General features: G+C 46.4%; 1 protein-coding gene and 1 long non-coding RNA gene across 2 annotated transcripts; both read right to left on the bottom strand.

Moving 5' to 3' along the window:
- Positions 1-42,160: 42,160 nt before the first annotated feature.
- Positions 42,161-119,010, bottom strand: LOC135898536 (uncharacterized). The gene is made up of 13 exons (XM_065427541.2): positions 118,884-119,010; positions 113,282-113,411; positions 110,814-110,843; positions 108,411-108,443; positions 99,726-99,808; positions 95,613-95,804; positions 83,705-83,969; positions 79,267-79,423; positions 73,395-73,516; positions 66,859-66,967; positions 63,455-63,613; positions 52,376-52,489; positions 42,161-42,324 (listed from the first exon to the last, which is right to left on the bottom strand). The coding sequence occupies exons 6-13, from the start codon at positions 95,710-95,712 to the stop codon at positions 42,184-42,186; spliced, it is 1,167 nt and encodes a 388-aa protein (XP_065283613.1). The 5' UTR covers positions 95,713-95,804; positions 99,726-99,808; positions 108,411-108,443; positions 110,814-110,843; positions 113,282-113,411; positions 118,884-119,010; the 3' UTR covers positions 42,161-42,183.
- A 5,029-nt stretch (positions 119,011-124,039) lies between these two features.
- Positions 124,040-136,966, bottom strand: LOC139051007 (uncharacterized). The gene is made up of 5 exons (XR_011509188.1): positions 136,781-136,966; positions 134,964-135,169; positions 131,128-131,240; positions 125,705-125,806; positions 124,040-124,162 (listed from the first exon to the last, which is right to left on the bottom strand). It is a non-coding gene; the product is annotated as an uncharacterized lncRNA (long non-coding RNA).
- Positions 136,967-144,179: the final 7,213 nt, after the last annotated feature.

Genomic DNA, 144,179 nt, shown 5'->3' with positions numbered 1-144,179 from the left:
GAGGGAAAGCGTGCGATGGTGAGTCAATGATCGCGTTGTAGTCCGCCAGCAAGTGCGTATTCCGCACCCGCGAGCGCATTATCTAGAGAGCGATCTTCGGAGTAGGTGTACCGACGGCGCCGACAGCTCATAGCTGCATCGACACTGTGTTGTCACCTTGAGTTTGACTTGAAGGGATGAACAGCACGAAGGTCACTTCGCGCGCGATTCTCTTCACATACTGGTGCCTAACTTGTTCGCTTTCTTCACGGCTTCAAAGAGACATTCGCTGATTTCCCTAGCTGGCCAGTTACACTTGTGCTTAAATTACTTCATCTGTAGCATGACACTCACGTACGGCGGCCAAGAGGGTTTCTGGCGCACGTACGATGAGATTTTTCAGAAGTTTAGGTGGAAACGCTCGAAAACAGGCATTGAAAACTACGTAAGGCCGTGCCACGTATGCCATATAAACAAAGCCAAGTTCTGGACAGGACCAGATGAGCTTGTGTTGCCTGAACACTCAGACAAACATCTTGAAGTCATACATGTAGGCTTCATCGAGCTGAAAAGTGCAGGTGTACGCAAACTAAGTCATTATTGAATCACAATAGATCAACGTACCATAATATTGGTGACATGGCCCGGCAAAAAGACGCAAACCGTGCCATAGCCGCTTTTGAGAAAGGAATATTCTGCGATTTCAAGGTAGTCAGATCGGAAAACAGGCTCGCATTCTTAGCAGAAAGGTTAAAGAGTGAGCAACGAGCCATGACTCTACAATGCGGCATTGTGCGCCCTATAAGCCGCAGGCAAATGGAATGGTGGAGAGAGTGATGGACGACTTTAAACAAGTCATGTCGATGTATCCAAGTGTTAAAAGCGGCTAGAAATGTTGCCTGGAAGCGACTGTGACTCACAACAGCCGGAAGCACGCAAGTAACTTTGGGTGGAGTCCATATTTTGCTGCATAGGGTGAGGACCCTAACTCAATTGAAGACAAAGAGCTTGGAATTTCGTACAGGCTACTGCTGACTGAACATTGCAAAACATTTGAGGAGCGATACACACAGAGAGAAAAGCTATACAGTTTCACTTTTGACAACCGACAACCGCTGCCAAGACTATGTCCTATACTTTGGACTACAAGACCTTGTGTTCCATCAGAAAAGACTACCGGCCAGTCAAGCAGTTTCATGGGCATTCGAAGCAGTGAAGTCATCGGTGAAACAAACTGTAGTCAAGACTTTGGCGTACGTCGCAGTCGGAAAATGCTTCAGTGACTTTCAGGACCTTCAGGAACCTTGACAGCCATTCAGGAAATCCTGTGGGCACGTTTCAAATGCCAACACAAATCCTGAATGCCGATCAAGTCTCTGTAATGGCGCCCCTCCAACACCATCACAATTCCTGAATGTCCATCCTGCTTTTATTGCTTCATTATCGTAATTACCATCATTATCATCATCATCATCATCAGCCTAGTTACGCCCACTGCAGGGCAAAGGCCTCTCCTATACTTCTCCAACTACCCCGGTCATGTATTAATTGTGGCCATGTTGTCCCTGCAAACGTCTTAATGTCATCCGCCCACCTAACTTTCTGCCGCCCCCTGCTACGCTTCCCTTCCCTTGGAATCCAGTCCGTAACCCTTAATGACCATCGGTTATCCCCCCTCCTCATTACAAGTCCGGCCCATGCACATTTCTTTTTCTTGATTTTAACTAAGATGTCATTTACCCGCGTTTGTTGCCTCACCCAATCTGCTCTTTTCTTATCCCTTAACGTTACACCCATCATTCTTCTTTCCATAGCTCGTTGCGTCGTCCTCAATTTGAGTAGAACCCTTTTCGTAAGCCTCCAGGTTTCTGCCCCGTAGGTGAGTACTGATAAGACACAGCTATTATACACTTTTCTCTTGAGGGATAATGGCAACCTGCTGTTCATGATCTGAGAATGCCGGCCAAACGCACCCCAGCCCACTCTTATTCTTCTGATTATTTCCGTCTCATGATCCGGATCCGCAGTTACTACCTGCCCTAAGTATATGTATTCCCTTACAGCTTCCAGTGCCTCGCTGCCTATTGTAAATTGCTGTTCTCTTCCGAGACTGTTAAACATTACTTTAGTTTTCTGCAGATTAATTTTCAGACCCACCCTTCTGCTTTGCCTCACCAGGTCAGTGAGCATGTATTACAATTGGTCTCCTGAGTTACTAAGCAAGGCAATATCATCAGCGAATCGCAAGTTGCTAAGGTATTCTCCATCAACTTTTATTCCCAATTCTTCCCACTCCAGGTCTCTGAATACCTCCTGTAAACATGCTGTGAATAGCATTGGAGAGATGCTATCTCCCTGTCTGACGCCTTTCTTTATTGGGATTTTGTTGCTTTTTTTGTGGAGGACTACGGTGGCTCTGGAGCCGCTATAGATATCTTCCAGTATTTTTACGCATGGCTCATCTACACCCTGATTCCGTAATGCCTCCATGACTGCTGAGGTTTCGACTGAATCAAACGCCTTCTCGTAATCAATGAAAGCTATATATAAGGGTTGGTTACATTCTGCACATTTCTCTATCACTTGATTGATAGTGTGGATATGGTCTATTGTTGAGTAGCCTTTACGGAATCCTGCCTGGTCCTTTGGTTGACAGACGTCTAAGGTGTTCCTGATTCTATTTGCGATTACCTTGGTAAACACTTTGTAGGCAACGGACAGTAAGCTGATCGGTCTATAATTTTTCAAGTCTTTGGCTTCCCCTTTCTTATGGATTAGGATTATGTTAGCGTTCTTCCAAGATTCCGGTACGCTCGAGGTTATGAGGCATTGCGTATACAGGGTGGCCAGTTTCTCTAGAAAAATCTGACCACCACCCTTCAACAAATCTGCTGTTACCTGATCCTCCCCAGCTGCCTTCCCCTTTTGCATAGCTCCGAAGGCTTTGTTTACTTCTTCTGGCGTTGCCTGTGGGATTTCGAATTCCTCTAGGCTATTCTCTCTTCTACTATCATCGTGGGTGCCACTGGTACTGTATAAATCTCTATAGAACTCCTCAGCCACTTGAACTATCTCATCCATATTAGTAACGATAGTGCCGGCTTTGTCTCTTAACGCACACATCTGATTCTTGCCTATTGCTAGTTTCTTCTTCACTGTATTTAGGCTTCCTCCGTTTCTGAGAGCCTGTTCAATTCTATCCATATTATAGTTCCTGATGTCCGCAGTCTTACGCTTGTTGATTAGCTTAGAAAGTTCTGCCAGTTCTATTCTAGCTGTAGGGTTAGAGGCTTTCATACATTGGCATTTCTTGATCAGATCTTTCGTCTCCTGCGATAGCTTACTGGTTTCCTGTCTAACGGCGTTACCACCAACTTCTATTGCGCACTCCTTAATGTTGCCCATGAGATTGTCGCTTATTGCTTCAACACTAAGGTCCTCTTCCTGAGTTAAAGCCCAATACCTGTTCTGTAGCTTGATCCAGGATTCCTCTAGTTTCCCTCTTACCACTAACTCGTTGATTGGCTTCTTGTGTACCAGTTTCTTCCGTTCCCTCCTCAAGTCTAGGCTAATTCGAGTTCTTACCATCCTATGGTCACTGCAGCGTACCTTGCCTAGCACGTCTACATCTTGTATGATGCCAGGGTTCGCGCAGAGTATGAAGTCGATTTCATTTCTAGTCTCACCATTCGGGCTCCTCTACGAATTACCATCAGTGTGGCGCAAATATCTCGTGATTTGATTTTCAGAGTGGAACAAGGCCCTTCGTAAAACGTGCTGATGCATCGTGAGCGAAGCACAGATGCGTTTGATTGTTACACAGCTCGGCGAAGATTCCCCTCCCGCCTTGTTCCTTGAGGCCGTGCGGTGCGCACTTGTGTACTCGTCCAAATGGTAGATTGCCGCCATTGTTAGTCCTCGTAGTGGGGGCGCGTTTGGGCCTAATGTATTTCGCTTCGCCTACCATACTCTTCTCACTGCGGCATCGAAGAAGTTGTGCTATTTGGGTACACGAACGACGCCTGGATACGCCCAACACTGCAACGAATATTTGTTGGTAGTCCACACAGGCTAGTGAGTTTCTGATGAGGTGAGTCCGCTGTCGTTTTATTTGTTTGGTCTGCATACTGTAGTGTAAACAATAATGTTTTGTAAGCTGGTGTGGCAAACTCAAAATATTCTTTCAGAAGTTTTGCATACGGCGTCTGTTTATGAGGAGGGCCGCTACAAACGGTTTTAGTACTGGTGCGAGAGGTGAGCCTTTGATTTCCATGAGCGTTGCTACAGGGTCCAACAATTCGAATTGAGTTTGCTTCAGCGTACCAGGGCTCGTCAATCGAGCGCGAAACATTTAGCGAATGAGCGAACTTTGCAGTAAGGTTACTACACAGCAGACGTCCGCCTGCATTCGCAATCATTAGGTTCGATTGCAGTGTATATCCGGTTCGCGTGAATAGGTGCGTTTTCAGTACATTGAAATTTGTCCGCTGACGCGCACGTAACAAAAAAACGACGTTCTAATCGTTCATTCAACTTTTTCGTTTGCATAAAGAACAACACAGTGACAAAATGTGGAGCAAATTTATTTATGCGAAATGTCGCCACCGAGCGCTGCTTGCCTAAAAACGAACCCCACGCGCGTTGAATGGATTGGTCCGGAACACGGTGACGTTCTCTCTAGCTCTGCTGAAAACGAGATGGAAAATAATATTACGAGGTGATGCATACGTCTATTGGTCTTTCACACTTCGCACCTTCTTTTTTCACGCTGACAAGAAGGAGGAAATTCTGAAACACATGGAATAGTGCCGCGCATGTTTACAGCAGAAAGAAAATCATCTGGACAGTTTCTGGGAAAAAAGAATTATCGGCCTCCATGAATATAAAAAACATCAGACCGCCTTCACGCTGTAGACGTTATTAAAAAAAACAGGCATACAGAAACTTTTGATGAATAATAAGAAAGGCTATGCATTAAAAATACTATTACATAAGCGCACGGCAGAGCCGTGCTCTCAGTGAAGGTGGAACTCAATTTATTTACACTTCTTGGAAAGCGGCCTCGTGGAGCTGTTATATAATATACTCTTCCTTTTTTCGCCTCATTTGTTTCTTTCCCGCCCCATTTCAAGTAGTATCTGCGCTACACACGCTTGTATTATATGGAAATGTACTGGAGTTGCATGCAGGAAGCACGCGATTCCTGCCTTTCCACCTGGTAAACGACCTGTACATGTCTATCTTAAATGACCGCATTTTGTTTGCAGTGGGTGCTGTATCCTGATAAATGCTGGCAACAGAAACAGGAATATTCGAAGTGCAAACAATTTCTCTTCCATGGAGAACAGAGGCTCAGCTGGAAAGCAGAAAATGTAGATGTGAAAGAGCTAAACGTATGGACTTTCGCTGTGAAGAATACGTTCCGTATTAAGGTTTGCGAAATGAAGTAAATATATAAAGTAAAAGTCCTTTGTAACCAAGTTAAGGGGAAGCCAGAATTACTTCGTTATATTCATTACTTCGTTATCTCTATTACCGCATCGATATAGCAATAAGTTAGACTCGCTTTGGGGATTTCTAGGGTAATTTCACTTACTTCGTTATATTCATTATTTCGTCATATACTGCTTCGTTAAAACAAGATTCAACTTCATCCACCATTCATAAAACAAGCCGTTATGATGATCAGTACAGTAGGGTGACGCCGCGATTGGCTTTCTGCTCTGACCTGGTTACCCAAAAAAGTACAATACTGGCTGCGTTAACGAACTTGTTTAAGGGTTGCCTGTGACAGATAGCACAATTCTGTCTCATGAGCTGGTCTACTTGAAGCGGCGGACACCACTTGGATAAAAAATTGAAGTGCATAATCAATTAACAAAGTTTCCCCAGTTAACTTTACCTAATTACCCTAAGTCCTATATTGTATTTTACAAACTCTAGTATTGGAGCTTGTAAGGCGGATCTATTTGGAACGAATCCTCAGGATGACACCCGCTTCGACATATGAATTCCTGAAATTTTCGGAGAAATGCATTGCTGTTCCAGTTAGTTTCTTAGCGAAACGTGATTTAATGTTTTCAAGCACAAAAGTAAGCACCCATTGTACCACGGACTCACCAGTGACCCAGGTAGGCGGGAAAACAGAGATCGAACATAGATAGATAGATAGATAGATAGATAGATAGATAGATAGATAGATAGATAGATAGATAGATAGATAGATAGATAGATAGATAGATAGATAGATAGATAGATAGATAGATAGATAGATAGATAGATAGATAGATAGATAGATAGATAGATAGATGTTTGTTTGCTTGCTTACGGATGTTATATTCTTCTTAAGGCTCGTGAATGTTCCGAATATCCTGTCCTACACATTCTCTACATTTCCTTCATTCAGAGTTACATATCATATTGTATTGATTCATGGGGAAGCACTTTTGTAACTTACCTTGAGCCTGTGTTCCATCTGCAAAAACTCACATTAAGAATTATCAAATCTTCTAGGTGTACACAATCCAGTACGTACTGTACAGTACGTACGTACTGTACAATGCGCACGTACGTAGTACGTAGCTCATTGCATGTGTTGCCAGTGCATGCACTGCATGAATGGAAAATTACGGAGGGCATTCATAGTATTATCAAAACCAATAATCCACTTTCGATTACCTTGTGTAAAATCCCGTTACGAAATACAAGAGCTCGAACTAATCAGTCTTTTAATTTGCCTCCATGTCATAATCTGCACGAGAAAAGGCTCGTGGAATTTAAAGGGCGCACTTATTTGGAATTCTCTGCCAATAGATATAAAAGAAGCCCGTAACTTTAGGTGTGCTGTTAGAAACTACTTTTACTGTCGATAAAAATACACTTCTTTATATTTCCTTTCCAGCCTAAGTTATACATGTCAACTTCATTGTTATGTATTATGTCTGTTTTGATGGCTCGCCTGCTGCGTTTTATACCCTAAGTTGACTATGGACCTGCGACTAGTCAATGGCTATCGGTCCAGTAATGCTTTCGTATTTTGCAAAATATGTTGTAAATAAAGAATGAATAAATGAATGGACAGATGGACCAATATATATATATATATATATATATATATATATATATATATATATATATATATATATATATATATCCGCCATTGTGCTGCATATTTAAGGCGATAAACTGAATAGTTCACGCGGACATATGACGTAGCTTTTGACAGTTGCTAATATATTACGTTAACATTCCTAAGTAATTTCTCACACTTTCTGTCATCTATCTATCTCTCTCTCTCTATTTATCTATGTATCTATATATATATATATATATATATATATATATATAAATTACTTTGGTACGAATCAGGCATATCACACAGGTCCTATGACAAATGACTATCTCTATGACGTTCATCTCACTCCACATGTGAGAAGTGCAAAAGCTATCGGTGCTCAGTTAACGTGCGCGCTTGGTACTTACCGCTGTGTGAACTCCAAGCAGATGCTTGTGTCCTTCTGTTACGCAACATAGAAAGGAAAGTGCACGGAAAACCGACCCATGCCAAGCTTGAAAGCGTGGCATGGGTCGGTTTCATGCATCACAGGCAGGGTGTCAAGGTGAAGCTCTTTGCAGGAACAAAACTGCCTCATGCACAAAAGAAGTTTTAAATCAGGAATTCTTTCCGGAATGTGGTACCAAGAAAATTATACCTTTTGCAATAAGGAAGAAAGAACAAGGCATGGGTACCGACTTCATCATCACTGGCAGATTCGGGGTGCAACAGGAAGTTAAAAGCATGTAGGTGGTGGTGGTGGTGATAAACTTTATTGAAAGGGGGAAGGGTAAAGAGGGACGTGGCTGAGCGTTAGGGCTCAAGTAAGGCCCTGGGCCTGCTTGGCCTTTTCCGCCCAGTCCACCAGTTCCAATTGTCGGTCGACGTCCCCGGAACTGAGCCAGGCTGTCCAGTCAGTCTCGCTGCTGACGGGGGGATGAGAGAACGGGAGCGAGGTGCATTCCCACATTATGTGTGTGAGTGTTCCTGTTTCTGAACAGAGCCTACATTTGTCGCTTTCCCTGCCCCCTGTGATTTTGTTAATGTATTTTGGGTGTGGGTATGTATTTGTCTGAAGTCGCCGAAACGCGACCGCTTGCGTTTTGTCGAGTTGCTTGGCCGGTGGTGGGAGCGCGCGACGCCTCAAGCGATACCGATGGGCTATTTCATAATAAGTCTCGCAGGGCTCCTCGTGTGTCTCCTCCTCATTCACGCCGTCCGCATCCGCGGACGAGGCTCGGCGCGCGAGATCTCGAGCCAAACTGTGAGTCGACGCGTTGCCGGGCACAGCCGCGTGAGCGGGGGTCCACACGAGGGTTTTCAAGCCGCTTAGGGGGCGTCGTGTGAGGACATGGTACGCCTGTTTGCAAATTCTACCACGGACGAAATTGCCGATGGCCTGCTTGCTGTCGCTGATGACGGTATTTGCGTCCGCATGCATGGCCATGGCAATCGCGGTTTCCTCCGCTTCCACCACTCGGCCAGCCGTGATTGTTGTATGTTCTAGCAGTCCTCCGTTGTGATCAGCTACCACCGCAGTCATGAGGTCGCCGCGAGGGTGTCTGGCTGCGTCTGTGTAGACTACTCCATCTTGCGAGCCATAGCGTCGCCAAATGGCTTCACTACGGGCCTGCCGACGGCCCTGATGGAACTCGGGGTCCATGTTGCGGGGTAGAGGTGGGGCATAAATATGCCCCCTCACCTTTCGCGGAATCGTAACGTACTCTGTAATTTCGGGGATAGCCTCGAGACTGAGCTTCCGGAGGACTGTGCGGCCAGCCGGGGTTAGCGAGAGACGACGGACTTGGGCTGTGTGGTGAGCGTCCAAGAGCTCCTCGATCGTGTTATGCATGCCTAAGGCCTCTAGCCTTGCGGTGGCCGCGTGGTCCGGAAGGCCCAAGGCTGCCTTTGTGCTTCGTCGGATCATGGTGTTTAATTTGGCTAAATCTGTGACTGCGAGTTTGACATATGGTGTCGAGTACATGGTTCTGCTGGTTATGTATGCCTGCACAAGTCGAAGCAGATCGCCCTCGCCCATGCCGTGGTGCCGATTAGCCACCCGGCGAATGAGCTGTAGTGTGTAGTTGGTCGCCCTCTGGAGTTTCTTTAACATGAGCCCGCAGCGCAGCGTGTTCTGAAAGTCTAGCCCCAATATTTTGATACTGGGGCGCTCCGGGATGGTAAGTTCTCCGACTTTAAGCTCAAGGAAGCGCCTTCTCCGTGGTAATCCCCTGGGACAGCTACTCCTGCTGGGCTTGATCAGGAGGTATTCGGATTTTTCCGGTGAACACGTCAAGCCCCTTGACTCCGCATAAGCTTGTACGACGTCGATGCCGCGTTGCATGATCTCTTGAAGAGCTTGTGGATCATCCGCCGCTGCCCATAACGTCACGTCGTCAGCGTATAGGCTGTGGTGAAGCCCAGGGATAGAGCACAGCAGTTCCGGGAGCCCGCGCATCGCCGCGTTAAAGAGAAAAGGGGAGATGACTGATCCCTGCGGCGTGCCTCGGCTCCCCAGCTCTATAAATTCAGTTTCATGTTCGCCGACTTTGATCCGGCACTTCCGGTCGGTGAGAAAGTCTCGGACGTATTGGTACGCACGGTTTCTGACACCCAGTTGGGTCAGGCCCTCGAGCACCGCTGCGTGGGCGACATTGTCGAAGGCCTTCTTCAGGTCGAGGCCCAGGAGGCACCGGAATCGGCGAGCGTCCGCCGGACTTTCGGGTTGCATCACCTGCCTTTTTACCTGAAGGAGCACATCTTGGGAGGACAGGTGTGGCCTGAAACCAAACATAGAGTGGGGTAACTCGTCCCCATCTTCTACGTGTTCATTGAGACGGTCTAGGACCACGTGCTCCATCAGTTTGCCGACGCATGATGTCAGTGAAATCGGCCTGAGGTTGTCCGCATTGAGTGGTTTGCCTGGTTTTGGTATAAAGACGATCGTTGACGTCTTCCACTCTTCCGGGATGGCGCCCGTCTTCCAGCATTCGTTCATGAACTCTGTGAGCTGCTCCATTGCGGCCTCGTCCAGGTTGCGTAGCATCTTGTTGGTAACGCGGTCCGAACCCGGCGCCGAGTTCGTCCGCAGCTTGTAGGCGGCTGCCGACACCTCAGCGAACGTAATGTCTTCGTCTATGTGCGCGTTCGGCCGGCCGTGGTAGGCCGCAGGTAACGGTGTCTTGAGTTGCGGGCCGATGTACTTGTCTCGCATCTCTGCCAGGAACGTCCCCGGGTCCTGAGCATGCCTGTGGATTAACTTGGCCATGTTTCTTCTGCCTTCGACCCTGGTGGTGTCCGGATCCAGGAGGTGGCGTAGGAGGTGCCACGTCCGGGCTGAGCTGAGGCGTCCCCTCATGCGATCACATATTTGGTACCATTGCTGCCGGGTGACCTCGGTCGCGTGATCGGAGATCTCTGCGTCGAGTCGAGTGATTCTTTCTTTTAGGGCTTGGTTATCTTTCCCCTGCTGTTGCCAACGCCGGAGCATGCTCGATCTTGCCTGCCACATGTGGAGCAGCCTGCTGTCGAGGTTGGTGGTTTCCGGGGCGTCCTCCGGGTCAAGATGTTCCGTATGCTCTTCCACGTCGGTCAGCAGTTGGCTCGTCCAGGATGAGATATTGGCGATGGACCCCTCATTGGCTCACATTCTTCTGGACTCGCGGAATTTGTCCCAGTTAGTAACCGAGAAGCGATGCTGCCGCCGACGCTTGCCGCGTGCATAGATTTCCGTGTGAAGGATGCAGTGGTCGCTTCCCAGAGTTTCGCCGGTGTTCGTCCATGCGTAGTCTTGCGAGTGGACGACGAACGTCAGGTCAGGGTTAGTGTCTACCTGACCTCGGCTGCCGATTCTGGTGCGGGTGGTAGTATCGTTGATTAGCGTGAGGCCCAGCTCTTGCGCGGCTTCTGCTAGATGTCTACCCTTGCGGGTGTCGCCCAGGTATCCCCACAGAGTATGACCGGCGTTGAAGTCCCCAACAATGAGCAGGGGGCAGTCGCGGCTGACTTTGAGGGCCGAGCGAAAAATCGCATCGAGCTTCGGGTCTGCATGCGGGGCGACGTATACGTTGAGGATGAATAGGCTGGGATCTGACGTGCGCGTTGGGATGATCTCCACGAAAACGTGGGGGATGCCCGAGGGGGGAGAAGTTTCGATGTCGTGGATCGCCGTCACCTGTTCTCGGCGAACGAGCGTAGTGACTTTCTTAGAGTTGTTACGGCAATGGAAAGCCCTGTAAGAGGAGAGGCCGGCTTCCATGTTGACTTCTTGTAGCGCTATGATATCAGGTTTGTATGATTCTTGCTGTGCCGTGTTATTAACATGCTGGTGAAGGTTAGCCTTCTTCTTTTTGAATCCGCGGCAGTTCCACTGCCAAACGTGATAGGTGCTATTGGTTGTTACAGCCATGTTGATTGTTGGGGAGTGTGTGGACGGCCAGGTCCAGGCGGGATGGGCGGAGGACCGCCGCTGCGCTGACGGGTGCCACCTGAGGAACGACCGCGGGGTGAGGGAGAGTCTGCTCCGGCTGGACGGGCGCTAATTTTGGGATGTATTGTGCGATTTGTGCGACCTGTGCGGCTAGCGTGTTGTGGTTCTGTTCGAGTGCCGTCATGCGGTTCTCTAACTGCTGGAAGCGTTCAAAAATCGCAGGAAGGATGGCGTCCATGGCCGCCTTGACCGCGCGTTCAACGTGTTGCTCTACGCGTTTCATTAGGTCTGCGTCCTCAATTGGGGCTGTAGTGGGAGTCCTGTGAATGAGGCTGGCTTTTCGTTTGTTCGGTGGACCCTGGGAGTCCATATCGGACTCTTCACTTTCGGTAGTTGTTGGTATGCTAATAGGCACCGAAGTCGGTGAGGGAACTGATAGGGCGCTAGTTGCCGTGCTAGGGTGTCGGTCCCTGTCCACTGGTTGTGGGAAGCAACCCCTCTCGTAGGCGCGGATCTTTGTATCCTGTTGTGCGATCTTTGTCTGCATGTTTTGGATGGTTTGCTGTAGACTCTTAACTGTGTCAAGTGTAACTATTTCGGGATGCACCTCGCTCCCCCTCCCTGCCACTATGCTGGCCCAGTTTCTTTGGGACGTCACCTGTGATTGGGCTCCTTGTTGGTTTCGTTGCTGATGCTGCTGTTGGCCCCGGCCTCCACGGTTGGCTTGGCTCCCCGGCTGCTGCCTCGGGGCGCTCCGCGATCTCGACCGGCCGCAGCGGCTCCGGCTCCGACCTCGGCTCCGGCTCTGACCCCGGCTGCTTGACCGACGTCTTCCGGCCGTGGTGCCGCTGTCACCGGTCGACTCCCCGTCCGCGAAGGAGACTGACGACGAGCGCCTCTCCCTAGACCGGCTGCGGTGGTCGTCACCCCGTGGCTGTGGTGGATGAAGCTGCTCTTCCCGCTCTCGAGCCTGCCGATCGCGGCGCTGGCGTCGGCGCTGGCGGATGATGAAAGCAAGGAGGATACATAAAAATTTTTATGTATCCTCCTTGGATGAAAGGGGTCTCAAACTTCTTCCGGCACTCCCGGCTTCCCGTGACGTGGCTCTTGCCGCACAATAGACAATGTGGCGTGCACTCGTGCCCGTCGGTCGTGTCGGGTGCTCCGCATTCTCTACACTTCTTGGTCGTGCCTCGATTCGGACAGACGTCTTCTCGATGCCCGGTCTGGTAGCAAATCAAGCAGGCTTGTACTCTGCGCCGAAATAAATTGCATCGGTGCCATGCCCCGCCGTACATGACGTAATGAGGAACTTCCTGTCTCCTGAAGACCAGCAGGACGGTTTCGGACTCGCCTAGACGGCGGAACCCCACTATGTCGGGATTCATGCCGCTCTCGGACAGATTCTCCTGAATTTGCTGTTGGGTGTGGTGCGGAGGAATTTGGCGAATAATGCCCTTCCCTTGATCTTCAGTTGGGAAGTAAGCATTAATCGGATAGGTTTGACTTCCCACCTTTAGCGCCGATAGCTTCGCGTAACTGTCGGCTCGGTCCCCATCCTCGGTACCCACGACAACGAAGTTGCCGACAGCGTCCAAACGTACCATGTCCTTGCCGCAAGCTTGCTTTGACAGTCCCGTGGAAACACGCAATGCCTCCATGACGGCTGATGGGCGTTGTCCGGACACATTAAAACCACCGCTGATTCGCAACACCACTTTGAAGTAGTGCGGAGGGATAGGGGGCTCCCTCGGGTGCTTGGGAAGTCGCGCCGGGTTAGGCCTAACAACGACTCCGGCCGTGCTCGCCTTCTCGCGGGGCGAACTTGTCGCCGACGTGCATTGGGTACGTTTGTCGCGCTGCAGCGTGCGCCATCCTTTATCTGCGAGGTCTTCGGGGGTGATGGGCGTCCCATCCACGACGACTTCCATGTTGGCGTGGCGTCGCGGGCCGGTCCGGCCCCGACCACTTCAGACAGGAGCTATGCCTAACGGCGGTTTTCAGGCGAGAAAGCGGTCAAAATTCGACGTACCGAGGTGGGAGTGGTGTCCGTCGATGCCGCTTGACTTGTTGAACGTGAGGATGCAATCGGTTCCTTCCTTGGACCAAGGGAACCTGGCGAAACAGCACAAGATAGCGGACCCCGCTTCGCATACGTGCGCAGAGAAGCGCCTTCGTCGTCTTCTAAAAGCATGTAACAATTAATGTCTACCAAAGTGGCAGCATGCGAAAGCTGAAACTTTACACTGGTCATAAATAAGCGTGTGGCAAATCATAAGTATGAACAAAGCTTTTCAGTGCTTGCTCAGGCTCATCATAATGTTGCTCCTAGAGACTTTTAAGGGAAATAAGTACGCTGGCTTATATGCCAATAGATATAAACCAGATGTTAAGGCCCTAAAAGCCAGCATGCACGCTCAAACGTCTTAGGTTAATGTTTTACAATACTGGGGCTAATATGTAGCCATGTACAGGATGTCCCATGGAACTTGAGCGAAGCATTAAAAATATGCAAATGCCACGTAGGTGGATCGAACCTAGGTAATGTTCGCCGTTGCTTGGAGATACTCAGATTTTTTTTTCATAACGCCTAATTAGATAACTATACTTGAATAATTAATCTTCTCAAAAATTATAGTTAGAATAAAGGTGTCAATGAAGAAAATGCAGAGCACCATGAATAACTCTTGATACAACTTTCTGCTGCTCGATCTTTCATACTCGATTTTCGAGCGTGAAAGAAGCCCGCAAATACACGCAAGATAGCCGCGCGACGGGCCGTTCCATGCACCTCGCGTGTACGATTTCGCTTGTTTTTGCAGGAATAAAAATCAATAAAAATAACATATCCTTGTGAACTCTAAGTTCCACGAGACACAAGTTTGAAAACCCTGCGCTTTTTGGCATACTCCAAAGCCAACTTAAAGCCAACCTCCTCAAGCCTAAAAACTTGCCAAGTTTACTCGCTCAGACTTTGTGGTGCGCATACCTGCTGACAAAGCAAAAATTTTCCACCTTTCGTTTTTTCCGCAGACTATAGCACTGTTGCGTGTTCCTCACTTGCATTCTCTTTTTTCTGTGAGCTGTGTATTCTTTATAAGACAAAGTGAAACCGAAGTTACGAATCGGTGGTGAAGCGGCTGTCATGCACAAGCAATTTCGAAATAGCATCAGCTCCTAACGCAAACGCAGGCGTGCCTTTTGGTTCTTTGCAATCGCATTACGACGCTCCAAACTAGTTGGGGAAACTCCTAGTCTTAAGGTCTCTCGTGGAAGCTATAGCGATCCGTCCACTCAAGATTTTTCAAGACATCTCAGAGATCCATTTTCGCTGCTCTTTCGGTAGCAGTAGAAGCTCGCAACGAAAATTCCGAAAGACAAAATATAATCTATCACTTATCCCAATAAGAATGTGTCAGGCCATTCACATTGTGTGTGAATGGCCTGTCCGGTAAAAATCACAGGCGCAGCACGCCGGTACTGCCGACGGTCACGTGACATTCATCACGCAATGCATGAATGCACGACCGCTAAAAAATGCAGGACTGTGGAATGTATACTGTTTCTTATTCTGTGGTCCAATATTACGCACAATAACGTTTTTGGCGCTTAAAATATGTGAAGAATGATAAAAATTGGCAAGTGTTTTTCAAACCATTTTTTTTTCTGTAACTAAGATGCCCACGTGACTAATAGTTCGGGGATTTCGGGCTGCCGATTCAAAAAACGAAAAATTACTCTTTTTTTTGTTGAACCACTTTCTGTTTAGAGCGTAAAACAAGTATTTCCGGTATGAGAACAGAAAAATTACGTTAAAATACCAGTTATTTGACAAACATTGCTCACAGTGATAGTAAGCGAATATTTTCAACTGTTTATGTAGCTGATAGGACGACTAACCTTAGTTCGTGTAGCTGTCTAATAATTTGCTATTGCAGTTGATGTGTTACTTTTTGGGTGAAACAGTGACCACTTTAGTTTACCTTGTTTGTGAGAATTAGGTACACCCTTTGAACATTGCTGTGGAGTGCAACAATCAAGGGTGACTTTTAGGACAACATTGCTTTTCGCAGTAAAACAGACCAATAATTGTGGTGTGCGCACGTATTTCTCGTTGGCAGTTGTTTTCACTTATCACACTTTGTCAAGATCATGCTGATTGGGATAACTGCTAGTCGTGAGCAAGGAAAGTTCTGGCGTTATTCAGCAAAAATGAAGGCTTCGCTTCAGCTTTCAGAACTAAGTTCTTACGTGCATGTGCATCTTCCTTTCGTCCTGCTTGTTTCCCTTTTGTTGGATCTTCCTTTCTTCCCTCTCTTGGATTGGCTAATATATATAAAATTAAGGCTTCGTTTCAACTTTCAGCCCTAAGATCTTACGTGCATGTGCATCTTCTTTTCGTCCTTCTGCTTGTTTCCCTTTTGTAGGATCTTCCTGTCTTCCCTCTCTTCGATCTGCTAATATATATAAAATAAAGGCTTCGTTTCAACTTTCAGCCCTAAGATCTTACGTGCATGTGCGTCTTCCTTTCGTCCTTCTGCTTGTTTCCCTTTTGTAGGATCTTCCTGTCTTCCCTCTCTTCGATCTGCTAATATATATAAAATGAAGGCTTCGTTTCAACTTTCAGCCCTAAGATCTTACGTGCATGTGCGTCTTCCTTTCGTCCTTCTGCTTGTTTCCCTTTTGTTGGATTTTCCTGTCTTCCCTCTCTTGGATCTGCTAATATAAATAAAATGAAGGCTTCGTTTCAACTTTCAGCCCTAAGATCTTACGTGCATGTGCGTCTTCCTTTCGTCCTTCTGCTTGTTTCCCTTTTGTTGGATTTTCCTGTCTTCCCTCTCTTGGATCTGCTAATATAAATAAAATGAAGGCTTCGTTTCAACTTTCAGCCCTAAGATCTTACGTGCATGTGCGTCTTCCTTTCGTCCTTCTGCTTGTTTCCCTTTTGTTGGATTTTCCTGTCTTCCCTCTCTTGGATCTGCTAATATAAATAAAATGAAGGCTTCGTTTCAACTTTCAGCCCTAAGATCTTACGTGCATGTGCGTCTTCCTTTCGTCCTTCTGCTTGTTTCCCTTTTGTTGGATTTTCCTGTCCTCCCTCTCTTGGATCTGCTAATATAAATAAAATGAAGGCTTCGTTTCAACTTTCAGCCCTAAGATCTTACGTGCATGTGCGTCTTCCTTTCGTCCTTCTGCTTGTTTCCCTTTTGTTGGATTTTCCTGTCTTCCCTCTCTTGGATCTGCTAATATAAATAAAATGAAGGCTTCGTTTCAACTTTCAGCCCTAAGATCTTACGTGCATGTGCGTCTTCCTTTCGTCCTTCTGCTTGGCTCCCTTTTGTTGGATCTTCCTGTCTTCCCTCTCTTGGATCTGCTAATATATATAAAATGAAGGCTTCGTTTCAACTTTCAGCCCTAAGATCTTACGTGCATGTGCGTCTTCCTTTCGTCCTTCTGCTTGGCTCCCTTTTGTTGGATCTGCCTGTCTTCCCTCTCTTGGATCTGCTTATATATATATATATATATATATATATATATATATATATATATATATATATATATATATATATACATATATATATTGTAAGCAAGCCTGCCCATATTCTGAATGCACTTGCTATAAGAACATAAATATGACACAAGTAAGCAACTGCACTAGGTCACTCGATGAAGCGCGTAAAAAAAGTGCACATGAACATGTAATATAATGAACTAGTTTCTTATGATTCTGTGTGTTTCACAATTTACTTGGAGGCTAGCGCGGCGAGTCCGGTCTTTAGTCGCTCGGGCCGGCGCTTTTGCCGCCGGGGGTTGTGCTACGGAACAGTATTTCCAATGACGAAGAGGTGAGCAGTGAGATGACGACGACGATTGGAGGCTAGCGCGGGCTCTTGCCTCTTGGCCAAGTGCGGCGTGTTTCCCTGTAAATATACTTGTATATCGCTTTTCGTCTGCGTCTTCCTACGTAACAATATGTTAAAGTACTATCGAAACAATCCACAAGGACGACAAGAATGTCAGAAAATGTCTATGAGAAGAAATCTGAAAATAAACCACTATTTCAAAGCATGAGCGAAACTACCAGCGTTCTTTTTTTTTGTGGCCTTTTATTCCATGAGCAAAATATAGCCCACGTCAGATCTTTGTAATAAAATAATAACATGGACATTCACTTTGATGGACGTGACTATATTTCCGAAAGGCTCACAGAGGTTTTTTAAGCTTTACAGTCGTGTCCACTAGTGAACAAAAGCGATATAAGGAAAACGACCCGCGCGCGGAACACAGGAAGAAAAAAAGTTCAGCAAACAGAGTTGAGGAAATTTAATTTTTCGAGCGATGCCCGGAAGTCGGTCGCCGAAGCGATGTCCCACCGAGTAACATGCTTTTTTTATTTCAATTTCGGCGCGCCGTCCAAGTAAACGTAAAATCTTCTTATAGAAGTGGCGGACACGTAGGGGACGAATGCTTGCACAGGAAGACCAAGGAAGGAACGGGAAATGAAGAGCAGGCGACGTGCTTCTGCTCCAAAGCCGGAGTAGAGCACGGCACTGATTGATTTTGTTGTTCCAGAGGATCCGAACAACATATAAGATACCACGATGACCTCAATGCAAGGTCAGTCAGCGCTGATTTCATTTACTGTCGAGAACAATCGACACGACGGTCAGTGCAGCTGGACAGGTCATTTAATGCGCCGAACAAATAACCAGTCGTCTTTTATATATCATGAGTTTAGGAATGAAAGGAAAAAAAACGCAGCTGGAGGGGCAACAGGTTGAGCATAAAAGGAGACAGTGCTGCAGTTGTTTGCGAGACAGGCAAAACGAATGCGAAGTGAACTAGTCCCAACTCCAATTTTAGTCTCAGGTTAGGGTTAAAATCGAAAGCAAGAAACTGGTTCACAGCAACATCGGGGATTGAAGTAAGTAAGAGTGATGGAGTAAGGGATGTTGATGAAGCTAACGTTTCGAGGGGAGCACTTGTCAAAGACTTGCACTGGTAATCAGGTTAACGCCAATGCAAGCAGATTAACAAATATGCAAGGACGAAGCCATATGACGCACCACAGGTGTAATTAGAGATCGACGTGTGAAGTCTTCGCCCTGCAGAGGACATGTTATGAGCTTATGATAGATGTGACATGAAAAAATAAATCAAAACGTCAGAATTAACAGTGGGATTGCTTCTGTGCGGGCAAGCAGGGGTGACATGTTCAGTTTTCTCTGACATATTGAAAGCGTCAAAGACAGAAGCATGCACACCGGAGAAGTGCTGCAAAGCACGTGCATGCAGTCGCGCTAGTTCGCACTGGTCTTGTCGCACAAAAACTTGTAATATATAGGAAGCAACTGCCCTCGGTTAAATAACGCCCTTAGATTTCTTTATTTCGGAAAAATAGTATACAAATACTGGTACAATAAAATAACCCGTCATAGTGCAGAACGGTCGCTTAGGAAATTGTTTATGAGGAAGAACGTTACACCTTTCCAAACCACGCAGTTTTGGTGCACATTCCGTGCAGTATACCGCACTATTTGGTTTTGTAGGGGGGCTTCGTGTATCGCTTACACAGTACGTGGCGTATAGATTCGGCGTAACAGTATAACGTAGGATGTCCGGTTGCATCGAATAAAGCTCGAGCAATACGATCTCGGTCATGCTGTATTACTGAGCGTATTAGCCAAGGAATCAGCTATTCGGTAGGTAAACAAATTCCGATGCGGCTCAGATTCATTTCCAATCGCGCTGTAGCACTGATTTTTGTAGACTCTAAAACTAGGAAGAGTATCGCAGGAGTAAAGGGGCCGATTTACTCTTCAAAGCATTTTTTTACTTTCGCAAAATGTCGAGTGGAGTGAAATGCATTGCTTGAAACCCCTTGATAATTTGAAAGTAGCGACACTCTCCCGCTCACGGCACTTTCCTCCTCGATTCTCCTCAACCGCCGGCTGCGCACGGCGCGCTCTTCTTCCTGGGCTCTCACGGACAGGCCACGGCATTCTATGGAGGCGTTTTATTTTGGGCCAGTTGCGTGCCCCAGTGGGGTTGAAAATTTTGAGAAATGCTAATAACAGCATCGATAATGCTGGAGGCAACGTTTATGAGGAGGTTGGTTTTTTGAAAGGCGTATGAAAGGGGTATACCGTTGTAAAGGGAGCTTTGAGGCGATTTTTATACTCCAGACAATTTTGCTGCCACATGATCAGATGCTTTACTTCGTGCGTCTGATCTAGTATTGCTTGTGACACATCCCTTTGTGTGTGGCTTATTAAGCGAAAGCCTTAGACCTCTGTTTCAAGGCCCCGTTGTGAGCTACAGAAAATATCACGTGACCGAAGGAAGGCGGGACGCGAACCAAAGCATGTGCAGCCACGTAGAAGAGATGATTAATGATTAGCAATGATTGATTTCTTTGCTAGGGGATCACTTGTCAGGAAGTGGCAGAAAGTTAGGTGGGCAGATGAGATTAAGAAGTTTGCAGGGACAACATGGCCACAATTAGTAAATGACCGAGGCAGTTGGAGAAGTATGGGAGATGCCTTTGCCCTGCAGTGGGCGTAACCAGGCTGCTGCTGGTGATGATTGATTGATTAGTGATTGGATTAAGATGAATTCGGGTGTTTTAATGAGGATTAAGGTGGATTACGGTCGATGAAGGTGCGTTAGGGTGAATCAAGGTGGATTAGGGTGCATAAAGGAGGACTAAGGTGGATTAAGGTCGGTGAAGGCGGATTAGGGTGGATGAAGGTGCGTTGAGTTGCATTAAGGACGATTATAGTGGATTACGGTGGATTAAAGTGCATGAGAAGGCTAAGGGTTGATTAAGAAGGATTAGGGTGCATTAAGGAGGATTATGGTGGGCTAGTGTGAATTAAAGTGAATGAAGGAGGATTCGGGTGGATTAAAGCGGATTAGGGTGGAGTAAGGTAGATGAATGTGGATTTGGGTAGATTAAGATGAATTAAGGAAGATTATCGTGAATTAGGGTGGATAAAAGTGAATGAGGCAGCATTAGGGTTGATTAAGGAGGAATAAATTGCATTAACGAGGGTTAGATTAGATTAAGGTCGATGAAGGTGGATTAGGGTGCATTAAGGAGAACTTTCATGGATTCGGTGGCTTTTTGTGCGTTAGGAGGCTTATGGTATATTATTCGCTCTTAACACTCAATGAACCTTAATCCACGTCTTCCACCCTAATCCACCTTAATACTCCTTCATCCACCTTAATCCAGCTTAATACTCCCAATCCACCATAATACAACCTAATCAACCTACATCGCCCCTAATACACCTTAGCCTACCCTATATGGTCTCCTAAATGGTCTCCTTTGTCAACCCTAATCCATCATAATCCACCCTAATCGTTCTTCATCAACCTTAATCCTTATTCATGTGCCTTAATCCAACTTATTCCTAGTTAAAAGTGCCAATCTACCTTAATTACCCTAATCTACCTCTATCATACCTAATCCAGCTCCATGCTCACTAATCCACCTTAAGCAACCCTAATCCGGCCTAATAGGTCTTAATCCTCCTTTATGTACCCTAATTCACCCTAATCCACATTATTCGACCTTAATCTACCTTTATCCTCCTCAATCCTCTTCAATCCCTCTTCAAACACACTAATCCACCCTAATCGGTCTTAATACCCTTTCATCAACCATTCAGCTTAATGCCCCTTCATTCTCCTCATGCATCTTAATCGTCCTTAGTGCATTCTAATCCCCATTAATCTTATTTATTGCGCTCCAATCAACCTTAATCCTCCCTAATCCAGCTTATGTCAATCACTAATGATTCATTAATTAACTTGGGTTATCATTCTCCTATACAGGGGTGGACATGCTTTGGGTCGCCTCTGGCCTTCCTTGGGTCAGGTGATACTTCCAGTTTACAACGCGACCTTGAAACATAGAGATCTAAAGGGTTTCGCCTTAAAACTAAATAAAAACTCAATGTTGACTAGCTAATGATCATCACCTGCAATACCACAGGTATTCTTGCCACTAATTTTTTCAGGGCGCAAGGCAGAATCTGTAATGCTGCATTTCCAAGTGAATAACAACAGTTATCCACGCGCGAGGTGATGGAGCCGCCCCATAATATTAGGCATATGGAGGACAACCGCAACAAAAACGCTGGTGAGTAGGCCGGAAGAATGAAAAAAATTGCAGCATTACGGGATGCCTTGCTACGAGCTATAAGAAAGACGCCTCAGCTCGCAAACAACGCTGTTCTTCGTCTGAACAAAGTTCTTTCGGTCAATGTAATGCAGCCACTGCTTCCTCCGCAAGCCGTCGCGCTTTCCTTGTGGTATCATAAAAACGGCATAACTATCTTCAGGCTTCGTGCTGCCGTTATATGCGCAACAGCCCGGCATAGCGCTAGCACATAGAGCAGGAAACACAGCGTACAGCGTTCCCTACGCCGAGCTAAAGCGCCGAGCCAGCCGTGATCAGGGGGAGAATGACGCGAACGAAAAAGAAAAAAACACAAGGAAAACTCAAGATCCGCGCGTTTCCAAGGTCAACGGCAGGGAGACCAATCGTCGTGCAGAAAAACGGGAGCAAAACTGGTTGCCGCGGGGGAACGCACAAGGGGCGAGGAGGAGGCGAAAGGTCGCGCGGCGGCGGCAGAGTTCAAGGAGTGTCGCTACTTTCAAATTATCAAGGGATTTTAGACGGCGCGCTACTCAGGCACCATCTAGTAGCGGTCGTCGCCGCAAAGCCCACCTTGAGCGGCACTACACTTTTCTTCTCACGCTTTCGCCATACCGTCCTTGTCCGCTTTCCGCCTAACGCTTCCGCTGCTCCCTTCTCCTCCACTTTCCTCCTCGCTCTCTTCGCTATCGCGCTCTTTCATTCACCACTGCGCTGCACGTTCGCTCCTTCATTCTTCGCTGTCCTTTTTCGCTCGGTTACACCGAGGGACAGAGCCGAGGCACGCTGACGTTAAACGGGCATCTAAGAGCGGTGCTCTAATGTAATTCGAAGTATTGGACGAATATGCGATTCTGGGACATATATTTACCTTGTGAATGCGCTTGAACCTACCCTTCGTGGTGGCTAAGTGTCTGTGGCGCTGCACTGCAAAGCCCGAGGTCAGTCGCCGTATGGAACCCCGGCCGTGGCGGCAGTGTTTGGATGAGGACAGAACGCCAAAACGCCCCTGTACCGTCCTTTCGGTGCAAGGAAAAGAATTTCCTGTGCTCAAAATTATTACTACGGCGTGTCTTTAATCGGATTGTTTTGGTACGTAAGGTACCGCTTGTTTAAGGAATGCGATCTTGCGACGGAGAGACATGTGCAGACAATCTGTTGAGCTCACTGAGCATTGGTGGCACAGGTGATTCAGACCAACGATAGTGATCAAAAAGCTCGATCACGATTGAATGGATATGGATCCAGTGAAGTCAGGAGCGGAAATGTAATTGTAGCAGCCCATTACCCGGATCTGACTCGGCCGCGATCGAAATTGCCTGCATCATTGAATTGCCCACGTCCTACTACATCGTCAATCGATGAGGTAGGATGTTTATATGTTTGTCAGCTGCGCAGTAGCAAACCACTGTTCACTTATTTGACACTATTCCAATACGATGTGTTACGTGTCAAGCGCTGTTTTCACCACGTAAACGCATTTGTTCGAGCGTTTGTCTCATGTGTTCGTGCTCGTAGTACCATCCCCAGGACGAAAGCTGCAGGACACTGCCAAGGCGGAAGCCGCTTAGTTTGAGTTTTTCAAGAAGGCGGAAGTCAACTTCGCAGAATCTGTCGGCATCAGACGGCTACCCTTGTCGCGATGGATTGCGACCACTCACGCTTTTCGTCTCTTAGGAAATAAAAAAAAAGTCGATCCCACTGCAGTTCTTCGTGTGAGTTACGCATCTAACCACGTAAGAACTCGACAGCATGATGAACAGGCTCACCGGGTGTGCACAAAACGTACAGAAAAGGGGGGAAAACACTAGCGTATACAAAGCTTTCACCTCGTAGCAATTTGCATGCGGCGTTTTTTTTTACTTTCTGTTTTGCCACCAAACACTCCCGTGTGTACAGAAGGTTCACGTGACCAACTCGACGGAACGTAGGCCGGGAGAAGTTCATTGTTCTCCGTTCACAGAAAATCACCAAACGTCCATTCATAGATTTCACAATTCCAAAGGCGCATAGATCGGCACGTGTTTACCTGTCTCCACTCATTCACTTAAAGGGAAAGGAAAAGTAAGGAGCAAACGCCTTTGTAAAAGACGCTGAACGAGCGGACTTCCCCCCTAATATCGAAAGCAGCTTATCGTAACGTGGCTCGCTTATCATTTATTTTTTTACAATTTTCATAAGCCACATGGCGCTGCCAGCATTTGTCGCTGCTTTTTTAAGATCTCTGGGTATTATTTCGGCATAGTTCGCTCGAGTACGCACGGAGGTTCGTTACTCGTTCCAAAAATAGTAGACATGATATCGGAGTATGCCGTGCCTCTCTGATTACGTGTCCCTTTTTTCTTGTAGTTTGCGCTGCTGGAATTTCCTATGACGCACGATGTCACAAATAAGTTGCAACTCCAGCACTGAAAACCTTTCCCCGTCACCGTTTGCCCTTTATCACCGTTTATGCGAGCGTCACGTTTGCGGCGCCGGCACGAAAGGATGCTAAATTTTTTCCTACCAACTTCGTTCGAGGAGCTTAACAGGGGCGTGCTATGTGGCGAACATTCTTTAACTATCAGGACACCGCACGAAACTTGATGAGACGAAGTACACAACGTGCCGAGCCCACGATCAGTTTCTGTACGCGGGTCCTACGCCCCCACCTACGTCTATCGTTCACCGAGGTGCGGGGAACCAAATGTGGCCGTGTGCATGCTGGAGGTTGTCGGGATTGCTCTTGAGGAGCGCATCGTGTGAGAAATCTGGCGCACTTGTCCAGAAAGGAACTGCTGTTGCTTCGAGGTTTGGCGGCGTGTTGCATGCCGGTATCGCTTTTTATGTCCCTCAACTAAAGCCAACGTCTCAGCAAGCTACCGCGTGGGATTCAGAGTTAGCACACTCGTGGGTGTATGTTTAGAAGCAACATTAGCTCGGGTCGTCGTATTTTAAATTCACAAACATCGTTGTGCTGCTCGCCTTCACGGGATATTTTTTTGCGCTTGGCAAACTCCAGTTATTAACTCAGTTGCGCAAGGCCAGCCTTAAGTCTGGCAACTTTAGATTTTTATGTACAATAAGTCATCTTCAGGCCCCTCAAGGATGTGGATCTCTATAACGTTCATTTGCCGTACTCTTTAAACCAAAGAAGGATACAAATTTCTTACTAGTGCCGCGTAGTTAGAAACATTTCTAGGTGGTGCCAAATAGCGCTGTTATTTTCCCACGTCGCTGAAGGCTTGGCGCTACACAGTCTATAAGAATAGGCATAAGACGGATGTATGGTATGCAACGGCATAGTTTCTGTGCCCGTAGCAAATTATGGTATTGCGGAGGGAAAGTAAGGGAAAAAGCTTCTCGTGTCACTTCGGCCACCCGCAGTATCTGTACACCAAGAGGTACAGCAGTATGTACACCTCATTTTCCTAATAGCTTACATATCAAGCTCGATAACAAACACGAAGATCAAAGTTGAGAAACAAAAACAGAGAAATATGCATAAAAAGGACGAAATCACAACACCAAGTGCGCAATATTTGATAATATCACGTAACTTATATTCGACGGAAACAAAAAACAAAAAAATATCGATGAGAAGGAAAAACAGTGAACATAAAATTCATCAGGAATATGATTATTTTTACCATGGTAGCCTAGAGCACAACACTTACATTACAGGATTAGTGGGCGAATGCCGCATTTGACATTACTCTGCATTTCTGTTTTTGTAGGGAGCTTCGTGTTGCATCAACTGAGCCATACAGCTGATGTGGCTGTTGAGAATCTCTGTTTTCTCAGTATTGTAGGCTTCCTACCGATTTGAAGTGCGCAGGCGTTCTGGTATTTAACCTCGATCAGAATTACCTAAGAGTGGCGATCATAACCCACCGCGGTGGCTTAGCAGCTATGGTGCGCTGCTAAGCACAATGTCGCGGGACCAAATCCTGGCCAGAGCGGCCGTATTTTGCTGGGGGGTGGTGGGTGGGGGTGGAGAGATGCAAAAACGTTCGCATCCCGTGCATTAAGGGGCCTTTAAAAATCCCCTTGTGGTCAAAATGAATCCGGACTCCACCACTACGGCGTGCCTAATAAGCAAATCCTGGTTTCGGCACGTAAGATCCCAGAATTGAATTGAGGATTCAGTGGTGATAACACAACACTTACACTTGTTGCGAAAAATAATGGGGAAGGGAGTATTTTTGATTCGTTCTGTGCACACCAACTGCTTCACTGAAGAGAAAAAACGTGAAGTATTGCGCTGCACATGAGACATCGTTAGCACTCACCTTTCACAAATAGTTGCCCTCAGTTCCAAGCACGGAATAAACACAGCGCAGCTTAACGTTAGTGATTACAGGAGAACAGTAGCGATCACTATGTTACGCGGCCGATAGCCCAGAAGTGAAGCAGCCGCATGTTTGTAAAAGACAAGACGCCGTCGTGCTTAATGTCTACGCGTATGAGCTCATAGCGATGTCAAATGCCAACATCGCAGCTACGCTGCCTAACGTCTCCGTCATGATACAGCCCTGCAGGCTGAGCTACTGAGCTTTAAAACAAAGGATAGAGTGATTACACAGCTGCTGACAACCTCACCGGAAAATACTTGGAAAAATTATCAACGTAACCTGACACATTTTCTATAAAACTCATGGCAATGTTGTCTCTGCATTCTCAGAAAAATACGCGATTATTTCTAATGCAACACAGTGGCGAATGGGACAACTAAAGAGGCTCTCTCCGTGTCGATTTGACGCCATCTTTGTTGATAATAAAATCCGCTCATTCAATTACGTTTAATTTGGGAAGTAACATCTGAAAGTCAAGCAATATCTAAAACACTAGATCAAATGTTTAGCGCGGTGAAGACGAAGAAAAACACAGGGTCTGAAAAATGGTCGACAAAGGCGAAGGCTTCCTCGAAGGATCGTGCTACTGGCTTGCAGGTTACGATGCGAGCTGCTTCGAAACTGTGCTCTGTTTTACGTGTTTCGCGTTAATCGACCAAGTTTGACTTTGTACAATCTACACGAAATTTAGCTTTTTGTCCAAGGTGTCCTTGAGAGTGTGTGTTTCAATATATGCACATACGGTACGCAGGTAGCTTATTAAAGAAGGCGAATTAATAAGCAACGTCATTACAGACTCCAGAACTCTACCGCTCACAGCGCCCTCACCGCCTACAGCGGTATAATGCGCTCACCATTTCAATTCATGGTTTGCCCAATGGCTGACCTTCTCTGCCGCTGCTGATGGCAGCGCGCCCGTACGCCTGTCTTCTGCACCGAACATTGCCCCTACTTTCAGAGCCCACGACGAGATGGAGTCAGGAACGGCACCAGCCACATTCGGCCCGTGCGTTTTCCTAATATGGCATCACCGATGCGGCGCCCCGGACAACAGTCTATTCAGGTATAACGCGCATTGCCCAACCCCATCGGGAACAAAGACTGGTCGCTCCGACCTTTCTACTCTCTATTCAACCTGATTCTATCTTTGGATCTCGTCATCTGCACAGCGCTGCGTGATCAACTCGTCCCTTCCCTCGACAAACACAGGGACAATCAACGTGCCATATTTAACTTCCACCTGCGCCAACCATCCGTCAAAGTGAGACTGTCGTAACGAACCTCATTAATTTGCACTGCAACTTCAACACGAAAGCGGTACGTGTTTTCGAGGGAAGCTTTGTTCATGCTGAGCTTTCGAATTTATCTGCAATCCTAGTTGGATACTTGGTTCCTTCAGTTTAGTACCTTTCGAGAGTGCGTGCGTCAATAAGATTGCCATGGTGACGGTAAACGCCCATTTACCCTGTGAGTAACGAATAAACGAATACCAATTCTAGCAATACGCTACTGGTGGGGACAAACGGGTCTGAAGGCACCCGCGTAAATAAGCACAGCTATCGGAAGCGACACCTGTTGTTGTAGAATATGGCACCCCATGTCTGAAGTCATCGTACTTGGTACCTTCCTTTCTTTGTTTGAGAGACGATTGTGTGGTAAGAAACGTTTGATGTCACGACAAACGCCGCGTGAAATGCGGGAGATCGCGGACGGACAGCATGGATTCGTTGACATATAAAACCGTGACAGAAATGCACCGATGACGCCAGCGGCGCTTCTAACCTAACTTCATAAGACATCGTCTGCCGTATCAAGACATAAAAACGGATATGACCGAGTAATTTCACACGTCCCTCAAAAGATTCCTGCGAAACCCTGCATAATTTCTAGAACAAAGGGAGACAAGGAAACACACAGGCAGGGAGGTCGGGAGATTAACCAGATGCACGTCCGGTTTACTACAGTTCACTGGTGAAAGAGGATTAGTGATGCATGGATAGAGTGTGGAGTTGAAGAGTACAGTTTCGCGCACATTTTATGGTGCGCACCAAGGCTGCAAGTGTTCCCAAGACGTGTCGACTTGAAATACCACCATAACAACTTAAGTGGCATTCTGAGCATTCTGAGCGATCGACGCACACGGCCACGGTCTAGGATCTTCCTTTGTGAAAATGGTCGATGGTGCAGCCGGTTCAACGCTGTCCGGAAAGGTTGAGGCTCGACACCGTACCGGGAACAGATATACAAAATGTGTTCAATAGCTTCTTTTTTCTTGTTCCACGATTGTCGCACATTAACCTATTCCACATTGAGGTACCAACGAGTAGGCCTTTGTAATTGCTACACCGAACAAGACGTGGCATAACAATGTCTCTCAGAGCGATAAAATTTTGATGGCACATGTAGCCTTATGGAAGGATCAAATGCATGGAGAGGACACTTCATGAGGTTGGCAGAAGCCCAATATTCGCATGTAATATCTTTACCACAACATTAAGTTTTCGTGCAGCGTCGCTTCTGGATAAGGGAATGGGAACAGGTCGGGTTCCTGTAACAGTGGATGGCGCCGCTTGTCGGCAAGATCATTAAAAGCAAAGCGGATATATCCAAGCAGCTAATGAATTTTAATTTCACGGCCTTTTTTGATAGCTTGACAGTGTTCCTCTCTTGCCTTATATAGCAACTTCTCATGAGGCCTGTGAGATAGGACAAAATACAGGCTTGGATGTGCTGCCTGATCCCCTTTATAGAAGTGCACCTTAGCTTGAAGGTCGTGCTTGATTTGATTTGAATAACGCTTGTCGCTAACGCAATGAAGGAAACGCTTCTTGGACGCTCTGACAGCAGGCGTCATCTTCAGGTCAAGCATTTGCTTCAACTTAGGATGTATTTCTGTATACATGGCTGAGAGTCGCAGATGACCAATTTGCGAGGTTGCTCAAGAACATCATGAAGAGCGCCAATAACATTGCAAGATTTCAGCGTTCTTGACCTTCTTAATGACATTCTGTCGTAATAACGTTATAATTTGCTCTGTACGTTTTGCTTAATCGCGTTCGCTTGTTTTCTGTAACTGCTCAATGCGGTGTTTGCTACAGCGAGATGCATATCGACTGTCTGACACGCCTAGAGGCCGCGTGCCTAAAGGCAGCTCAGCCAACAGCCATGACCCACATGAAGGCAGCTAAAGCCATACAGAGCCAAGAATATAGTCATATGCATACAAAACACTGTTCGGCGCGCGAAGTAGCCTGAGCTAGTTGCGTGCAAATAAAGTTAAATTACATAACTTCAAATAATTGAAACCCTACCGCACTGCTTACATCCAAAATGAAGTGTCATGTATTATCGAGTTAAACTGAAATCTGTAACACGTACACTGCTATGGAAGTACTATACCATGCATAAAATTACAGTGATGTGAAGCGTCAACTAGCGATCAACTCACTTCGGAAAGTTCAGACCGTTGGTTCTTGATTTCATTCACCTCAAGGTGTTGAACGCGGGCATATGCCACACCCCATGAGAATCGACGTCATGAGAAGGATTTTTGCAGGCACTTGCTGCGCAGAATTGTTTGGGCTGCCGCAAGGCGTTACTAGGTTGAAAAACGTGTTCGTGTAAAAGCAGTATTTGTTGGTGTGCCGCGAGGACAGCGAACAAGAATTAAAAGCGTGTGCCTGCGTGTGACGACAGCAGCAAGGTGACGACGGTGGCAACCGTGATTGCGTCATTTCTATGAACGATAGAATTCACCTGAGCAAATGGCATGGAGGTGCCAGGTGGGCATGAAACGAATAAAGTGAACACTCACTGGAGGCAACATGAGATGTCACTTGCAGTACGCAAACCGATGACTCCACAGAGATACTGTAGCTCAAACTGAAACCCATGTCGTTTTATATCCATTCGGACGAGTGGCATGGTGTAGTTTCGTCCGAGCCGCGATGCCGCTGCTATAGGGTAATTCGATGCAGATTCGTAGTACTCGTACCCTATGCGCACGAGGAAAGAGCACGCCTCGATGCATGATTACGCTGTCTGCTAAGGACGAGAAAAGTCGCGTAAGTCTGGTACGAGGTTTAGGAGGAACGAGGAGGCGGCGTGTTGCTGTCCGACGCTTGTAAATCCGTGCTCGTTACGACCTCGCGTTCCATGTGCTGTTTCAATGGATGCAACCACCACCACCTGGAGTGAGACTTGAAGTAGCGCAAAGAAGACGAAGACAGACAATCGAAAACATACGCAACAGGACGAGCGCTGCATTGCCAACTGGAAAATATGTAATTAGTTATGTTATCTTTATTATTGCTATTATAATTTATTTTGATTATATATAATAAATTTATTTATTTATTGTCGTTCAATAAATTTGCTAGTGGGCAGTGCAGCGCTCGTCCTGCTGTGCTGGTTTCCGTTTGTCTTCTTCACACTGCTTCAAATTTTATTCAAGATGAACTAACTCGCCCAAATCAAGTTGTTGCCACCACCCGGAGTTCTGTTCCCGAGATGCCGGGATCACTTTACGCATGCTAACCGGCTCGAGTGCATATAACCGGCTCGAGTGCTCGAGTGCAGAGGAGAGAGTCGGGTTTCGACCTGGAATGACGATCCAAATACAATCAGGCCATCAGGAACACGAGCATGTCTATACAGTCATCGGCGCAAGTTACTAGACTAGTTGGTCTATAGGGTCCGCATAAGTTCTTGTTATGGTAATGTCATGTGCACGCATGCATACACGTCAAGCCATCATAAGAATTACGTAATGGCTTCACATGCATCGCATTCATGCCAATAATTAGATGATTTGCCAATGGTCAAATTTCCATGTAATTCAATCTTTTATAGTTTTATTTATTGCACTAATGTCATGACGTGATTATCATTTATGTCACATCCATTTTCTCAGACGTTACGCATCACAATGACCATGACATGATGAAGAAACCTGACATGCATCGCATGAATGACATAGCATGCATGTCACGACGTGATTGTCCCGAATGACGCAACTGACATGTCACAATGGTGCCGAGTTAATTTCTTTCTCTAGATATGTATCGAGATATGTGTGGTGAGACATGGGTGCATGACGTGGGAAAATCGACATGGAATGACACTTATGTCACGTTTTCCATGATTATGTTATGAGCGTATGTCGTGCCATTCATATGCATATACACATCGAGTTCAAGAAACGACCAGGAGGTTCTCGTCGTTCGAACCATTTATGTCATGAAATACATGCCATGACAAGTATTTGATGTCATTGCTGTCATTTCATGACATGCGCTTGTTTGTCCTGTCCTTAATGTCATGACATTTAAGTCATTTTATCCGTGTGAGGTCATGAAGCATTGCATTCACACCATTAATGTCACGAGATACATGTCATCGAAAATGTCAGGTCATTCATTTCATGACATTTGTATTATGCAAGAATGCATGTCGTGCTGCCCCATTTCTATTCTGATATATATTCAATTGAATAAACGACCACAACGGCATCACGACCTAGAGGGCTAGTATGTAAGTCAGTACTTCAGTTACAGTAAGCAATTTACAAAGCTCACAGCAGGGGCAAGGGCTAAAGGCAATGAAGCCTGACAAAGGCCCCTGTCCCTCCCCAGTTCGTGACAGTTCGTGGCTAGATAGGTACACTCAAAACGCCTGAAGTTCTCAATGACTGCTTCGCATTAAAAGCTGTTCGCTGTTTACTGTATACCATTTGCGCTTTCTGTACCTTAACCAGCCCCCCCCCCCCCAAAAAAAAATCTTGATAAACTGGGGAAGGTCGTCACGTGATAATACACATGGAACGTCTCGAACGCAGTTCGCATAGTTCGTCCCGCAAAATGGAAGGCGCAACAAATAGCACTGCGCACTTATAGGTGTGCCCAAATATCACTGGTTTTAGATCACCGCGGAATAATTCCACATCTTCACCACGCTACGTACTCCAATTTTATTGCTTCATAAAGTGCTAAAAGTGGGAGGAAGAAGTACGGATGCTAAATTGGGGAAAAACTGGTCTGATTCTAAGCAAGCAATGCCAAATAAATGTATACATTGCAAAACACAGGCACTCCATAGTCAGTGCGACAATGTGATTGTCCCGTATAGCAGTAAAATTTGCATGGCACCGCAAGTGAAGCGTTGAGCTACACGTTGAATATAATTTTTTGCGACCGCCACAGATGTAGCTTCGGTATCTCAGTGACATCTGGTGAACCAAGCGCAACTAAAAACAATGCCAGTATGGCCTCCGAGATGCCTGTTGCTTAGATTTTGGTGGAAAATTCGCTAAGAGCTCTAAATACTTCCGCGATGCTTCGCAGAAGAATGGTCTTCAATATGGTGAATTATGGTTAGATTCTTAGATAAAATCGCATTTGCTTCCTACTTTCTAATATTTAGCACGCGGTGGATATCATGCCCGTGTACTCGTTTCCGCCAAGTTTTAAGCATTCCGAAAATGCGGCCTAATGGAACACTCGTCTTCAAGTTAGGTGTGGTGATGCCGATAAAACTCGTTGTCTAATAAAGGCTATGATGTTTTTTATTGAACTTGCGCTCGTAAATGACATTGAAAAATATCTAGCACGTCTTTTTAGTACAATGAGGATAAAACGAATTCTCAAATGAAACGTCGAATATGCGTAGCTAGATGTGCGCGCATAAGTATCCTAACAGGGACAAGACTTTTGCGATATTTGGTGTGTCTCCTTGGTATGCAATTCACTGTAAATGCTGGGCATATTTAGGCTAATGTTTGCGTTTGAGCAACAGAAATAGTTCCAAACTTCCATGTACGTTATTTACACGCATTTGTTGCGAAATTTCCAGAATGATCCAGCATTCTCGCCGTTAGTGCGACGGTTGCGCCTCCCTGAGCCACGAATGAAAAGCTCTGCTGATACCGGTTCAACACGAGTCGCGCTTCCGTCCGCAGTTTAGGTCGAGGTTGCGAGAGTCGCGTGTCCCGTAGCCACGTTCCCAGGTCCGCCGATCCCAGATTGTGAGGACTGCCTTCTTGATCCCACTGCTGCCAACCAGTTTCTTAGGACTCATCGTAACGTTTATGTCAGGAATCCACCGGCACTGGGATGAGTACGTCCGGTAATAAGAATAAAGGAAAAAGGGCTCATTTTATATTTGCACTATCTCCAGGTATAGAAGCATGCACCAGGTAGGAGCACATTAAACATCTAAGTTCACATCAGTACACGTCAGCACCTCTCTCAGCCACCTCCCCACTGCACCAAATGCCCGCGTTTTTAAAACCGTCGTCGTCCCCAGGAGACTAGGCTAGGAAATGTGATGATTGTATCTCGGTCAATCAAAATCGTCGTATCGGTCGCAAAACCCCGCCCATGACATCACATTGTTCCGCCTGCTATGTTTCAACTTTGGTCCCGCATATGGCGTAACTGCTTGACAATCTGGAAAGCCAAGGTTAACGCTTTTTTCCATAGTAGCCTCCCACGTTAGCCTCTCATCAATTAGTTCAGCTTGTCAGGATCAGGTTCAGATAGAAGAGTCTTTGCGGTAATTACCGCCTTCATGGAGGATGGCAGTTGTCGCCTCGAAGTCATGTCCTTTGTTTTCGCGCCGCACTCTATGTCGGGTCTCGTCGCCATCTAGGCGCGCGCTGACGAAAGGACGGGCCTCGTGGGAAACGTCCAAGGAATGCTCATCACCGTATTCACACCTAACAGTGTGCCAATAGAATGTTTGCGGGCTGCTTTCTTACGCTAACAGTGTTCGAAACAAACTATCGGACAAACTTCGGTTGCTGAGGGCGTGTCTACGTGTACATAGGTGTCATTCTTCAAATAACGTTTTATAACGATATGTGTCAATGTAGATGTGGGACTAGGCATGTCCCAAGCGTCTGTGCTGGTGCTCAATGAACCTCTTTGATGCCAGCTTGTTCCACTGGGTTTGTACTAGTATGTGTTTGCCGCTCTACAATGACAGATAAGGTACTTTGAAGTTCTCCTATGATGGGCTAAATTTATCCCTCGTCACACGGGACAGCAACTTCATGCTTTAGGAGCCTGCTCCACAAATGAACTGGGTAGGTGCGGCTCTTCAATTAACGTGTTGCCAACGATTTAGAGAACAGCGTCATGAATGCCGTGGGTATGTGTCACTGTGCAATGAAATTCTCGCCATCTTGGGTCACTGCTTATGTGCCATAGGTATGTGCAACCGCGAGAATAATTATCAGTGTTGACAGGCACCGGCGAAATGCGGTTCTGGTCTCGGAGGCCACGCGCAGACCTCTCAGCAACGCCACTCGATAGCGCGGCATGTCTTGAAAGAAGCGCGATTCATGAGCCCGCTTGTCGCATGCACGTATCACAGTGTTCGCACGCACCGGCATGCCACGGATTTCGGAGGCAATGTGCAGGATCATGATGGCTGCGCGAGATAGCGCCGAGTATTGTTAGGGAAGTGGAATAGTTGTAGTCCCGCTTTAGTAGACGCCTTGTATGCATTCCGTTTCGAAGGTGGCAATGCATTGCCTCGTCATACTGATTTCCTGCTCAAAGCATTACCATCGAGAGTCATCGGGATTGGGTCTGCCATAATTCTAACACAGAGTCAACAAGTTAAAATTAGATTGAAAGTCCCGCGTATATATGAGGGTCCTTTTAAGGCACAAGAAGAATGCGGTCTTGGATGCATATTTTGGGTGACCTTGTATATTGAATGAGTTTTAAGGCATGCTCCGTTAGAATGTTGATGGTGGCAGTGTTTGTTATCGCTAATGTTAATTCGTTTGGACCTTCATTGAACGGAAGAAACCACAAGTCGAATATGTCATCCGAGTGCTCCTTCAACATTATCACATTATTTAGCACTTGGCCACAACTTTGGTAACGGTGGCAAGGGGCAACAGAAAGTAGTCAGCTTTTGCAGCAGCACATAGAAAACATTCCTAGAAAGGCCTATTCCTCAATCAAAGACAAGGTAAAATAAGCCAACAACACAAGTTTTCGTTCCCCCCGACTGCCATGCTTATCAGTAAAATTACGTAACTTAAGGCACTAAGTCGTACTTACTGGGTACTCTTTTGTGTAATGAACAAGTACGGCAAAAATCTGCATTTAGGACATTTGCAACGCTCATGCTTTCCAGAAAGAAAAAAAAAGATGTATCATGTCTACACAAGAAGGTCGTTCGCGCGGTTTTCTCATCGCGATTACTGAGATAATACACAAACACGAACAGTAGTTTTAGGCTGTTAGTACGTTTGTAGAACGCGACACACAGAAAAAGCACTGAGTGCGGAATGGATAGTTGGGCAAGTTAGTGAAGTTGGAGAATAAGACTTGGCACAGAAAAACACAAGTCATAAGCCCGGTGACAATGAGGAGGAACATTTATTTGTCAGATTTCTTTACTGGTACGAGGGACGTGTAGCACAATCAAGGTGCAACGACCTCCGGAGACTCATGGAGCACACACATGCAGAGGGCCGTGTTCGTGTACATGCGTCTTCTTACGTCCTTGGGTCTGCGCGCTCACCTGTTCTTGGGCACCCGGAACAACCTCGAAGAGCTTGTTTTTTAGGTATTCGTGCACCACTGCACGATGCGCGAGCGGTGCGATTCGTGAAACGGGTGAAACATGGCGGACCACAAGCACACAGCTATCGGGGACCACGAAACTGCCCAAGCCGGTCAACGCACAGCAGCAAACCCTTCCCGATAAAAGCAGATAACGAATCATGAAGCGTCATGGAGCGGGCTAAGATCGCGCCGGGTAGGCGGGCGCGTGCGGAGAAAGTCGAAGGTGAGGTAGCTAAGAGAGAGGGCAAGGGGAGAAGAGGGCGAAAGAACAATGCTTCGTGAATCGGCGCGCGCGGGCGCGCGCCTATTCAGGAAGCCGTGCCCTTTCAGGAAACCGCGACCTCCACGACCGGCGTGCTTAATCCCGGAGGTCGTACAAGGGAAGCAGATTTGCTTTACCACACTTCAGATGGATGGCGCCAATTACCTCTGCCACCTAAAGTCCCTTGATGATTTGAAAGTAGCGACACTCTTTGAACTCTGCCGCCGCCGCGCGACCTCCTCGCCTCCTCCTTGCCCCTTGCGCGTTCCCCCCGCGGTAACCAATTTTGCCCCCGTTTTTCTGCACGACGATTGGTCTCCCTGCCGTTGCCCTTGGGAACGCGCGGATCTTGAGTTTTGCTTGTGTTTTTCTTTTTCGTTCGCGCCATTTTTCCTCCTCAGCACGGCTGGCTCGGCGCTTTAGCTCGGCGTAGCGAACGTTGTACGCCGTGTTTCCTGCTATATGTGCTAGCGCTATGCCGGGCTGTTGCGCATAACTGCAGCAAGAAGCCTGAAGATGGTTATGCCGTTTTTATGATACCACAAGGAAAGCGTGACGGCTCGCGCAGGAAGCAGTGGCTGCATGACAATGGCCGAAAGAACTTTGTTCCGACAAAGAACAGCGTTGTTTGCGAGCTGAGGCGTCTTTCTTATAGCTCGTAGCAAAGCATCCCGTAATGCTGCATTTTTTTTCATTCTTCCGCTCACCACGCTCATAAACGCTCACCAGCGTTTATGTTGCGGTTGTCCTCAGTATGCTTAATATTCCCCTCACACGTCGCGAACTGTTGTTATTCACTCGGAAGTGCAGCCTTATAGATTGTGCTTTGCGCCCTGAAAAAATTAGTGGCAAGTATACCCGTGTTATTGCAGGTGATGAGCGTTAGCTAGTCAACATTGAGTTTTTTTTGAAGTTTTAAGGCGAAAGCCTTGAGATCTCTGTTTCAAGGTCGCCTTGTAAACTGGAGGTATCACGTGACCCAAGGAAGGCCAGAGGTGGCCCAAATCATGTCCGCGCCTGCATAAGAGAATGATTGCCCAAGTTAATTAATGGATCATTAGTGATGGACATAAAATGGATTAGGGAGGATTAATGATTAGCATGTATTAAAGAAGATTAAGGTGTATTAGAGTGCCTTAAGAAGGATTAAGATGCATGAATAAGGATTAAGGTGGGTGGAGGAATAAGGCCGATTAATGTGGATTAAGGTGAATTGTGGTTGCTAAAGGAGAATTAAGGTGGATTAGGGACCATAGAGCTGGATTAGGTTTCATAGAGGTGGATTAGGGTGTATTAAGGTAGATTGGGACTATTAAGCAGGATTAAGGTGGATGATGGAGGATTAAGACGGATTTTAATGGATCGCGGTTGATAAAGGAGGATTAAGAACGTATATGGTAGGTAAGGTGCATTAGGGGCGATGTAGATTGATTAGGTTGCATTAAGGTGGATTGGGAGTATTAAGCTGGATTAAGGTGGATGGAGCATTAAGGTGGATTAGGGTGGACTAAGGTGAATAAGGGTTCATTGAGTATTAGGCCCGATTAGTCTACCATAATCCCCCTAATGAACATTAATCCACCGAATCCACATTCATCGACCTTAATCCTCCTTCATTCACTTTAATCCACCATAATCCACGCGAGTGTGCCTTAATGAACCCTAATCCAACGTCATCGACCTTAATCTGCTCTAACTCTCCTTAATGCACTTTAATCCTCCTTAACCAACGCTACTACTTCCTCATCCACTTTAATCCATCCTAATCCGCTATAATCGTCCTTAATTCACCTTAATCCACATTCATCTACTTTAGTCCACCCTTATCCTCCTTCATTCACTTTAATTCACTTTAGCCCACCATAATCCTCTTTAATGCACCTTAATCCTTCCTAATCCATCCTCATCCTTCTTCATGCACTTTAATCCACCCTAATCCACTATAATCGTCCTTAATGCACCTCAACACATCTTCATCCACCCTAACCCACCTTCATCGAACTTAATCCAACCTTGTCCTCCTTTATGCACCGTAATCCACTTTCATCAACTTTAATCCACCTTAACCCTCCTTAATACACCCGAATTCATCTTAATCCAATCCTAATCAATCATTACTTTGCTAATCATTAATCACCTCCTATGCACGGCTGCACATGCTTTGGTTCGCTTCCCGCCTTCCTTCGGTCACGTGATATTTTCTGTAGCCCACAACGGGACCTTGATACAGAGGTCTAAGGCTTTCGCTTAATAGGCCACACACAAAGGGATGTGTCACAAGCAATACTATATCAGACGCACGAAATAAAGCATCTCATCATGCGGCAGAAAAATTGTCTGGAGTATAGAACTCGCCTCAAAAGCTCCTTTTACATCGGTATACCCCGTTCATACGGCTTTAGGAAAAACCAACCTCGTCATAAATGTTGCCTCTAGCATTATCGATGCTGCTGTTAGCATTTCTCAAAATTTTCAACCCCACCGGGGCGCGCAACTGGCCCAAAATAACATGCCTCCATAGAATCCTGCGGCCCGTCCGCGGTAGCCAAGGAGGAATAGCGTGCCGTGCGCAGCCGGCGGGGGAGGAGAATCGAGGAGGAAAGCGCCGTGAGGAGGAGAGTGTCGCTACTTTCAAACATCAAGGGGTTTTACTGCCACCTAAAGCCACCGGAGCGGCCGAGTTTCAGAGGCCGGCTCATGGTCCCAGGGAAGGGGAAGGCCGGTGGTGTACTCCGCCAGCAATTGTGTATCCCGCGGCCGCAAGCGCGTTATCTCCAAAGCGATGTTCAGGGCCGATTTACGCTCCAGCCGCCCATCGCCGTAAGCCGCAACGCGCGCGTGCGGTCGCGCGAAAGATTGCACGTATCAAACACTTGTGCATAAATTTCGGTTTACAGTGTGTAAGATATACACTGTGCACACAGTGTAAATGGTAATTTATGCACAAGTTCTGGATACGTGCAATCTTTCGCGTGATCGCAAGCGTGCGGTGCGGCTTGCGGCTATGGGCGGCTCGAGCGTAAATCGGCCCTCAGAGTGTCGATGTACCGACCGCGCCGACGGCTCATAGCTGCATGGGTGCTGTGTCTCACCCTTGAGTTTGCTTTGAAGCGATAACCAGCACGAGTTCAACTTCGCTCGCCGCTGCTGCCGCGCTTCCAGAACACATTATGTGCTCATGTAATAGACTAACGTGGTAAACGACAACCGTGGACACTCGAGCCGTTTCGCGCCGAGCTATGGAGATTCGCCGATTCTGCTAGGCGGCGCAGCACATCAAGAAAAATGTGGCTGCGGCTGCGGCCGTGGCTAGCAGCTTGACAGGCGCCACGACCCAACACGTGCGAAGGCCAGTGAGGCCCCGTCGCCGACCTCGCGGCGTCGTGGTTCTGTTAAATGCACCCGATGGTCATTGCTCGGCTCTCCTGCCAGCGTTTGACACTACTGCTACGTCGCTGGTTCATGGTAAGGCCACATTAAGGTATTTTGCACGTTGTTATATACTGATTTTCTTCGTATTTCGTTATGTCACTGTCAGTCGCATGAACGAGTCAAGGAACGAGTGATGGCGCCTTGAAGCCATGAACTGCTGCCCATTTGCGACATTGAATTACATTTTGCATTCTTTTTTATCATGCGCAGCAATGAGTGGCAATGCCAGCGACAACGTGGACACAGCCGCGTCCGAGCTACGAGGCACGTTCGAAACAATCACGAAGTTAAAAAAATAAAATGGTTCGTTAAGACGTGCGGACTATTAACACATGCCGTTCGATACACAGAGCTTTAGGTTACGCGCAACGACTGCTGAAAAAGCATAGTGAGCCGACTTTGCAAAAGAAATGTGGCTATTTCTAAGGGGTATACGTGCGATATTCACACCATGGCAATCATACAAGCTTTCTGAACCTTTGTAGCAGGCTACGTGCGCTCGAGCGTTGCTAGCTGTTTTGCATTGGGCGGAAGATACGTGTTTTCATGTTCTTATTGTGTATGGGCTCCTTATCGCTGAAAGTTTTTTGTTTCGTAGCATTTATAACAGTGGTTCCTCGGTCTTCGAACCAAAATATATGCATTACACGAAGGAACGTAGCATTTCCCTTGAAAAGCTTGGAGTCCTTCACTATTGCTTACCTTCTCCCATTCATTCTGCGTATTGCAGGAATCGTCACAATTCCTTCTTTAAAATACACACTGCAGCCGTAGGATATTATGCGTATTCAAGGACGAATTTCGAAGTGTCAGAAGACGATTCCAAGGCTTGGAAGACAGAGGTGAAGAACCTCAACACCCTCTAAGTGTTTAATTGACTGAGATGCCAATATCTTTAAACTCTTCAATGAGGGATACACTGGATTACGAATACGAGATGAGGATGTTTGAGCGTGCCCAATTATTTTTGTAGCTATTTTGGTTTGGCACGCGACCATTCACATAATTTTGCTACCTTAATTCGCCCCCCCCCCCCTCTTCTCAGAAGTAACGAGAAAACGCGGCACATTTATTTCTTCTAGAACAATCACATTTCGAGCCAACTCATTATTGGTATAGTTATGTTTATGCTCTGGATAGTTGCAACACGTATTATGTGTGTTGTTATGCTTGTGTAAAGTTATTCCCATCACACTATTTATTTCCGACTATTCTCCATTACTTACATTTCGCGGTTTTTTCTTGTTATAATGTGTATGCTACTATTCTCACAATCTTGCTCCAATAAATTGTTGTCTCCTATTTTTGTGTTCTTGGTTGTTCAGCGAGCTGACTTATATTGAAGGAATATGGCACATTTATTTACGATACTCCTTTTGGTGGGAGATATTAGAAGTGTCATATCACAAGCGATAAAGATCTACTTCCACACTAACAGATGACATGATCGTTGTTCAAGGTTACAGCTTGAAACGCAAGAAATAATAATTTAAATAAAACTAACAAAGTGAAACATTTTTGGGCCCTCGTAATCGCAACGTATAAACAGCGCCACAAGATCCTGCGTGACTTCACTCGGTTTATGCAACCTTATTGAGCACAAAAAAGAAAGAAAATGAAAGAAACAAAACAGAAACCATGGCCCCAGAGATTCGCTGCGTGCGGCGACAATCTTGGAGACTGGCGTGTTTCGCCGATCCTGCTGGGTGCGCCGAGAGCCAGAGTCGGCCTCAGGCACCTACTGCAGTGCCCACTCTTTACGTATACTATATTAATCTATGGTCATGTAGCACTGTCATTACCGTTCCTTATTTCCCAAGCCCTTGCCCTCCTTTCTGTAGTGTTTGGCTTCACTCGGACTCAGCGGATCAACAACGGACTTTAGCGGAGCAAGTGTTCTTTACTGGGCCTTAGTGCTGTCCTTAAATAACGTTTTTTTTACTCCTCCTCCTCCTCTTATCGGCAGCATTTTGAGGGCGAGTGTCAGCAGTCATCGAGTGTGTCGGGTTCATGTTTGCCTGTGCGCGCCGATACCATGCTTCTTAATTTAGCCAGTAAGCGAATGTCTGGAAGTTCACAGGGCGTATAAAAGTCTACATAGCTGTCTACATTCTGTTCGGTGTTACGTTCCAGGACTTCGCGCAAGACACAGCACTGGACTTTGAACGGGCTTTGAGTTTTTAAGCTACGGCTTCTTGCCCGATACACCTGCATTGTCGCAAGCCGCACAGCACGTTCCTCGGGCGCGTGCCTCTTCACCTCCAGGCGCCTTCCTCCTCCGCGCCTTCAAACATACATTCGCCGATTTCACTAGCTGGCCAGTTACGCTTGCGCGTAAAAACATGGGCCGACGCGGAAGGTAGTGCAGTTTAACACGGCTTCTCCGTTAGCTGTCACGAGGAAAGAATGCGAGAAATTTAAACGCGACGCACGGGCAAGACGTTTTAAAGGGCGACTACCACGGGAGAAGTGTGCGTGCCGCGGTAAACTAATGGTTAGAGAATTTGGCTGTTGTGCGGGAACACTGAGATTCGATCCGACCACCGGTGCCGCATATTTTCTAGCATTGCAGGCAGATTTCACGCACCTTGGAGGTATCCAAGAAAATACTCGACCGTGTATGGGCTTAAGGTAGAGCGTCAGCGTGTGCAAGAAATCGCAAGTTGATGATTAGTACGAGGTACGGAAACGTCCCTTTGATGAGCCAGATTGTGTCCGGTTGCCCGTGACATACGTGCGCGCCTTTGTCGAGACGATGCGATCATCACATTAAGGGCGCCATCGCATTGTAGCAGAGTTAGCGGTTCTGAGGTCTGGCCAAGCTGCTCCTTAACGTGCCCCTTGAGGGTGCTTGGACATCTACGCAAAGAGGGTAAAAGAAAAAAAAACGTGCTGCCACACAAAAATGGGTCATCACACACTGTGCAAGCCATCTGTGTTTCTACATGAGCATGTAGCGGCTAAGCTGCCGCAGCCTGTAGAAGTCGGGAGTCCCGCAAGTGTCGTTGTACTGGTCGTAGTCGACGTCGTAGATGGCCACACCGTGCTTGGGGTGCGCGTACGTTGTGAAGACCTCGGACATCTGTGAGAACAAAAAATAAACTGTAAGCTGGCGGAAATTTTTAGGTAAAAGACCCCGAGATATCTTGCTCACATCATGTGCCGAGAAGAGCATAAATTGCTTAGCCAAGTTGGTCGTGCAGAGAAAAAAAGAATTCCCGTGAAATCATGGTAAGACACGTGGACGCCCGTCGAAATTTGGAACTGGAACTCCCAAGAAGTGGAAAGATGATGAAGGCTAGCCATGAATTGGCACAAAAAGAAAGAGAAATCGAAATTGACCTCACGAAGGAAAAATTCCGCACACCGAATAGCAGCACGATGATATTTAAAATGTTATAAAAGGGCACACAGAGGTGTCGTCAATAGCAGCAGGTGTAAATGCACCCAAGCTCGCGTTTTCCAACGGCACATTTTCGCTACCGGCTGCGGTGAAGGTTAGTGTAACTACCTCGTTCTTATGCCAAGTAAAGGGAGGGGGGGGGGGTACAGTTGTGGCAGTTAAGAGAGACACCGACGCCTTTGTGATTCTTGTCAATCTTTCTATGAACATTATCTCAACGTGGTTTAGCAGTCACCTTTCGCAACCTTTTTAACTACATTATCATTGCTCACCTGACCAAACGCTTGAACGCGGAAAACCACAAACATTAATGGGGGAACGCAAACGCACATTTTCAACAAAATTTTATCGCTTAAAGCATGATGTCCTTACGTAGAAACCTTGTCGCAAACCTAATGAAGGCCTAACGAATGAAAGACGAGAACTGCGTAGCACAACAAAGTGGTGAGGATGCAGTTAAGGTGCCGGAATTCAGCATGTTCCCAGCAACAAAATTTAGTTGGAAATCGCCACTGTTGCTTATCTTACTGTTTAGGTCAGCAATGTTTTCCGCGCTAAATAAACAACAACAACAAAGCAACAAAAGAATGATCGTTTGTGCACAGACGGTCAATATAATAAACATCTGAACGGGAACGCTAACGTTCGTGTTCGATGTCACGCTTTGAAGAATCCCGGTCGCGTTATTACTCCCCAGCACCCCAGCGTAGTTTGTGCCTTACAACGCGTTTTGGTTGAGGATGCGGTTTTATTTGCGAAACCCTTAGAGTGCGCAGAATTGCATTGCAGATGGGAGAGGCGAGAATACAATGCAAGAGTAAAAAATACAGCATTATTTCTAAGAATTCAAAGTGCAGGGAACAAAAGAAGGTATCGAAAAAGTAGTACTATTTACATACCAACCAAAAAAAGAACACTTACGCAATACGAAGAAATTAAATGCACAAAGAGTCCACTTTTCCAAACAGGCAATGTCCACGAATATGTATGTAATTATCGCGTTTGGTACTATACAACATTTCATATTAATTACCACGTACTTAAAGCCAGTGCGGCTACTGATGCTTACTGATGGTTCAGGCAAATTATTCCAGTCGATCAGTGTTTCCAGTAGGATGCGAAATTTCTGTCCTTTAAGACATATCGGACCAACTGTAGAATACGCCACAGCTGGTCATGATATGAAGCAGAGGTGAAAATATTTGTATTAGGCGGCGCTAAGTGAGCTTTGAATTGGTAGCTGAGACCCTTTAGTAACAGTTGGCTATGAGTCAGTTGTGTTACTAACTGTATCATTACCAACTGCCGCTACACGAAGTTAGCAAATTATTTGGCTCTAGGCAGTAATTACTACGACCTTCTTACAGAGCAGCTGTATGTGTCTAGGGTTCAATGAATTTTTCGTGGTTGCATGTCAAAAATTAAAAAAGAAAGGGGGAGCGTGAGTCGATGCCGAAGATGGTGCAATACCGGGCCGAACCGCAGCCGAGGTGACGAAGACTTCAAGTCCTCCGACCCAGTAATAATAATAATATTAATAAATGATAATAAATAAAATAAATCAAAATGCATCACTTGAAATGTATTGATAGACTGCAATTTTTTTGTGAACAGCACATGGACTGACGAGTACGACGCGTTGCCATATACCTAAAGGACGAAATGTATGTACACCCGTGAGCAAAAGTATAGGGACCAGAGAGTGCGCGATAAAAGTAATTTTCTTCTTTGTCAGTGAATGCAACTTCAAATTAAAAACTGCATTCGAAACTTGGCCTTGCAAGCTTTCTAATGGACTCGGCAGTTTTCGTTTATGCGTGTTAATTACGAAGAAACTCTGGTTTTTTTTTTTTCGGCGACCGTGTGGTCCGCATACTTTTACTCACGGGTGTAGAACCATACACCCTTGACTCGCAACAGGACAGTACACCCCACTGTCGGGATGTCTGTGCCGTACGAAAGGCGGAAAGACGTTCCAGTCACTTGTTTTAAGAAAACGCTGTTATTAATCGAAGCACAGAGGCAACTGGGAAACCAGTGAATTTCGTCGGACACTTTGAAAATGAGTATGTCGAAACTATTGCAGAACTGAGAATTCGTTTCAAGTGAATACGCCTTGAGAAGTCACCGGCTATAATTCGCAGATTGAAATAGTGGCAGTAATGTTAATAATGAAAAAAAATCATTAACGTAGTTATGCTAATTTTGTAATCCGGTATAAAGATTGCGCATAGAAGTACGGGAAGCCTGACCGAGTAATTTAGATCGAGTATTTAGATTAGTGCTATGTGCGAAGCGAAATTAAACAGACAATCTGGTATATATATATATATATATATATATATATATATATATATATAATGTGTGTGCGTGTGTGTGTGAAGGCGTTATTGTCGTGGCATCGTCACCCGAAGTTTTATAATCCGAATTTCTCATTTCTCATTTCCAGCCCAATTGCAGCGTGCAATATGGGCTGGAGCTGGGCACGCGTAATGAGATCGTGGCCTCTCGGCAGAAGAAAACTGGGGGCGGTGGTCGCACCCACTCAAATAACCACTGAAAAAGAAAGGTTCTAACGAGCATTGATTTCCGAGCGCCGTACAGCAACGTACGGCCTCCTCCGTCCGCCTATACGTGATACCACAGTTTCAAAGGCATTCTAGTCGTTACGAGGCCACTTAACCAGACATCGAGGCGCGGTCTTTGCAGGTGGGCGTAATGTCGCAGTGCGACATCGCTGCATCAAACTCGACTTTGGCAGCGTCATCAAGGTTCAGCGAAGGCGAGCAGCTACGCCACGCCACCCTTCTGAATGGCTATGAAAGCATACGGGCTTCAGATTGTGCTACTATATCGCCGTCACGTCAGCCTTCGGTATGCTCTAATACCCCATGCTGCCGTCAGTGTGAGCCTTTAGCTTGTGCGCTTCTTAACCATCTTGCACCTACATGTCACTCGCCTACATCAATTCGATAGTTCGTAGAAGACTTGCAATCGTCTTACCGTCGCCGCCGTGTTTCTTCTGCCGTCACACGCACACATTCGCGTCAATTCTAGTTCACTGCACTTGCGTCCCACAAACGCACATAAATGCTGCTTTAGAGAATCACATTGGTCAACCTGGTAACGCTTCGAGAAACCCAAAACAATGCTGTATAGCCCACTGACAGCAAGATAACTCATGGTGTATGGATTTTAACGTCGCTAGGGACATTGGACAAAGTAACCTTCGCGTCACGCAATTGGTCGAACGGAATACTTTATTTTATGTCTTATGTTTTCAGTGTCTCCAGTGTCTTCAGCGCCAGTTTGTGCGTCCGATTTCACATTTTCTATTGCACTCTTAAACTACGCGTGAAGCCGCCTTCATGTATGGGCGTTGGTTCACTCGCATTCAGAGGTCACTACAGAGCATAAGCCCAGGCTTTACGCTGTGAGGCACTCACAAATGACAGGAAAAGCATGCGCGTGTGATGTGAACAAGATGACTCCAATCGGCAAAAAAAGAAAGTATGAACACAACAGAGAAATGAAGAAAGTGAGAAAAGCCGAGTCCTCTAGATTAAAGGTTGGTGGAGCTCGAGGAAAGAGGAAATGAGAAAATGGAGGAGAAAAGCCGTTGAGCTGTCACTGCTGACGTAGGGCATGGACTGGTGCAGCCGCATCAACAGCTATGCGCTGGAGACCTGATTGGAAGCATCGGTGGCCCTGACGGGAGTGGGGACGTCTGAGAGATTACCGGCGACAGCATTGCCTCCTCAGCCTCAGCTACGCTGCTAAGGCAGTGCTCCACGGCTTTTGTGTAGTCGTCACTTGCCACCATCCAACGCGGCGGATGCAACCGCTTGGCAATGCCAGCAATCACAGCTCAACCGGCCACGTGCTGTACCAGAATAAAACGGCAGCCCCGTGAAGCGTTACGGGTACCGACGCCTACGCCATGTGACAAGAGCAAGGGACGCGTCTTGTGTCACGTTTGACTGACTCGCACCTCGTCATCACGGTCAGACTGAATACGAACGAAAACTTTGTAGTTATAACTGTTGTTCTCTGTGCATATGTACACGCGTACACGTGATAATTGGCCTAGTTGGAATGCTGGATTCGTGGTTCGGAATATGCGGTGCAAACACAAGGACCTAAGAAGGAAATGCACGACATGTGCGCTGTGTAGTACATTTCCGTCTCTGTCCCTTGTGTTTGCGCCGAATGTTCGTGACAATGACTGCACAGTTCAGGCGTTTCTCCTGCATGATTAATGTTGTGGTATGCAGTATTATTGTGTCATTCGTACTTACTTGTTTCCTGTACAACTTGCAACTTGCTTCTGTGCAGCGCCAGACTTTGCGACACAGGTGTCGGAGAAATTATCCGAGCAAAAGCGCTGGCAATGCAGGAAAGGTTTTAAGAAATACAAGCTGTCTTTCGTCAGTTTTGCAACTAACAGCCGCACGACACCAATGGAGTGGTGGTTTTCCTTGAAATTGTGGGAACCAAGTAGTGAATCTCATTATGTGCCGCAGTGGTTTGCTTACAAGGATTGCCGAATTTAAGCTACCGTTACGGAACTTTGTGAACCAACAGGTGGACACCTTCGCAACTACGAAACCAGAAACGCGCGAGGCATTTCGTGTCCTCTCCCGCGGGGTTTCGTGCTCGACGAAGCATAAGGGAATCAGCAGTGAAGATAAAATATGAAGTCTCTCCTAGAAAATGCAAGTATCCATTGGGCTTTCATTGATATATGTAACATACTCAATTGGGAACACTTTCCCAAAATTGGGGCTAAGTTGTAATAAAAATATAGGTTCATAATAAAGATGATTCATTTATTTGAATAGCCCGGTGTTGAAGTAAAATACTATTATGTAACCAAAAGTATCACACATCCTAAGCTTTCGCACAACGTTCCCAAATATTTTTCTGTTTATATCAAACCTTGAAGGAGCGTAGACGATAACTTTAAAAGGTAACTTGACAACAGATCAGCTTTGAATGCTTACGAAGAATGATTTCACGAAGTACAACTGACAGCAGGCGCTCAAGAGGTCTTTTGTGTTTTGTTTTTGTTCTTTCAATTTTAAAGGCTACAATTGAAACGTTGCTGCCTTCTCCGCACTCGTCGCAATAGGCATCACGAAAAGGTCATTGTTGAGAGCAAAATAGTGTGACGTTGCAAAAAACGGTGCGGACGCGTTTCCTGTGCGGTTGCACCTGCGTTTGCCGAGACACGGCCGGGAGACGCAAGTGTGGGTTTCCACCTAGCTCAGGCGTCGACGAACGTGGGCGAACGTGCAAAATTGAGCAGACAACGGGTCAGGTGGTAGTCGCAAGCAGACGACGGGTCAGTCGCAAGCGCTTTGTCAGTTCACGTGAATTCCGTGACGTCGTATACTCACAAGTGACGTCACTGAAAGGTTATCCATCCGATACTGGCGGGATTCGTGAGAAGGGAAAGCGTGCGACGGAAATAGTTTTATACTAAATTAGGACGCGATCGTGCATATGCTTGCCGCTATAACGGTCCCCCAAACGCTGTGTATTACCCAAGAGTAAAAATAAAAATCATAAATGAAGAATTGTGCTAGCGCCCCATTGGTTGATTAGCACGTTTTGGGGGATGTTCGTTTTGTAACTGTGTTGACCTCATTCATATAAGCAGTGTAGAGCAAACATTCAAAAAGAGGGGGCGCTAGGTGTCTCGCGATCCGAGAGAAGCGCACAACAAAAGCAGCCTCAGCCCCATAGAATAAAATGAATGGGCGGCAAAATGCATAACTATGTGTTTCTACAAGGCATTGACACCGAATGGAGGAAGAGGTCAAGAAAGTTGGCAAGTACAGCATAATTGAATGTGTATATACTGCCAGGAGTTAATCGAAAATAAAGTGTTGGAAAAATACTGGAAACAAAAAGCACCCTCGAGATTTACAACTATGAGAAGAAAGAAATTAGAAGGGAAAATCCGTACGTAAAAAACTCGCCTGGAGCCGACTGTTTGCCTAACACCTTCCTTCGACGATACTCCGAACTAACTTTTGAATTCTTATACATTATTTTTATGCATCCCTTAAACAGAGCTGAGTACCAAAGGACTGGCTGACGACCAAGGTAATACCGGTGTTTAAATGAGGTGATAAACTTATTCCTAACAATTGCAGACCTATATCCCTCATAAGCACATGTTGTAACCTCTTGGAGCATATTATCGCTAAGCACATATCTAACCACTTGGAAGCGAATTATTTTTTTCTTGATTTTCAGCATGGTTTTCGTAGGAACTTCTCAACCTCAACTCAATTGTTATCTATTGTACACGACTTTGCCAGTGCCATAGACGACCACCTGCAGATAGACGCAATATTTCTAGACTTGTCAAATGCATTTGATCGTGTGCCACATGCAAATCTAATTCTAATCCTAAATCACTTGAACTGCCAGAAAATATAGTGCATTGGTTTCAAGCCTATTTAGCGAATAGTGTTCAGTTTGTGGAAATCGGTGGTGTGAAATTTAATAGCCTGCCTGTCTAATGCGGTGTACCACAGGGGTCAGTGTTGGGACTCCTGCTGTTTCTTATCTATGTAAATGATATTGCTAAAAATCTGGATCCTGATGTCACGGGGAAATTGTTTGCTGATGATTGTGCCATTTATTCTGCTATCAGGAGTTCTTCATGCCAAGATACACTTAACAATAGTTTTGGTAAACACGCGGACTGGTGCGACGACAAAGGAACGCAAAAAAAAACTTGTCCAAAACAGTGTCAATGACAATAACACTGAAACGAACACCACTACTTTAAGCTTACGACATTCACAATCGGAACCTTGAATCTATTACCGCTGTGAAATACATAGACATTACAATGAACAGTAACCTCAAATGGGACACCCAGATTAAGAACATATGCAACAAAGCCTTCAAAAAGCCTTGCTTTCTACGCAGAAAGCTAAAGAATTTTGCTTTATCTGTCAAGCTGCAAGCTTATCGTTCCCTCGTACGCCGAGTCCTAGGGTATGCTTCCATAGTGCGGGATCCCTTCAATTATAAGCAAACTGATAAACTTGAACGAATTCAGCACTTGGCTGCACGGTTTATTTGCTCCGATTGCAAAACATCATCATCACTTTCTGGCATGTTAGGCAAACTTGGACTGGATCCGCACCACGTGCGCCGTAAAACCGCCAGGTCGAAATTTTTTTACTCGTTGTTTCATAATCAAACAGGTTTAGTAAATGCCACATATATTACCCATGCTCCACAATGGTCGTCGCGTATTTTCTATTCTAAAGTAGTCCAGTCATACTTCGCTCGCACTAAAATCTTTCAGAAATAATTTTTTTTCCACTTACGAGCGAAGAATGGAACTATTTACCGGAAGGTGTTGTAGAATGCGCATCTGATGTTTCATGTGAAAATATGTTGAAAAAGCATCTTTTGTAAACCCTCTCCCGCTTGAGCAGCATTGCTGCCTGCAGTATTGCGTAAATAAATAAAAATAAATAAGTAACAGGAAAGGAAGTGCCTTGCTATTTGGGGCTCCAGCTGGCCGCCTAACGAGCAAACATACCGGAGTAAATATTCGCCATAAGATGAGTCCTGTGTATGTTGCAACGGCAATCCGGAGACCACTAAGCACATCCTGATGCACTGTGAAGGAATTTACCCAGTGAGACGCGTATAGATAACGTACAACTTCCAGAAGCGCTTGAACTTAAGCGAAACGGAAGCATCAACCGGTCAGCAGCCAAGATATGCAACAGATGTTGGAGTACTTGTAAAAAAAAAAGCAGGGAAGAGATTGATACGACCAGATCTGTCGCATGCATGAATAGCGGTACCAGCAAGATAGAGAAGTTTTGATGAAGACGCAAAAAGAAAGAGAGAAAGAACGATATGTATACAGATATTCTAGAATAAAAAGCATGTACAAAATGTAATAATAATAATAATAATAATAATAATGATAATGATAATAATAATAATAATAATAAAGTCTCATATCTTGCATTCTTGACCGCGAGAGCTCCAAGAAAGTAGCCCTGTGGCATGCACGCACAAGACGAGTCCCTATAAGCAAAAAGCTAACCAGTCAGAAACTAGGGAAGTGAAAATAGTCACGTAATGTTGGTGCGGACAGCGCATTATCTTCCAGGTTAACCTATATGCAGTATTACAAGTACATTCGTATATGTTTGCCTTCTAACGAATACATGTTTCAGGTATTGGCACAGTGCCTTAAAATTACTTTTAGGGCAGTAGCGGCTTCACTTCCGGGTCGGGCAAGAAATGCAGTTTTCTTGCCGCGTCGGGCAGTGCCATGACGTAGCGCCAGAAGGTCACGTGTAAAGCGGCGCACTGCACATCACACGTAGCAGAACCAAAATGAAATCATGGATTAGACTTCCCAAAGTATCCATGACTATGACAGATACCACAGTGAGGGCCTCCGGATTAATTTTCACTACTTGGTGTTTTTGAAATCTAAAGTAAACGCATGTTCTTGCTTTCTGATACCATAGTGTGGAACGTGGCCGACGCGGTGGCGTAGTCCCCCCAAAAAACTGCGGTGGCGTACTCCCCATAAAACTCCGTATATATTGCCTTGTGCATGGGTAGAATTTGTATGATTTAAAACGGCTATAACTATTGGGATCTTTTTCTTCCCTATACTTTACAAATTGATGTGGTTTTTCTTGCACGTATCATAGTGTTCGTAACCACTCCACTGCAATGCGTTTTTGACGCTGTGGGTAATAAAGAAATTTAAAGGGGTTCAGCTTGTAGTGTCAAGCGTAACCGAGAATTCTGGTGACGCAGAGTAGGAACAGCCGGATGGGCGAGTTGCTCTCACTCGTGCCAAGCACCGGTAATCCGGCTGGCTCAGTGGTTGCGTTGCAGGCATCGAATAGACAATCTGGCTGGCCTTGTCCATGTGCTCTCCTTCATCACAAAATAAATAAATCAGTAAATAAATAAATTAAATACTAACTACCAACCCCAGGTGCTTTGGAAATTTGTTGCCGAAGATTGAAGCCGCGCGTAATTTAGATATTTTTCAAGAGCAAGGAGACAGTGTGCTTTTACAAACCTTATTTGACGTCGTGGCGCACTCTCACGAGTTTTATCTACAAGACCCGTGCGAAACATGTTCTTGAACCAGTGTTGCCAACTAAGTATCAGATTACTCGCAAGTGAAGCCTTGAAGAACTGTTACAAGGAGAAGCTGCTGCAATCTGAAGCCATCAGAAAATGACGTTTAAGTTGCTGCAATTTATACTGCTATAGTGTTCCTTGAAAATTTTGTTAGCGTTAGCGTTAGCGTGCGAGGGACTTGGTGCGGGATGGTCAGAGCGCCGTCGCTATCGGTCACTTCCTAGCATATACCCTTGTTTAACCGTATGGGTACTGCGATTTGCTGTGGCCACTAGACGTATATAGTGTGGTCTGGGTGACTTTCAGCAACAAACCGTGTGATGCATGGTACTGCGCCCAACTTCTTTCCTCCGATCTGATTGCTTTGCGCTAACCACGCGCAAGCAACCACGCGCGGTGTAGCCTGTGCAGGAAATTTTTATGCAAGCATCAGACACGGTAACTCTCTGAGTTTTATGCAAGCAGATGGTCTCCGCCCTAAAGACACCGTTTGTTGTAGTACTGATAGACTAATTTATTTTAAGTTTTTTTTTCAACGCTCGCAATGTCAGCACTTACGGACGACACATACCTTGTAGATGAGGTTCTCCGACGTATCGTACGTGAGCAGCACGTGCCGATCCTTGATCGCAATGTAGGCATAATCACGACTGACTTTGACCATGTGGTTTTTTAGGTAGCAGGCCTGGGGAAAGAACGAACGTGCGGATAGCAAGGATATCATAAGGGCACTAGGTGAAGTGAAAGGCGCGGGTAGTAACGGTTGTCGCTCAAAAATTGCATTGTTGGCACAAGCTGAGCGGAACAGGAAATCTTAGGGGCAGTCTTATATTACCGCGAGGTTGACCAGCTCTTGCAACAATATTAGCGTACAATAGTTTTTGGCCTCAACAAGATATCTTTATTTATAACGTGATGTGCATGTCATCTGGCTTATTTTAGCTCGTGCTAATGTAGCATTGTTGGGCATCTTGACAGCACAAGAGTGGAAAACTTGGGTAGTTTATAAGGGGTATTCATTAACTGTAGAGTTAATGGTTGCGTGGCAGCGTTGTGGTTTATTGTGCTCGGCTTCCAGGAGCGCATTGCCGCAGGCGCATAAATTCGATTTCTAAGTTACTGTCGTGGGGACTGTTCAAAGCCTTTCACTAATTTGTTGAGCAGTGTTTCAAGAATGTTGGGCTTCAAATTCAGCCTTGTCTTAAGACACCCTCAAATAAAGGTGAATCCGAAGCATGAGAAGAAGCGTTATATACCAACCCTACTTTTGTCGTAGTTCTGTCGCGTTTCACTACAGCTTGGTGTGTAATTAACAGCGTAATATGTTCGCTTATACTGTCCATTGCGACCTTCTCAGCGAAGTTTTTGTTGTAGTAGCTCCTAATCGCGGTGCCCTCTTCCTTCTGCAACTCTGCTTCTCCGTATAGCCTTCTCTGCAGAAAGTCCAACCTCTTTAAAGCGACATCCCCGTTGCCTTTACGCCCGGAAAAATTGATGCGTCAATGCAGTTCAGCTTATTATCGGACACTGTTTTGAACGTTTCATTCCACGAAGTTCTTGAAGACGTACTCGTGATCGCTTGAAAACTTCTCTTTGTTGGCCAGTCCCAGATGTTCCACTTTCAACAATGGCTTCAGTTGCTGGGAAACGTTGGCTGTCGTTAGTCATAAGTTGAAGCTCCATACAGTTTCCGGCTTGGCAAACGTAGGCTAGTTGTGGTATTTCCATGATGTGTCGCTCCTATGAAAGCTTCAATGGCGGTCAAAGAGCCGTGCACTGGATGCACGTTTCCGCTGACGAGCCGTCATTATTAGTCTGCTCATATAAGCATGCTTATTTGAGGCTAAGTAAGGTGTCAAATACAGGGAAATTAGTCCAACGTAAGTACTTGCTTTTCACCTTATCAAGTAAATTCGCATCTGTCAATGCTAACAAATTATTGCGACTTTCTGGAACTTCTATAGCCTCTATTCAAGCGAGTGTGAGTGGTACCAAATATGCCGCGTGACTTGTATTTTCCGACAAGGGTTTGTAGGTGCCGAAACTTTCCAAATCCCGAGATGGTGACCAGAATTTCGACTAATACAGTGGCTTTCAGAATAATAGACAACCCCTCTGTAATTAAGGTGCGTTAACTGCCATCATCAATAACCATTGTTACGAAGCGCTTGCTTCGAGTTCTCAGCCTAAACGTGTGTTTTGCACAAAAACTTTGTATTTGAGCAAGTCTGTTAACGAGCTGGAAAATCTGTGTTTCTCTATTCTGCTTCCACTTTGGGTCACACGTCTATATATGTCAGCACTTCCTTTTCACACAGCTTAATCTCTTCAGGCTTCTGTATTCCTTGAATTTATAAAATTTTCTAGCACAGCTAAAGTATCATTCAAATTTGCGAAGTTTCCCTTTGTTCTCATCAGAGTGATATTTGTCGCGCATAGCATGCAACTATTTGCAGTACGTTTCACGATTTATATTGTTACACGCGTGTGATATTTCATTGTTTGAATGAGGCGCGTGGCCGCCATCATTCGAGAGAAGAGGAGGAAGAACGCACTGTGAATCTAACCGGTCAGCGTTGCAACCGCTGCTGTAAATATAACCTGTAAATAGTTGCTCGTCTTACTGACTCGTCCTTCGCTTAACATTGTGGTGGAGGTGGAACGTTTCCCGTCCTCGCCACGAAGCTTCGAACCATCGTCTTCCCAGCCATGTCTTCCGATGGAACCACCCCGTTACCACCTGCACTTGCGGAACCAACCACAACGGTTCCTAGTCTCCATGATCATGGCACAATGGACGCCCAAAATGACGTTGACGTCGACGACTGGCTCCGCATGTATGAGCGTGTTAGCCTAAGCCACTACTGGGACTCTACCATGATGACTGCAAATGTGATGTTTTACCTGGACGGGACACCGCGTTTCTGGTTTCACGCACATGAAATCGAGCTCTCCAGCGGGGACACTTTCAATGAACGGCATCGCGACCTATTTGGCAACCCGTCAGGCCGCCAACAGGCTGCGCGAAAAGAGCTTGCCACCCGTGTCCAGTCGTCGACCGAATCCTAAGTCTGTTACATATAGGAAGTGCTCGCGATTTGCCGGAAAGTCGGCGAGCACATGACCGAGGGTGACAAGGTAGGCCATATCCTAAAAGGTATCGCGGACGAAGCCTTCCATTTGCTCGTCTATAAAGACGTTTCTACTGTCGACGCCATCGTCAAAGAAAGCCACCGCTTCGAGTTAGCCAAAAGCCGCCGCGTCCTCCCACAGTATTTCCGGCTCCCAAACATTCCTGCCACGTCCTCTTGCTCAACTCTTACCGCCACACGGCCATTTCAAGGGAACGTCACAAGTATCATTCGCCGTGAGATTGAAGTGGCGAGTCCGGCCCCCCTTCATCCAATGAAGGGGGGCCGGAATGGCGCCACTGCTGCCGTTAGGGGTGTGTGCACTGCTCGCATAGGAATTGCTGGCCGCCAAGTTAGAGTCCTGCTCACCGTGCTGACCAGTTGCCCTCATGACCTAATCTTCCGGCTCGACTTTCTGACGACGTATTCCTCCCTCATCGACTGTGCCACCGGTGCGCTGCGCCTTGAGCTTCCTCTTCTTTGAGACGTTCACCCCGAACAACCGAACACCCTCGGCACTGCAGCGTATGTTCGCTTACCTCCAAAAGCCCTAACATTCGTCGAATCAGCCTCAACGGCAACCGTGCCTGATCGCGACTATGTCGTCGCACCTAATCGTGATGTCTTCCTGGCGCGCGACATCTCTGCACCGCAGTCCGTCGTAACCCTTGCCGTTAATCGGATGTGTCTCCCCGTTATCGATTTCGGCTTGACGAAGCAAGTGTTACGCGAAGGCATAGCGGTGGCCACGCTCCATTCAGTGACTGACTACCACGTCCCTGCTTTTTCAGCCGACACATCTCCAGATCCCCCTGATTACCCGCCGGATGCTTTGACCCCGACGGCCCATTATGTCACATGGTCGCTCCGGACCTTTCACCTGACCAATCAGCCGCCCTATATCGCGTTTTGCTTTCCGACCGCGATATATTTGACACTGACAATCGACCACTTGGTGAGACATCCCTTGTTAAGCATCAGATCAACACTGGTGATGCAGTTACCATTCACCGCCGACCGTATCGCGTGCCCGCGGCACAGCGGCAAGTTATTAAGCAGGAAGTAAACATGATGCTCGCCAGAGGCATTGTTGAGCCGTCGTCGAGTCCTTGGGCGTTGCCGGTCATGCTCGTCAAAAAAAAAAATGGCACGTGCCGTTTTTGCGTTCATTACGGCCACCTAATTCGAATTACTAAAAAGGACGTTTACCCTTTACCACGAATCAACGACGCTCTTGATTGTCTTCACGGTGCCAAATACTTTTCGTCCATCGACCTTCGATCTGGTGATTGACAGATTTCCGTCGATCAGCAAGACCAAAAAAAGATCGCTTTCGTCACTCCAGGTGGCCTCTACCAATTCAAGGTTGTGCCGTTCAGTTTATGCAATGCCCCCGCCATGTTTGGAACGGATGATTGACTCCCTGCCTCAAGGTTTCAAATGGTCAACTTGCCTTTGTTAGCTCGACGACATCCTTGTGTTTTTTGCTACATTTGAGACGCACCCTCAGTGCGTCGCAGCTATCTTTGACGTCTTCCGCAAAGCTGGGCTGCATTCAACTCACTGAAGCGCCACTTCAGGCACCGACAGATTACAGTGCTATGGATGGATGGAAACAACTTTATCCTGAATCCGGCAAATTTGACGACCCGGGCTCAGGTCTCCCATGAGGGGACTTCGAGGCCTTGCCTCGTCGGCGCCTCTCGGGCTTGCTGGACAGCCCACTCTTGTGTCTTGAGGTTGGACCTGCGCAGAGCGGCGGCCCACTTCGACGCAAGAGCCACCGGAGCTACTGCTATTGTAGCTGATCTAAGCCGACACTCCCACAACATGTGTGACAGCGTCGCTCTAGTCTCCTGACATAATTTGCAAAGAGCAGTCGGGTATTGCGCGGGGAAAATGTGCTGCAATCGCACCGGACTGGGGAAGGTTTGTGTTTGCAATTGTCGCCAGATGTCTGCCTGGCGACGTTTCAGCATGGGGTGAGGTGGAGGCAACAACCGTCTGCCTAGCTGGTAGTGCTTGGTGATGTCATTGTACCTGACCAGGCGTTCTCGCGTGTTTTGAGCCAGCAGTTCTGAACTAGAAGAGGCGGTCTCCGATTCTGCGCGGCGGGTCAGTTCTCGCACAGAGCGGTGTGCTACCTCGTTCATGTTAATGAGGCCCTCATCGGTGGGGGTGGCGACGTGCGCTGGAAACCATATGATGGCGTTGTTATCGAAGTGCTGTCGACCAGCTTTCCTTAGAATCTGCTACGCCATCTCTTCGATGCTTCCGGAGTACAACGCGACCCGGAGAAGGTTCAAGCAGTATTGACTTTTCCTGTACCTCAGTCTAATAAAGTGGTCCGGAGTTTTCTGGGGCTCTGTTCTTATTTCCGACGGTTCGTGAAAGAATCGCGCGACCACTCACTGAACTTCTGAAGAAAGGCGTGCCTTTTACGTGGGGTTCCCGTGAGGCTGCCGAATTTCACGCCTTATCACTATTCTCACCAATCTACCGGTGTTGGCCCACTTTGACCCGTCTGCACCTACAGAGGTCCGAACTGATGCCAGTGGTTATGGTATCGGTGCTGTCTTATCGCAACGCCACCACGGACACGACCGCATTATAGCTTAGGCTAGCCGGCTCCTGAAAACTGCAGATCGCAACTTTTCGATTACCGAGCGCGAATGTCTTGCGCTCCTCTGGGCTGTTTCAAAGTTCCGCCCATATTTATATGGCAAGCCTTTCTCAGTAATCACAGACCATCATGCGTTCTGTTGGCTTTCGTCACTCAAGGATCCTACTGGCTGGCTCTGGCGTTTGGCCCTCCGACTAGAAGAATACCACTACACAGTCACTTACAAGTCGGGACGCCAACACCAGGACACAGATTACCTTTTTCGCTACCCAGTCGAAGAAGTGAACTATACGTCTGATACTGACACCGACGCCTGTGCTCCTTCTGTTTTTCCGCTGCACCATGTCGCCGACGAGTAACGCTGTGACCCGTCCTTGTGCATCATCATTACCCTCCTGGAATCGTCACTTGCCGACAATCCCTTTCGCTTATTCACACTTCAAGATGGCGTACTCTACCGCCACAATGATCACCCTGATGGCTGTGCATTGCTTTTTGTCATCCCTGAAGACTTTCGCTCACTGTTCTCCGCGAACTTCACGACCCCAGTACCGGTCACCTGGGTGCGTCACGCACCTAGGACCGGATCCGCCGACGCTTCTTTTGACCAGAGCTTACTCGCTCCGTTCGAAGATACGTAGCTGCATGTGAGAAATACCAGCGACGCAAGACACCATCGATGCTCCCTGCGGGCTACCTTCAACCACTGTACATTGCCGCGGAACGGTTCTTTCGGGTTGGTTTGGACTTACTTGGCCTTTTTCCTCTTTTTACCTATGGGAACAGGTGTATGGCTGTGGCCACGGATTACGCCACGTGCTACGCCATCACCCGAGCACTTCTTACAAGCTGCGCCACAGATGTCGCCAATTTTATTCCACACGACGTGATTTTTATTACATGGAGCTCCGCGACCGAACTGGGCTCGCGCTGTGAATGGGACCGGTCAGCGCTGCAACCGCTGTTGTAAATATAACCTATAAATAGCTGCTCGTCTTACTGACTCGTCCTTCGCGTAATAATACTGTTGTTTTGCATTTCAGGCTTGTCATCTCTTGTCAAATGTCGTCGATATAGCCTATTCCCGGTTGCTTATCTCAAGGCTCGAAAATTCTCCAACAACAGCCATTTCGTCTCGTCTGTCACTGGGAACGCTTGTATATGTCTAACATAAGATGCACTGAGTGTAACGGAGTACCATTTCTTGCGGAAGAGTGTGTTATAGCAGTTTCAAGAAGCTCGCCAACCAGAGGGCACGCGGCTGGACATCGTATGACTCGATCGCACTGTAGTCGCATTTTTCTTCCAGGCCAAGTCCCCATTTGTTCAAACAACCTCTAAAGCCTTTTGAAATGATTGCAGGAACAAACTTTACATATATTTAGGACAGCGTGCAGGTGATTTCTTTGAACACAATCAGAGACGTCTGGCCGAATATTTAATCGGGAAAATTTATTGCTGTCCTATAGCTCTCATTAGTTGTCGACAAGACACTGATGGCACCTTCATATCTACCTGTGAGGCAGCTCCTAAGGTATTTTTATTTGTCTACGTCTGTGGCATATGGGATTTATTGAATGCCAGACTCAAATTCATTCCGAAATTCGGGATGTTTATTATTGCGAAAGCATTATACGCGCCATTACGGGAAAATCCGGCGTTGGCGGCGGCGGCGTGACCAAGCGATAGTACCAAAAATGGGCGACGGGGTCAAGAGTAAAAGCACGTCAAAATTCACCGAAGATTACGATACTCCCCAGCGCAAAGTTTGAGCGGAGCTCTATATTGGTTTTTATTTCGCGATATATTCACTGGCGCGGATAATGTGTCTCGCGAGGCACACTTTAAACGGAGCGAGGTTTGACGCGTCCGACTCCCTAATCGGGAGATCGCTGGGCAGTGGGTGGGTGACGCGTGGGTAGGGGGGAGGGGATCAGTAGCAGCTGCCACAGACAGACCTCCACTCATGCAGCGCTTTCTTCTCATATACGGCATCGGTCGACGCGCCAGCCGCACGCCATCGGTGAACAGACGACGGCGCTCTACTCTGGCGCCATCTCGTAGCGATTGTAGCAGCAGAGACCGTCTTGCGCGGTACTATGCCTTCACCATACCCTCCCCCTACGATTTGCGCCTCATGGTTCCGCTGCACCCTCATCTTCTGCATTCCTACCCGCGCTTTGTTCGCTATCGCTGTCTTTCAGCTTTCGATGTGCTCCGCGTTCACTGTTTCATCCTTCGCTGTTCTGGTTCGCTCGGCTATGCCGATACTGAACGCGGGAACGGGCGCCTGGGAGCTGTGCTTAAAAATGTGCCGATTGGCGTGAAGTTTCTCAGTGATGTTTCAGTAAACAAAGTAAATTAAGGGCTATGAAAACGAAATTGGTTACATGTGGGTCCGGGTGGAAATCGTGCTCGGGGCTCAGTCGGGCGTGACGAGCATGCTTCCCTGATGCCACAGAGGCCCCATGGTTCTGGCTGACTTAAGGAGTGCTTCATGCATGCGAGATTGTGCACGTGAGGACTCAGCCAATGGTCAGGAGGGGCGCCACGTCATGAGCGTATAAAATGAGCCTGCTGCCTCCCGCTGGTCAATTGCCGTGCGGATTTCAATGGTGCTGTGGCCACTGCGACGAACGCTGAAGCGTCTACCACAGTAGCAGCTGTGAAACGTGGGCACACATACCGATACAAAAAGAAGCAGAAAGAACTTTAATGCACGTTGAAAGCATCCATTGAAAACATGCCCCCATAGTCACTCTGGTGCTTTCATATTGCCAATCTAAGCAGTCTTAAATGTATCTGCCAAATATTTAGGGGACTATGTGAAACTTCGGAACGTCGAGGTAAGGTAGCATAATCTGGGCGTGTGCTTGATGAGGGTCATCGTTAAATACGTGTGTAGGCGTTGCTTGCAGCGCGGATAAAATGCGTTCAATGAGAGACTTATGGGCGTTATATTCTTGATACTAGGCGATGCTTAGAAGCTCCTCGGCAAGGTTATAGTCAGTAACCTGCTCTTCTACTTGGTTATCAAGGTTCATAAGCATATGTTCGTTTATCATCAGTACGTTAAGATGGTTGCTCAGCTAACAAGTCGGTATTGATTGCTTCTGCTTCAGTTGTGTCGCTGGTCATTCTGGTCACCGCCGTTAGAATAGCAGCACGTTTCTGTCGCAGTCTTTCCGTGCCACTACGTCCATAATGAAAAGCCTCGTGATGACGTGGAGCAGTCTTCGCTTCTGTCACACCATCGTTGTCTTCATAGCCTGGGTCGATCGGCCTCTTCAGGTAGCGTGCTTCATCGCCAGAGTTCCTCAACTGTACATCTTACCCTGAATACGGCAGCAAGGTAGTGGAGCCGAAGTTGAAAGTGTCTTGTTAATTTCACAGTTACCAAAGAGAACTGAAAAGAATGTGGGGGCATGCGCATGTTCTATCTTCTCTTCTCTTGCGAAGCATAATATTGTTACGGACTCCGGAAAGGGTTAAAGGGAAGGAGGAGGAGTTTAATGATCACCAAGGAACGAAGACCATGAAAATCATATGGGCAACGCCATTTTCCGCTTTCTCTCCTCTCGATTCCCGCATTTTCCTCTGGCAGAGACCCATGGCAACAATATTTCAGAGTATGGCTATAGTGACGTTCAGCACGAGCTAGTGTACCGACGAACGAATACACGATAACCAAAAACCGCCGCCCAAGCACTCCGTACAGATGGTTACCAGCGAATCTGAAACATGCGGCCCCGGTGTTTATCACAGGGTTAATCGCGACGGTTCCGTGAACAACCGCTTGGCAGGATGCCGGATCCTCAGTACGCGGTTGCTGCTTCCGCTCGGCTGAACGAGCCGGGTCTTGTGCCCGGGTTGCAGAAATTGCGCGGCGTAGACGAGCTCGTTCTCGCTTCTGCTCGTGGCATTGCTGATTGAAAGCTGCCTGCTAGTCAGGAGTACATATGACGCGTCGCCTACCAATTTCGGAGCCTGAGAAAAAATTCTGCTCGAGCGTTTGGCTGCGACGGAGGAACCACGTTAAAACTGGTGCAGTCAATCACGTGCCTCTCTTTCTCTTTTTTTTCTTTCCGCGCATGTGCACATGGTTGCGCCGAATGAGTTTTCGGCGTACAGGCGACAGACGACAGACGGACGGACGAATCCGCTAGCCCAAATACAGCTTCGCAGCAAAATGCCAAGTTGATGACAATGTCGGCGTAACTGATACGACGAACGTTAGAAGTAAGCCAAGTTTCGAGCTTTCAAGTGCTTTTTTCTGCTCGTGCACTGGAGCGACGACAAGAAGCCGTTAACATAATACATTATTCTTACTGCATGTTTAATTAATGAAGCAATATTTCCACAAGAAACCGATTGGTCAGTCGTCACAGAGTTGTTATAGTCTTTCAGTCTCCTGCAAAAAAGCAAACACAAATTTCCAAAGTTGACCACGCCTTCATTCAGAACACGTCGGTCCTCAGTATTCTACTGTAATTTGGAGCCCTGTAATTTGTTGCTGCATACATACTAATCGATTGGGGAGATTTTACGATTTTATCTAGACTGCAACTTGTGCCTCTTTTAATCCGCCTGCACATGTCGTGTCCCGTCTAGGGACACGACATGTGCAGTATTCGAGGCATGGGACATTCGAGTAAAGCTATAGGGAGTCGTAAATAATAAGCCGAACTCTATTAAAGTTTTTAGAGCGCAGCTCTTTGGCGTCCGTTCCTGGGTTTCGCGTCGGCGTTGTCGTGGGCCTCGTAACCAGCTCCGCCCCCCTTCGCTGGAGTGGGAGACGAAGGACGCGAGCCGCGAATGGCGGAGACCAATGAGAGCGGTCCCTTCAGTGACGTGCGCGCGCGATGCTGGTGTCATGCGGACCCTCCTTACGGCTCGATGCGCACTCGTGTCTGGTCTCAGCCGATCCGCTCGTTTCGTACTATCGTCTGCTCGCGCCACAGCTCTCGCCCGCGCCTGTTTGGTTCTGTTGGGTCGGTCTCGTTCGCGCTTGTTTTGGTTGTTATTGTGTGCGATTGTTTCTTAATCTGATTGTATGCGCTATGCGAATTGTATAGTACTTTCTGGAAGCCATGCGGCACCAGCGATCACACTGGAATCTTTGACGAGTCATGTATAAACGCCGGCTCGCTTGATCCGCAGATCAGATTTTCGACCATTACCGACTCTGCTACATGTCTCTCTCAAATTCTTTGCTTCAAAATATCGCGAAATGGAAACACGTATAGAGCTGCGCTCAAATTTCGCATTAGGGAGTATCGTAATCGTCGGATAATTTTTTTTTCCCTTTCTACTTCTGTTTTCAAAAATTAGCCTTATTTAGCTAGCAAAGTTTGCGACGTCACAGCCTCTCCCAAAAAGTAATCAGCAATAGTTTAACAAGGATACTCCTGGCTGCTACCAATGTCTCTGTTTTCTTCGACAGGGCCTTGGCGAAAGAAGACCCTTAGCAGAAACGTTAGCAGAATAACAATGTTCGGTGTTAATACTCGCACAGTTTTCTTCACTCACTGTATAATCACCCCTTTCGTATTCTCTGTGCAACTCCTGCTTTGTGTTTCTGTGCAGTCTTCGCGCATTCTGTAGTCAACTGAAACGTTGCGTACGTAGTAAACTAATTCCATATTATTTCCTGCAGAAAGATAACAGGAATTAAACTCACGATATATGCAATCGGCAGATACTGCGTGAGTAATATACGAGAAGCTTACGAGAAACAACTAAACTACTTTACCGGACGCGGAATATTTCAGTAGAAAAAGTGGTGCGGAGAATACAATGATCCACAATAGTGGGTCCAAGGTATACAAACACGTAAGCACGGAACTGGCTAGATATAAAGCCTGCACTGACGGAGGAGCGAGGCGGGTGAGCTTACGTCATAATACCGGATCGGAGCGAAAGATACCACATCCCCTGTGTTGCCTCCGGACCAGCCGTTTTGCATGCGGTACTTGTTGACGGCCAGCGTAAAGGACGTTAGTAGGGTGACGTCCTTTTTGATGCCGGCCGATGAAAGGTCGGCGCTAATTCCCGACTGCAACCAGAGGGAAAATACACACCGTATGGTTTCGCCTGCCTCTCCAATATACTGGTAAGCTGAACACGGCATGAGAAAAAAAACGCAATTTCGCCCGATTGGCAAAGCACTGAATGCGATAGCAAATTTGTAGGCAGCTGCACCAGGTAAGGATAGTAGTTTTCTCGGCGGTATGAACTTTTAAACAATCAATACTAGCATGCTTACTTACAAAGTGCCATGCGTGCACAGGCAAACATGAACACATAACACTCGATGACCGCGCAAACACGCTGTCAAAATGCTAGCGTGAGGAAACGAGGCAGCAGCACCGAGCGAAGTGATCTTCGTGCCGCCCTATCACTTCAAGTTAAACTGAGTGGCGAGAACACAGCGCCAGCGCAGCCGTGATGTGTCGGCGCACCTAGAGTCTGTCTCCATGGCAGTTCGCTTTCAAGACAAGGCCCTCACGGCCATGCCATGCCCCGCAGTCGCCGGAGTAAAACGCCTGCCTCCCCCCCCCCCCCCCCCCCGTTCCCGGTGCGTCGCGCGCGACGGATAACGGTGCTCTTCCTCTTCGCTTACCCTGCTTCCGCGCGCGAGCTTCAGCCGCCATCGTCGGCTCACACTCGAATGGTTTCACTCGCACATACAGCTTAGGGCGTGCGGTGACGATGTTGTTGCCCTTGGACTCTATACAGAACCTAATGGCGACGGGGACGGCAGAAATGAGCCTAGAGTGCCCATATAAGTGCTATCCCAATCATATAACATTCTGGAGCGTTGGAAATGATTAAGCAGCCTTTCTGCAATGTCATATATATATATATATATATATATATATATATATATATATATATATATATATATATATACATATATATGTATGTATATATATATACGGCATGCCGCTCTTATGTAAATAGAGATAAATAAAGATAAAGTCAAAGTAGCTTTTGTGTGGTTAAACTATGTCTAAATTTGTTTTACCTCACCACGCAGTTTTTTAGGGGTGTCAGTTGTTTCACAAAGATTATCAAAATTGCACAAAGACCGAAATTCATGTACCATGTTAAGATATTCGTTAAATCACAACCGTAGAAAGATAATACAAATCTTCAAACTGCATATATTAGGGTAACTAGAACAGGAAAAAAATCGATGAGTTAAACTGAGAAACATGCCGCACATTTCTGTGTACGCCTCGTACAAAACGCCCGAAAGCTTTATAACTTCATGCATGTTGTAATCATATTTGTCAATTTATAAATATATCATGTATACCTATATATCTTCTGAACAAACTGTCTTGTATATTGACTGACTTAAAATGCCCCATTCATTTGTGTGCAGTTGACGGCGGACATTAATATTGAAAAATAGCGTATGTATGCATGAGAACTACAATGCCGAAGGTGCAACTAAGTAAACTGCGCTGGCACACCTCGTCGCGAGTAGAAAAGTGAATGGGTGGGGGGCAAGGAAATGCCATTGCATTTAAAGTTGTGCACCGCTTCTCAGTAAAAATGCTTGTTCCCATCATGGGTCTGTAATGAACTAAACAAGCCGCGTATCTATGCGCTGCCCTGCCTGAAGAAATGTACAGCCTGTTATACATTTAACTTGCTTATGTGCATAAATAAAAATGAGGCGGATCTGCCGCTGCAACCGTGAAATCTTCTTTAAATATATATAAACGATAAATGTTTGGAAACGCAAAAGTTATAACGAAAATACAGGGCGCTACCTATTCTTTGACGGAACGGTTGCTTTAGCTTCGAGAATTCTTCTGCAGAAGGCGAATCTATTGTTTTCGTTTAAGTAGAAGTGCGGTTACTTTTCTGGGCTGGAATTTGCTATACTTCTTCAGGTGCTGGGGCGGAAAATAAAGGAGAATAAGTTTTTCCCGACACTATACTATCTTCACTGCCACTCTGCGCATAGCCAAGAGGCACGTGTACTTGGATTGATTTTCCAAAATCACTTGACTGTGCCGCTGAGACGCCTCTATCGACGAACTTCATTCTGCAACATTAGACCATAAACATTACATAGCGCCACTCCGTGGACACGACCTTCACCTGTACGCACGAACGGGCGTGTCAGATGTTACATCAGGAGCCGATAAACCACATGGGGCGTTTGCTTCCTGCCACACTATATAATCGCGTTCTCTTGGGCACAAAAAGAAAGTGTAAACACAGAATAATACATACTATAAAGGCGAACGATCCGATATTCTCAACATCCGGAAAAATTAATGTCCTGATGCGTTGAGAGGCAATTCTTTGACCCTTGCACTGTGACACGATCTCTAAAATGAAGTTTTCGCAGCACTCACAGATGAACGAAAGGCAAGCAATGTACACGGGACAAGCACTGACTCTCCGCTGACTATTATTAGGAAACACACGCAAACGAAAGACTAATGGCATAGCTAAAACTCGTTACGAAAGTTGAGAATTTTGCACACAAGAGATTTTGAAAACACATTTCATGATCAATCAAACCATCCGAGCGAACAGAACTTTGCATCTGCACTGAAGATTTTTTCTGTAATGCACTTTTGAACTTGCGCTATCAGAAGTCGTTTCGCGTTGTAAGTGTAACATTAGACAGTTTTAGTTTAGCGTACGTAACTATAGCGTACGCTATACGCTATTATATAGCGTACACTAAGCAGCGCACGTTTTCTACAATTTTAGTTGGCCGGTGATATCTTCGGATCTCAGAGGCCATATGCCATCATTGCGGCTATTTCGCGCCTGTAGTGATAGGTGGCGCTGACATCTCGAACGTTTCTTTCGTTAGGCTTCGACTCGTTCGAAACGAGAAGCGATCCCGAAAACACGACGAAGTTATCCATAATACTCTGTCGTCGAACCGGCCTGAGACTAAGCGAAAGCCGTTTACACAGTCATTTGCTACGAACGAAGTGCATCTTGCAAAAGCAACGCCAAATTCAATTCGAAGCGGACAGCCGGGACCGCCGCCATGTTTCCCGCAAGCTCCGCAAACCCCGCAAAAACGCTAACGCTAACTCGTTTGCGTTGCGTACGCCCACTATACCCGCTATTTCGTTTAGCGTTTAGCGCATGCGCAGTGACGACCCGCTATTTTTTAGCGTTCGCAATGGAATAGCGTACGCTATACAAAAACTATCTATTGCTACACTGCGCGAACGGCGCCGTCCCGTGAGCTTCAGCGCGGTAAACTTACGCATAGTAGAGAACGCTTCGCGCAGAATGTGCTTCCGAACTCACCAATTTAACGGGTTTTCCAGTGCCTGACAGTGCAGTAGGTGGTTGGGGTCCTTTTTCGTCGTCCATAAAAAAGTGCGTGATGAATATGAGGATGGTTATCTGGTAATGGCTGGAACAATAAAGGTAAATTGCTCTATTACCTTTCAGTAGCTTGTGCCCGGATTGCTCATAGGGCACAAAAGCTACAATCATTGCCGTCTCTAAAGAGCAAAGAAGCTTGCTAGCTACGCAATATTTTATTGCAATAGCAATTCTGCATGCAAAGGCCACTAGTAAAAGCGCTCGAGGCTGTTTCTTCCACAAAAGTTTCACATTTCGTACACTATCGAGGTTAAAATCCAAAAATACGCACATGCGGTGGGATAATGTTAAGCTTTTCCAAACTTTTCTATTCCAGTTCCGCAATCAAAACTCCACGATTGCCAAAAAGACTTTACCGCCACTGCCTTTTCGATTATCTATCACACTACGTCACCAAAATCGCGATAATTCACTATCTGGTATTACGTTTACGCATTCACTATAAATGCATAGACGAAACAAAAGTAAAATAATTATTTCTGATTTGACGCCTTTTTGCCATTAGCGCAGGCGTTTTGGAGCAAATAACTATTACCTATTACCAAGAAGTGGCCACTAAAAAACAATGCACAAAACGCTAGGCTGTAGATTCTGGTGCGTTAAGCTGCTTTGCTACGACCATAATTGACGTTTCCGGGAGCTTCACTATGATGGCCTACACTTCTCTAGCTCAACCGCCTGAATTCTCTTGTGATACCGTCAGCGTCAGCTAGTCACATATGACAGCCGGTTACTAATTGTTTTCTCACCCGATAAATTTGGGATCTTGCGCCATTCGTAAGGTGGAGATGAAGTCGGTGTGTTCGCCGTGCAAGGCGAGTTGAACAGCTGACTAATACACTTTCATTGTTAAATTGGAAGCTGTTACATCGTAATAAATGCGCTAGATAGGCCACAGAGGGTTTCATAAACACAATGTTAGTGTACACGGCAGTTTGAAGCTGTGGCTCGAAATACTTTGCATGCGAAGCTTAGGAAAGTATGTAATGACTGGCGTTATGAAATTATGGCTTAGCATACGCGGGGAAACAGATCATTTGCGAAGTTTCAGTAGCTTAGGCGAAGGATAGTTTTTTAGGGTTTAAAAGTGTTAGTCACCAGCGTATAGACCAACCGTCAGAGCCGGGCACAGATTCTCAGCAGGAGCGGCTTTCCCCGAACAAATGGGCTGGAGAGACTGACCGAATAGAAAGCGCTGGAGAGGACAGGCCACTATAGCATTCCTCTTTGCTACAATTAGCGCCGGGAACGAAGAGGGAGCCGTCTGGCGACCTAACAGCTCCTCAGTACGGCTTGAGGCACTCGAAGCTGAGAATGTCTCGGCCACGACGGCGCATGTCCGGTTCAGCTGGTTCAGTCACGTAGTTGACGGGGCGTTCGCGATCGGGCATATGGTAGGGTCCTTCATACTTGGACAGTAGTTGTGAAGAGAGACCAGATGCAGCGGAAGGCATCAAGAGCCACAGAAGCGCTCCTGAAAGGAAGGTGGGCACAGAAATGGTGTCACCGCGAGTGGTCTTCTGGCGCTCTTGGTCATTGGAGGTAAAGGCCCGAGCGAGATTGCGGCTCTCGTCAGCCTGTGTTGCCGTCGCAGAAATTGGCGCACATTCAGATGTATCTGGCTGGTAGGGTAGAAATGTGTCAATGGTGTGCGACGGGTGCCAACCGTACAGTAACAAAAAAGTTGAAAAGCCGGTGGTGCTTTGAGCCACGGCTTTGTGTGTGGTGTTGTGTGCGCATGTTACGAAGGGCAGAATGACGTACCAATTTCCGTGGTAGGAGGTGGCGTACATGGGAAGCATGTCCCCAAACCTACGGTTGAAGCGTTGTGTAAGGCCATTGGTTTGAGGATGGTACGCCGCAGTTGTCCGATGAACGAGGTGGCACTCTTTGGAAATGGCATCAACTACTTCGGACAGGAAGGCACGTTCGCGATGACTGAGCAGTTCCTGAGGTGATCCGTGACGCAGGATGACTCGCCGAAGCAGGAAGAAGGCAACATCACACGCTGTAGCTACCGGGAGGGCGCAAGTGTCGGCGTGTCGCGTGAGGTGGTCGGCTGCCACGATGGCCCCGCGGCTTCCAGCTGATGTCAGGGGAAGGGGCTCATACAAATCGATGCTGAGGCGTCCAAACGGCCGAGTAAGGCAAGATAAAAATTGCAAAAGGTTGGCGAGCGAGGGGTGAAGATTTCGGGCGCTGACAATCGGGGCCAGAGCAAACAAACTTCTGGAGATGTGCACCGCGCGCCAGTAGTACCGCTGCCGAAGGCGTGAAGAAACAAAGAAACCGCAACTGGGATAATGAGCAGCAGGGATTGTCGTCAGGTAAGGGAGAGCGCAAGAGGCAATCGCCATCAGAACGCTGCCGCCTGCTGCGGTACGAAACACAGATATCGTAGTCCTGCGGGCGAAGTGCCCATCGAGTAGTATGGCCTGAGTGATCTTTGAAGGACGACAGCTAGCCTATTGCATGTTGGTCCATGACTACCACAACTGGACAGCCACTCAAATGAGGCTTTAACTTTCTAAGAGCACAGATGATGGCCAAACGTCCTTTTTTTGTCCCAACGTAATTGGTATCAGCTTTCGTAAGAGTACGACTTGTATAAGACACGGAATATTCAGGAAACCCTTGTTTGCGCAGGGCAAGAACAGCACCGAGGCCAACACCGCTGGCATTTGTGTGCGCCTCTGATGGGCCTGTCGGGTCGTAACGGGGCAGAGCATTGGCGGAAATGTAAGTAAACAACCAAGCATTGTGAAGGCCTTGTCTCACTCAGACGACCCCTTGCTTCAAAGTAGCCTCGTGGAGGGCCTATGATGAGCGAAATCGAGAATGAAACGCCTGAAGAAAGAGCAGAGACCTTAGGGAATTCAGCGACGGCAAGAAGAAGTTTGGCTAGATCGGGGAAGATTCAATCTTTGGGTACAACGTAACGTAGAATTGTTAGCTGACGAGCGGAAAATCACCCCTTATTTAGCTTCAATTGTAGGCCAGCGCTTGGTAAAACGTCACAACCCACCGGAGCCGCTGAAAGTGCGTGCTGAAATTAGGAGCAAGAAATACAGCGTCGTCAGGATAGCATAAGCACATGTGCCACTTCAAGCCGCGGAAAACAGCATCCATCATGGGCTCTAAAGTTGCAGTCGCAATATAAAGTCCAAAAAGCATTGCCTCTAATTCGTACAAGCCGTCGTATGTGATAAAAGCTGTCTTCGACTAGCCGGCGTGTGCTATGGGTACTTGCCGATACGCCGAGCGCCAATCTAAAGATGAAAAGCAATCGGTGCCTTGTAGACTGTCAATCGCGTTGTCTATGCGCGGGAGATGGTAGCGGTCCTTTAGAGCAACCTCATTAAGGCGCCTTTAGTCCACAAACAACCGCACAGAAGCAGCTTTCTTCAAACCACGGACGACAGGGGATGTCCATGGACTACTGGAAAGCTGTATCAGCGCACGGCGAAGCATGTCGTCGGCTTGTTCGTTGATTACACGACATTCTGCAGGAGATGCACGATACGGACGGTACCGTAATGGCGGTTTCGAGCCAACGTCGATGCGATGTTTAGAAGTTGACGTCTGGTCCAAGGGAAGTTGCCCCACATCAAAAGAAGGAAGTTCCTCTAATAGGCACAGCACCTTTGTAGCCGGTGTAAGGTAATCGGCAACAGAAGAAACAAGCACACCATTGGGCGATAGGTCGCAGGTAGAAACAGGAATGAACGCAATAGAACTAATACAGTAATTGCCATCGGGCATGCCCATAACTTGCACGTCTTCGATCGCTTGTACATTGCCAACACATTCCACTCGAAGCAGCATCACATGGTTAAGGATTGGGTTGCAAACGAAAATCGTGCTGGGACCCTGGAGGAAGTAAACTGTAGCGAAAGGTAGCCGCCGACATTTCCGAGCGAGAACGTGGTCAGATTAAGACAGCAGTGCAACATCAGCTCGCGGCAGTACATGGGAGCGACCGTTGACGCGTACGAGGAACGTGGGAGCCGGCTAGGACAAGTAGTTTCCACGAAAGCGAAGAAATGCCGGTGAGTTGCAAATCTAACAGATGCGAGAGTTCCATTTCGGCCCATGCGCAATGGATAACGGCATTGTGGCGTGAGATAAAATTCCATTTGATGATAACGTTATCAAAGCACGAGGAAAGGATGATAAATTATATGGCCTACACAACGTCGCCGATGACAATACGAGTGCAAGCCACAAAGGGCTGAATATGCCGAGCATTGGCTGTACGGAGTAACAAAACGGAAAGGAGCATGCGAATTTTCAGAGGAAGCGGCAAAGCTTAGCATCCATAACACATACGGCGGCTCCTGTGTCAACGAATGCAGATGCGCGAACAGCGTAAACACACAGTTCGATTACTTTTGAGGGATTCCATTTAGGACTTTCACATTTTGAAGGTGTCGGAGCCCTGGCCTCTTCGACTGCAACAATTAGTTTCCTTCGTCCCGAATTACAGGGTGAGGTCGCATCGGCGACAGAGAGCAACGGCAAGGAGACAGCGAACGGCAGGTAGTTGGCGTCGGGCTCAATTTTGTTGACATGGCCTACGGGGTTTCGAAATATGGACGGTTGGGCATGCTGGTCATGGGTGGCGAAGTGCTAGGCGGCTGCACGCGGTTACAGAAACGTGCGACGTGACTGGCGTAGCTGCATGCAAAGCATGTGGGCCGGTTGTCGGGAGTATGCCCCCGTTTCTGTGGGGCAGGTCCCATCCATGTCGCATGACGCGAAGTACGGGGCGGCTGCTGATAGGGCGGGCTTCAATCGGAGCCTAGCCATGACGTCGCTATAAGGTATTTTTGGGGATGCACATCTAGGCGTGGTTGGGCGTTCGGTACGGGATAGAAGATTCAGGAGTGACGTTGTAGGCCGAAGCACCCTCCCTCACTTCTAAAGATGTTTATTAGTCACCACCGTTTGGGCCGACCATCCGAGCAGGGCAAGGACTCTCAGCACAAGCGGCGGTCCCCGCGCCAGAGCGCTGGAAAGATTGACAAATTAGGAAGCGCTGGGGAGGATGGCCCACTATAGCGTTCCTCTCCATCTCTACAAGTGTAATAAGTCATCAGAAAAAGAGAAACTAAACTCCTAGCCTCTCGCTGACCGAGTTCTGACTTGCGTTGCACAATTCTCAGGAGGATTATCTTGAATGCGGCTCGAAAGGGGCTAAGCGAGGCCTTTCTAGTTGTCGTTATTGATGGGCTCTAGTGTCCGACAGCTCAAGAGCACGTTTGTGGAATTCAGAATGAATTTCTCTTAAAAAGCATTCGCACAATCACATTTGGTAAGGAATTTGTCGGAAATGAATGTGTTGAAAGTCTTAGTGTTGTTAATAAACCGCTAGCGTATGAGAAGATATGTGCCAAGAATGTGGAATGCGCCTGCATATATGTTGCGCATGATATTATAAAGCTTGTGTTGAAGGTAAGGCCACTTGAATACGCCATAACTTACATGCAAGTTCATACACAGCTCAATGAGTAGAGTAGATGAAAATAGGCGAGGACAAAGCTCACAGAGGCTTAGAGCTAAACGCGTCCTCAGTTTTTTCGTATGTTGCGTCCTAGTCCACTTCGCATTCATTTTCGAAGATGTCCTGAGATCAAGTTCAAATTTTCGCACCACTTTCTCTTGGTGTCCAACTTTTACAGCGCATACTGGAGTTTAGTTGATTACCGACAGACAAAGAAACGTTGCGGTGGATTGAGAAAAATAAACAAGGCCTAAATGAGATAACTTTCAGAAACTTTCTTTCTTTGTAAATATACAGCGAGCATTCTCAAGAAATGTGTTGAACACCATAACGCCCTAACCTTTTCATCCCCGCACTCTATGCCTTGGGATCGAAAGTGTTAAGCACTACGTCCCCGAACCAGTGCCAAATTCACTCCACAAAAAATTCAAACGTTTTTTGAAAGAACCTATTATGAGTGAATTGTGTGCAAAAATAATTTTGAATTCCCTGTAAAGGCGCTCTGACTCCAGCTTCTGTGGTAGAAATTTTAGCAGTTGTGTCTCGAGTGTCAACGGCTACGTTTACCTGGACGCGACGAAATAGCGTCGATTAGGACGTCGACATGGGACCTTTCGTGACGCCGAGGTTCTTGCGACAGCCTGCGTTGTGGCCAGTGAAAAAAGCGCGTATTCTCAAACGCTGACAGGTGCGAACGATCCGACCTGTTTGGTTTTATATATCCGCTCGGCCAACCTATCCTATGTGGTCGGATTGGCGCCGCCTGACTCGATGCTTTCTTAGCGTGACCGGCTAGCATTTGCATGAGTGCGACAGGTAAACTTCATTCAGGCATGCGAACTTCACCCGCTTTTGTCGATTTCACGTAAACACCCAAAATGACATAGACAAAGCTGACTCGACCAGTATATCTCTCGCCATCTCAGAACAAGGCGTCGTGATAGGCACTCACTTTGCCACGTCCCGTAATATCGTCATTTTTCTTGTGGCTCCATGATCTCTACTGAGAACTCCTACAAAGAGATCAGGCGTGGGGTCGGTTGGTGTCTGCTTCTGCTGTTCCGACCTCAGAGCCTGCGAAATAGTGAAAAGAAGAGATGAATTGAATAGTCGATAGAGAACCTAATCAACCCAGTGGCCCTGGGATTAAGTGAACATAAAGTCAGTTAGAATCCGACTCTCATTGTGTGTCGACGTAAATAAAATTCGCAGTGCAATACAGTTCCGCGACAAACAGCGTTGCCCCATCGAAATGCGTAATGTGTGAGACGCTTAGTGTTACGTCTCAAATCGGCAATGAGTAGTCCTTAGGTTATTCCCACGAGGTAACCATTTCATCAGCGCCCGCCCAGACCGCGATGGGGCCCGACACCGACTGTGACACGCACTTCGAGGCGACACTATGCGACAACACCCACCGCTCTCCTTGAAAGCCATAACGGCCGCGAACTCCTTGACAAGCTTAACGTCAAAGAGAACCCATTAATTGATGCAAGCTGCTTACATCGATGTCTTCCGTGGAAACTTCGTCGAATTCAGATTCCCGATTTCACCACGTGCTTGCCTCGTATGCAGAGGTGATCGAGCTACATTGGAGACGGAGTGCAGCGGAACGATGTAAAGTGATAGGCGGGATTTAGTAAGCGGTTCTACGACTGCAACTGGCCGAGACACATTCATTATATTCCCTAGTTAAGGCACCTAAGGCAGACGACTGATTTAAATGCGGACAACTTTGGGGCAGTAAAGTGTGTTCTGACGTGTCCTGACGTGAGCTAAGGCATGCGGGGAGCTCAGACATTTGAAGTGTACTACGTGTGGCAGGCTCCTATATCTGAAGCCAGTGTAAATATGCAAAATTAACCCTTTTTATTTCGCTCCTTCTCTCGGACGTTCTCATCCCTGCGCCTTGAGGATTCCTGACCTAAACGCTACCATGAGGCACTGCAGTAGGCAGCCAGGATACCTTAGCGCACTTCATTTCAGAGACGCTCTCTGCCTTCTAGCGGCTCCGCCACAGAGTCCGCGCTCGGTGAATGTGTCGGCTTGTAAGAAAAAAAAAATAATGCATTCTTGTGCTTCGAACGTCCAAACCCTGATTTGTGTGGGAGGAACGCGGTAATGGGGGATTTTAGATTAATTTCGGCCACTTGATATTTTTTTTGCCATGCACCTAATCAACGGTACACACGAGATATTTAGACGAGATTGTGTGAATCATATAACGTGTGCTCGATCCCGCCCCGAGCACAATTTCACTTTTGTCGTTCAAGAGCTGCGCATACCCAGCGACCTCACTTAGCTTTGAAGAGGCTCATTAACAAGCTGCACATAACCAGTGGAACATGCCGAGTAACCAAGGTTAGTCTGGTGATTGGTTTCAAAGCCAGTTGCCTCAGCACAGCAGCTCAACAACTTGCCATAAGACCATGGACTACTCGTGCCAATGCCTAATATTTCTTGCGGCTGACTCAACAGTATTGCGTAAGCTTTACTATCGATATAAGCGAAATCCGAAAATGATGAACGCTTTGCAGCGTTCCTGTAGGTATACCGAAACCAGATTTATTGTTACAGTGTTTGTCCCTGAATGCAGTGTTCGTCGATGACCACTAACGTACTAAACAAAGGTTTCGTTAGGGCTAGTCGGTTCAAGTTGTAGGCGTAGGCGGGGCTTTGCGGAACAGGCACAGACAAAGAAGGGGCACTCAAGACAATATGTGCGCTACAGGGAAAACTAAACCACGATGGACTAAAAAATTACGGGGTTTTACGTGCCAAAACCACTTTCTGTTTATGAGGCACGCCGTAATGGAGGACTCCGGAAATTTTGACCACCTGGGGTTCTTTAACGTGCACCTAAGTACTCGGGTGTTTTCGCCCCCATGGACATGCGGCCGCCGCGGCTGGTATTCGATCCCGCGACCGCGTGCTCAGCAGCCCAACACCACAGCCAATGAGCAACCACGGCAGGTACGCAGGACTCATCTACGCCTACTATCCAGTTAAGAATAGCCGTAACTGGCCAATACCGAGGTGAGCACTACAGCTGCATTCCCGTCTTTTGCGCTTCTGGACATGATGGGCCTACAGGCGGTGGCGCTGTCGCATCCGCGCATGCCCGGTGTCACATACACACCCATCCAAGAGTTGGCGCCCGAAAATGTTCATTCAGAAGCGATTCATATCCACTGTTGCATGCCCAGTGACCACAACGGTACTTACGCAAATAGGCATCAAAGAAGTTATTTCGAAACCGGGAGGTACCTAGTGGCCCTCATTCGAGATCGGCCCAAACTTTGAAGCGTTCGCTACAAAAAAATGGCAACCTTAAGGCCTAGTCGGTGGCTGTTCATATTTTCTCTTTGCGCTATGTACAAACCTAAAAAGTGAAAGCAAAGGCACGAAAAAAAAGAACCACGGAGAAAGTAATGATGTTCAAGTTCGTGTATTATTCGTTAGTGTTCGTGTGCTGTACCCTTAAATTTGTTTCCGTCAGCGATTCGTTGGTCGTGGCTCAGTTTCGCGCCTTTGGCGCCCTTCCGAAAGAGAGAGCGACGAAAACCTTAACCGAGGAAAAATCATTGATAGCGAAGCAAGGCCCTGCTCTCCGGGAACACATCCAGACGAAGCTGCACACCGCGCGTCTTGGGTGGCAACAACTGAGTGGACCGGTCAGCGTTCCACCGGCGGCATAGTTTCTACGTTTCACCGTAATTGGTATGTAATCAATGAAATGCGATAGTCACGCCGTTTTTACGTCATATCTGTCATCGCAGCTTTGTTATCTGATTTTCGCGGTGCTGTCCTCGTTGGGCTGTCGTCGTCAAACATTCGTCGCAATGCAATGTCCGTCATTCAGTCGGTGCCACGCCATCTCATGCCATCATCGTAATATAGTCGTCATTCAAGTTTCTTAGCGCGCCTCCTGTCATGCCGTTTTCGTCATGACATAGCCGTCACGTCCTTGTCACGCCATCGTCAAGGTATAGTTGCTGTCATACAGTCGTTGTCACACTATTGCAGTCGTGCGCTCGTCGTCACCCAGTGGTCCCCATGCAGTTGTCACACTGTCATCGTTAAATCATTATCAATAATTCCAACTTGTCAATGCGCCGTCACCACAGAGTCGTCGTCATGCATTGGTCTCCGTACCGAAGTCGTAATACTGTCGCGGTCACTCGGTCGGCGTCTTTTCGAATTGGTTATTGAAATTTCGTCACACAGTCGTCATCACGCCATCATCGCCATACAGTCGTTGACAGGCCACCCTCATCCCACTCCTGTCCTCATAACGTCATCATGAGGGTGTCGTCGCTACACCAATCACGGTTTCAAGAATAATCATTCTGTTGCCACACCACATACGGCTGTTCCAATGTATTCGAAGCCGGCGAGCACTCCAAAATCAGAGAGGACCATAGCAGTTTAAAGGAGGATTCTCAGAAGCACCTTTCAAGAGGACCTGTCATGGACAAAGCATGACCTTCACAAGCACCAGCAATATTGGGATCCACAACGCTTAAGCCACCCCACAACTAACGCACTGTGCGCAGGACCGGCCAGTCTTTCGGTGGGATAGCTAGATAGCTAGGCAGTCAGATAGCCGAAAACTATACTGGTCTGACATTTCCAAAAAAGCCATTCGCATCGATACAGATGAAAGCATGTCCTGTTTTTGCCAACTCATATCACATGCTGCTTCGGCTGCTCACACTGAGGACTCCTGGCTCACTTGTAATTTCTTTATGCAGCGATCGCTGTTACGCGGATATGTATTTCAAATGCATCATGCTGTAATGTCCTGGCTATACATATAGAAGGGAGTATGAAAGTGTACAGACATTATATTCCTGAATGTTACTTTCTTGCATTAAAAAAGGCCCTGGAAGTCAATACTAATGAAATATGAATGACAAGCGTAATAATGCCCTACATAATTTAGTACAATAGTTTTTCAGGGGAGAGTATTGGTTTGTCTCGACAGAGTCATGACATGGTGAAGCATTAGGGTCACGTGGAAGCAGGAAATCACGAAGACACTCGCTTCGGCTCCCTCAGTTGTTTGCTACGCTAACACATCAGACACGCTTCGAACAGCAGCAAAGCAGCTAACCAAATGAGCCTAAGCGTGTCTCAACAAGACGCAATATCCTGCTTCCATAGAACCACAGTCTGCCTCACGACGTGATGACACAGTTGAAACGTAACCAGCACTGACTGTATGAAATACACGAGAACTGTAAGAAGAGCGGTGGAGCCAGCGGCATCGCGAACACGTGGTTCAAGAGCAAAAGCTCACGCTTGGATTCTGTGCTGTTGTTAGGCCCTTGCCAGAGGCTACCCATATGTTGTAATATACTACATTGTATTTGGAGGAGGTGCTGGGTAGCCTTGACAACTACGGTCATGGAACTCCTCATTCAGACGCTGCGAGCTACCATGCCCAGCGTCGTCCAGCAGGCGTCATTACCGCAACCCGTCGTCATCTCTGGCACTCGGTCACTAGGACACTCTTCGAGGAGCTCTTCGAGTGACGTCGAAGAGTGGTTCTCTTCGTACGAGAACATGAGTTTGCAAACTAGTGAGACGACGCCACGAAGCTGAGCGATGTACCTTTCTGTCTCGCTGATGTTGGTGAAACTCGGGGTTTCAACATCACGAGGCCTACATCCCACACGGCCAGTGTTCAATAGCACTTTCATTGATGTCTGCGCTCGTCGGGCTGCGCGCGATTTACGAGGCGAACCACGTTTGCACGAGCGGGAACAAGCAAATAGGTGACACACTGACGAGCTACATAGATGACGCTATAGACTTTTGCAAACGAGTCAACACGCCAAAGCTAGAGTTGGACAAAGTGCAACAAATCATTAAGGGCGTCGACGAAAACGTTTTCCCCATGCTTCTTTGGAAGAGCCTCGGAACTGTATATGAAACATTACATCTGTGCCACGGCAACGATGAGCTCCGAAAGGAACGTGCTTTGAGTAGACGCACTTATTTGCGCGACGAGCCGCTTTCCAGACTCGCTGTCGCATCGGTTCAGTCCATTTATGTTCACAAAGAGTAAAGCATTTTTGTGGGAAGAATTAGCATGACTATTGTTTTTGCTGTCTTTTCACAGCAGCAAGAGCACCAGTCGCATCAGCAGTTGTCTGCATTCTCTCTGGCTCTGATGTTGCAGCAAGTGACAAAACAGCAAGTCGTTGAAACTCTACCAGCCAACAACAGCTCGTCGCGGAGCCTCTGCGTCTAGCGCAAAGAACAAGACGCGATGTTGCTTGCGATCCGTAGTCCGACGCTTCGGACTCCGACTTGCCGCATGCGACGATTCGGGACACAAGGTCCGCCCAGAACCGGCGGCCCTGCATGGATGCTCGGAATAATGCGTAACAAATTGTCTTAGCACAGCTATCTCGTTTTACACATGCGATGCCCATATAAACACACACACACACACACACACACACACACACACACACACACACACACACACACACACACACATATATATATATATATATATATATATATATATATATATATATATATATATATATATATATATATAGTAATGGAATTTGCCATGGGTGTGTGACCATAGAAAACTGACGGCTGCACGGGCGAAATGTTAACAAGTACATGTACATAAGCTTGTTAGATCAGTGTTCTACTTCGTTCTGATCTGTTATTGCGTGCGTGCGGGGGTGCGTTTAGCAGAAAGACTGCTTGTTCAGGCACTGTGGATAATGGCGGCTCCTAAAGCCCTGAGGGACTACGAACTCCACGTAGCCAAGAGATTCGTTTACCGGTGCACTTACTTTGAGCAGTGCCAACCTCTTATTGCTGGCATCTTGCAGGTGAGAAGTCTTGTCGTACGCAAGCAGGATGCCGTAGTCGCGCACGTTCGAGCTCCACAGCGTACTGGTGATCGGGGACGAAGAGCCCCTCATGGCACTTGCGGTGTCGTCAGCGTAGCTGCACCCCGTACACAACATTGAAACGATTTTTTGAGTGGGTGTGTCTCTGTCATCGATTTAGAACTTTATAGCTGCAATATGACTTCGACTTGCAGCGGCAGCAAGCGCAATTCTTATCCCCTTGCGCTACTTTTATCTCAACCACAGGATAAAGCTCTCCCATTGTTCTTCATTTTCTTGTACTATTTTAGCCGACTCTACATCGCACCCAAACCTTTTCTGAACCAGTCACACTGCCTAATCCTTTGCTTTCTGCTTTCTTTGGCTGCAGCTCTGTTTCCTTTGAATTTGATCTGAAAACTCTCATGAACTACGCTTTGCTCCTATACGTATCATGTGACCTTGTTAACACTACTAACGCCTATGCGTCTTAATGGTGAGCAACTTTGTACGGATTCAGGTTCGTCAGAGGCATGCTCCAAACACCGACGCAAAAAGGAACGAACGAGACAGTGCATACGCCAACATTAAGAGGAAAGGCGAGACAGTGGCAACAGATTCTTCTGCAATGTCCAAAGGAAGACAACGGATTCAAACTTTGGCGCCGGCTATCCGTAAGCATGCGCAGACATGTTTTGCAACTTTCTCCTTTTCGCCACTGAGACCTTGCCAGCAGGTCTTTGCATTGAAGTTTTTGTTCTTTTTTGCATCCTTGCTAGCATACCTGCCTTTCATTAGCTTGCACTACTATCGGTTCTCATTATGAAGTAGAATACTGCGTATTGGTCAAGGATGACCAAGTTGTACAATTGCATTATTAGGCGTGGCAATAAGCCGAGACGGCAAACTATATTTAGAATAGAAAAAAAATACACAACATGTCGTTGACACAGTGCCTTACATCAATTTTCTGGCGATCTAATCTTGCCTCCATTATACCGCAGTGCATACCCACCCCTACTGTAAAACCATATACGCCTTGCACTATGCTCATGTTCGTTGACATATTATGTATGCAGGAAAAGACAAGGGCTTAGGGTACTGGGTATACTAATATTTGTATTAGGGGTATGCAATCAGAGGCATATTAAATTGTGCGCAGATTTGGTAGTGACGATTGTGGATTAGTATTATACATAACCAAAGTAAACATAACTTGAAGCTATATACCAAATTGCAGCCCTTTTAGATAGGATAATGAAAAATACCTCTATGTATCTAAATTGATTCTTTACACCCACATAAGTCCTAAATGACTTTTTTTTTGACACATCATAAGAGGCCAACAAACACTGACACCAAGCAAAACATAGGGGCAAATTACTTGTGCTTCATAAATGAAATAAAAGAACGGTAAATTACTGGAAATGAAAGTGGATCAGAAGCGGATATAAAGGTTTTGGAATCGTTCCCCAACTGCGCCAAGTTGTTTTTTCATCCTCTTTCATTTCCATTAATTTATCATTTCTTTATTTCATTTCTTAGGCGCAAAAAATTTCCGCGACGTTTTCCTTGATGTCAGTATTTGTTGGCTCCTTATGATATGACCAAATAAAATATCGGCCTCCTGGGTTAACCCCTTTCTTCTAGTTTCTTTTGACATACTCGCACACACGGCTGCGGGACCCAACGCAGGTATCTTGAAATCAATAATTATATGTTGGACATTGATCGCATGCTCGCCGCCTTGTATTTGGACCATTATTTTTGAGCTCCAGCTAACATTAGTGGCAATTTTGTGTCTTGTTAATCACCAGAAATTTGTCTTAACGGGCCCTTTTTGTCGTTTATCTTTATGTGGTAGCGGTAAAAGCCCTGCTAAAAGAGTTCTGGGTAATTCCGCAAGGTGGGCGGGGGTTCACGAAAGTAAAAACTGACATACATGCATATGTAGCTCGAAGCTACAAAGGCCCTCGCAGAGCTACCTGCTAGCCTATTGGTTAGTTAGTTAGTTAGTATTGGTCCCGGGTTCAAAACCCCGGACGAGGGAGAACTTTGAGTACGAAGCTATATTTACTAAAAACCCGTGTGGGTTTGCTTTGTAGTTTTGTGCTGCATACTGATGGATGTAAATTTGTGCTTGCACGGTGTAAACTCTGTGAACCGGGAGTTTTGGCACTTGCTTTCTCTAGCTTTTCGATGATTAATCCAAACTACAAGCGTGCTTAGTTAGACGAGTCACTTTTAGCGAACTAAAGAAGGAAGTGCAAACACGTAGTCTGCAGACTTCTGAAGGATATGATCGATGGCATAGACATTATCAACGAAGCAACGCACTTTTGGACTCTCCCTTGCCGTATGATCACCGGCCCTGCTTCATCACAAATGCTTGTTTTTTTGTAATGTGGTTCACCATGCTTTTCGCAGCATGCAGCGTGTTTTTGGTAGGCGTACCAGAATTTAATAAAATTGGCTCTCGCAGTCCGCACAAGTCTAACTTTTGATCAAAAGTACTCAATGAGGTGGTCGTGACTTCTCCTAGAAATCAAAATGCCTAAACAAATAACATATTGGCTCTATAAATTTGGCAGACGCACTTAAGACTTTCCACGTGTGGAAACCGGAAATCATTGTAGTCCTTTGGCGAAATATTTTTTGCCGCGCATTCTTTGTCAGCGAAAGCTTTCGCCTGTCTTCTAAGTGCGCCTCGGTGTGTCCCAATGAAAACACGCCAAGCGTCTCAAGATGCCCGCATGTCCGCGTGGAGTTCATGACTCGATGGACCGCTCAGTGCTGTTCAATTCTGCATTAATGCTATTTATCATATACACTCATATTATATGCCCATTTTGTACACTCATGACGTTGCGCCGCCTCCTGCCCACTGACTTCGCCGTCAAGTGTGCAATGACGCATGCACCAGGAACACCTTTAGCCAACGAGAACCTCGGAGCTGCCGGAGGTGTGCTGGTCTCACAATCCGCAGGCCCGGGTTCGATTCCTAACCCACACCCAAATTTGCGAAATTTTCTTTTCGAAGACGTACATTTACTTCGTTTACAGGATACTCCATGAGGAAATTTGACGCCAATCCGAGCATCTTGTGACGCATATTTGCGTCTATGACGCATATATGACAAATGACGCCATCGTGGCGTCATTTGTCAACATGCCCTCTGTAAGGCTAAGCCAGAGACGAATCGCTTACTTCTTGAGATTAAGGCTTGGTTCGTACTTCACTCTATAAGCTATCTTTTAGATTCTTTTAATAATGTGGCCTTCTCCTGTTTTCACCTCTTAGCCAATACTTAATTACTGAATTGTGTCCTTCACGGAAGTTATCCAGGCCGTTCTCTCTGCAAGCAGCTTGCCACCGCGCTAGTCTGCATTGACCACTCGCAAATTAAAAGCTTTGCAGAGCAGTTTGCGCGCACTGCGGGCGATTGCGGCGTATGAAACTTATAGTGTCCTGCGCACCGTCACGCATGGCCGTAACATCGCTACGCAAGACATTTCTGGCGAGATAAAATGGCGAGCTGAAGCACTGATTCCTGCACAAATGACTTACGATGACCGCCAAAGGTCGCCAAAATGTTCGACAAGATAGAGACTAGCGTTTAGAATTTTTTTTTGGCTCACTATGCTTTCACAATGTTTTTTTGAGTCGCGCTGTGGACTATTCATCTATGTAGTTTACCCATTATTATGGTCTGTGCTTGGACACTGAGATGCGGGGATGAGCCTTTGACATCGTCGCAACACCTCAGTCGTTGGGATCAAGTGATTGTCTTTGTCAGCTGAACGGAGCCGTGTAATCGCCAATTCAACGACACCTGCGCCTTGAGTCAGCAGTGTGGCTCTTTTTGTATGTACCGTTGTAAATAAAATTATTCGGCGCCTATCATTCTCGTTCATTTTTTACGCGTTTACAATTGCAGGACTCACAACACACAGAAAATGGCTTCCTTTTCAGATTTCCCTAGCTGACGCAAGTTATTTCCTTAGAAACACTGCGAACTTCTTAGTTTCGAAACACGAGATATCGCGCTTCTATAGTTCACTTCGTTGTTATGTAACAGTTGGACCTTAAGCCAAGATATTTTAACTTCAAAGGACCACAAGCTTTCCAAGTACAATATCTCCGATGCCTTACACGAGATTGTAAGTCATTCGATGTTCTTTCGCTTCTTCCTTGGACATTCCGCGCAACGTGCTTTCAATTTCACCCATAGCTACACGCCTGAGTGAAGGATTTATGCAGCGACCTTAACGAACCCCATGTAGTACATTGCGGCGATATTACTGCGAGCGCCAGCACATTCGAGTGTGTGTCGACTGCTTTCTGATTAGCGCGAACTATTCGCAGTGCGCCTAATCGAGCTACTGGAGCATCTCTCACTCGTAACTGAAGGACGCGCCGTGCCGGGTCTTTTGCGCTTTGTTGGCGTGCGACATGAAGGAGCTCAGGCCTACGCCCAGCGGTTCGAGCCGGCTCTTAATTACGCCGTCGTGGATCACAAGTTCCGAGTAGACGAGGTGCGTGCACAGTCCGTCCGGGGGATACTGGTACTCGTACAGGGCCCGGTACGACACGGTGCAGAAGATGGTGTCGGGCACCGACGTGTCGCGCGGCGGGCGGGGTGGTCTAGGCGGGTGCGGGGTTTCTGCGAGAGGAAACGGTAGAAGATATTGGTTGAAGCTGCCAGCACATAGTAGAGCAAGCGCACGTAAGAGACGCGAAGCAACGGCGACACACGCTAGGTGCCCGTAGTAAAAAAAGGTGCCTTTTTCCTACAGCAATTGCTACTAGTTGATAACTAGCGGATGGCGGTGGATGTAGCAAAAAAAAAAGAAAAAAATGACACCTGTACTTGTTCGGTAATGTTTGAAAGTACACCTTGGCAAGTGCGGCGTAGGTGGGAGGGAAAGCCGGCATCGGCTAAATTAGTTCCGAGAATTTGACCGGTCGGGCGGTCAAATTTGTACCGGCGGGATGTTTGCTGATCGATTTCGATATTGCTGCGCAACAGCTCGTCTATCAAACACGCTGCTGCCGCGTTGCGTTGGATATTAGGTGACACTATTGCCATTTGCCAAAGGCGAAACGTCGAAGACTTACCACCTTCTTCGACTTTATGAGCTCCAAAATTTGCCACAGTCTAGGGGCACAGTGTGCGGCGCAAACCTCGTGGATGTAAGGGGTATGTGACGCTGCGCCTCCGGATACTGTCTGTTGTCTCATGTTGAATGATGGGAACTAGCGTCGCAAAAGTTACACAGGGACTATGAGTGGCGTCGTTGTGTATTTACATGGGAGTAAATTTCACATCGTGGGTTGTGGTGTAGAAAGGAATTTTCTCCCGGTGGCGGAGTTGGGACAGACTTGACTTGGCGAGAGGCATGTAAGGCGCGTGTTGTCACCCATCAGTTAATGTCAGGTATCAAAGGTACACATGAATTTACTGGGAGCGGGCGTGCCCAGTTTCACCTCTCCCCGCCCTCTGGCCACGCCCCTGACAGTGAGGCAGCGCCAAACTCTCTGCACACAGGTGTTGTACGCTCGCGTGGATGCAATACATCGTTCTTAAATGAAACCTTCGACCTGGTACACGACTAACCGACAAACGGACAGCCACAGGGATTGCCTACCATCGTCGGTTACGACGTAGTGATCCAGCGCACCAGGATATGGAAGTGTCTTGTACGGTCCAAAGAAGCGTCCTAAAGTGTTCTCCTGAGACTCCGTCTGGATATTGTTGCCCAAACCCAAATAGGGACACCGACAAAGTACTACACATAGCATCGCCGAAGATTGTAGTGTCGGATGTCAGTCCTCCGATGGTTGTTTTTGTTCAAGCGTGCGAGCTGTTGGGGTGGTTGGGCACGCTGAAGATAGCTGGCCACGTCATGGTTGCGCTTTTCTTCGTCTCTCATGTTTAGTAACATGGCTTCGAAAAGTACCGGGTTCTTTCGGTAAATTACGTTGAACGGTGACTTTTGGGCTCTTTCTTGTACCGTCGTGCGGAAGGCAAAGATGGTGCAGGAAAGGACGGCATCCCACGCCTAGTGCTCAATATTCACTTGAAATGACAAGATAAAGCTAGGATCCTATTTAGGCCCTCCATAGGGAAAGTCATTAGCGAGTGGTAGGTGGTTTTGCTCCTCCGACTTGCTTGGCTCTACTGTACGATTGGTTGCGCAAGCTTTGCTGACAATGTGGTTCCTCTGTCAGTGATAAGGATTCCGTGGCGGCGTAATGCACCAGGATGTTCTAAACGAATAACTTCGCCAGCTCCACTGCACTACCTGCAGGCAGGGCATTCATTTGGGAATAGCGGGTAAATTAATCGGTAGCCAAGACTACCTACTTATATTCGCTGACGTTCACGCACACCCAGAAGGGGCCGCCAAAACGGCTCTCTTTATGCTGGGATGGTTGGCTAGGAGGTTCGATGGGTCGTAGCAGTCCTCGCGGCCGTGTTGGAAGTGGCTGTCGTTGCTGACAGCCCCGGCAAGTGTCGGAATAATGGGCGACATCGGTGGCGAGGCATGGCCAGTTGTACTCTCTCACATCAGCGTGAGCGCTCTGGAGAACCCGAAGTAACGTGTTGTTGGACAGCCATGCAGGGCATACGGAACCTCTGACGAAAGTGCTAATGGAACCACAAGAATGTAGTTGGGGAGGACTGGTGGCAAGTTCTTGACGAGGACGCCGACTTCAAGGGAAAACTAAAACAAAATACGCATTCAAAGCGAACTAGCAACGTCGCTCTTCTCTTCTGAAAACTCGACAAGGCCCCTGAGCTCCCTCTCAGCTCGCTGCTGTTCGGCGCAATAATCGGCCCTTATTGTCTCTGGGAAAGAGTCCTGGTCCTCTTGCGGCCATGAATCAATAGGTGCCCAGGGTGGAAGCCAGCCTGAGTGCATCTGCGCTGATTTGCAGGTCACGCTGATGTCAAACTCTGACATTCTGAGGCACTACTGTTCAGGCGGCCTAAAGGGCCCTCTCATTTGGACAGCCAACGCAAGGCATAGTAGTCGCTTACGACCCCGAATGGCCCACCGAACGTGCATAATGGAAATTTGGCTATGCACCATACGATAGCAAGACATTCCTTTTCCATCGCAGAATTCATTCACTTGTGCTTTCATAGCGACTGGCTAGCGTAAGTTGTGGCCCTTTCAAGTCCATGGTATCTCTGGACAAGCACCACGCCGAGTCCTACGCTAGTTGCGTGAGTGTTAATTATATAAACGGTGTTTCCGTCTAAGTGAGCGAGCACTAGTGGTGCTGCATCTAGGCGTCATTTGAGCTCTTGGAATGCTTTGAGTGACGGAGTTTCTCACATCGAATTCGACGTCTGACATTGCGAGGTGGATCAAGGGCTTAATCATGCGTGAAGTCCTGAATAAAGCACCTGTACTGCGCACACAGGCCGAGGCAGCGGTGCACTGCTTCGTTGTCGACGATTTGCTGGAACATTGTGAGTGCAGCTGTCTTTTCTGGGCCGGGTGTACACCAGACTAGCTGCTCACGTCGCCAAGGAACAGTAGCTTTCGACAAGCTAAGCGGCAATTTTCTGGTTTCAGAGTGAGTCCGAATGAATTAGTTGCATCTAATACTCTCTGAAACCAAATAAGGTGATCATGATGATGAAAAGCCTGCGAAGTCTGTCCATCGCGCGGGAACACTGCTGGTGCCGAGCACAGAATGGCGTGACTTTGTACTTGAACAGCCCGTCTGGCGGGATCAAGGTGCTGTTGTCTCGACCTTTCTCACCGACTGCAATTTGCCTGTAGCCAGTCTTGAGATCCATCGAAGAAAAAATTATGTGTGTCTCTGCTATCGCAAACACCGGAGACCAGTGGAGCTGAAGGAAGGCCAGTAGTGACCAACCACGAGCGCCGGCAACGCGTCTCTACGGCTTCCGCCAAAGGAGTCCACTATGGCGTCCGCGAATCACGTGGGCAATGCCGTAGTAGACGCCGTGGTTGTCTCCACTCTGCATGGAGCGGTGGGCGAGGAGGACCCCGAGGCACCCTAGCAGCCATCGGAAAAGAACGCCCCTGCTCCCTCGCGTGATTCCCCTGCCTCGCGCGCAACAGGAGAAGGCACGTATCCGGGCCGCGTTCCTAGATCGCATGCGCGCCTCTCCTTCCTCCCGCTAGGCTTCACCCACCCTCACTGCCTCGCTGGGCTGTGAAATGCTCTTCTTATGCTCTGCTTTTACTCTCTATAGTCTCCCTCCCTCTGCTAGCTGCGAACGTCAAGAGAAACCCAGCGAGCTTCTAACAGCTCCTCTGTAAAAATGCTTTGCATGATAGAGCCGGTCCAAGGCACCACCATCTGTCTGTGGAAGAGCGTATGCGTAATTTTTCGCTATTTTGTTCAGGGGCTTGCCAACTGTGGGATTGCGTAGCATGCCTTTTCATTGAATTTTCGCTTTATAGCTTCACATTGCCGTGTTGAAACGTGATAGAGGCTCTTACGGAATTGTCGATGACATTCTTCTGTTATGGTACGATGCTTTGCAACCAGTGTGAGTTTAATCCTTGATGACGATGAGTAGTCCTTGTAGAATGCTGGAGGACACCATAGAGATGTTGCTTGTGCTTGCGACGACTGGTTTTAATACCACCAGCTGGTTTAGGAAGACATACCGTTGTATTAGTTTCTGTAGAATACGAGATCACAAATGCATCGCAGACTGCTGTAATTTTTTTGCATATATGTGATATTCCTACCCTTGTTAAGACGTTTATCTGCAAGGCTGAAGTTTGTCACCATTACCTGCGCTATTCCTCTGCTCAAATGCACGATTTCACAAGAAGATGTTGGTCGCCTTTGATAATGCCTTCCATTTCACAGGTTGGCACGGGGCCTACGGAAATCATGATGCCGATGCGAGGCGGGATACTGACTTGGCATGGATTCCAGCATAATCGCCTGTTCTCACGTGTCCTACGGAATCTACATCATTATTCGCGTCGCGCATGCAATCTGATCAACGAAGGCTCGGTGACATCATATGCAAGAGAAGGAATCGGCATCGAAACTCAAGAATGTCCTGAGACACGCGGGAGCGATTTCGACGTTTGCTACCATGTGAAAAAGCGGTCACGGGAAAAATGATAATGCAATTAGGCTTATCAGTATTCTCACCCGTGTTATAGCTCGGCAAGAAAGCTAACTGCACCCCTGCGACAGAGAAACAAAGCAAGCTTATGCAGTTAACAAATCCGACATGGCCACTAAAAACATCTAGATCAAATGCCAACGGATAAAAGTGAAGATATCCAATGTATGGATCGTAAAGAGCATTCTGCCGATTGATGTACTCGACATCAGTCGTTCTCTAGATGTTCATAGCTTGTTGGTAAAATGTTCGTAGTGTAAGAGCTAGCAAAGGGAACGTGCGACGTTTCTCCCGACTTTCTAAGCGCTGATGCTGCTGTTGTAGTCTAGCTCGCATACGCAGCTGGGTTGTTCGCAACACCCTTAGATGGCGCTGACCTCCGCGCATAGCAGCAGGCGCCGCCGCGGCAGCGTTCAACACTTAGGGCGTATGACACGTGATGTGCTTGCTTTCGTATGCGACAATATTAAGGCGGTGGGCTGTGGAGGTCGCTTGCTGGGCAAGTGATAGCGTAAACATTTCAATCGTCGTTAGCCTGAAGAGAGAGCTCGGAGCTGGCGTCCCTGCCGGTAGCCGTGGTGGTGAAGCATGCTGTAATGCCACGTCCGTATTACAAACTTCCGGAAGCTGCTTTCCAGCAGCCGAACGCGCAAGAGCAGTACCCTTGGTGACTACCCGTGGTTGAGTAAATGTTCTTCTGTACACTTCTGCCACGATGCGATGTGCCATATTAAGGCAATGATTATGCTCAACCGTCTCAGACATTGGGAACTATGACATACAAAAACGCCTCAACCAAACAGGTATCAATCTGTTCTGTGGACTGCGCAGGCAAACAGCAGTGGTGCACGCAAGGTAACGTGTAACACCAGCTCACTACTCTCGTGTTGGGTGAAACAATTGGAACATTTCACATTGGCCGCAAAATCACCACTTATTATCGACAATCAAATCCAACAGCATTCAAAGCTTCGATTACATCAATTCCCACATTAGGAGATTGGCAGATAACATGTTTAGATGCACGTGACCAGCATAAAAAAGAAGAAAACGACAGAAAACAAAAGAAAAAAAGCGAGAACGATGATCTATAAAATGCCTGATTTTGCAGGACGCAACGCTTTGGTTAACAAATCTTGTGCTGGCAGACTTTTATTCGTGAATGTTCCACAAAGAAGTTGAAAATTTACCCTACACTACCTAGTTATCTATCTAGTTTGTTATATCTATGTCTAGTTAGTTATCTATCTAGATGTACATTATCTGGCCCATAGCGACTTTTTTTTATTCCGAATCATGCAGTAACATTTGTAGGAAACAGGTGGATTCAAAGTACTAACCACCACGACAGGGGAGTGGTATGAATATAAAAAATGAGAGCTTTTTTATAACATAAAAGCCATGCAAAGGTGCAATATAGTGAGGATGAATATTCTGAGAAATGCTGTGCTTAGACACCGATTAGTGTTCTTTCCACGCATAGTGTAATGAGATATTCTGGTCGTCCTTCGTAGTCTGGGGCATTCAGCCCATTAGCACAGCCGAGTAAACTGTAGCACATCGCGTACGCCGAGTTTAGTTTTGAACTCCTGTGTCTTTGTTGTAGCCGCCACGCGATTCAACGTTGACGAGCCTCAACAGTAATGTTCGTACGTGTTGTGTAAAGGAATTATCTATTTGCTTTATTTAAATTGTTCACTGCATTTAAAGCGATACCTTCGTTATGCTTTCAAAGGGAAAATAATTTAAGGTTAAGGAATTATAAACGCTCATCCGAAACTGCTTGTTAACTGTTCATGAGCTATGAAAGTGTCGCCAATCCTCATAGACGTAACAGAAATGCTTTAATATCCACATACGCTCGCACGTGTCCTTTGGCGATTTTGGACGAAGTTCCAATCAGATAACTAGCATATGTTTATTCCACATTGGTGCCCAGCTAGTCTAGCGGTGAATTTTGCGAGTCATGGGCCTTGGGTTTCTGGAAAACGCACTTGGTTCAAGGAAAGAAAGTGAACAACTATGCGGGGACAGCTGGTTGCACGCCATTTTCTTCGTATTGTGCCACGCCCGAAATCAAGTTACAACTGCATAAAAAAAAAATAAACAGGTTAGATCAAAATACACAGGATATAAGGAGGAGTCGGACGACAAACAAGACACAGGAGGCTTGTCTGGTGCATTGTTCTGTTATTTGTGTATTGTGGAAAATTACAAACCGGCCGGAATTCTCACTTCATTGAAGTTACAACTATTTGTCTTTTGGGACGTTGTTTCCAGTTAGCAGCCTCGGAGCCACTTTGTCGTGTCTATGGTGCAAAGAAACTTCAGGAATAACTCTAGCACGCGTGAAGGCACGCCTTCACGCGTGCCTTCATGCGTATATACAGCAGCCATGACAACACTCGGAAGCTTAATCACAGTGCCTTTCGGCTCTTAGCGGTCTGAGTGACGATGATTATTTACTGGCATCCACTTTGAAACGGCACGGTGATAAATAGTCACGTGACCTGATTCAATTATTCAGATGTCCTATGCATGGTTTTCTTTCGAACATTTTTGTATACATCCTTCTAATCTATTTTATATTCCGCAAAACTTTCCTATCTGCCTGGTACCGCTACTTTCGCCTCTCCGGTCGTACAAATCTCTTCCCTGCATTTTCCCCCGCTAATACTCTAAATGTGTCTTCGTTATTTCCACTGCTGGCCGGTTGATGCTTCCGCCCACTTTAATTTCAAACGCTTCTGGAAAGTGTGCGTTACGTAAGGGTCTTACTTCGTGAATCCCTTCGAATTATATTAGGATGTGGTGAGTGGTGTCAGGTTTTAAGTTGCAGCATACACAGGCCTCATCCCGCCTTTAGGCAACCAGTTCCAGCCTCAAATAGCAAGACACTTCCCTTGGTGTTAGTGTAGCGATCTTCTTTTCTAACTTCTTGCTTCATTTTCTTGCATATCGCCATGATCCTTATTGTTTCCATTTTTTTTTGGCATCCAACTGACTGTGTCTGGTTCTCTAACTTTATTTCTGATGACTCCTGCGTGGACCTACACTTTCAATCACCATGTACTTGGTTGCCAACATTCTTAAACTCTTCCTGCATTCTGGGTCGACACTCTTCAGGTACATGTATTTGTGCACTTTGGCCGCGGATATGTTTTGATCCATGTTCTTGAGTGCTTCTTCAAAACTAACTTTGCTCAGCGAGTCTCTGACTTCAAACGAGGCCCGACATATGTCACCCTGAACTGCCTCATTTGTGCTCTTACGGTGGACTCCCAAAGCGAGCTGGCCTACCGATCTTTGCATATGAGGAATGTTTAGCTCGGGCGCTCCTACCAAGTGCACGAGGAAGGAGAAATCCTCTATCTCGGTAACCACTGCACCAAATTTAGTAAGGTTTGTTGCATCCAAAAGTAAAAGGTAAAGTCTACTGACCATTGGTTTCGAATTTTATACTTATGTCGTCAAACGTTGAATAAAAATAGGCTGAATTTGCAAATTTTCCGAAAATGGTACTTCAATGTTTACAACTCTGCATTTACAATCGCATTTAATTGTGCACTTAAAGCGGACAAAATTATTATATTGTACACGGCGCTCGTAAAGACCACTAGATTGTCTGTAGGTGTTTCGCAAAAGCCTTGCAAACAGTGTAAAACATTCCAGTAAAATATAAACTGACATGTCAAATTTCTCCGCTTTAGATGCTCTCCTGCAGACAGTTTGCAGAACTGCGATATCTGTTCTGGGTGTAGCGTTACAAAATTGTACGCTCTAAAAAAGCTTGCGCCCTTTGAGGCGCATCTAGTCGCACAACAGTAATCGTCATCTGTCCTGCCTGCATATCCTTTCTTTAGCGGCTCGAGCCCGGCACTTCCAAGTCACGTATGACATGCGCATTGTCAGCGTAACATAGCATCCTCGAGAGAAAACAGCGAGAGCAGCGTTTTGAAGAAAGAAAACGCAGTCAAGGCAGATGACAATATTTATTTGGGACAAATATGTACTTTTCATGAAATAATCGGTTTTACGTGCTAAGACCGCGATATGATTACGAGGCACACCGCAATGGGTACTACGGATATTCGGACCATCTGAGGTTCTTCAACGGCAACCTAAATCTAAGTGCACGGGTGTTTTCGCATTTCGCCCCGTTTGAAATTCGGCCGCCGTGGCCGGGATTCGATCCCGCGACCTCGTGCTTAGCAGCCCAACACCCCAGCCACTAAGCAACAACGGCGGGTGAAATATGCTACACTTCAACGGGTGCAACTGTTTTAAAAATGTAAACTTCGTGCTTCTACTTTATTTTTCAAGCGAACCAATTTTCTGAATATTACTTCTACAAAATTCTGGCCATTAACGAAAAGTTCGTTTGTAGTATTCACTAGAATATACCTTCTTCTCTCGAATGCAACAAATATCATTGAAACAGGCCCGGCGATTGTCTCATAAAACCGTTTCTGCGTTTTATATGTATTTGAATAGGCGGTATCGGAGTTGAGCCCTAGCGATCCCAAAAGATATCCGATTTTGACCTCACCATTACTTCTTTTCAGATTCGACGCGCCGCCTCCTATATATTATGGCCCCGAAGTGTTCTATATTTCATTGCTGCTGCGTTCCGCTTCCCCTTTATTTTCACGTTATCTTGGGGGTGCTTGTGTAAGTCGTTTCTTCGTTTATGCATACGCAGAAGTACTTATATTGCTTGACAATGGGTGTGACTTGCTATTGAAATGACAGCACTCGTGTCATCATTGAAGATAACAATTATCGATTTCTCCGTGGTAAACTTAAGGGCTGGTTTTGCCGCTGCGTTGCCACACATATTCCCGAGTGTCCGTAAATCTCTTGCATTGTCAGCTAGTAGCACTATGTCGTCACCATACATAAGCCTCGCGACCTTTTGCTGCACCAACCCTAAGGAAGAAGGCGACTCAGCATTCTGCTTAACTGCCCATTGGGCGGTTAACCTTCACATTAATAGAAAGAAAGAAAAAACAGTCACGCCTTCTTCCGCGCCGAAAGTAAGCCAGGAAAGGTTAGTGTGCTGCGTTTCATATGACGAGGACAGGGCGACGACACAGGTGGTAACTTTCAGCTAATTTATATACGGCAACAACGACATCGACATTTGGGCGAGTTGGTACTGGTCGAACATCTTGAAGGGGCAGCGCAAAAAGACGATGACAGAAGGCAGGAACACACAGGACAGCGCTCAACTCACAACTAACTTTATTCGAAGGCATACATACACTTATGTACACAACCCATAGCCACGTGCTCTCCATGGTGACGCCATGGACGGGAGAGCACGTGGCTATGGGTTGTGTACATAAGTGTATGTATGCCTTCGAATAAAGTTAGATGTGAGTTCAGCGCTGTCCTGTGTGTTCCTGCCTTCTGTCATCGTCTTTTTGCGCTGCCCCTTCAAGACGGCAACACGTGTAAATTGTGGGGATGCGTGACTCTCACGAGTCCTCTGATATGCTTTTTTTTTTCGCGTAGCACCCATCTCCTGTAATTCGGCTTCGCCGCGTGGCTCGGTGTCCGCGGCAGTCGGTCTAATTGAAGCGCAGTGCGAGAGATGGCGTAGTGTGGCTCTGCTAACGCCACCTAACAGCGGGGTTGCTTGGGCGCGGAAAGAAGGCTCTTCCTCATTGGCTCGGAGTCGGCAAGCGGCGCGGACGTTCTCCGCGTGCGCCGATGCATGCTTCTGCGAGACCGTCTCGCGAGGCCTCTTTCGAACGCGCCACCGTTCGCGTGACCATACGCGCGAATGGCCAGGCGATGGTGTCCAGCATGGGGCGAACATATTCGCTCCCTATCCGGTCACGGTGAGTCGGACTTTCGCGATTTCTCGCGTGCCCATCGGCATGTTTTGTGTACAGCAACTCGGCTAGTAGGCATTAGTCTATGAAAGGTGCGATAAATGCCCTTGTGATTGTTTGCACTATTGAGTTGTCGTTGCTTTGTCCCAAGAGCATGGGTGAGAACAACACAAAATGTATAGACATAAATAGCTTGTGCAGAACGCAGCAACAAGACTACTCATCAGCCTAGTGCGACAACAACTTATCAAAAAAAAAAACGATCTCCGATTTAAACAGCCTGATGGAAGTATGACTGACACAATCTTGGCCTTTTTCTTTCTTTATATGATATACCTCCATCAGTTCGCATGCAGTTTGGTCCTGGCTTCTTCCTAGAATTTTCATCGCATTCAAACGTGGTTTACAGGAGCAGGCATTCCAGTGCCAATATGATGTGTACCAAATACCAACTAGGTCAAACTGAAGTTTTTCTGGAGATAAGTGCACACTGCGATGATTGTATTACAATGCTTCGCTCTTCGCCAGTGGTCTACACTTGCTACACTCAAGGTATCACAAAGATCGGCTGTTTCCGAGAGGTCAATTATAAGAAAATAATAGCATCGAGTAAAAATGAATAATTGCATTACGCCTGCCGAAGTCGTGCTTCGGTAAGATTCGCACTCGGTGAGTGTGACAGCGTTGCCAGAAGTGTTTTTTTTTTTGTTCTCAGCTCGATGTGACGTAAGTTCACGGAGACGCGTTCCGAGTATAATCCTGAAGCTGTTTTTTTTTTAACTGTGAACTGTGTATTCCATGTTCCGTTCTTCTTTTCCTACACCAATCACCCATCGAGCGACCTGATAGTGGCGATAAGGGCGCGTCGGGGCCAACAAAAGAGGGCCTAAATAATGCAAAGTTAATGCATTCTTACAATATTCGCCCCCTTTACGTTGTGTAGTTCGTGTCCATAGTCCTCAAGGAAGATTAATAATGATAATATTTGGGGTTTTACGTGCCAAAACCACTTTCTGATCATGAGGCACGCCGTAGTGGAGGACTCCGGAAATTTTGACCACCTGGGGTTCTTTAACGTGCCCCTAAATCTAAGCACACGGGTGTTTTTGCATTTCGCCCCCATCGAAATGCGGCCGCCGTGGCCGGGATTCGATCCCGCGACCTCGTGCTCAGCAGCCCAACACCATAGCCACTGAGCAACCACGGCGGGTCCTCAAGGAAGATTGGCTTCGACGCTAGGCCAGACAGGAACACTAGCACTCCGCCCGCGAATGAAGCAACAGCGTCTGCAAAGGGAGTTTAGGCAGTTGAAGGGAGCGACGATGCTTACCGCTTAGTGCGTCCGGCTGTGGCGACGTCGTGATCACCGCGGGTGTCTTCTTGCGTCGGAAACGCTTAGTCGGAGCCTTAGTCGTCGTCTTTTGCATCATGATGCCGCCGCCGCCGCCGGATCCGAACTTGCTACTGCCATCGTCTTTGTCATCGTCACTGGCATCAGCTGAGGCGGATGACGCGTGAGCCGCTGGAATGCACGGTAAGCATTCGGTATAACGAAATACCTAATTTGGAAAGAGCTCCTTCATCGAAGGTTTTCGCTACCCGCGAGCGTAAGCGGCGCCTTCTGAAACGGATAATGTGATTCGACGCGGCACTGGGTTGTTCCTAGAACGAAGTGCGAGAGGGTAACTTTGCACGAGCTGATACCAACCGTGCGAACGTAGCAGGAGCCTGAAGCGACAAAAGAGGAAGCACAATACGCAACATTACGCGAAGTGGGACACGCGCGTCGTCAGACTGTGGTGTATAGCTATAATGTGGTAAGCAAACAAACAAACAAAAACAAAAAGAACAAGACCACTCGGTACAGTGTGTACAGAGGCCTTTCCCTTTATTTAATATGAACTCGTTGGAGGGAATGACGCTGGTAACGTGTCTATGCCATGTGGCGGCAGCTTCCACCAAAAACTGGTTCACTAGATGATATGAGGACAGATGAGGGTACTGATCGATGACGTCATCAAAATCTCGCCCCTGTCGGGTACAGTGCTCTCTCTAGCAATCTTCAGTTACCCCGCTCTTATTCCACCTGACACTATCTGGTGATAGCAGATTTCATAAATTCACCTCACCTGAAAATACACTAAGTGCATTGTTGTTTTTCTTACTACTACGAACATTATGTTTAATTGTCGGTGAAAGATAGCATCCGTCCACTTTTTCAGGTGCAATTATACAAGTGGCGCAGATTACCTACTGGAAAATTCGAAATGTCAAGGCAGCCAAGGCGAAAAACAGAAATAGAAAAATTTGCGAGCTAACGTCTTTCAGTTAAGAAGTGGCAGCCGAGCTAGCGTCAATTTTTATTAACGTCATATCGCACACTCTTCGACCTTATATGGCCTCATGAGATGCAGTTTGATAGCATGACAATTCTCGCTCTAAAGGACAAGCGTATTGCCTTGCTACGTGCTTTCTGAACGTGCTAAGCCTCTCGCGCGAGGCCTAATGTAGCTCCAATTGCGTCAAAAGCAGTGCGGCAAGGGAGCCACCCGAGTGCGCAACACATGCATAGTCGAGTCAATAGAGGACGCCATGGTCCATTAATGCACTTCTTCCACTACACAACGACACCATAACAAGGTGCGTGGATAGTACGGTTGCCAAGATGCAACTGATGGTGCTTTAACAAGTTTTCGTTACATCAGTTTCAACAAGCGATCACCTTTGTGTCCCTTCTTATGACATCGTTAAATGCACTGTACAGGCGCGACCTATGACTAACGTAGCAAAATATCGTTTAGCGAAGTATTCTTTGCTCCTGCGGTGAGTAAATACTGATGTGAACAGCGCGTCTTGTTGAAGTTAAGCACGGCGACAGTAAAACAAACGTTGCTCTGTTTGGTATTAGGATTGACAGTTGGGCGTGTTGGTTAAGCAGGATCTCAAGTGAAGGCGTGACAACGACGGTCACGCCTTCACTTCACGCGTCTTCATGTGTGTCTGTGTATGTTCCCTCTTCGTATACCGTCATTGTCGCGCCTTCCCTTCGGATCTGTTTGGCAGTATGCTGCCAAAGTTATTTTTTACAGTGCCAATGCAGGGCAAGAATGTCTGGTGTCTACTAGTGCAAATGTCTACTAGTGCAAATGTCTACTAGTGCAATGTCTACTAGTGCAAATAATGTCTAATTATTTTTAAGAGAAATCGTGTAACTAATGGCGAATCGCTTCTTACCTGGCGAGTTCTTTCTTATGCGACAACAACACATGTACGATTACGGTGAGATCTGAACATCAAAGACACGCAATGGTGCTGTGGGGGAAATGAGTAAACGAAAGGTTGAAAAGTTGCTCGGGAACTTTCGATGTCCTGCCGCGTGACCAACAAGTGCAGCCTTCGATTTTCAATCAATAATGCACGAACAACAACCACATGGCACGTCAGCGTTTTGTGACGGCGATAATGACAATGGTCATTATCGCCCATGTACGGCAATGTACACGGCAGTGCTTTACGCACGCACGCACACACACACACGCAGTCATGCGATCGAACACAGCAGCATACACGCACGCACAAAGACACACGTAACAAACACGCACATACGCACATAAACACATACATACAAAAAGAAAATATGCAAAACGTAGACACCACTGCGACCAAAGGTGCAGCGTCTACAGAGCTAGCCGTTCGAGGGAAGAATACGCGAACACTTTTTTTTTAGCAATATGCACGGCGTAAGATCACTGTGACCGCGGAGCGCGGTAGCACCGGTACCGCGGTGCTGCGAGCTCTGTAGAAATAAAAAAAAAAGAAAACGTGTCACTCCTTGGTGATTGAGACGAATGGTAGATTTCAATATTAAATGTATTCCTCAAGCGATGTATATGTACAGTCGCGGACAGAATAAAATGGACCACGGGATCTCCGAAAACGTCAAATTCGCGAGCTGCCTGTAGCAATAACCAGTAAAACTGCCCACGACAACGTTGTTAGCATATTCTAGTCGAGGTCCAAAATGCAAATACCAGATTGCGTTGTGAGGTTGCGGATATATTCAGCTTTTTCTTAGATTTCATGATCCATAATATTCTGTCCGCGACTGTACATAAATATGAGCTCCTGCGCTATTTCAACGGTATAAGTTGCTCTGACTTTCCTCTTACGCCATTAGTGGTGGCGCCGTCGCCATGCATTCGGTTGCTCAGCACGAGGGTGTGAATTGGATTCCCGCAGACGAAGTGCCGTATTCTGATCGGGCTAGGCACACAAACGTACTTGTACTGTCGTTTGAGTAAATTATATATAACACCGCGCGGTCGACTTCTTCCTTGTGGAACCTTGTTTCCTCTCCTGCCTTGCCACAAGCAACTACGCATATCTAAGAAGCCAACAAACACTGGCACCAAGGAGAGCACAGGGGAAATTGCTTGTGCTTAATAAATGAAATAATGAAACGATAAATCAACGAAAATTAAAGTGCATTGAGAAACACCTTGCCGCGGGTGAGGAACGATCCCACAACCTTCACATCGTTGTGGGATGCGATGGTTGTGGGATCGCTGCCCACGTGGGGCAAGTTTTTTCATCCGCTTTCATTTCCATTAATTTCCCGTTTCTTTATTTCATTTATTAGGCACAAGTAATTTCCCCTATGTTCTCTCTGGAGTCAATGTTTGTTGCCTTCTCATGATATGACTAATAAAAATCGGGCCCCTCAACCCCCTATCCTCTCGCAAGCAACTACGTAGTCTTTCGTACCTTAGCATTGTGATGCCTTCAAAAAAAAAATTTTTTTGTGTTAGCAGATTTCGCTTCCTGAAAGGCAGTAAAAATTACTTGCAGTACCGCTCAAGGGAAGAAAGCAACTATGAGATGAAAATTCATGGTGAAATAAAGGTAGCGCATTAAGCAACCACCCAGTAGAGCAGGAACCACAAACGCCAACCTGTAACTAAGAGCTCGCTCGAAATAATGCGTATTGAAAACGAAGCTGAAGTCACAGTACGCGTGAAAGTTGACAAAAAAAAAACACCAACACCAAAACAAAACTGGAATCACTGGTGATAAGATTTTTTTTTTGTAAGGGTCGGTGGTGTTCTTACCTCGGGAAATCGATCCGTACCAAAAGGCCCAAGTGGGAGCGCTTCCAAGTTACATCACTAATTTGATGTAGTTACATAACAACGGCAATTATTATTGAGTGTTTTTGTTAAACAACTTTAGCCTTTATTTCACTCACACGACGGTTGACATCTCGCGCACGTAAAGTGCAGTACACCCAGTTTAACCATCGCCTCGATTTTTCATTGCTTTCACCTTCGCAGCGATGAAGCTTCCGAGCATTTCCCGCCAAAGCATTCTTACTCCCTGCATTTGTTTTCGCGGAAATTAGGCGCGCGCAACCGCCAAATAAGGAAAAGTTAAAGGCGAAACTCACATCGAGTTGCAAAATGGTAGATGATGCCACACAGGAGCAGAAGGATCAGGATGATGCCGACGATGGTGAAGATGTCTCTCTCCCTAAAAAGGAAAGGATGATTTAAAGTTGAACGGAAGCGACAGAAAGGCGTTATCACAAACTAGACACTGCATCACCGCATCGGTGCAGTGCACTGGTGATACCACATGTCCTGCATCAGGTTAGTGATTGGGGAAAGTCGGCCGACGTCTGTGACGTAGGCGCGGCGCAACGCAGCGAAGTGCGGGAAGCAAGTAGCATAGCTATTAGACAGAAACGCTACAAGGAAACGCTACAGGGAAACGCGCAGTCTATCCGCCGGATTTTATTGCTTTAAGAACGGCACGTGCACACATACATACAAACACGCATATATATATATATATATATATATATATATAATTCAATGAAAAGTTCTGTAGGTCCTGTGCATAGGTAGTCGAAGAAACGAAGGTGCACACTGACGAAAATTGCATCTCTCATGTTTTTAACGTTTCTTCTGTCTGAGCGCTCCCACTTCTTGCGTAAGCAAGCAGTGCGAGAGCCCAGGCAGACTTTTGTGCAAAAAACAGAGAAAGTTGTCTTTGGTAGAGGATCGCCGTCCTGCTCAAGTAGTGTATGCGTGCACCACTTATGCTCTTGTCGCTTTCCTTGTGTTCTTAGCAAGAACTCACCTATAAACTCTTTGTTATAGTTTTTTGCGCAATGTCACTAAAAAAACGGGACGCAGCGCACACGCCTTACTTGGAACACTCGCCGTATCCAGCGCGTTTAAATGGGCGCACAGAACATCTGTTAATGATGCACCGCAGTGGCCTAGCGACTATGGGCTGGCGCTGCAAAGCACGAGGTCACGTGATGACGTACCGGCCGCGGCGGCCGCCTTTCGGTGGGTGGCGAAATAAAAATAAATAAAAACGCAAATGCCTACGTCTCGAGCACAGGGGTCAGGTTAAAGATCCCCTGGCGGTCAAAGTTAGTCCAGAGTTCTCTATTGTGGCGTGCCTCAATCGAATTGACTTCAACACCTGTTATGCAAGTAAACAAAAATGTGTGACTTACTTCTTCTCTGTAAAAAAGACCAGTGAACGGAATAGTCACAAAATCAACCTTTGTAAGAGCAAAGCGAATGCTGCAAGAAATGAAGTTATAATATATATATATATATATATATATATATATATATATATATATATATATATATATATATATATATATATATATATATATATATCAGGCTGGCTACGCCCACTGCAGGGCAAAGGCCTGTGCCATACTTCTCCAACTACCCCGATCATGTGCTAATTGTGGCCGTGTTTTCCCTGCAAACTTCTTAATCTCATCCGCCCCCAGGATATGCTTCCCTTCCCTTGGAATCCAGTCCGTAACCCTTAATGGCCATCGGATATCTTCCCTCCTCATTACATGCCCTACCCATGACCATTTTTTTTAACGTCACCTAAGATGTTATTGACTCGCGCTTGTTCCCTCAGGCAATCTGCTCTCTTCTTATCGCTTAACCTTACACCCCATCATACGTCTTTATATATATATATATATATATAAGGCCAACAACAAACAAGGACACAAAGCACAGCGTAGGTTCGATTTCGTGTAGTTGTTAATTGCAATAAAGAAATGATAAATAAATAGAACAACGACTGCCCGCAAATGGGACACGACCCCACATTTTTGTAATTACGCGTGCGATGCTCTCCTCAATTGAACTACCGCGGTGCTGTTTCCTATCCACTTTCTGATGTATTTATATCTGTCTACTAGAACTAACCGTGGTAGTGTTAGCCAGCGCCACCTCTCACGACTGTGGCAGTGGATGCCGAACGTCCTATTTACCACATGTGTCACGTGGTATGTAAAACTTTTCTTTGAAGGCAACTGGTCAATAAGCCCGCACTTGCTACCTGAGGGCACCGAAGCTGCTGGATTCGAAGCCCTTGCTATTGAGACCCGTGAGACAGAGCATTACCTTTTCTTCCACAACGCTACTTTTGTTACCAGCCACACACAAAGCGAGTTTTGAACGTATTTTCTGAAACACGGAATATCACACAAGATATGATACGACGTATGGCATCCTAGCACAGGACTGATGTCTGCCACCTGTTCACGTTGTGTTCTTTAGGGGAGCTGTTAGTTTGTAAAATTTTGGCATATAGCCTTCGAAACACTTCACAGAAACCAGGTGAAGGACTTTGTGAACGATATTTATGGTTCCGCGCGGTATTAGTACCTCTTGTGGAGGTGCCATTAAGCAGCGTATGTTACGATATGCTGGCATATTGCGAAAATGTGACTTCTATGGCACAGCAGCGGTATACAAATCCTGGGCGATCATTTTTTTTTGTTCTACGCCACTTTCAAAAACCACCTGTTGAACATCAAATAAATGTAGTCCTTGAGTGGGGTTATTCAGAAAGGCGCACATTATTTGCACGTAAAATCGAAATATGTATAGAACTAACGAGCACTAATTCCCTAATACCTCCCTAATTACTTCATGGTACAAATGACAATTTACGAATTTTAGCCAGTGAGATTGCAAGGCGTAACCACGTCTAATGAATATTCAGATGGACACCAGTTAGAAAATATGCGCCGTCAAAATTGTCGTAATAATGCACTGTTGTTCCAGTTGTTTAAGAAAACGATCTTTTATGCATTGAAGCAGAAGAGCGACTCGAACACCCTAGAATGTCGTCCGACAATTTGAGAAATAATGTATCGGATATAGTGCCTTCCTGGAAATTAAAGTGAATACGTTTTGTACATTCACCGGCTGCAATCCGTAACTTCCAATGTGTGCCAAAAAGTAATTAATTACAAAGTTAATTATTGAATTTGCGTAATTAGTGAAATGTGCGTTTCAATTTCGTGTGCTAACAATGTTCGCCTGTTCGAACAACCCAGCACAAGGACAAGACTTATGCTGTCTACCACAGGTGCTAAATTAAGATTCCGTAAATCCTAAAAATGATCAGGTAACTTTAGCGAAGCTGTTCAACGAAAAACAAAGATAAAAAACACACTGCAAGATAAGATTTGAAGACCTGAGTTATTTCGTCCTAAGTCTTCAGCCGACCAAGCACTGTAATCTTATAATTGCATCTAGCACCAAATCTTTTAAATCGTTCTTTTTGTTTAACAGCTTCGCTGAAATTAACCGGGACACATGACAGACGGCACCGACCAATACAGCTTCCTTGTGTGCTTTGTCGGCACTTCGATGATGTTTAAAGGCCAACCGCACACGAAATTACTCCTCATGTAAATTGGTTTGAAACGAACAGTATACGTTATTCAATTACTCTACGCGCAGATTCGTGGGTGAAAATTGTGCAACTTTCTTATCGTCATATTCATTATCACCAGTCTACATTTATGCAGCATTCAGGACAAAGGCCTCTTCCGGCATTCTCCAACCTCCACCTCCTTGCTATAGGTCGTTACAAGTTGCGCCGGCAAATTTCATAAAGTTATCATCCCACCTAATTTACGACCGTCGTAGACGGCAATTTTCTTCCTTTGGAGCCCATATTGTAACTCTAACGCACCGTCGGTAATCTACATTACGCATTACATAACGAGTCCAGCTCCATTTTCTCTCTTACTCTCAACTATATCTGTTGGCTATTCCAGTTTTCTTGCTAATCGAAGCCACTGTCGTCTTGTTTGTTAGCCTTACGCATTAGAGTTTTCGCTCCATCAATAATTGTGCAGTTAACTTCTTCTAAACCTTCTCTGGTAACCTATAATTTTGTCCCAGATGTTACTGCCGAGGCTTTCTTATCTGCTGCAGGCAAATAGCACATATCAGATATCACATTGCACATTTCTGGACGACGCGGACATACGTGGTTAGCTGTGAGGGTGCAAGGTGCCAGTACGTCATCTCCGAGATTATTTAATGTGGTGCAGGCACCCACCTAACCGCGCAGATCATGCTGGGAGCCACAATGGTACTCAACGCTTTGGTTAGTGTGAAAATTTCGGTGGGCGTTATTAGAGGAGTTATTTTTCCAGCACCCGCCGTGGTTGCTCAGTGGCTATGGTGTTGAGCTGCTGAGCGCGAGGTCGTGGGATCGAATCCTGGCCACGGCGGCCGCATATCAATGGGGGCGAAATGCTAAGACACCTATGGTACTTAGATTTAGGTGCACGTTAACGAACCCCAGGTGGTCGAAATTACCGGAGTCCCCCACTACGGCGTGCCTCATAATCGGAAAGGGGTTTTGGCACATAAAACGCCCATATTTTTTTTATTTTTCCAGCGACAATCTCAGACCAGAAGAGCTCACAAACCTTAAGCGTCTGTTTGCATAGTGTGCCCCTAAAAAAACTTGATCGCTCACCAAGTTTATATATATATGTCCACTGAAGGTGAATTAGGAAATGTGTAGCTTATTTAACATCACAATGGCTAAATAAAAAGCGCTATACCGTCATTTGCTGCATATTTGGACTGATAAGACATGAATAAAGTGTTTGCCCGCTTCTCCGGGAAGGCCAAATTTGGCCGTAGTTTACAATGTACTGAAATTGGGGAGCTTGTGTACTGACACCTCGATGTGCATATAAAAAGTATTAGCTTTGAAAATAATTACTGCGTACTCGTTTCTTCCTTCGAGGAGTTCGCAGTGCAGTTCTTCCGCGTTCTCAGTGGGGAAAATGAGGCCCGCCATTTATACTTAGGTACATTAGGTCGCACGTCATTAGTAACATGTAAGTACAGTTCAAAGCGCATGGATTATTTACGGCTGTTGAAGTTAGCTACATGCGTAGGCTCTCCGAAGCCTTATACATGAATCCTAAGAATGGATAACAATTCAGCCTGCTACTCTGATCGAGCAATAAATGACACCAAAAGCAAATTTACAAAAAGCGGGAGGAATAGTTAAATGCTTGTGCATGAATTACAGCTGCTGAAGAAACAAAAATTCTGAAGCAAGTTTTTGAAACGGTTATATGGCCGCTATCTGCAATGTTTTCCTTTGTCCCCAGAAGACTCTACGGTACGTTCAGCTTACATGGGTGGGAAGAGTGCGCTAAGTGTATCCCGTAGCCGAGATTGAACATTACTGGCTCACTTAGGAATTTGGGAATAATCACAGAGTGCTCCTTTTTCCCCCTATATTTATGCGTTACACGTCGTTCTTAGTGTATTTTTCTGGGGCCTTCGGTGAACTAAACAATGAATTGCCATCATATTACTGTTAGCGTATTTAGCAGCATAAGGGTGATGTGTAGGCGAAGTTAGAATTGCGTCATCTCATAAAGGCCATTGCCAATAAATTGTAACGGCCACTCACATAAGCTTTACCGATAATTGAGGGAACCGTACCGTAAACGTACTCGTAAAGTTACAGGTGCGTGAATAAATCACGCTATATACAGAAAAAAAAATCACCGATGATTACGATACTCCATAATACCCGCCATGGTTGCTCAGTGGCTATGGTGTTAGGCTGCTGAGCACGAGGTCGCGGGATCGAATCCCGGCCACGGCGGCCGCACTTCAATAGGGGCTAAATGCGAAAACACCCGTGCACTTAGATTTAGGTGCAAGTAAAGAACCCGAGGTGGTCCACATTTCCGGAGTCCTCCACTACGACATGCCTCATAATCAGAAAGTGGTTTTTGCACGTGAAATCCCATAATTTAATTTAATTCTAATACTCCCTAATGCAAAATTTGTGCGCAGCTGTAAACGTGCTATCATTTCGTGTTATATTACCTTGCGTGGAAAATCTGCCCCACGTGGCACGTCGCAAACGGAGCGGACTGTTCCGCGACTATATGGCTCATCTGGAGCTCGCGAGAAGCAGCGCGTGGGTGATGCGTAGGCGTGCTTTACAGCAGCCGCCGCGGACAGACCTCCCAGCCGACCGGCTTACGGCACGCGCTACACTGGCGCCATCTCGGAGCCATCGTCGTGGCACTAGGCTTTGCTTCTCACGCTTTCACCATATCCTTCTCCTCCGTTTCCGCTTCGGTGTTCTGCTGCACCGTCCTCCTCCCCTTTCCTAATGGCGTCATTCATCCGCCGCTGAGCTCCACGTTCGGTGCTCTTTCTCTCCCCCTACTTTCATTCCCTACCCCCAGTGCAGCGCGGTTGAGGTGTCCTCTGCTGAGAGACAGTTACTGCGCTGCACTTTACCCCAACCTTTCCTTCCCATCATCAAGAATCTCCTTCTCTCTCTCTCTCTCCACGTTCGCTCTCTCATGTTTTAGCCGTGCTGATTCGCTCGGTTACGGCGACGTTGTCGTCGCCGTAGTCCGGGCCTCGCTTCGACGAACGCACCCATGACAATCGATTAGCCGCGTGAAGCTGTTGGGAGCATAGAGTTTCCTACAAAAATTACTAGAGGGAACTCTGGCGCTAGTGTCTACGGTAGCTGCAATGGAAGCGGTTGTCCCAGCATGGGAATTATGGGAAGTAAATGGATTTGCCTAAACTTCGTCCTTTTGGCTTTGAACGGCTTTGTGACTTTGTAAACTCGTCATTTTCAACAGTGTATATCGTAATAAATAATTAAATAAACATCACTAAAATTGCCCGACGGCAGGATTCGAACACAGGTACTCTAGCACAGAAGCCTGATATTGAAACCATTAAGCCACGGACGCATGCATCGACAAGCGAATGAAACGCCCTCATGAATTTATCGCGGGCATGCCAGTGCCTGGAGACGCTTGGCGCGTTTCGATTTGGCCACCTGGACAAGCTCAACCATTGCAATTAATAGCAATCGTACGCGTTCCCTGCGTCTTCTGCACTTCGAAGAATATAGATTGCACTGAAATATACGACAATAAGATTTATATAGCGTAATATACAAAGCCACAAGAACGGCTGAATCCACAAGCACGAAGATCAGACAAATCCATGCACTTCCCATCATTCCCATGGTAGGACAACGACTGCAGCGCCAGAGTTCCCTCTAGATATTTTTGTAGGGAACTCTATGGTTGGGAGCTCAAGAGAACGCGTCGCGTCGCGTTGCCGCGCCGGCACCCACCAATAGGCAGTTTTAGTACGGCGCCATGACGATACGTACGCAGCGCGCAAGCGCTTTGTGGAACGTAGCAGCGCCTGTCACGTGAAAGCGTTGAGTACTAGGAAATGCCTACGTACGTAAGCGGGCGAGCGTCGTTAGGCGCTGGGCGCGTCGGCCAGTGCGTCGAACCATCGGTCGAACTATAGGGGCCGTTGTTCTCGCGCTCTCTCGAACAAACGAGAACCACGAGAGCAGCACGCAAGGCTCCCCACGTACGCACGCAACAATCGGATGCGTGAGTACGCGGCCGCCGCGTACGCATCGCGTACGTAAGATCTAGGGTGGTTGCTTGGGCTAGTTGGTAATTCATGATCAAAAATAACGTACAGCGCAAAGGACAAGGACAGCAATAGACCACATACACAGCGCAACAGCGCTGTGTATGTCGTCTATCGCTGTCCTTGTCCTTTGCGCTGTACGTTATTTTCAGCGCTGTGTATGTCGTCTATCGCTGTCCTTGTCCTTTGCGCTGTACGTTATTTTTGATTATTTTTGATACGTAAGATCGCTACGTTCTGCAACGTGCGCATGCGCAGAACGCAACACAAACGGCAGGTGATGCGTAGGCGGCCGCCGCGTACGCGCGCATCCGATTCTTGCGTGCGTACGTGGGGAGCCCTGCGTGCTGCTCTCGTGGTTCTCGTTTGTTCGAGAGAGCGCGAGAACAACGGCGCCTATAGTTCGACCGATGGTTCGACGCAGCTGCGGACGTGGCCGACATGCCCAGCGGCCAACGACGCTCACCCGCTTGCGTACGTAGGCATCTCCTAGTGCTCAACGCTTTGACGTGAGAAGCGCTGCTACGTTCCTCAAAGCGCTCGCGTGCTGCTTACGTATCGTCATGGCGCAGTACTAAATCTAAAATGACAGCGTAGCCATGGCGTACCGCGAGCCCAAGACAGGCTACACGTCGCGCATTAGTTGCCTTAACGCCAGCAGATGGCGTTGCTCTACACGCATCTTGGCGAAACAGCTGTGCGGTACAACCGGCGAACGCGGCAAGGCCCTCGCACACCCGCCGTGCGTATACGGGTGCCGACGCGTCAACGGTCCGCGGGCGAAAACGCGCACGATGCGGTTCCAGCTTTAAAGATGCACTCTGCAATCATCAAGTCGATCAAAGCGTCACATGCGAGTAATGTTTCAAGCGGGTGTGTCATATGCCGGCAACGCTTTGTTGTTTGTTCAGTTACATGCAACTGATGTTCTTCAAGACCTCTTGGTTGGAAACAGCGACGCTGGAAACTGGGCTGTTAATGTGCAAGCTGATACATGTTTACTGTCTTTCTATGTCTGTTCCTGTTATTTTTTGCGGTTGTTTTGTTACGCGTGCGCTCGTACTTAAAACGTCGAATTCTGAACACAGTTTGGTTTATATCTAAGCTCTCTAAAATTAGCCGTTTACCTCGTTTCAAAGTTATCCTGCAGCTTCTTTTCTAATACGACAACCATCGTTTAGCGTTCTTTCCAGCACAGGAAGTCATGACTACACCACAGCTGTTTTCAATAAACCATGTATTGCGACACCTTATCTTGATTGGGATTAAAACCAAGGGAGCTCACGTAGTGGTGAAATATAAATCCTTACCTTCTCTCGGGCTTTCTGTCGCCACGGACACTTCTAAAGACGAATCAATGAGAAAGCACAAATGCAAAGCAAGATCGATCTTTGTCTTGAGTCTGAAGTGCACTCTAAACGTGTTGCTTTACACCTATGCTATTAAAAATGCAATATACCCGCCGTGGTTGCTCAGTGGCTATGGTGTTGGGCTGCTGAGCACGAGGTCGCGGGATCGAATCCCGGCTACGGCGGCCGCATTTCGATGGGGGCGAAATGCGAAAACACCCGTGTGCTTAGATTTAGGTGCACGTTAAAGAACCCCAGGTGGTCAAAATTTCCGGAGTCCTCCACTACGGCGTGCCTCATAATCAGAAAGTGGTTTTGGCACGTAAAACCCCAAATATTATTATTATTAAAAATGCAATATATATATATATATATATATATATATATATATATATATATATATATATATATATATATATATATATATGCTTGTCTGTGCGTGTGTGTGTGTGTGCGCGCGCGCGCGTGTGTGGAGATTCGTGGCAACTGAAGCGGTGTACAACCAAGATATTCTTTCAAAAGGACGCGAGTTTAAAACTATTTGCGTGAAACTGTACAAATGTTTAGACGCTTAGCGTTAGGGCATTACAAAAATTTGTGGAGGGCGACAACGGAATTCTAACTATACATGTGGCGACAAAAGGCCTAGTTGAAAACTATGTAATCATTCTGAGTCTTAGGCGTACAGAAATATCCGACAGGAGAGTTTCATAACTCTCCGTGCGAAATTTTCTTGTCATACATTTTGGTGCGCCCAGGGCTGTAAGAATGGTTACATCGTTTTCCGCTGCGTCTTTCGTAATCGCACGTCGCATTAGAGCTCTGTTTTCAGCTTTTAAAAATATTTAAAGCCCTAGCGGTAAGGGTGTTATCAGTGTGACAAGAACGCACGCTTAAAGGTGTAGGCATTTTTACAGCGCAGAATATAAAAGGCACAGGAGCTACAGCTGCCTAAATGACGCGAAAGAAACCATTATTCACCTTCTCTTTGCCGCCTTTAAAAGTTTTGACAAAGTGCTATGTCTGTGTTTGGTCGCACTGCACTACCCCGCGGACAAAATCACTGACGTAGGGGTCTGCGTGACACTTACGACAGTTTCAGTTTCTTCCTTGTTTATACGACGAACGTCATCTTGCAGCAATTTCCTTCGCTCATAATAAGGTGCATTGAATATAGTATATACGATGTTCTCTGACGCCCCCTTTTACGCGAAGCGGTACCTTGCTCAAGACACAATGGGTAATACGCCTCCCCCTACTGTCGGAGGGCGACGAATGCGCATTATAGTTCGTGCACGAACATTGCTTCCTCCACCGAGGCGGTTCACACAAAAATGACCGTTAGGCATGAATAGTACAGAAAGTACACATTTTTTTTATAACCAGCGTGCGGCACAGGAAAAATCGGAGGACGCTTAAGCGTCGCCTTCAAGAGTGGAACGCGATAGCGCTATTGCACCCCGTTCGCACCACCTACTCAAGCGCGCTACGCCAGCCAAACGTCGTGATCGGCAGAGATACCAGGGCCCCTACGCGCCATGAAGGCGGACGCGGTCATGGGGCGAGTGGCGCGCCACGTGTCGGGGCAGCGCCGTACATTGCGAGGAGAGGGTCTTCTGTGTTGGCCGCAAGATGGCTCTGCGTGTGCGCAGAGCGCAGAAGAAATTTAGCGGAAACGTACTTCGCTACTCGTCAAACTGCGACTTCCGTAAGTTACATGGTCATAATTACCGATATACACCGCAGTATAACATTCTACGGCACGTTTCTAAGGCAACACCGCATTCACTAGAGGCGATTTTGTCCCGTTTCGAAGGAACGAACTTGTGGCTGAGTTAATAAAGAAAAAAAAAGAACTCGTGGCTGAGTGGTAGCGTCTCCGTCTCACACTCCGGAGACCCTTGTTCGATTCCCACCAGCCAATCTTGCAAGATGTTTTTTATTTATGAAGTTCCTTCAGGGATTTATTGGTCACGGCCAACGCCGCCGACACCAGCTTTTCTGCGACACGAGCTCCTTAACGCAGTCGCGTTACAATATAGCGCTCACTCAAGTAACATGCACCAAAGTTTCGCAGACGAGAACCTCGAAAATATAGCTAAATTTGTCACGGACGAATGATCTCAGTGTTCTTGGATGGTTGAAACGTGCTGGAGTGCGCGCCCTGCGAGACAAACTTTGGTTACGCTACTATGTAACTTGGTAAATTAAATTTGTCGAGAACAGTGTTTAACAAATTGTAGCTCTTCTCGTTAATCTTTTTTTTTATTTGCGCTCAGAACTCATAAGTGAATACTTTGGGAGAGCGTAATTTTTTTCTGAAGTTATGTGACACAATGAGCCCTGGAAATCACCTGTACTTACCCGACGCCTGCGAACTCTGCGACATCTCAGCTGGAAAAAGAAAAAAAAGGATAAAATAAGGCATATGTTTCTATTTATTTGAATTTTGAACTTTCCGGGTGAAGCTGGAACTAGAAGGCGAGCAAAATTAACATGCCTACGTGCGGTTGCATGATATTAGTTGAAAGATATAGAGAAAGGTGCGCAGGTCATCAGAAAAAAATTGGAGGACGCTTAAGCTTCGCCTTCAAGAGTGGGACGCGACAGCGTTCCCGTCGACCCGCCAAGGGGTATAAGACAATGCGCTACGGCACAGCGATCACTGACGATGCGCCCCGCATCGGACTTAGCGCCCACCTATCACGCGATGAGCGTCGAGCAACGCAGCGTTCGGCGCGGCAACGAAACGTGCGCCTGAGCGAACGGAACGAACCAAACAACTCGGTGTCTCGGAGGGGAAACGATCTACGCCAGCCAAACGTCGTGATCGGCACGGGCAGAGAGATAGATAGTAATCTAAACCGGGAGCACGGCGAAGCGTCGTCAGGGGAGAGGGAGTCCCGCGACGCGCCTGGCAGCGGTCCCAATGCGCGCGCGGCGCGCCTCCTGTCGGGGCAGCGCCGTACATTGAGAGGGGGTCTTCTGTGTTCGCCGCAAGATGGCTCTGCGTGTGCGGAAAGCGCAGAAGAAATGCAGCGGAAACGCACTTCGCAACTCGTGTAATTGTGACTTCTGTACGTTACATGTTCATAATTACCAATATACACCGCAGTATAACTTTCCACGGCTCGTTTCGAAGGCAACACCGCATTCACTAGAGGCGCGTTTGCACCGCTTGGAAGCATCGAACTCGTGGCTGAGTGGTAGCGTCTCCGTCTCACACTCCGGAGACCCTGGTTCGATTCCCACCGGGCCAATCTTGGAAGTTGCTTTTTATTTATGAAGCGCCTGCCGTGATTTATCGCTCACGGTCAACGCCGCAAACGCCGACGTCGACACCGACGCCGACACCGACGCCGACGACACCGGCTTTTCTGCGACACGAGCTCCTTAACGCTATCGCGTTAAAAATCTGACAAGCTTAAGTGACTGGAAGAGGAGCCGGTACACACACACGAAATTTGACAGTGCGAAGGTATGATTGCGATTTTTTTTTTGTGACAGGAAAGCAGCCCAGATATCGCCACGTTCTTTGGCATCTGTGCAGATCTTTTGCATATTTGTTTTATCAACTTCCTGGGAACGGGGCAAGGGAAGACGTCTAGTTTTTAGGACATGTGCAGTCGGCCACACATCTCTTCAGCCTTATATACTGAGCCAGACTTCAAGGCCAGTGTCTTATTTTTATTTTAGCTTTGGCTTGTTAATACCTTCAGCATAAAGGCAGTGGAAGGTATTTGACCTAGTATAATGACATGTTCTGAACCAGCAAAGAGTGAAGCACTTTTGTAACAGATCTACACAGCTTATGACCATGGCTTTTGCAATTACGTTCATGAAATGACAAAAACAAATGTTGCAACGTGCAAAAAGCATTTTGCTTGGTGGTGACCTAGCGCTGAAAGTAAGAGATTGCTTTACTCGGGCCAGTCTTCCAATCAGTGAGCTCCACATGTCACGATAGTCGTGCGTATTTGAAAAAGCGTTGACGAGCGCGTCAGTTGTTTCTTCAGGTTTACAACTCTTGAACGAAACTGAACTGTCTTCTTTTTATAATTAACCACACGTTCTTTCCGTACACAGTACTAATCTTCTTTTTTGGGGGTGGAATGGCGATACCTGTATAAAGGCACGTTGAACAAAAATAAAATAAAACATTCCTATTCAGAACTTCCTTCGGACAGTAATTCCCTTAGTTCCCAGCCTATGTATTTCTATGTGTTTCAGCACTGAAATATAAAAACAGGTGCTCGGCGAAAATCGGTTTGCTGAGTCTGCGCAGGTGCTTTTGCTGCACATTGTTTGAGAAGCCATGCTGCATAAATCAGAAGTAATACACAATTTGACGCTCTTCAGGAAAGAGCGGTACTTTCTTGCCGTAACAAAACCAATATATTTTGTACATTGTCATGCACCGCGCACACAACAACGACAACCAAATGCTGCGTCAGTATCTCCGACGTCTTTATATTATATTTAGAGCAGTCGTAAATATTCATCATCCTGGATGAAGTCAAATTTTGCCAAGTTTCTCAGTTTGTTATACCCGTGCTACAATGCGTTCTTTATTTCTGTTTCTGTAGTCTTGTACACAGTAGCATTTCCATTTGTTTACGGAGGTTGGTGTATCCTGTTGTGCACCTGCTCTACCTCTACTGTGTTGGTGTATTTTCTGTCGTTAAACTTAGGGCTTGGAAGGCCGTCCGGCTTTGTCAAAGAGAGCTCTATGTCCTGATGCTCCACCACATCTGAGTTGTCAATGACATCCATTTATCATTTCATCGATTCATTCATTCCAATCATATGGATCGTATGCAAGTAACACTTACTCATGTTTGCGGTTTTTAGGTTGAGGCTCGAATCCTTGGGAAGAAACGAAAACTGGACAACAGAGGCAGGTCAGCAGTCGCCGACACCAGTCTTAAAGGAACACCTCTCACACGACGATCAGGATCTTGGCTGTTGATTCCATATGAAGAAAAAAAAAGGCTATTAAGTAAAAGTTACTCTTAGTAGTAATGCCTGAGTAACGGAAGCTCAAATCATTATTAGCGACAACGTAAAGTTTCTGTGAATGACAACGTTGACGGAATCTTGGCAGAACTGTTTCGTTAAATGGCAGACGGAACGTTAGGAGTACAATGATGTTTGCTAGTAGCCGAAGCTGTTGATAAGTATTTGGCTTTACCAATTGACGGAGGAGTTTGAAGTGCGTAGCGTTGGTGTTACAGTGAATGGTATGGCCAAAAGCTCAGCCACTCCGTTAATCTATGATGCATTGTGATGCAAACTTTTGTGGGATTCCACATAGACGCCGGTAATTAGAGGTACTTTTAAGGAGAGAGAGTAAGAAATAGATGAGATCGCGTGTGGCATTCTTTGTTTTGAGATCACTGCTCATTTCTTTTGCCAACACCACCGGAAAACAATGTGGATATCCGTATCTTTCAGTGCACCTTTATTCAACCGCACCCTCACTCGCAAGAGGCGTGAGATATAAGCTGTCGCTTAGTTTATTCAGTTACAGTGCGGTCCACAGTTCTTTCGCTACACAGCTCAAGAAAGTATATATTACTGAATTATAACGCAAACCACTTAAGTGTGTAAAACAAACTCTGAGAGCGGCGCATGAATTCGCTAGCTGTAGCTGTTAAGGGTGGGTCTCAAGATTGCCTCTCCCAGTGAGCTGCGCTACACTGGAACATGTCAGTTCATACAGTCCCGTTTCTAACACGAAGGTGTCATCCGTAACGACTTCGACGGTATTTTCAAATGATCATACATGTATGACATCATATCGTGCGGGTGAAGCAGCGCATAGAACACCAGTGAACAGAACAAAGGGGAGAGTGCACAAAGAAACACAACACTCACTTGCTTGTGTTCTCTCGGATTTGTCTTGTTCTGTGCGCTGCTTCCCCCACATGCTATGATAATTAGTATGCAACTCACCCTATACTTGGCACGTCGCTGAAATACATATAAATATGTCGCGCGTGAAACACACCTCAGTGGGAAGACGTGTCCCTGAGACTTGCCTGACTATAGCATCTTAGAGACGCCCGACCCATTTTGCGGCTTTCGTGGAAGACGCAAGCCGTTCCGTGTTTTTTTTTCCTATTTCTTTTGTTATCACGCATGTGAAAAAAAAAAGTCACGGGCCTGCGCGGCGCATGTAGCACAGTCAAAGCGTAAGCTGGAGAAGTGGCTTCATCCGAGCACCGTTTTCGGCAGCGCGTCTTGATGATGATGATGATGTGTGATGTTTTGTGGCGCAAGGGCCAGGTTTGGCCAAAGAGCGCCAGCGGGTCTTGGAGGCGTAGTCATTACGCATCGTATTCAATGGAATGACCTCAACTGTCCGCCCGGCGTCAAAGGCGAGCGGCGGCTTGCCCTACCCTCTGCACAGCGCTATTCTGAGCCCTATGCTGCCTGGTTGCAACCACGCACGTAGCTCTACGATTCGCTTCTTCGGCAGCGGTTTGTACCTTGAGAAGGGGCGGCATAACGTGCACCGAAGAGTGAACACAGACTACGCGGCGCACACGTAACATTCGTTGACCCGTGGTGCCATACGATGCAGTTGATGGCAATGATGTTGGCTCATTGGCACCCAGTGCGGTGACATATAGCCCCCTTGCCTGCTTGAGTTACCAAAGTCCAGCTTACACGCAGGAAGCAACTGATACACGCAACTGCTACATATGGGGACACCTGGTGAATTACAACACAACTGCAATGCAAAGTTTGCACGTGTGGATTCTATGGGGCGCACAGGTAACATTGCCTGTCTCCTCGCGCACTAGGATGCGTTGATAGATTATGTTTTAGGTGAAGGCTAGCAGGCGCTGGCGTAGCTTAGTGGTGGAGTGGCTTATCCCCGCGCAGTGGTCCTGGGTTCGATCCCGGCATTACCTGGTTATTTTTTTAGAACTCGTTCCTTGCTGTAGCTGCGACGGACACCAGTGGTGATGGACAACACCGCTAATCTGAACGCCTATCGGAATGAACCCATAACAGCTCACGCGGTAAAATACACCTAGACCTTTACCGCTAATATTTGTAGACCCACCTGAGATGTTCGCTACGATGTTTCGAGGGAACAGCATGCCCACCTTGTTTATTTCATGGCTAATTCATAAAATATCTGCTTAAAATTATCAAGCAACAACCAGGGTGAGACAATTTGTAAATAGACACATCCGCGCAACGTATCAGCTTGTTGTTGAGCAGTAACACACCTAATAAACCGTATATATATTCGAATAATATTCGAATGCGAAATCGACTAATTAGGAAAAAAAAATTGCAAACTACGTGTTTAACTAGTTACGTCATGGCACATATCGGAATATACAAATCCTAGCCGACCAGTTCGCAGGATGGATTCACGTGGAACGGCTTCTCATAAGCACACCCGACTCGATATATGAATTCCTGAACTTTGTGAAAAAATACATTGGCGGTCCGGTTACTTTCGTGATTCAACGCATAAAAAGACATTTTGTTAAGAAATTAAGTCTAACAACAATGCATCTTGCCGCAGGTCTGGCGGCGCATATCTCGTAAATTGTGTGATCCGCACAATTATTTTTATTGCAAATGCCTTGTAGTCTCACGTGCCAGAATTTGTAAATTGAAATACGTACCGTAAGGTAATTAGTAAGAAACTGAATTAGTGAAATTATAGTAATTAGTAGATTAGGCACTTCGCTCTGTTCGACAAGTAATGTTCGCCCCTTTGAAGTAGACCAGCTCATGGACTGGGATTGTACTGTCTGCCACAGGCAATAAAAAAAAAAAAGAAATGGTGAGAGTCGTCGCTGAGACACGCGGTATGTCGTATGCCGCGGCGAGAAACACACCTGCAAATGCGAACATTCCAATGAATGGCGTGTTCTTCCACCTCGGGCATTCCGCGCGCGCTTTTATGACTAGTGTGGATGGACGCTCTTATTATGTGGATAGGGCACCCACTGCCGAAATTTGAGTCTTGCGCCTCAGGTTCTTGGGCTTTTTGGAAATCCTATCTTAAAGAGTACGTATGCCCGCGTAGGGAATACAATCTCTGTGTACGTACCGCAAACCTAGGACGGGAATTCTTTCAAAGTTTGCTCGATGAACTCAACTTCCCAAAATGATCTGTAGGTGCCGGGCATTGCTTTTGGGCCTTAACCTACGGCAGCCTGCCAACAATTGAGGTATCGCGACTGCAGCAAGGCCTCCCACTTATGGCTGATTTCTAACTTGCAATTGTGAGAAAATTCTCGCTCGCCTCTGTGGTTGTGTGATAATAACCAGATAAGAAGGACATGAGGTACGTGAAAAATATAGGGCCCTCTCCCATTCGTAAACAGACTGGCGCTGTAAGTGAGTGGGCATCGGAGTTAAAAAAATTGCGTCTCTTCGGATAAACGCACGTATCGCTGACGATTTTATTAATACTACCAAGAGACTTATTGATGATGATTTCGACCTCTTCCAGTTCCGTGGTACAGTCAACTGCACCACGGCATCTCAGAAAACGTTCCGATTTCTGAGCACTCTGCAACAGTAGTCAGTAAAAGCGAACATCACAATGTTCACATATACTGGTAGAGGCTTTAAATGGGTATACTAGGCTCCGTTCCGAGGCTGCGCTTATATTATGCTTTTTCCCAAATCTCGTGTTCCGTAAAATATTGTGGCTGACTCTACAATACTAGAGCTTCATGGACAGACTGGTAATTTCAGTGTCCGAGAAACTGTGACACCAGATTCATCCCATAATTTATGGTTGCGAAACCACGTCGCTGAAATTTCTAGAAAATCTGTTTTAGTGTGTCGTTTTCATAGACCAGTAAAACCCTAACTGGTAGCAACTATTTTCAGGGAGATTCAACTTTTGGACCTCGGTTACTCAGCCCCAAGCTCACGCCATCTGAAAAAGGCTGCCAGGAGCCTCCAGGTCCAAATTTATCTCACCTGTTAATCGGTGTCGCGACTAGAAAACGCTTTCTAGGGAATTGAATGCTTCAGTTCCGCAAATAACATCCTTTGCTAACCCATAGATCCAAATTTACATGTCGCTAGCAGCCAGAAGTTGCACTACTACCTTAGACTATTCGTTGCGAATGTCCGGCAAGGACTGACGAGAAGAAACTTTCATACGAACCCAGCTGTTCTTGTACAGCGTAACTGTTTCTATTCTCGGGCGCTACGCCTACGTTTCTGTAGAGGATGAATTTGAACATGCTAGTAATGCTTATATTTAGGTGCACGTTAAAGAACCTCGATTGGTCAACGTGAATCTGTAGCGCTCCAGCAGCGGCATCACTCATACCCGAAACGTTGCTTGGGGACACTAAATGCCGAGAGTTGCTTGGATTTCGCGAAGCTCATGAAAAATACCGGGAGTCTACGTGCGAACGCTCCGTCTCATTATGAGGCGCGCGCCGTGCATAGCGAGAGAATCCGGCATGATTTTCACCAACTGGTGTTTTAAGAGGTACCGCCAAATATAAACGCAGGAGTGCGTTTGCATTCCACACTCCTACCAGTGCGAACGCCGGGTCCGAAAGTGAACGCATGGCCTCGAGCAACGGCGAAGCAACGCGATGGCCATTGAGCACTGGGTCCGTTAAGGTTTTCATTATTCTAGTAATTCTTCCATGACGCCGAGTCTCGTCAGCGATGATCCTGACCGTCAGCACTGGCTGGTGGGCAGGGCCAGCGCAGCAGCAATAACCAGTGGACTACCCGACTAGGTGGTCCACCCCCGAGTTCTACGAACATTCAGCAAATAAAGATATTTTCAATCAATCAAACGATCCATGAGTTTTTTCGACGTGACGGGTGTGTGCACTTTCGCATGAAAAAGGGGAATATGTAGAAAGTCACATGCAGGAGCCACAAAGCAAGAAATGTGCAAAGGCTCTGCGTCACGCCGTTATCCTGCCATGGTTGAGCGTGACACTAAGCGGCGATGGCGACACTTTCGGTTATGAAGGGTAGGACTTTGGAGGTAGCAGATAGCAAACGCCTTGTTTGTTACATATACTGGGAGTTATACTAAACGGTGCTGGCAACTAATTCACTCAGCCACAGATGCAACATAGTCGGCTTTGTACTTATAGCTCTAGCGAATCAGTTAAAACCTTAGAGAACTTCCGACTATCGTCTTGCGTTGCAGTACCATACTTCAAGGGCTATCCCGGAGCTAATTTTATCCACAAACTAAGAAGAAGTCATTAAGCTAGCAAAAGTGGGCTGACGTCAACAATTTATCACGGGGCTGAGGACTGGCTCCCGTATGCGCTGAGAGCTGCGACACTCAAGTGGCCGCTGAAACAGATCAGTGCAGTTAAGGTGCGGCCGCGTGAACACAATTCAAATACAGGCAACGGACAACGCGAGGATAGCCAGCGATGAAGGCGACAATCGAGTACTCACTCAGGTATCCACTGAACGACTCCTTTAAGGACGTCGACTGGGCGGGTGGGTCTAGGCCGGGAAGTCAAGCACCTAGCTAGGTTAAGCGCGAGATAAACGAATGCCTGCGCACGTGTCTCAACGGCTCCGGAGAGAGGATGATGATGACATCCTGGAATGACACATACCCACAGCGCGAGATTGGCGAAGTGCGCGCGGTATAAGAATATCAAGCCAGGTAGGGACAGAGGAAGTAAAACTACTGTAACGAATAAAGGCGGAAATGATTGATAGTTCCCATTAATTATTATCAATATTTATTTAACAATAGAAAAAACTGAAAGTGAAGAACATAGTTTTTGCAGTCGGTCTATTATATAGAAGAAAAGAAAGAATTCGAAGGTAAAACAAAACAAAACAAATATACATGATTACTTGAAGGCAGGTGAAATAAGACACCTAATTCTTGCGGGATTATGAAAAAAAAATCAAAAGCAAGGGGTAATGTCGAATAAGCTCAGCAATCACTTTTGAAGCAAAACGAAATTTCTCACCAAGTGGGATGCACCACTGTGGCTAACGCCAATAGCGGACGCCTCGGGAAAATGTGTAATTCGATAGAGTGCGTGCCTATCTTGCGTGTCTTATTCAATGGAAAGGCATTTCACGCGATCAGTAAGGAATTCGTTAGGCAGGGATGCCGATACAAACGCAAGCATTTGGCTTTCGCGCGTCTTGCCTTGTGAAAGGATCGAGAGAGACAACGAACGAAAGATGGGTAGCTTAGTCATGGTGGCACCGTGTCAGAGACTTCGCGTGTGTAGAAGGAAACGGGGAGAAAAAATTCGAGGACGCTTAAGCTTCGCCTTCAAGAGTGGAACGCGATAGCGTTCTCGTCGACCCGCCAAGCGGTGTAAGACAATGGGCTACGGCGCAGCGACTACGCGCCCCGCATCGGACGCGGTGAGCGTCGAGCAACGCAGCGTTCGGCGCGGCAATGAAATGTGCGCCTGAGCAAGCGACGCACGCCTGAGCCTTACCCCCGTATGCAGATATACAACTTAAGTCGAAGCACATGCTTGACTTGATTTAGATGACGCCTGGCGTTAACCTGCCCAAAGACGCTCACTGCGTTTCCTTCGGCGCGTTCCCGATAGGCGTCACTCGGATCAAGCCAAGCATGGGCTTCAGTTTAAGTTGCATTTCTGAATACGGTGGTTAGAAACAACTCGTTTCTAAGGCAACACCGCATTCACTAGAGGCGCTTTTGTACCGCTTTGAAGCATCGAACTCGTGGCTCAGTGGTAGCGTCTCCGTCTCACACTCCGGAGACCCTGGTTCGGTTCCTACCCAGCCCATCTTGCAAGTGAGTGAGTGAGTGACGAAACTTTGTTGTGAACACCTGCAGAACGGTTAGCGTTCCCCTGTTAGGGAGGCGTTACCGTGACGCGGCCATGACGTCTTCGCGGCATGTGGCGCTTCTACTTCGGCCGCGGCCGCACTATTCCCTTTGGTCTACCGCGCCTGCCCCTCCTTTGGGGTGGCAGCCTCCCTCCAGTTTCGCTCGGTCGTTGCCTTTCGAGGGCCGCCGAGATCTGCTGGACGGCCTGGGTTTGGACATCTTGGTCGTAGCAAGTTGGTCATCTTGCAAGTTGTTTTTATTCATGAAGTGCCTGCTGGGATTTATCGCTCACGGCCAACGCCGCCAACGCCGACACCAACACCGACGCCGACGACACCGGCTTTTCTGCGACACGATCTCCTTAACGCTGCCGCGTTAATAAAGAAGGACGACAAGAAAAGTCCTTGTGCGCGCACCCACAGATCAAAGGCAAACGCTGCCTTAAGAATGCTCGTGGAATTATTTGTTCTTGTTGTTGTGCCAGTTCGCTAGGGAACAAGAGCAAATCATTTGACGAGCGTTCTTACGGCAGCGTTGCCTTTGGAAGCGCACTGGCGTTTCAACGGCCTTGTGCACACACAGAGCCCTTCGGCGAAGCTCCCATGCCTTTGTTTCGGGGTGCAGCTTGTCCTCTAAACGGTTGAGACGCCCAACCCCATGGGGCACATTTAAGGTGTTCCTTGGCGAGTCAATCCGCGTCGCCGACAAAGTTGCAAAAGCTGAGCTGCTCAACATGACGACAAGTTTTGTTCTTCCTTTTGGCCACCGTGATGTATTTTAAGATTTATTGTGTTCGTGATGACAGAAAATTTCAACAAAATTTGTTATTTGGCTCAGAAGTGAACCCCTTCATCGTGGCGGGCTTGAAGAAAACTTTCAGAACAGTTTTCGCTTAGCGACGGCGTACAGTGGCGTGCTCGGTGTCCAATATTAGTAAACAGACGGCAACGCGACATTGAACACAGATGCGAATTGTTGAAATAAAATTAGTCATTAATTTAAACAAGGAGACAATGTAAGTTCAAAAGATAGCAGCTACATTTTGTTGTGTTTCAACCAGTAATCTGTAGTTTTTCTTTTCCTTTTACGGGATGCACGTTGTGCCTGAGGTACGGGTTTATACAGCTATGGCGGTGGAACAAGATAAACCGTCCGGGTACGCGCCCAGAGTAGAAGCCCTGAGGCCACCGCATGACAAGGGCATCGCTGAGAAAATAAAGGCGGTTTAGGCGATGAATCATTACCAAAAACATTGCGTCAAAATATCACGATAGTCATCTCACGATGACTATCAGCGCTAATGCCAATACCGATCGAGCAACGTAGCGACAGACCCCATTCATAAACTGCCCTTCATTTATCACGGGTGCTGGTAATTCACGCTTTCGTAGCTTAGGTTATGTGCAACGTACTCAGATATCGTCCTGCTTCGATGTGGGATATGCTTGCCAAGGTAGCCCACAAGCGCGGTGTGATGATCACGACTGTATGACGCCGATGCAGTGAGGATAGAAGAATGAAGAAGGAATGATATCGATCGAACGACGGAGGCGTATAACGGCGAGAGCACCACGTCAATGAGATGTCGGTTCCTTAATTATGACGATGTTATAACAACGACAACGTGACAACGGCGGCTGTACGATGGCAGCTGGACGGAGACTCTAAAATGATGACGTTGACTCGACCAAGATAGCATGCCGACGAAGACATGACAACGGACGCTGGATAGCGTCTCTGTGACGGCGACACATTGACAAGGCTGGCATGATAACAACGACTTAATCGTCATTGAATTGCGATAGCCTGGTAACGACAGAATGACGAACAAGGAATGGCGTTGATGGATTGGCGAAGGTGGCGAAGATGATGACAGTCACGTGATGACGATGGTGAAACAATAGAGTGATAAAGATGACATGATGATAACGTTACGATGACGACAGCATAACGAGAGTCAGATGTCAAGGTTACAATGATAACAATGGAACGACTCAGGCGGCATGCCGACAACGGCATGAAAAGCGACATGTGTATGATGACGATTGCGTAACAACGACTGCTTGACGAAACCTGTACGACTACGATGGCGTGACGGGAGCCGGATGATGAAGCTGGAGTGACGATGATGGAGCAACTGCGACCGCATTACGATGACGATCGCCTGACAATTGAGGCTTGGTAGCGACTGTCTGACTGTGAGTGCGCCAGATGGGCGGCGTGTAATCCCGGTTGAATGACGACAGTGTGATCAAAATACAATGACGAAGAAAAATTTGCGTCGGTGGAACGACGAAGGCGGTATGATGACTAGCTTGCTCAATTTGCAAGATGTGGCAGAACGAAAGCTGCAGTTGTTCGCTATACTCATACTGATAATTTATTCCTAATTATCGGTATTTTCCAGATTGTTCCAGAAACGGTGCGTTTAAACTTGCGAAGTAGGTTTCGATGCAGTTTTCTATAGAATAAAAATAAATAGAAGGACAATTGCACCATTAGGTGCGTGGTGGTGCGACACTCATTCTAATATGGCCGGCAGAATCATGTCAGTGTCATTGGCACGATTGCCTGCCACACTGCGACAACTTGGTGTCGTCACAGTTTGACAAAAATGCCTCTCGGTGACACGATTTCCCAACTGGTCAGCCGATCTGTGGCATCGAGTGCCGACATAATACGGAAGAGCGCGAGCCACTGGCTAAAAAAGGTGTTACCGTGGAAGACTGAACGCCAACACAGAGGTACACGGCAATCAGGGGCTTTTTTAGCGAAGGTGCTGGCTCAGTTCTCTTCATTTCACTGCAGCTGCACAGTCGCCCTCATGCTTTGGGTCGTCCAAGCAGGGAGCGAGGCACCATGCATAAGCGGTTCTGGCGTGAGATAGGGCATGTTCTATTCCTATGCCAGTCGTGCCAAAGGGCGCCGAACGCTGGCCATCTGACTGGTTGCGCTGTGGTGCTGGTCAGTGGCACTCTGGAGCCTTCTATTAAATAGTCAACTTTTGATCGATGAAGCGTAATGGCACCAAGCCTGGCACTCAGTAACGCTACGCCAGTCTCACTTCACGCTTACGATTGGTACGACTGGCAGCGTATCAAGCTGTACTGTTGCGTTACACACCCGCCATGGTTGCTCAGTGGCTATGGTGTTGGGCTGCTGAGCACGAGGTCGCGGGATCGAATCCCGGCCTTGGCGGCCGCATTTCGATGGGGGCGAAATGCGAAAACACCCGTGTGCTTAGATTTAGGTGCACGTTAAAGAACCCCAGGTAGTCAAAATTTCCGGGGTCCTCCACTACGGCGTGCCTCATAATCAGAAAGTGGTTTTGGCACGTAAAACCCCATAATTTTTTTGTTGCGTTACACAGAAATATTGTGACATAAGAAATCTCGTCAAGCATAAAACGTGACTTTTGAGGCAGGCACTTATTCGCTTCCATTTGCGTTACCTTCGATCAGTAGCCTACACGGTTTTGTGCGTCACGGTCCTGTGTAGTATTCTGCCAATCGCAACAGGGTCACATACATTGTGGCGAGGTTATATGCCGAATAATCAAATAACGTTGACTAGGTATCGGCGTGACAAAGTATCGCTTTTTTATGTGGTGCGGTGTTGTTTTCGACTTCAGTACATTTATTTATCACTTTCACTGGTGGTGGGTTAAACAGTAAACAATGTTTCAAATTTGTTTATGGCGCATGTATCCTTGTTCAGCTGCACATTTCACTGCTGTACACTGGATAAATCAGGTGGTTGTTGCATTCGCTTAAGAGAAACTCAGTACAGCTGGTCCAGTTTTGTGAATGCTCTATGTCCTGCGAAGTTGCACCCATCGGTACTCTAATCCACAATTCACAGTGCGGCTTGCGCTTGGGGTTTTCCTTGCCAGTTGGACCTGAAGTAAAAACAAAAGACAGTAATCCTGAAGTTAAGTAATATCCTAATAAACAGGTAATATCCTCATAAACAGGTCGGCGGAAATGTAATTTACTGCAGAGCCTAGGTTTCACACTTTATACTATAGGGTTGTTTATCACCAAAATAATATTTGATTGTTTATATACAACTTGGCACCGAAATGAAGCCGCTCTCTTAACAAAAAAGAATACATAACATTGCAAAGAATGCATTTATACACTAATGCATCATCATCATCATCATCACTATAATCATCAGCCTCTTTCATCTCTGCTGCAGGATGAAGGCCTCTGCCTTCGATTTCCAATTACCCCCGTGCTGCGCGAACCAATACCACCTGGCAACCGCGAATTTCCTAATTTCATCGCCCCACCCAGTATTCTGCCACCCACGACGGCGCTGAATCAGACAGAATAGCAATTCGCCGCGCCTCTTGTGCACGCTGCACTTAAGGAGTCTTTGTTATACGTCACCTTCCCATAGCACTGTTACAACACAAATCAGGTCGTAGGCGCTTTCTTCTTTAAACTACGAAAGTGTATTTATGTCACTCCCTGCTTCGTGTGCTGCAATCAAGCTGCCGTCGCCGTGGCAGCCTGCGCAACAGTATTGTGTAGCGGGAAATGTATGCAATTAACGCTTCGTGCTTCGCATTGCATGCAGGGGCAGGAGTGCCTTATTGTCAGTCATGTGGTTCGGATGCTTGTTTTCAGCTTGTTCTTCATTGAAATGTGTGAAGCTCTGAATGTTGCATGCGTGATTACAGACAATGTACGCACTGTTTGCTTAACTTTGCTGAGTGCTTGTAGCCTCTGCCTTACGGGCATACGAGCCATTGCATTTGGGGGTATGAGCCACACATGGTGACAGTTTTCTATCGACGTTAAGCCACGAAGAAATCCCGTTATCATAGCCATAGACAACTTCGCTGTAAAACCTGCCACAGCAGACAATGCTTTTCACTTTTTCACCAAGCCAATGTTACTTCGTGTGATCGCAAGGAGAGTTTTAATAGGGCTTTGGAAACAACGTAGAAGGTTAGAGCTGATGCTTCCACTAGTAGTTATGTTATTTTAAGTTCAGAAGATTGGAATATGGTCAGAATAGAACAACTCTGTGGCAAAGCGCCCATTGTTAATATAAAATGGTACCTGCCAATACGTTCCTCATTCCTGCTGTGTCGGTGTTCTGTACGGTCTGCATCTGCTATTCAGAGCAGTGAGGTGTGCTGGTAACGTTCATATTTAAATAACAGTTTACTCCTTTCGAAGTACAAGAGCAATTATCAAGTTTAATTGCTTCAGAAGCTTCACGTGTTAAAACCTTATGATTTGCAAGCATAAGTAGATATTTGCCGTCGAGAATCTCAAGTGCAGCGACCATTGATAATTTATCAGTAATTATTGCCTCTTAGATGTGAAACATGCTTACAGAAAAAAATATTCGTTTATTATTGCCCAAATTCTACCAGACTTACCACAGCATACAGCGAAAAAATGCGGCCTAATTTGAAACTTACCACTTTCACTGGAGGACTCAGACATGACTTTTACAACGGAACAATTTTGGTCGCAGTACCAAAATATCCAATCGGGGGACTCGAGATGATATCCAAATGCCTCTATATAGATGAATTTATACAGAATAGACATATTATGCGCACATTGACATAGATTTCTCTTTAGGCATGTCAAAGACGGATAAGCGAAGCTTTCCGTAAAGAGGGAATGACACATGAAATTTCTTTCTGGTTTTAGTAGATGCACTTTCTATAAGAACAGTGGTAACTCAAGGGCTGAGTTGCAATACAAACGCACACATAGGTTTCGTACACAGGCAAATACTAAAGATTATTACGGATATTTCTAGTCGAATTATGTGTCTCATTTTCACCCATTTGTTATCATTTGGTGAACAACCTCAGGACAGGAAGATAGCTAATGTCATTCCCTTTTTGTATCTTGTGACAGGCATTCACCTGGTAATTATTGGCCTTTTTTCACTAACGTGCACATGCTGCAAACTACTTGAGCAGATTAAGGCTTTTTTTATATACTCTCACGTTGAATCAAGCAACTTTTTCTTATTTAATCAGCATGGTTACAGCAAACGCTAAGCATGCGACTCACAGGTATTTAAATGAACGACATTCCTTCACTTTAACATGAACACAGATGACCAGATTGACTGCCTCCTTCTTGATTTTTGTAAAGCTTTCTGTACTGTACCTCATTGCCGTTTTATTTTAAAGTTTTCTGCCCTTTGCTTAGATTCATTACCACTACCTCAGTTTGTGAATTCTTGTCTATGCGTCAACAACTTACAGTAGTGAAAAACTTTTCATCTAACCTTTGCTACGTCACGTCGAGTGCCCCTCAAGTTAGCGTCCGCAATACATTACTCTTTTTAATATACATTATTGACTTACCCTGCAATCTATCATACTTAATTAGGTTGTTTCCTGACGACAGCACCATCTACCGCAGCATTAAACGTTTCAATGACTATTCTACTCACCAAAATGACTTTGATCTCATTTATAGCTCCTGCAAGGCATGACAGATGTCCCTTAACCCCACTAAATGCAAGTTAATTTTGTTTAGTCCCCAATGCATTAACACTAATGGTGTTTCACTATTTAATTATCCATACCATAATTTGTAGTCCCACATCATATAACTATTTGGCGTCCGCCTTACATATTTTCTTTCCAGAGCCCACACATATCAGTAATGTGTTCTAAAGCTTCTAAAGCCCTTGGTTACCTGCGTATAAATTTGCGCAACACACCTTATAATATACGAAAATAAGCATATTTAACGTAGGTTCGTCCGCAACTAAAATCTGCTTCATTCACATGGTCACCATATCAGGAGTACTTTATCAGCATGTTGCAACCTGTTGAGAATAGAGTAGCCAGATTGATCTCCCGTAAGTGTGACTATCTTTCTAGCATCATTCAGGAAAAAAAAAAGAAATTTCACATCAGTCGTTAGAAACTCGCCGCATGATACCTCTCCTCTGTCTATTTCACAGGTACATTCATGTCAATACATCTCACAGTCTGCCGATTCATGCACCTGTGCGCAATGTCACGGCGGCGTCACTCAGCCTCACTCATCACTTCCCTCATCACTTCACTCATCATTTCACTCATCATCACTGCCTCGCACTATTTCACATTCGAACAGTCTTGCGGACCACATCGCATCCATGTCTAACCGCCAAACGTTTCGTGATAACCTGATTACCCTCTTTGATAACACTGTATAATGATGTTCTGTTATACTACTTGTAACCTTTCTCTTGTAACTTTTTTCTTGTATGTGATGCTACATTTTTTTTCTTTTCTGTACACACTGTAACTGGCCTTACTCAATACCCTTTAGTGTACCTGTGAGCTATTCCGAATAAATCAATACATTTTTCGAAAAGAGACGACCTCGCCGACACAGAGGATTTGAGACACATGAAATATGAAAAAAAAACAGTTTGGTTTAAAGTGCAGTATATCAGCCTCAAAGGCACCACCCGTTCTTAGCAGCGTACCCAATATATCAGGACAGCGAGAAATCTGAGTACGACGAGACAACGCAAGTAGTTTACGTCCCACATGCGTGAGATTATCTGGTCGTAGACTGGCATACGGTGTTGTTTCTACAAACACTATGCGTCGGTCTGATGTTAGCTTATTCCCAGTTTAGAATTCTCTTCTCGCCGAACTTGGCATATATTTATTGACTTGGCAGAGGTATTATCGGCGTCTTTTTTCCTTCATTGCCCTGCCGTAAGCATTCATTCTGCGTCAACTATGAATGCTATCAAAAGCGCGGTTGGGAGCGACAAAGAAGGTTATGTACGAGAGCCAACAATTTAGCTATTGTGTATGCGTGGGTCACACCAAGTTTATAATGAGGCATTCAATTTATTCAGGCAGAACACGTTTCCCGATGACTGCCAACGGTAATTCTATTAGCATTCAAGCGATGCAGCAATACAGAGAACTGCTGAAGACACGTTTATTGTGAATGTGTTGTAGCCATTCTGGGACTTTCATGGCTTTGGCTGTATGCAACATACACTGCTTCCAGTACCATCCATTTTCGCTATGAAACTCGCTTGCAAGGCTGGCTGTCTACATGCCAACATGAAGAGGAATATATGACTAAGACGCTGTGATGACGATGGAATACGAAGAAATCCCACGCACTGAACAACAAATGCAACCTGATTACCATGGCGCGACATTAACGAAATGATAGTTCTGAAATGATGGCGATGGTATAGGAACCACAGCGTGCCGACGCTAGCTCGAGGAGAAATGTATGTCGACGAGTGCATGATGATGACGAGATGGCAACTGTGTCACAAAGATTATGACGGTCATGGGGCGAGAACAACGGTAGGAGGACAGCCAGTACAGGAACTGCAATAAATGACACTAGAACGGGAATAATAGCGCGAAGACGACGTTATGACAGCGCATACAAGACTACGACTGTCATCACGATTGATCGTGGAATGCATACTCATGAATGAATATTGACAGCATTATTACGGAAGAACGACGAAAGAGGAGTGATATCAATGGAACGAAGAAGGGACACGACGACTACGGCGATAATGGAATAAGGTTTCTGAAGTGGTGATTATCGTAAGACCACAGCGTTATAACGACGGCTGTGTGACGACTATGGTGGGAAGCCGACAGCACGACGATAGTCAGATAACGAGGTTAAGAGTTGCAATGACAAAATGACCACGGCGACCGGGACGATGTTATGACAACTAATACGTGACGACTACCGTGTGACTGTGTCGCTGTGACGACGATGGCAATACAACGGCATCAAGGTGATAGTAGTGAGACGAGCGGCTGAGGACAACTGTTTAATGACAATCGCATCACGGCAACGTTTTGACGACGTTGGCATATCGGGGATATAACGACGAAGCTAGAGTGGCGACAATAGAACGACCACGAAGGTGCCACAACGACGACCAATGCATGGCTACTGTATGAGGACGATGGAGTGGTGACGATGGCATGGCGCTTTTAGCCAAACTACTATACAGCTTGGGCCTATGAGACTGCGTAGAAGGTGGGAAGGCGATGGCATTGCGAAAGTCAATTAACGAAGATAGAATGTGGACAATGGAAATACCACGACGGCATCCTAACCATGAGCAAATAACTAGTGGCAGTGGCTAGCACACAATTGGTTCCACTGGGACCACGTAAGAAGTAAAATAGATAGACAGGAATAGATAGGCTCATAGTGCCTAAAGTAAGCAAAAGAGTGCTAATTGCATTAAAAATAAGGCTAACAACCCTCGCAAAATAGAGCGCTAGTTGCCTAACACGTCTAGCTTCGCAGTATTAACGGTGCTTACGCTTTGATCACATCGTACCTAGAACCAGCACATAAGACGATAAGAATACCCCATTCTAGGCAGATCAAGTGAATATGTTTGACACCGTACAGCATCCTTCAAATTGCGGAGAGTTATATCCTAAAAAAAGCCTAAATTATGGGGAGTCTGTGCATATATGCAAGATACAATTTTTAGAGACATTGTTTGTAAGTGAGCTCCTCAAGTTCAGAACTATACAAGCAACACTAAATGGAGCGGAAATAAAAAAAAATCGCTGTTGCACCGGAAACGCGGAGCACCGCTTGCGATAGCAAATTAGTAGATAGTTGTATGAAGTAAAGATATAGTTTTATCTGCCGTATGAACTTGTAAACATTCGCTTGCTAACTAAATGCACAATGATAGAATATGAGTCAACGAGGACGTAGAAAGATACAGACACACGCAGACAGCGCTGTGTTTCTGTGTCTTCTTCTTCCTACATCCTTGTTCAGTCGCGCTTACATATTCTGTCATGGATTCAAATCAACAAGCCCGTCAACGTTCTTTAGATAAATTAACCAGCATGGTGTCACGCACGCGCAGGTAAGAATGAACACACATTGCTCGATGACAGCAGAAACTGTCTGTCAAAGCACTGGAGTTAGGAATTGAGGCAGCCGCCGTGGGCCAATTGGCCTCCACGCATCTGTCGCTTCAACGCGTACAAAACGTCGAAAGCAGAGCGCATACGAAGCTAGCGGCACTACACACAATGTGCAAACATCGGAGATGGCTTTGAAGATGAGGCCCGCGCGAGCGCGCACTCCGGCCACGTCGCAGACCGCTTTCAAGGAACGCGAGCGCTGCCAACGCATTCCTATGGCGTCCGCCAACGCGTCTACTGCGGCCTCCACAGTAGACTCGTGTGGCCAACGCCTTAGTAGACGCCGCTGCTGTCTGCACTCTTTAAGGAGCGGCGGCCGAGGAGGACATCTAGGCACCGTAGCAGCCGCCGGAGATGAACGCCATTGCTCTCTGAACTCTCCCCCTGCCTCGCGCGCCGCATCAGAGGGCTACATTTCTCGCGCGCGCGCGTCAGATCGAACCGTGTTCGCCGGCTCGCCCAGATACGCTTTATCTCATACGGAACCTCACAACGACGGCGACGGCATTAATGCGCCGGGACTGTCCATATTATTAATATCGCAATGAAAGTTCTGGTGTCGGGATTGGCGTGAAAATTGCACCATAGTATGGTTGTAAGAGCAGTTTCGTAGAGCAACAGATGTCATGTAATAAAGGTAGAATTTATAAAAGAGTCCTGTACATATGTTTTAACAAAATGCAGCGAGCATAATTCGTGAACGTTACTCGAACTAGGTTATACTATCAAATGACACACCAGCAACGAGAAAAGCATTCGCGGCGAAGCGGGCGTATATTTTCGGTACACTTCAATATCTCAGGCAGGAGGAAGTTGGATGATCTCAACACCCACCTTGTAGAGAGCATTGCGACACGACCACGATGAAACTTTCCAACCACGCCTGACATCCAATTATAGGAGGCTCAAAACATACTTACCGTATGCAAAAGTCGAATTCACGTAGTTGAAGCGCTCATCTGTGTCCAAACGTTTTTGCGAATCGAACGAAGCAGAAGCATTATAAAATTGCATATAGAACTTGGCGACAGGCCTGAAAAACAAAGTATGAATTTCATTTGCAGCATTCATATTACCAGCGCCTAAAAAGACGAAAATTGTAGCCTACATATTATTTTGCGCATAGAACGATCAAGAAGAAACCACGCATAACTTTTGAATTAGGCAGTCGTGACTTCAATATAGAAGTTTGTTGTAAAACTGTCTTTTATGCACCCACTTGAGTTAATACTCACTCAGCGGATAGAGTTACAAAAGAAGTTTCTTATCCTTTGATACTTCAGACGAAATCCATTTCCGCCTAAGCCAATGATAAGAAACGTTATATTATGGCGCTGATCACGAACCAAATAGAAACGTAGAGTTGAAAAAACGCGAAATTTTCTAAGGTGCGGTAGGGTTAAAGGGATTAGCTGTCAAAGCTCTCGTGTTGATAATAAAACGCATTCGTGTGCAAAAATATATAAGCATTGGCTCCGATGTAGATGGCTTATAGTCTAAATGTCTCACATAGAGATGTTTTTTCCCTACATTCACCGATGAACACAACGAACCGCTCAATTGTTTATGCTTGGTTAATAGTCATATAACATGGTTGTATACTAAGGGAAGATATTTCAGATCAGTTTTGAACTTATTTTTCCTCTTGTATTACTTGAGGTCTTCTAGCCTGTTGCGATTTCACCAGATACCGAATCTAAATGCAAAATTTGAGAAGGAAAGCTTCAGCCAGAAGAATCTTTATTTTGACGTAAAGGCTGCTCATTTAGTAAAAAGGTGTCGTTGTTCATTGTGTCGTCATATGTGATCAGAGAAGAGCGCTTTCCCTGTGGTACATCTGACGAGGGCGAGCACTCGAAGAAACTTGTACATCCGCATTTATTAAAGGACACACGTTGTAGTCGCCATTTCGGCAATACCAACTGTTTTACGAGCTCCTATAAAATGCGATCATGGCTCGCTGGCCAACCCCGACGTTTTTTTTCAGTGTGAAAACATTTCAATAGGCATTGTTTTGTGCTAGAGATAGATGCCTTCGTTCCGTTTCCTTAAAACGAGTCTGCAAATATTATTCCTTGGGTTTCCAGCAGTGTTTCTCATGTGCATTGTTTTCATCACGCCTAAAGAAATTCATGGCATTTGAGGCATCTTGTCTTGTGTTTGTTGCTTGAGGACAATCTGCAAAGTAAATTCAACATTGACTTTCCTATTGGGTGCTAATGGCCCCTGGGACATCTTGGTGACACTTGCATTTCTTTCTTCGTTGTTTTTTGATGCTATCATTTTTCCCCACGTACCTAACCAGTTCCAACGTTTCTCATTCTGTGACATTTGATTGACTGAAGTGCAGCGGCTCCCTCTTTTAAGCTGCGATATTCCACATGCGATATGTTGTAGAGTGAGCTCCGTCGAGGCTTCCCACAGCACATTTATTTACGGCACTCTTCAGTTTTTATACAATGCGTCCATTGCTGCCTTCTGCTTTGCTTAAAGACGCTTCAGTGCTGCGCCCGAAGCCAAATAGTCGTTGAACTTAGAGGCATGCATCTCAAATTACACACGCTTGTTAACTGTTTATCGTCAGTCATGAACTCGCGCTCTTGTGCCTGTCCTGCTAACGCGGTCGAAATTTCTGAATAAGGTGTTCCTGCATTCGCTGTTGTGCATACCGGTATAGCAATTTCTGTGATAACCGTGAAACAGTGCCGCTCACTTCACAAGGTGACCACCGATCCTGCCATTTTGTGCATCAACTTGATCACCGTCCCAGCTTGCCAGTCTCGAGTGGCGTCCGTCTTGTCATTTGTGTTCTTCTTCCTAAGTCCTGGTCTTCTGCGCCTTGCCTTTACCTACTTCAAGCATCAACCAACTAGCCCAAGCAAGAGTTTTACGTGAGCATATTTCTTCTACATTGGGCCCTCTCTTTCATCAAAGCTTTCGCACCGATCCTGCTATTTTGTGCGTCAACTTGATCGCCGTCTCAGCTTGCCTGTCTCGAGTGGCGCCCGTCTTGTCGTTTGTGTTCTTCTTCCTAAGTCCTGGTCTTCTACGCCTTGCCTTTACCTACTAGATTGACACCGGTTCACATCAGCCGTTACGTAAACGACCATACCGCGACTCTGCCGAAAAGCGTCGTGTCATTAACGCCCAAGTCGAAGATACGCTCGGCGGGGCGTTATTCAACTTGAGCACAGTCCCTGGCCATCACCTGTCGTTCTCGTTCGCAAGAAGGACTGGTCTGTTCGCTTTTGCGCCGACTACCGTCGGTTTAATAAGGTAGCACGCAAAGACGCATATCCTTTGCCGGGCATCGGCGATGCCCTCGACAGTCTTCAGGGAGCAGAATTATTATCGCCTCTCGACTTGCGTTCAAAGTACTGGCAAGTGCCGATGGCTGCGGCCGATCGCCAGAAAACCGCATTCGTTATGCCTGACGGCTTGTATGAGTTTAACGTGAATCCTTTCGGGCTTTGCAACAACCCTGCCTCGTTTGGACGACTCATGGACAACACGCTGCGTGGCCTCAAGTGATCTATGTGTGTGCGTTCCCTCGACGATGTCGTGGTTTTCTCGCCAGCTTTTCCGACTCACCTGCTTCGTCTCAGACATGTTTTGACCTATCTAGCGAAATCGGGCATTCAACTTAACCTCAAGAAGTGCCGCTTCGCTGCGCGAGAGCTGACCTTCTTTGGCCACGTTGTGCCCAAGCCCGGCGTTCTACCCGATTCGGCAAAACTTCGAGCAGTCGCTGATTTTCCGCAGCCTAACACCATAAAAGAACGTCGAAGCTTTGTGGGCCTATGCTCATAATTCCGGTGCTTTGTTCGGAATTTCGCATCGATCATAGCGTCATTGACACAGCTTCTACGCGGTGACGCTGACCTCTCCTCCTGGTCCCCTGCATGGGACTCCGTGTTTGCTACGCTGCTTCATGTTCACGCCTTTCCACCTATTCGTCGCCATTTCGACCCGTCAACTGCAACTGAGGTACGTAACGACGCCAGCGTGCTTCAAATACTTCGAAGAAAATGGCTGCCCCAAAAGCATGTTCTAGTTGCTAAGTGCCGATTTTTTTTATGTTCGCTGTTTGTCGCGTCTGGCTACAACATGTACATCGCCGCAGAAACAAAAGTTCAAGGTATAGTAGTTATGCAATTTTCATTTTGTCTTTATAGGAGGACAAAAATTTCAGAATGAGAATGTGCCCTCACGACGATTTGTTCAAGATGGTGCAATAGAAAATGGCCTGAGGCTTCTTAAAGTAGACCTCTACACATGGTTTGCACTTGACTTGCCTCTATAAAAAATTGTAGCGTGAAAGCTAAGACACGCTCTGTATCGGCGGATAATTTTAGTTTCATGATGGAATATGGCAGTGCACTTAGAAGCAAGCACGTAGCGCACAGAGAACAAACACGAGCCATGTAAAAGGTACTGGTTTCACTCTGGGTTGTCTGCCTGTGTACCGGCCCTATTTCAAAGTTCGCTGCCATATTTCATCATGATTAACCAACTAGCCCACCAGTGTGTCTTAATGGACTCGCCATTAAGCCGAAAGCAGAGCAGGACACTCATGATGCGGAAGGTAAAATTGTTCTCCTTTTTCTTTCCAGTTTGGCGGCTCTTGGTTGGAAAAGCGGCTTACGTACAACGAGTGGCACACAATCAGGAAGACACATTTGATAAAGAGGGGAGATGTGAAAACTAAATAAACAGCGTATGTGGGAGAGTTTGCGGGCTGCAATGATAGACTCACCATAAAAAAATATCCTTCTGTGGTTCTTCGAAATCAAGTTTGTGCGTGGTGCTGAGATTTCGGTAAGTAAAAGTCTTTCTCATTTTGTGTAGGTCGTCATGTTTCACCGGTGCAAAAGGAGCCATTACACACATAGAGGTATTCAGCCCTCCGGGAACATCGTAGGTTCTGTTTAACATAATATATGTCAAGTTTTCTGAAAAGAACTGAAAGAGGAAATAAAAAGATCATATTGCTTCCTGCGGGAAATTGCTGCTGCACTCTACATGCAGCGTGTCTTCATTTTGTCATACATCAAGCGTGATGCTAACCCAAACACCGAGAAAAACTATTCAAGAAGTGGCGATCCTAGTTTCATATCTTTCTTTCGGGCGCGGTGCAACACACGCGTGCGAAAAACGCACACATGGCTTTGCATAGAACATTTCGCAAGCATTGATTCTTTTTTTGTCTAGTCGCACTAATGGCTGCGTAATGCTTTCTTTTTTATGATATTTCTGCAGATATACAGATATTTATGTGACGGTGGTTGTATTGCACCTCTTGGCGATATATGGTGTACATTGGCCAGCATTTTCAAGGAAGCTCTCTCAGTGTTTTGGATGGGTCTTCGTCGCCCGTACTCCGTAAATTTTTAGCACCGACCAGTGGCCAGTGGTACGATACCGACCAACCTTCCGATGCATGGTCGGCATGTTTCGGCGGTAAATCTCAAATGATTGTGTGAAGCGCCACGACGGTTGGGGTCCATCGAGGCATCACGGAACTTTTCAGGCCTTGTGCAGACACCTTCATGCTGATATACTAAGTCCGAACATGGCGGAGCGGCCTCTTAAGGAAATACCAAAAAGCACGAATACGTTCTCAGTGACATTACATTCTAAGTTCACCCCCGAAATGACAAGTTGACTATTGTAGTTTTAGGCCACTACTATGGCCCACGTTGGTGACAAATAAAATGCTTGGATATTGCCCTACCATGTTACGCGAAGGAACCACCCAATCTACGCTAGGTTTTGTTAGAATATGCAACAAGGATCGACTTGCGCTGTAATGGAATTCGGTGGTCAAACATTTTGCAAAGAAATACAGTGCACGAATTTGACTGTGTGGAACAAGTTTAGCTTTGAAAAAAAGGACACATTTGATCAATTCCGAACACGTCCAGCTATCAACTGTTTTGCATTTCTTTGCAAGTGTACACCAAGGTTGTGTTAGTATTGCGAGATCTTGATCCGTTAACCAGGATTACATTCGCCAAAATTGTTGCCAGCCTGTGTGCTGCGTTGCGGAACCTATTGCGGTGGTTCGACTGTGGGCAGTCATAGTTTATTTCGCAAACCCGAGGCAAAGCTGCAATGAACAAGTAGTTTAGGTTTTACTCTCCTGGACCAGACACCACAGTCTGCTCAGCACTAATTTTCTTGTGCTACCGTTCGACTAACTTTCAGCGCCTTAGCATAAAAGTCGTTTACTAATTCGTCTAAGAATATTAATTTAGTCGTCTAACAGATGCAGCTCCAGTGACCAATGATCGATATCGTATTTACATAAAGATTTTAATAAATTTGTCAAACAGTGCTTCTCCGTGGTGCGTGTGGGTTTTAAAAAGAAACCGAAACATTGTAACTACTTCTTTCATCTCTTCTCTGCAATAGAATTTTTTTACTTGAAAAACAAAACTGAGAAAAAAAGACAGAAGCGAAATGATTAGACAAGGATCAGTTCATACTGCTGCAATTACTTGTGAGGCCCTTATCTAGACAAATATCGTGTGGCAAATGTCTCAAATATATAATTAGTGGTAGACTACTCACCGAAAATCCATCCATTTTTTCATGAAGGCATACATTTTCCGTACCTGATTCCGATGCAACCGTTACCTTACTAAAGAGGCCGTGAATAAGGATGACCATTAAAAGTAGCATCGTTTGTCCTACGCACAAATATATCTTGTCACTAAAACCAACTTCGACGATGAGGCAGCAAGTGGAAGCTTCAGGATCGAGGCACTTGTGATTCTGAAAATCAACGAATGCGGCACACGCGAAGCTTGTATGTCATAGGTGCAAACACATCAAGAAGATGGGAAATATCAGAGTCTCACTGTGGTTGTGTTCTCATACCCTTTTATGACATTACAATTGAGACCGAAGGAAAGAAAAATGCTACGCTCAGCAAAGAAAATAATTGAATGACCTTATTTATCTTTGTCGAAGCTTCTCTTTAGTGCTTTATGAGGACTGGCGAAATTTCACAAAAGACATTAAGCGTGCTAAGGCATTTATGATCGAGGCACATGTGTTTCTGAAAACCAACGAATGCGGCACACGCGAAGCTTGTATGTCATAGGTGCAAACACATCAAGAAGATGGGAAATATCAGAGTCTCACTGTGGTTGTGTTCTCATACCCTTTTATGACATTACAATTGAGACCGAAGGAAAGAAAAATGCTACGCTCAGCAAAGAAAATAATTGAATGACCTTATTTACCTTTGTCGAAGCTTCTCTTTAGTGTTTTATGAGGACTGGCGAAATTTTACAAAAGACATTAAGCGTGCTAAGGCATTTATGATCGAGGCACTTGTGTTTCTGAAAACTAACGAATGCGGCACACGCGAAATTTGCATGTCATAGGTGCAAACACTTCAAGAAGATGTGAAATACCAGAGTCTCACTGTGGTTGTGTTCTCATACCCTTTTATGACATTACAATTGAAACCGAAGGAAAGAAAAATACTACGCTCAGCAAAGAAAATAATTGAATGACCTTATTTATCTTTGTCGAAGCTTCTCTTTAGTGCTTTATGAGGACTGGCGAAATTTCACAAAAGACATTAAGCGTGCTAAGGCATTTATGATCGAGGCAGTTGTGCTTCTGAAAACCAACGAATGCGGCACACGCGAAATTTGTATGTCATAGGTGCAAACACATCAAGAAGATGGGAAATATCAGAGTCTCGCTGTGGTTGTGTTCTCATACCCTTTTATGACATTACAATTGAGACCGAAGGAAAGAAAAATGCTACGCTCAGCAAAGAAAATAATTGAAAGACCTTATTTACCTTTGTCGAAGCTTCTCTTTAGAGCTTTTGAGGACTGGCGAAATTTCACAAAAGACATTAAGCGTGCTAAGGCATTTATGATCGAGGATCTTGTGTTTCTGAAAACCAACGAATGCGGCATACGCGAAATTTGTATGTCATAGGTGCAAACACTTCAAGAAGATGTGAAATATCAGAGTCTCACTGTGGTTGTGTTCTCATAACCTTTTATGACATTACAATTGAGACCGAAGGAAAGAAAAATGCTACGCTCAGCAAAGAAAATAATTGAATGACCTTATTTACCTTTGTCGAAGCTTCTGTTTAGTGCTTTATGAGGACTGGCGAAATTTCACAAAAGACATTAAGCGTGCTAAGGCATTTATGATCGAGGCACTTGTGTTTCTGAAAACCAACGAATGCGGCACACGCGAAATTTGTATGTCATAGGTGCAAACACTTCAAGAAGATGTGAAATATCAGAGTCTCACTGTGGTTGTGTTCTCATACCCTTTTATGACATTACAATTGAGACCGAAGGAAAGAAAAATACTACGCTCAGCAAAGAAAATAATTGAATGACCTTATTTACCTTTGTCGAAGCTTCTCTTTAGTGCTTTATGAGGACTGGCGAAATTTCACAAAAGACATTAAGCGTGCTAAGGCATTTATGATCGAGGCAGTTGTGTTTCTGAAAACCAAAGAATGCGGCACACGCGAAATTTGTATGTCATAGGTGCAAACACTTCAAGAAGATGTGAAATATCAGAGTCTCACTGTGGTTGTGTTCTCATACCCTTTTATGACATTACAATTGAGACCGAAGGAAAGCAAAATGCTACGCTCAGCAAAGAAAATAATTGAATGACCTTATTTACCTTTGTCGAAGCTTCTCTTTAGTGTTTTATGAGGACTGGCGAAATTTCACAAAAGACATTAAGCGTGCTAAGGCATTTATGATCGAGGCACTTGTGTTTCTGAAAACCAACGAATGCGGCACACGCGAAATTTGTATGTCATAGGTGCAAACACTTCAAGAAGATGTGAAATATCAGAGTCTCGCTCTGGTTGGGTTCTCCTACCTTTTTATGACATTACAATTGAGACCGAAGGAAAGAAAAGTACTACGCTCAGCAAAGAAAATAATTGAATGACCTTATTTACCTTTGTCGAAGCTTCTCTTTAGTGCTTTATGAGGACTGGCGAAATTTCACAAAAGACATTAAGCGTGCTACGGCATTGGCATCTTAAAGTATGGCTGGTTCCCACTCTTTGTGTCATCGTAGTATTATGTGCAAGTATTTATCAGCGCTTCAGAATGTAAGACTAGACCTCCCATGTCATTGGCTCTAAAGGACCACCAGATTATTTAGCTGCTAACTGCGACTAAATTTCACTTGGGATATATTATCTACACATGCAGAGTATGTAATATCAACGTAATCTTGGCAAAACCCCATGGTAAATTTTTCTCAAATTTTCTCCTTAGCAGACTTTAAATAGCGACTAAGCGGACGACGCTAGCACCTGAGGATAATCAATAGTAAAGAGTACAATATTCTAGTACACTGTAGATGTAGTGATTCAGATGCAGCAAATGTACCATAACCTTACGCGACTGCTGATTTCTTAGTTTCGCCTAGGTCTGCAGGCCCATGCGCACCACTCGCGTAACATTTGCTGGTTGATGGATGTCTCCCTCGGCGAGCTTTGTCGTTGTCTCACATTTTATTTGAACTTTTACAAGAATGCTGGCACTTGTGATTGATGTCGCGAGTACTCGAACACGCACTCGAACACGAGCGACGGCTGTGCAGTAAACAACGTTGCGAAGAGAAGCACAGAACACATATTTCCTTTCTCAGCTTTCAGGGCGCAAACGTGCAACACGCCACACCACGCAAGTGCAACGCAGACCAGCCACCATGGAGAAAGCATGTAGACTGCAGTTGAAGCCGCAGAGGCTGCATTTCGAGAGCATAGTCACTTACCCGTGCAAGATCTGTTTGTCAAACTATGCCAGAATGCGGGGTCAACTTAACGGAAAGGCTAAACGATGCACACTTTGCGCCCAGTCTAAGACACTGGCCATTCTTTACTAAAGAAGGCGGTAGCTGTTTGCTCTCTTTAATGCAGCTAAGGTTCCTGAGTTTCGTCACCTCAACGTGGTCCTCGTCTCCGAGTGGAGACAGAACGCATCAAGTCTCTGCTCGTTGAACGCAGACAGCCCGATCCATAAAACCGGCTTGACTCAGTGAAGAATGCTTTGCATTAAAGAGCATCGCTGACGCACAACGGCGTGGTCACAGCAATGCTTCCGATTAGCGAGGGGTCGCGCCACACTTCAATTCCATTGCAATGCACCGCAGGAGACGCACTGTGAGCGCTAGCCTACATATCGGGAAATGAAAACACTACAGAGCTACGGTCAAATTTCGCACTGGGGAGTATCGTAAATCTTCGGCGAACTTTTTGTAAGACGCAAACCCTGCACGGTGGCTCGCGCTCAGAACTATTAATTGTGGTGATTACTAAGCTAGGAAAAAGTTTTTTACCGTAAATTTAAAAGATTCAAACCTGCGGGTAACTTCCTGTCCACAATATTACACTGATCTTGCTTGCACTAGACAAGAAAGCAATATGGTTCTAGTTGATGGCCATTTAATCATCAGGTGTTTACCACTCCATTGTAGCGTACAGTGGATAAGAAAGAGCACGAGGCAACCTCTATCAGACCGCCACCGTTTTGTTATGGCCGGCTTCGTGCCTCCTTGTAAACAGACTGCGTGTTGGCGCACTGCCAGTAACAACTTCGTGGTGATGCGTGGTACAGCGCGATACTTTGCAGCCGACTTCAGGCGGGCCATTTAACCACGTTTACTGAAAGACCGATTGCTTCAGCCTCGCGTACCATAACGGCGCTTGCGTTGGCCGAGCTCTGAGATAAGTGGCCCTCTTTGAACCCCGACACTTTAGGCGTGCATGAATGGCTGATAAATTACGAGCGAGGAAATAAGAAGTGCCATACAAATCAGACAAATCAGCTTGCTGATGTAATTTCACATTTTAAGGTAACCGCACGTATTTCGTTTCAGGCACGTCGTTAGGAATTAGCCTGCTTGACCACCTGCCGGCAATACCTCCAGCAGCATTTGAAGTAACCAGTTCAGCGCCAGCGGTTCGCAGAGAGAGAGAGCTTTTATAGGAAAGCATTTATAGGAAAGTCATCAAATCAAACGCAACATTAAAGATATTAGCCTGCTGGTGAGCTATTGGTTTACTTAGAATGTCACAAAACACTTCATCAAAACGTCAATCGAACGTGACGGTAAGAGAAACTTCAGTTACGTGGTTCAAATATGGCACAAAATGTGTTCTTGTTTCATAGCTGTAACTCGGGTGTGTTAGTTATAGGGCATGCCAGCTCAAATAGGACAACAGGACCTGGGGCGCAATAACGTAAAACTATTCCAAACTTTTCTATTCCAATTCTATCAGCCCTCCACGATTGGTCAAAAACATTTTTCGACCACCCCCACTTCACCTGTCTGTCACGCGACGTCACGAAAACCGCGATAGCTCCCCATCTGATATGACGTGTACACACTGATTATGCATGATTTGACAGAAAAAAGAAAAACAGTTATTTCTGATTGGACCCTTTTTCGCCATTAGCCCTCGGCTATTGGTAAAAAGTTTTCGGGCTGCAGCCGCATCACCTGCCTGTCACGCGACGTCACAAAACCGCACAAACTCACCGCGTCAAAGTGACGTGTACGCGATAAAGATGCATTAATACGCCGAACAAAAATGAATTTTCTTCGGAATAGCCGCAGGCTGCCCCGTTCCGATAGGGATAAAAGATGGCTGCCACCTATCGCTGAGACGCTGGCTACTCGCACCTGCCGAAGAGCATGGGTGTATTTGCGTATAATAAAACTTCTTGCGTGGCCGTGCAATGTTTTCGAGCATTTTCGGCACGTTTACCACCTCATTCTGCCAACTCTTCTTTGCTGAGGGCCAGTTTTAGCGTCATTCTTAAGCTTCCGTTGCATGCCACCGCGATTTTCAACCAGCCACCACAAGCTAAGTAAGGGAAAGCCGACCAATCGCAGACGCCGGCACCACCCTCTTCATCCGGTTATCGATTTTCAGTGCACTGGCTCTGCCCCAGCGGATCCCTCTCCACTTGAGCGTTCTCCTCGCCTCTTTCCATCCAATTAGATACGACAAGCCGCTCCGTGTAGGCAATGTTATTCGTTTTTCAAGCAAACAAAAGTGACCTATGAACGAAGAGAGCGTTTGATTGATCTGTACAGACACCCCTGTGGTTGACCGCCCGGTGCTTGCGTCGGTGGTTACGCAATTTGACGTCAGGAGATTGGAATAGAAACATATTGGAATAGTTTTACGTTATAGGGCCCGTGAATTGTACATCGTTATATTGAAAAGGTAATTTATTCGATAAATCTAAAAACCTTTAAGAGACTAGCAGAACAGTTATTAAATAGCAACAAATACTTCTGTCGCTGTGTGCATTAATTGCTGCGCGAACAAAATTATCATAGTAAGGCTGCATGGAGAAGTCAGTACACTTTTCAATTCGGCTATCAGAAAGCCACTGGTAGCACCCAGTATCGCCACGATGTTATTGGAGCAATGCATGTAGAATTTGCATTCATTTTCAAGATAAAGAGTTGGCGACGTCTCTTCATGTTGTTACAGAAATAGATTTGCCGCAGTTTTGGGCACATTGGGCTCAATAATATGAGGAGGACGATCCAAAGGCCACATCAATCGAAAGTTTCGTACCATCAGATAACTGGTAGTGTGTTCTGGGGGGCAGTAAGTGAGGAAGGAAACGATGTCGAATATGGTGAAATTTTGTTTTTATAGAGTTTAGACTGTACTGGTCTAGTGTTTTGTTCATCCATAAATGCGTCATTGCTAATGTTTCATAGTGCGGCACCTCGTTTTTGGGCATGTCACGGTGCTTTGTTTGGTTTCTTTGTGAACTATTCAATCATAATGTACTCTGCACGATATGTGGGAAAAAGAACAGAAACATACGCGCAGAACTAAACATTTTTTCCTTACCTGTCCACGGCAGTGCACAGCTAATCACTGTTGAAGTACCTTTTCTTAGTTCATAGTTTCCTTGGTTACTATTCTTTCATTCTACACGACGTCCCTTATATCCGAAGAGTTTGTAATTGTCTTGCCAATTTACCCCATTGCATTAGTCTAAACCTGCTTCCAGTCACCTATTAAATGGTGCCGAGAAAATGCAACGGAAGGCGAGCTCAATATTGTGCAGTAGAAAGCATGTACTAATTCTGCTTCGCTGTGGCCGCACGCTCTGCCTTGAGGTGTCATTGGATTTGAGATTGTTACAAGGGCTTTAAATATCTCACATGAAAAACTCAGAAGACTCTGATGGGGGTCAAACAGCTGTGTTTGGGTACCACCTTCCTGTTCGAGAGTCACTACTTGTCACTACATGCGGTGAAGGTTAAAAAATATGCAGATTCAGTGCAGATCTTCGAATCTATCAAGTAAAGCTTTCGTGTAGTGTTCGATACGATGCTATAAGTTGGCTTATTTTGTTACTTCGTCTTTTGCAATAAAGAAAGTGGGTAAGAGCACGCAAGCACTCTCTCTCACTGGCCCTACGGAATGTTACAAATCTTGTGTTAGCTCATATTTCCTCATTTCTTCTTCCTTATTTTATATGTGCCAAACCACTTCTTGACTGATCGTCCGTTGTTGGTTTGGACTATGTATGAAAGTCATCCACATCACTATGAGCATGTGGAGGCGGTTCATGCCCTATCTTCCATTGTGAGTGCGTACCGTAGCATAAAAAGGATAAGCATAATCAACACCCGGCGATCATTTGAAAGAGCCGATTGGTGGAACAATATGAAGAGCCAACTTAAAGGCCGTTCCACCGCTGGCGGTATGTGGCATAGTATAGAAATCATCATCACTATTAACACGTAGACACCTTCCTTGACCGATCCATTGTTCTGGGTATGTGCCATATTGACACGTCTACTTATAGTTATCAGGCGACCACGTTTCGCCGCCTAACAAATCTTATCGCACAGCACGGGACGTGCCTGCATGTATCCGAAGTTTCTGGAAAGCTATCGATGCTTTTATCCGCTG

This window comes from Dermacentor albipictus, chromosome 10 (genome assembly GCF_038994185.2).
Source record: "Dermacentor albipictus isolate Rhodes 1998 colony chromosome 10, USDA_Dalb.pri_finalv2, whole genome shotgun sequence".
NCBI classification, from domain to species: domain Eukaryota; kingdom Metazoa; phylum Arthropoda; class Arachnida; order Ixodida; family Ixodidae; genus Dermacentor; species Dermacentor albipictus.
This window is presented reverse-complemented; position numbering and strand designations above follow the sequence as displayed.

What these genes read in the sequence shown, in the direction of transcription:
- LOC135898536 (XM_065427541.2), bottom strand. Translation starts at nt 95,712, where the DNA reads ATGATGCAAAAGACGACGACTAAGGCTCCGACTAAGCGTTTCCGACGC. An exon ending in GGCGCGTCCTTCAGTTACGA is followed by an intron (nt 79,424 to 83,704) that starts GTGAGAGATGCT and finishes TACGGGGTGCAG; the next exon opens with CTACGCTGACGACACCGCAA. An exon ending in CGGAGAACCTCATCTACAAG is followed by an intron (nt 42,325 to 52,375) that starts GTATGTGTCGTC and finishes TTGTTCTCACAG; the next exon opens with ATGTCCGAGGTCTTCACAAC.